Raw genomic sequence first — 144179 nt, forward strand, 5'->3', positions numbered from 1 at the left:
TGGGTCATCCCTGGCTAGTGCGCCATAACCCTTCTATTAATTGGTCTAGTAATACTATCCTATCCTGGAATGTTTCTTGTCATGTAACCTGTTTAATGTCTGCTATCCCTCCTGTTTCCTCTGTCTCTTCTTCACAGGAGGAGCCTGGCGATTTGACAGGGGTGCCGGAGGAGTATCACGATCTGCGCACGGTGTTCAGTCGTTCCAAGGCCACTTCTCTCCCTCCACACCGGTCGTATGACTGTAGTATTGATCTCCTTCCGGGAACTACTCCCCCCCGGGGTAGATTATACTCTCTGTCGGCTCCCGAACGTAAGGCTCTCGAGGATTATTTGTCGGTTTCGCTCGACGCCGGTACCATAGTCTCCTCCTCCTCCCCCGCCGGCGCGGGGTTCTTTTTGTTCAGAAGAAGGACGGGTCCCTGCGCCCATGCGTGGATTATCGAGGCTGAATGACATAACAGTTAAGAATCGTTATCCGCTTCCTCTTATGTCTTCAGCCTTCGAGATCCTGCAGGGAGCCAGGTTTTTCACCAAATTGGACCTTCGTAACGCCTACCATCTCGTGCGCATCAGGGAGGGGGACGAGTGGAAGACGGCGTTTAACACTCCGTTAGGGCACTTTGAATACCGGGTTCTTCCTTTCGGCCTCGTTAACGCTCCAGCTGTCTTTCAGGCACTAGTTAACGACGTCCTGAGAGACATGCTGAACATTTTTGTTTTCGTTTACATGGATGATATCCTGATTTTTTCACCGTCTCTCTCGATTCATGTTCAGCACGTGCGACGCGTCCTCCAGCGCCTTTTGGAGAACTGTCTTTATGTGAAGGCTGAGAAGTGCACTTTTCATGCCGCCTCTGTCCCTTTTCTCGGTTCCGTTATTTCCGCTGAGGGCATTAAGATGGATCCCGCTAAGGTCCAGGCTGTCATTGATTGGCCCGTTCCTAAGTCACGCGTCGAGCTGCAGCGCTTTCTGGGCTTCGCTAATTTCTACCGTCGTTTCATCCGTAATTTCGGTCAGGTGGCAGCTCCTCTCACAGCCCTTACTTCTGTTAAGACGTGCTTTAAGTGGTCCGTTTCCGCCCAGGGAGCTTTTGATCTTCTTAAGAATCGTTTTACATCCGCACCTATTCTTGTTACACCTGACATCTCTAGACAGTTTGTTGTTGAGGTTGACGCGTCAGAGGTGGGCGTGGGAGCCATTCTTTCTCAGCGCTCTCTCTCTGACGGCAAGGTCCATCCTTGTGCGTTTTTCTCTCATCGCTTATCGCCGTCAGAACGTAACTATGATGTTGGTAATCGCGAACTGCTCGCCATCCGCTTAGCCCTAGGCGAATGGCGACAGTGGTTGGAGGGCGACCGTTCCTTTTGTCGTTTGGACTGACCATAGGAACCTTGAGTACATCCGTTCAGCCAAACGACTTAATGCGCGTCAGGCTCGTTGGGCTCTGTTTTTCGCTCGTTTCGAGTTTGTTATTTCTTATCGTCCGGGCTCAAAAAACACCAAACCTGATGCTTTATCTCGTCTCTTCAGTTCTTCTGAGGTCTCCACCGACCCCGATGGGATTCTCCCTGAGGGGCGTGTTGTCGGGTTGACTGTCTGGGGAATTGAGAGGCAGGTAAAGCAAGCACTCGCTCACACTCCGTCGCCGCGAGCTTGTCCTAGGAACCTTCTGTTCGTTCCCGTTCCTACTCGTCCGGCCGTTCTTCAGTGGGCCCACTCTGCCAAGTTAGCCGGCCACCCCGGCGTTCGGGGTACGCTCCTTCCATTCGCCAGCGTTTCTGGTGGCCCACTCGGGAACGTGACGCGCGTCGATTTGTCGCCGCTTGTTCGGTCTGCGCGCAGACTAAATCTGGGAACTCTCCTCCTGCCGGCCGTCTCAGACCGCTTCCCATTCCCTCTCGGCCGTGGTCTCACATCGCTTTAGATTTTATCACCGGACTGCCTTCATCAGCGGGAAGACAGTTATTCTTACGGTTGTCGATAGATTCTCTAAGGCGGCTCATTTCATTCCTCTCGATAAGCTCCCTTCTGCTAAGGAGACGGCTCAGATCATTATCGAGAATGTTTTCCGAATTCATGGCCTTCCGTCTGACGTCGTTTCCGACAGAGGCCCGCAGTTCACGTCTCAATTTTGGAGGGAGTTTTGCCGTTTGATTGGGGCTTCCGTCAGTCTCTCGTCCGGCTTTCATCCCCAGTCTAACGGTCAAGCCCGAGCGGGCCAATCAGACTGTTGGTCGCATTTTACGCAGTCTTTCTTTTCGTAACCCTGCGTCTTGGTCAGAACAGCTCCCTGGGCAGAGTACGCCCACAACTCGCTTCCCTCGTCTGCTACCGGTCTATCCCCTTTTCAGTGTAGCCTCGGGTACCAGCCTCCGCTGTTCTCATCTCAGCTCGCCGAGTCCTGCGTCCCCTCCGCTCAGGCTTTTGTCCAGCGTTGCGACGCACCTGGAAGGGGTCAGGTCGGCACTTTGCCGTAATAGGGCGCAGACTGTGAGGGCCGCTAATAAGCGTAGGACCAAGAGTCCTAGATATTGTTGCGGTCAGAGAGTATGGCTCTCCACTCAGAACCTTCCCCTTAAGACAGCTTCTCGCAAGTTGGCCCCGCGGTTCATTGGTCCGTTCCGTATTTCCCAGGTCATTAATCCTGTCGCAGTGCGACTTCTTCTCCAGCGCTATCTTCGTCGCGTTCACCCGGTCTTCCATGTCTCCTGTGTTAAGCCCGTTCTTGGCGCCCCCGCTCGTCCCTCCCCCCATCCTTGTCGAGGCGCACCCATCTACAGGGTTCGTAAGATTTTGGACATGCGCCCTCGGGGCCGTGGTCATCAGTACCTAGTGGATTGGGAGGGGCACGGTCCTGAGGAGAGGAGTTGGGTTCCCTCTCGGGACGTGCTGGACCGTTCGCTGATCGATGATTTCCTCCGTTGCCGCCAGGTTTCCTCCTCGAGTGCGCCAGGGAGGCGCTCGGTGAGTGGGGGGGTACTGTCATGTCTTGTTATGTCTGTTCCTGTCCTTTCTCTTCATTCTCTCTCTCTGCTGGTCTTTTTAGGTTACCTTCTCTGTCTCTCATCCCTCAGCTGTTCTTCATTTCCCTAACTAGCTCATTCTCTCTTTCCCCACCTGTTCTCTCTTCCCCCTCTGATTAGGTCTCTATTTCTTTCTCTGTTCCTGCTACTTTCAGTGTCTGATTCTTGTTTGTGTTTTTTGATGCCAGAAGCAAGCTGTCGTCTCGTTTGCTTCCACCTTGTCCTGTCCTGTCGGAGTCTGCATGGCAGGTGCAACCTGCATTATACTACGTTCTTTTGTTCCATTGACTACGTTGGAAGAGGATTTATGCCATTCCTGTTTTTTATTAAAGAACTCTGTTTTCTGTTAAAACCGCGTTTGGGTCTTCACTCAAGTTCATAACAATAACATCCTCAGTATGGTAATTCATTGTGTTTCTCTCCAGATGTAATGGTAATTCACTGTGTTTCTCTCCAGATGTAATGGTAATTCACTGTGTTTCTCTCCAGATGTAATGGTAATTCACTGTGTTTCTCTCCAGATGTAATGGTAATTCATTGTGTTTCTCTCCAGGTGTAATGGTAATTCATTGTGTTTCTCTCCAGATGTAATGGTAATTCATTGTGTTTCTCTCCAGGTGTAATGGTAATTCATTGTGTTTCTCTCCAGGTGTAATGGTAATTCATTGTGTTTCTCTCCAGGTGTAATGGTAATTCACTGTGTTTCTCTCCAGATGTAATGGTAATTCATTGTGTTTCTCTCCAGATGTAATGGTAATTCATTGTGTTTCTCTCCAGATGTAATTGTAATTCATTGTGTTTCTCTCCAGGTGTAATGGTAATTCATTGTGTTTCTCTCCAGATGTAATGGTAATTCACTGTGTTTCTCTCCAGATGTAATGGTAATTCACTGTGTTTCTCTCCAGATGTAATGGTATTTCACTGTGTTTCTCTCCAGATGTAATGGTATTTCATTGTGTTTCTCTCCAGATGTAATGGTAATTCATTGTGTTTCTCTCCAGATGTAATGGTAATTCATTGTGTTTCTCTCCAGATGTAATGGTAATTCATTGTGTTTCTCTCCAGATGTAATGGTAATTCATTGTGTTTCTCTCCAGATGTAATGGTAATTCACTGTGTTTCTCTCCAGATGTAATGGTAATTCACTGTGTTTCTCTCCAGATCTAATGGTAATTCACTGTGTTTCTCTCCAGATGTAATGGTAATTCATTGTGTTTCTCTCCAGATGTAATGGTAATTCACTGTGTTTCTCTCCAGATGTAATGGTAATTCATTGTGTTTCTCTCCAGATATAATGGTAATTCACTGTGTTTCTCTCCAGATGTAATGGTAATTCATTGTGTTTCTCTCCAGATGTAATGGTAATTCACTGTGTTTCTCTCCAGATGTAATGGTAATTCACTGTGTTTCTCTCCAGATGTAATGGTAATTCACTGTGTTTCTCTCCAGGTGTAATGGTAATTCACTGTGTTTCTCTCCAGATGTAATGGTAATTCACTGTGTTTCTCTCCAGATGTAATGGTAATTCATTGTGTTTCTCTCCAGATGTAATGGTAATTCACTGTGTTTCTCTCCAGATGTAATGGTAATTCACTGTGTTTCTCTCCAGATCTAATGGTAATTCACTGTGTTTCTCTCCAGGTGTAATGGTAATTCACTGTGTTTCTCTCCAGATGTAATGGTAATTCACTGTGTTTCTCTCCAGATCTAATGGTAATTCACTGTGTTTCTCTCCAGATGTAATGGTAATTCACTGTGTTTCTCTCCAGGTGTAATGGTAATTCACTGTGTTTCTCTCCAGATCTAATGGTAATTCATTGTGTTTCTCTCCAGATGTAATGGTAATTCACTGTTTCTCTCCAGATGTAATGGTAATTCACTGTGTTTCTCTCCAGGTGTAATGGTAATTCACTGTGTTTCTCTCCAGGTGTAATGGTAATTCACTGTGTTTCTCTCCAGATGTAATGGTAATTCATTGTGTTTCTCTCCAGATGTAATGGTAATTCATTGTGTTTCTCTCCAGGTGTAATGGTAATTCATTGTGTTTCTCTCCAGATGTAATGGTAATTCACTGTGTTTCTCTCCAGATGTAATGGTAATTCATTGTGTTTCTCTCCAGATGAAATGGTAATTCACTGTGTTTCTCTCCAGATGTAATGGTAATTCACTGTGTTTCTCTCCAGATCTAATGGTAATTCACTGTGTTTCTCTCCAGATCTAATGGTAATGAATTGTGTTTCTCTCCAGATGTAATGGTAATTCACTGTGTTTCTCTCCAGATGTAATGGTAATTCACTGTGTTTCTCTCCAGATCTAATGGTAATGAATTGTGTTTCTCTCCAGATCTAATGTTAGTGAATTGTGTTTCTCTCCAGATCTAATGGTGATTATTTGTTTCTCTCCATATGTAATGGTAAATCACAATAGAGGACAGTACTGTAGGCTTTCCATCTCCTCCAAGGTGTTCCTGGCTATCATACCGGTAACACAGCCTAGTGTTTAGATGGGCTCCTGCATTGTATGGCATTCAGTAAGTAATCTCTCTCTCCTTGCTGCTGTTATGCTGGGTCCTAGTGCTAGCCTGTTTTGTTCCTTGGTTGTGTTTATTGTCGGTCCTAGTGCTGGCCTTTCTTCTAGTCTGTGGTTGGATTCTGGCTTGCTGCCTATAACTGTAGTGATCCTACAAACTGTGTGATTCAATCTAACTATCACACTGTGTGGATTAATTTACTTTTAGCTGATTCCTCGCCAACATATTTTATTTGTGTGGATTTTAACTGACCTGTTCCAAATTGGTGGCTACCACCTTCAGTGACTATAGTGAATGCTTCATGCCATGTAGGAGCTGCACCTTTTTTGATCAGCTTCCAGAAATTCCTGCTCCTTCATCCTATACCCCGTTTCCTGAGGGTCCAGCTCAGGGGAGTTCTAGCACCCCCCCCCCCCCCCCCCCCGGCTCCCTCTCACATCAGGCCTCAAGGGTTTCTGAAGCTCCCCCCCCACCCACCTCCCCACTCACTTCATCGGTAGCTCCATGGTTTTGCACATGTCGGTTCCTGGAGCAAAAACCCTGTACAATCCGGAGGATACAGGGAAGGATATCACAGGATTTATTCCGTTCATCAGCAGCCGAGAAGCCTGGGATCAAATTTTATAAAAGGGGAAAATCAGAGCTGATAATACAGGAGCTGATCAACACCCTGAACGGCTCTGAAGAGCAGCCAAGCGTCCGGTGCCGTTGCTGGGTCACGGCTGCAAAACGTTCAGCAGCCTCTTAGCGCCTCATATCTTTTAGCTTAATACCACTGCCACCCTGATGGCATAACTTTTATTATATCTTTATTTAACTAGGCAAGTCAGTTAAGAACACATTCTTATTTACAATGACGACCCTGGAACAGTGGTTTAACTGCCTTGTTCAGGGGCAGAAAGACAGATTTTTACCTTGTCACATCTGAGATTCGCAATTGTAAATGAGAACTTGTTCTCAACTTGCCTACCTGGTTAAAGGTGAAATAAAATAAATACATTCGATCTACAAACCTTCAGTTCCTGGCCCAACGCTCGAACCACTAGGCTACCTGCCTGACAATGCCAACAAAAGATGCTCTACAGAGATGATGGTCTAACCCATCTAGGAGCATGGACCCTATCTTCATATTTCAAGGCTGCGTTAAAATATGTGACCAACCACCTTGATTCGGTCTCATGATGCAAAATGTTTGTTTTTTTACATTGAATTAAAGCGTAGACTCAGAGCTACAAAATGCAATATCTAACACTACAGTTGAGGAACAATGGGAAAGTAAATCTGCTTTGAAAGTTGAACAACTTGTAACCCCACTTTTGAAAAATGGACCCTTGAATATTTTTGGTACACCTCCTACTGGAGAGTTCTTCTTTGTCTACACCCGTTCAGCATCATTCACACCCTCTTAAGGCTTAGCCCCACCCATAGCTTTAAGGATTCACATGTGAGGTCATGTGCTAAACAGTGAGTATGGTAGTGTAGTAAATAACAAATGATTTCAAGACTAAAAGTTGTGAAAGAATTAGGAACAACTCCATGTAAAAATGCACTTTATCTAGTCTGTGTAACGGCAGATTACCTCTTCGTCTGAAGAGGAGTAAGGATCGGACCAAGATGCAGCGTGCTTTATCTTGGCCAGGACGCAGTTGTAAATGAGAACTTGTTCTCAACCTGCCTACCTGGTTAAATAAAGGTGAAATAAAATAAATTTAAAAAAGTGTTCATGACGATTTATTAAAAATGAACTGAACACTGAAATGCAAGACAATAAACAATGTAATGAAAACGAAAACCGAAACAGTACCGTGTGGCGACAAAGACTCACACGGAAACAAACACCCACCAACCAACAGTGAAACCCAGGCTACCTAAGTATGATTCTCAATCAGAGACAACTAACGACACCTGCCTCTGATTGAGAATCATACTATGCTGAACACAAAAACCAACATAGAAAAACAAACATAGACTGCCCACCTGTAACGCGGTTCTTCTATCTCCTCCTCTGACGATGAGGTGGAACAAGGATCGGACCAAAATGCAGCGTGGTTTGTTAGATACATCTTTAATGTTGAAGAAAACATGAACAATACAAAACAACAATCGTCGAAAACCGAAACAGCCCTGACTGGTGCAACAAACACAGAGACAGGAACAATCACCCACAAACACACAGTGAAACCCAGGCTACCTAAATATGGTTCCCAATCAGAGACAATGACTAACACCTGCCTCTGATTGAGAACCATATCAGGCCGCACATAGAAATAGACAAACAAGACATCCAACATAGAATGCCCACTCAGATCACACCCTGACCAACCAAAACATAGAAACATACACATAAACTATGGTCAGGGTGTGACAGTACCCCCCCCCAAGGTGCGGACTCCGGCCGCAAAACCTGAACCTATCGGGGAGGGTCTGGGTGGGCATCTGTCCGTGGTGGCGGCTCCGGTGCTGAACGTGGCCCCCACTTCACCGTAGTCCTCCCCCCCTTGTCCGCCTCCGTGACCTCCTAGCCACGGCAACCCTACTAAATAACACGGGACAGAGGGGCAGCTCGGGACATAGGGGCAGCTCGGGACTGAGGGGCAGCTCGGGACAGAGGCAGCGCAGCACTGAGGGGCAGCTCAGCACTGAGGGGAAGCTCAGCACTGAGGGGAAGCTCAGCACTGAGGGGAAGCTCGGGGCTGAGAGGAAGCCCAGCACTGAGAGTAAGCCCAGTACCGAGAGGAAGATCAATCAGCCAGGCAGTTGAATCCAGCAGATCCCGTCTGGATGGCAGTTCTGGCAGATCCTGGCTGACTGACGGATCTGGAAGAGTCTGGTTGACTAGCAGATCTGGAAGAGTCTGGTTGACTAGTAGATCTGGAAGAGTCTGGTTGACTGGCAGATCCGGAAGAGTCTGGCTGACTGGCAGATCTGGAAGAGTCTGGCTGACTGGCAGATCTGGAAGTGTCCAGAAGTCCTGTGATCGCTGCTCCTGTGGCTCCTGCCCGTTGACACGCCGCTATCTCCTCCTCTGACGATGAGGTGGAACAAGGATTGGACCAAAATGCAGCGTGGTTCGTTAGATACATCTTTAATGTTGAAGAAAACACGAACAATACAAAACAACAAACGTCGAAAACCGAAACAGCCCTGACTGGTGCAACAAACACAGAGACAGGAACAATCACCCACAAATACACAGTGAAGCCCAGGCTACCTAAATATGGTTCCCAATCAGAGACAATGACTAACACCTGCCTCTAATTGAGAACCATATCAGGCCAGACATAGAAATAGACAAACAAGACATCCAACATAGAATGCCCACTCAGATCACACCTTGACCAACCAAAACATAGAAACATACACATAAACTATGGTCAGGGTGTGACACCACCCAACTCACGCCCTGACCATACTAAATAAAGACAAAACAAAGGAAATGACGTGCTGTTCTTCACACCTCTCTGGTAAACATGTACTATATCAAATAAATCACAGTGTATTTGTCACATGTAGATGATACAGCAGGTAGCTTAAGCTAACCAACTAGGTTTGACGTTAGCAAGCTAGCTAGCTAACATTAGGCTATAACTAGCAATGCAAATGGCTTTCTGAGATACAAATAATATTCCAACACAGATCATACATGTAATGTTAGCTAGCTAATGTTAGCTAGCTGTTAGCTAGCTAGCTAACTGTACTCTTTAACTTGCAACTTTCTGACTAAATTAGAATTGTATAATGTCTGAAAACGTAGCTAGCGAGACTCTCTTACCTGTATACATGGATGGACGCTTCTCCCTCTCTGTCACGGATGCCATGGTTACCCTTAGTTTGAAGATGTAAACCTGGAAACAAGTGTTTTTACACAACAGCATTTGTGTGTTCTTTTTTTGAGTGCCTCCGCATATATTTGCAATTAAATGCCTGAATCTCCATCTCCTTTGCTATCATACTCTGCTTCCACCGGGCATTCCACTGAGTGGAAATTTAGCGACATTATCACAGTTCTTCTTAATATACATTTTTTAAAAGACGTATTATTATTATTATTATTATATTTTCATACTCTGTGTAGATAATCCTTTCTAAAAAGGGCTTTTAAAAATATATAATATATATAAATATATATATTACGAAGAACTGTGATAATGTCGCTAATGTTCCACTCGGTGGAATGCCCGAATGATTATCTACAAATTCTGAGCACCTCATGTTATAGACAAAAGCACGTTACATGGCAGACCAATCCGAACTGCTCTCTCAGCATGGCCAGCCCATCTATCGTCTAAACCAATTAAGGCTTAGATGGAAGGTTCCTTTTCCTTTTTCATGTCTAAACCAACTGTAATTTAACAATTGTATTGGTATTTACAGATGGCGTACACATGTGTTATTAAGGCACATGAAAGTTCACATGTTCCAGAGTAATAATACATTCAAATGCCTCTCCTGTGAAGTAGTGACTAGTGACATACGCCTAGCTTCCTGAAACGAGTCACAAATATGTGCTGAGGACATTTCCTTTATCTCTGCCTGGAAAACGGTGGTATCGTGGAAGGGAAGAGGTTAACATTTTGCGCTCAGTGATACCTCACTTATACCCTCAAATTGCCTTCTCTGAAATCATCAGAAGGAGCTGTGATAAAGGCACTTGACAGATACAAAGAGAGGAGAAGGGAGAAGGAGAGAGAGGAGAAGAGAGAAGGAGAGAGAGGAGAAGAGAGAACGAGAAAGAGGAGAAGGGAGAAAGAGAGAGAGGGAGAGGGAGAAAGAGAGAGAGGAAAAGGGAGAAAGAGGGAGAAAGAGAGAGAGGGAGAGGGAGAAAGAGAGAGAGGAAGAAGGAGAAAGAGAGAGAGGAAGAGGGAGAGAGAGAGGAAGAAGGGAGAAAGAGAGAGAGGAAGGGGGAGAAAGAGAGAGAGGGGAAGAGGGAGAAAGAGAGGGAGGAAGGGGTAGAAAGAGAGAGAGGAGAGGGATAAAGAGAGAGAGGAAGGGGGGAAGAGAGAGAAGAAGGGGAGAAAGAGAGAGAGGAAGCGGGAGAAGGAGAGAGAGAGGAAGAGGGAGAAAGAGAGAGAGGAAGAAGGGAGAAAGAGAGAGAGGAAGAAGGGAGAGAGAGAGGAAGAAAGGAGAAGGAGAGAGAGGAGGAGGGAGGATGGTGGCTGCTGGAGTTGATGAGTCGCAGGGGTTCTGACTGGAGGGCCATTGTGGAGGAGGGGGTTGGCCTTTTGTGTGATTCAGATTGGGGGAGGTTTGAGAAATCACGTGGTACATTTCTGAGGTGGGGGATACACAACCTGATAAAGACATACAACACACAAACTGCTCATCCTGTGACTTAGTGAATCAACTCTTCGTTACGGGCTGCGTCCTGGGGTAATTATGTTATATATGTGTTACATTATATTTCACATACAATTCAAAGAATCATATGTATAAAAAAACTAAAAGGATGGTCATAGTCACAAATACACCTCAACAGGCCCATGCGCGGATGAAAAATAATGTATGGGGTTAGTTAGGCCACGTATTATGGATTAGAGTTAGGCCACATCGTATGGATTAGAGTTAGGCCACATCGTATGGATTAGAGTCAGGCCACGTAGTATGGATTAGAGTTAGGCCACGTAGAATGGGTTAGAGTCAGGCCACGTCGTATGGGTTAGTTAGGCCACGTAGTATGGGTTAGAGTTAGGCCACGTAGTATGGGTTAGAGTTAGGCCACGTAGTATGGGTTAGTTAGGCCACGTAGTATGGGTTAGAGTTAGGCCACGTAGAATGGGTTAGAGTCAGGCCACGTCGTATGGGTTAGTTAGGCCACGTAGTATGGGTTAGAGTTAGGCCACGTAGTATGGGTTAGAGTCAGGCCACGTAGTATGGGTTAGAGTTAGGCCACGTAGAATGGGTTAGAGTCAGGCCACGTCGTATGGATTAGAGTTAGGCCACATCGTGTGGATTAGAGTTAGGCCACATCGTATGGATTAGAGTCAGGCCACGTCGTATGGATTAGAGTTAGGCCACATCGTGTGGATTAGAGTTAGGCCACATCGTATGGATTAGAGTTAGGCCACATCATGTGGATTAGAGTTAGGCCACGTTGTATGGATTAGATTTAGGCCACGTCGTATGGATTAGAGTTAGGCCACGTCGTATGGATTAGAGTCAGGCCACGTAGTATGGATTAGAGTTAGGCCACATCGTGTGGGTTAGAGTTTGTACAATAGTCAATTCCTGTTTAAGACCAAGGATTGGTGGACTCCCATCAAGTTAAAGACAACCCACTTGGTACAAACTGGTTGAATCAGCTTTGGTTCAATGTGATTGGTCAGCATATTGGAACATGGAGTCTATGTGGAAAATACATTGGATTTGAAAAAATGAATCAAAACTGGAAATTTCAACTGCAAGAATATGTCATCAAGGTAACCAATTTTCAACATAGAGAAAAGCCTTGTATACAATATGCAGATAACAGTAGGCTTGGCTGCAATTCCTGGAGAATTGTTTGATCTACAGCCCTTTGACCTCCTTTCCCAGCCCTGATTACTGTAGCTTTAGTCTGTTACCAATGTCCTGGGAATGAATGTTGAGAGATCCCCACTTAATAACTAAATAGATTCAGGGTTGTGAAATTGAAAGGGTTGGTGAAATGACACCATATCATTCATATAGCATCTTTTTTATTTCTACCTTTATTTAACCAGGCATTATTTTCAATGACAGACTAGGAACAGTGGGTTAACTGCCTGTTCAGGGGCAGAACTACAGATTTGTACCTTGTCAGCTCGGGGGTTTGAACTTGCAACCTTCCGGTTACGAGTCCAACACTCTAACCACTAGGCTACCCTGCCGCATCGATTGGACTATTAGCATTTGCAATGTCATCGACGGCTATCATTTCAATTCAGCCCAGGATTAAACTTGGCCATACAATAGAAAAGTACATTAGAGTATCTTAAGTTATATTATGTTATATTATGCTCAGAAAATCCAATTCGTCTCCATCGTTCATTGAAATTTAAGTTTATAACAAAACCTTTCGATATAGACAATAATTTAAATGACTATTTCACAAGTGAAGTGGACAAACTGACAAGGGAAATGACAACACTGAATTGCGAACCATCATATTTTTGTATAAAATAAATGTAAATGAAAGAGAAGGATTGCTGTTTTTAATTTGGTCAAGTTAGTGTGGGAGAGGTGGCAAAAACTATTGTTATCCATAAACAATGATGAGCCACCAGGTACAGACAAACTTGATGGGAAACTATTGAGAATAGTAGGAGACTGTATTACCCTCTCTCCGCCCCTATCTCCACCCCTCCCTCCGCCCCTCTCTCCGCCCCTGTCTCCGCCCCTATTTACTAAACATTTAACCAAAGCCTAAAGGACTGTATCCACAGGCGTGGAAGGAAGCTAAAGTAATTCCACTATCTAAAATTAATAAGAGCCACCCAATCAGTTTGCTGCCTGTTCTTAGTAAACTGATTGAGATGACAGATGACAGATGATTGGTTAAAAGAAATTGATAAAAAATGATATTTGGATGTCTATTTTCAGATTTCAATGTGGCCTTTGATGTTATTGATGTCACATTGTTATTGACGAAACTCACTTGCTATGGCTTAACATCACCTGCAATCACATGGTTGGAGAGCTACTTATCCAATAGATCCCAGATAATATTATTCAATGGATGGATGCTTCTGTAACATCAGATATGTACAGTGGGGTGTCCCTCAGGGCAGTTGCCTTGGGCCTGTTACTCTTCTCTATTTTTACAAATGATTTGCCACGGGTCTCACGGGTCTCACACAAAGCTAGAAGGATGATTCCACACTCTCATGTCAGCACCCGAAGCCAGTGAGCTCACAAAAAAAATAAACAAGGAGTTTCAGTCAGTATCACAACGGGTAATTAATAATAAACTGGTCTTAAATACATCTACAACTAAAATCATTGTATTTGGTTCAAAACATTCTCTATGACCTAATCTTCAACTGAAGTTGTGTATAAAGGTTGCTACCATGGGTGTGACCGTCGATGTGACCGTCGGTGTGCCCACATTGGATGGTCCATTATCACGGGCAAGTCATATTTTGTTATGAAGATGGGGAGAGGTATGTCTGTATAAAAATATGTCCCTTTTTTAAACACAAAAACCAACTGTACTAATTGTTCAAGTTCTTGTCCCATATTTATTACTGTCTGGTATTATGGTCAGGTGCAGCAAAGGCCAAGCTACAGCTGACTCAGAACAGAGCAGCACGCATTTAAACTGCACAAAACTAACATCAACAACATGCATGCATGCCAGTCTTTCCTGATTGAGGGTTGACCAGAGATGAGCTGCTTCTGTTCTAGTTTTTATGAGAAAAATTACTGTGATGAAAATTACAGATTGTGTGCATAATCAAATAATATTTAGCTCAGACACCCCATAACATACCACACAAGACATGCCACCAGGGGTCTCTTCAGACACCCCGTAACATACCACACAAGACATACCACCAGGGGTCTCTTCAGACACCCCGTAACATACCACACAAGACATACCACCAGGGGTCTCTTCAGACACCCCGTAACATACCACACAAGACATGCCACCAGGGGTCTTTTCAGACACCCCGTAACATACCACACAAGACATACCACCAGGGGTCTCTTCAGACACCCCGTAACATACCACACAAGACATGCCACCAGAGACACCCTGTAACATACACACAAGACATGGGGGTCTCTTCAGACACCCCGTAACATACCACACAAGACATGCCACCAGGGGTCTCTTCAGACACCCCGTAACATACCACACAAGACATACCACCAGGGGTCTCTTCAGACACCCCGTAACATACCACACAAGACATGCCACCAGGGGTCTCTTCAGACACCCTGTAACATACCACACAAGACATGCCACCAGGGGTCTCTTCAGACACCCCGTAACATACCACACAAGACATACCACCAGGGGTCTCTTCAGACACCCCGTAACATACCACACAAGACATGCCACCAGGGGTCTCTTCAGTCCCTTTATTCCAAAATGAATTCAGGGCAACAGACAGTATTATACAGAGCCATGATCAGATGGAACTTCCTTTCCATCGCCAATTACTCAAGCAAAATTACCTTTTTAACATGTTTTAAACAACATCTGATGGAACAGAGGATGAGGTGACACACATACCTACACACTAACACACAGACACACTAGCACACAGACACACGAACACACAATTATTAGATGAAGCACAGTGACAATACATTAAGTTGTTTAGTTATTAGTTGAAGCACTGCGATAACACATTAAGCTGTTGCGTAAAGAAATGCAATATCTGACAGCACTGTGTTGGCTGTTCCTGTAAACTAGAGAAGGGACTTCTATAATCTAGATGACATCACTGGGGTTCACTTTCCTTCAAAATTAGACAAGAGGCATCCAGAATCTAGAAGACAGCACTGGGGTGGCCGTTCCTACATATTAGACAAGAGACATCTAGAATCTAGATGACATCACTGGGGAGGCCACTCCTTCAAAATGGACAAGAGACACCTAGAATCAAATCAAACTCTATGTGCCACATTCGCCGAATACAACAAGTATAGACTTTACCGTAAAATCCTTACTTACAAACCCTTAACCAACAGAGCAGTTTAAGAAGTAGAATATAGATGACACCACTAACTTGGCTTTTCCTTCAAATTAGACAAGAGACATCTAGAATCTACATGAAAGCATTGGGTTGGCCTTTCCTTCACATTGAAAGAATACGAGGCTAGTTAAGGGTCATATTCCCCATGGTGCTGTTCTGTCTGAGGCAGGCGTTTCCTCTGCTGTTTAATGTACACTCATGCCCCATCTACTCTCCTCTCCATTATCCCCCCTCTCCATCCACACCTCCGTCTCATGCACTCTTTCCCCAGCAGGCCCCATGCTGGCCATCTCTATTTATTGAATACATCTTCTGCTCTGAAAACAGTTTTTCCACCTGAGCTGCTAGTTGCAACTTTTATTTCCATGGTTGCACACAGGGCCATGGGGAGACGAGAGGAGAGAGAGAAGAGTGTGGGGGGGGTGGAAAGAAAGAGTGGGGGTGATTAAAGAGAGAGTGAGTGAGTGAGAGAGAGAGAAAGATTGAGGGGGAGAGAATGATTAGAGGGAAAGATTGAGGGGAGAGAATGATTAGAGGAGAGAGAGAGAGAGAGAGAGAGAGAGAGAGAGAGAGAAAGATTGAGGGGGAGAGGATAGAGAAAAGACAAAGAGAAATGGAGAGAGAGAGAGAGAGAGAGGGAGAGAGAGACAGACAGAGAGAGAGAGCGTGAGAGAGAGAGAGAGAGAGACAGAGAGAGACAGAGAGAGAGCAAAGAGAAATGGAGAGAGAGAGAGAGAGAGAGAGAGAGAAAGATTGAGGGGGAGAGAGATAGAGAGGGGAAAAGACAAAGAGAAATGGAGAGAGAGAGAGCGCGAGAGAGAGAGGGAGAGAGAGAGAGAGGGAGAGAGAGAGAGAGAGGGAGAGAGAGACAGAGAGAGAGAGAGAGAGAGAGAGAGAGAGAGAGAGAGAGAGAGAGAGAGAGAGAGAGAGAGAGAGAGACAGAGAGAGAGAGAGAGAGAGAGAGAGAGAGAGAGAGAGAGAGAGATGTAGTGAACAAACAGGATGGATGACAGCGCTGGGGTGTCCGTTCCTTCACATTGAACACAAGGCTAGTTAAGGGTCATATTCCCAATCTAGTGCTGTAGTGAACTAACAGGATAGATGGCAGCGGGTTGGTCATTTCTCTGGTCTATATTACTTAATAAGAGGAGCGATAGCAGAGCCTGCCTGATGTTCTCATTTCACTTATTAAAACACCCACAAGTCAGTAGTATGTCACCCACGGTGCTGAGAGGGGGTGGGGAAGAGATGAGATGGGGGAGAGATGAAAGAAGAGATGGGAGAAACGTGAGGCAGAGGGAGAGAGAAAAGGGGAGGGTTTAAAACTGCAAGTAAACATCAACCTGCACCTGGTCTTAATACATTTTTTCCCGAGATAAATTTTAAAGTGGCTCCAATTCAACATTGGGCAACCCAAGCAGATACAACACCTAGAAATGGAAGGTTGCATTGCCCCTAGATTTTATTAGTTAATTTCTCTCGTCCATCAAATGCCTTCTATTCATAAAGTATGTGTGTTGTGTGCTTGTGTGCTAAGGTTGTCACGTGAGTTGGGGTGGGCATTCTGTTTTGTGTTCTATGTTTTCTATTTCTGTGTATTTGGCCGGGTTAGGTTCTCAATCAGAGGCAGCTGTCTATCGGTGTCTCTGATTGAGAACGATACTTAGGTAGCCTATTCTTACCTGTGTTTTGTGGGGAGTTATTTTCTGTTTTGTGTGTCTGCACCAGACAGAACTGTTTTGTTTGTTCCTCTTTGTTATTTTTTGTTCTAGTGTTCAGTTTTATAAAAAAAAACATGAAATCGTACCACGCTGCACCTTGGTTCTCTTCTTCAAACAGCCGTTATAGAACTACCCACCACTAAAGGACAAAACAGCGTGGAAGAGAGGACTGGACATGGGAGGACATTCTGGACGCGCAAGGGAACAGTTGGAGGCAGCCAGGAGAGCGGAGGCAGCAGGAGAAGGGAACCACCGGTACGAGGAAACACGGCTGGCAAGGAATCCCGAGAGGCATCCCCCCCCCCCAAAATGTTGGGGAGTGTGGTGGAGTCAGGTTGGAGACCTGAGCCCTCTCCCTGTGCTTACCTGGGAGAGCATGTGACTGGTCAGGCCCCGTGCAATGGGGTGATGCGCACTGTGTCTCGGCCGAGCATTCACAGGCCCGTGTGCTCGGTGCCAGCGCCCGCATTTGCCAGGTAGAAGCTGGCATCCAGCCAGAATAGGTGGGGTCCAGTGTGTCCGGGTCCTCGGCCAAGGAGGAGGCCGCCTGTATGTCTCCCCAGCCTGGTGAGTCCTGTGCCTGTCTCCTGCCCGGAGCTGCCAGAGTTGCCCCCTGCCAGGTGCTGCCAGAGACGCCCTCCTGCCCGGAGCTGCCAGAGTCGCCCTCGTGCCCGGAACTGCCAGAGTCGCCCTCATGCCCGGAGCTGCCATAGTCGCCCTCGTGCCCGGAGCTGCCAGAGTCGCCCTCCCGCCGGGAGCTGCCAGAGTCGCCCTCGTGCCCGGAGCTGCCAGAGTCGCCCTCGTGCCCGGAGCTGCCAGAGTCGCCCTCGTGACCGGAGCTGCCAGAGTCGCCCCCGTGCCCGGAGCTGCCAGAGTCGCCCCCGTGCCAGGAGCTGCCAGAGTCGCCCCGTGCCCGGAGCTGCCAGAGTCGCCCTCCGCCCGGAGCTGCCAGAGTCGCCCTCCTGCCCAGAGCTGCCAGAGTTGCCCTCGTGCCCGGAGCTGCAGAGTCGCCCTCGTGCCCGGAGCTGCCAGAGTCGCCCTGGTGCCCGGAGCTGCCAGAGTCGCCCCCGTGCCCGGAGCTGCGCCCTCGTGCCCGGAGCTGCCAGAGTCGCCCCGTGCCCGGAGCTGCCGGAGCCCTCCCGCCCGGAGCTGCCAGAGTCGCCCTCGTGCCCGGAGCTGCCAGAGTCGCCCTCGTGCCCGGAGCTGCCAGAGTCGCCCCCGTGCCCGGAGCTGCCAGAGTCGCCCTCCCGCCCGGAGCTGCCAGAGTCGCCCTCCCGCCCGGAGCTGCCAGGGTCGCCCTCGTGCCCGGAGCTGCCAGAGTCGCCCTCGTGCCCGGAGCTGCCAGAGTCGCCCTCGTGCCCGGAGCTGCCAGAGTCGCCCTTGTGCCCGGAGCTGCCAGAGTCGCCCTCGTGCCCGGAGCTGCCAGAGTCGCCCTCGTGCCAGGCTGGTCTCTCTAGATATATTATACCAGGAGGATGGTCATTCTAGATGTTTTATTCCAGGCTGGTCTCTCTAGCTGTAATATACCAGGCTGGTCTCTGTAGCTGTTTTATTCCAGGCTGGTCTCTACAGCTGTATTATACCAGGCTGTTCTCTATATTTGTATTTTACAAGGCTTTTCTCTCTATTTGTATTATACCAGGCTGTTCTCTCTTGCTGTATTACACCAGACTGGTCTCTCTGGTTGTATTACACCATTCTGGTCTCTCTAGCTGTATTATACCAGGCTGGTCTCTCTAGCTGTATTATACCAGGCTGGTCTGGCTGTATTATACCAGGCTGGTCTCTCTATCTGTATTGTACCAGGCGGGATTAGCTGTATTATAAAGGCTGGTCTATCGAGCTATATTATGCCAGGCTGGTCTCTTGAGCTGTATTATGCCAGGCTGGTCTCTCATGCTGTATTCTACCAGGCTGGTCTCTGTAGATGTATTATACCAGGCTGGTTTTGCTGTATTATACTAGGCTGTTCTCTCTAGCTGTATTATACCAGGCAGGTCTCTCTAGCTGTATTCTACCAAGGTTGGTCTCTCTAGCTGTATTATGCCAGGCTGGTTTGACCATATTATACCAGGCTGTTCTCTCTAGCTGTTTTATACCAGGCTGTTCTCTCTAGCTGTATTATACCAGGCTGGTCTCTCTAGTTGTATTATACCAGGCTGGTCTCTCAAGCTATATTATACTAAGCTGGTCTGGCTGTATTATACCAGGCTGGACTAGCTTTATTATACCAGGCTGGTCTCTCTAGCTGTATAATACCAGGCTGGTCTCTCTAGTTGTATTATACCAGGAGGCTGGTCTCTGTAGCTGTATTATACCAGGCTGGTCTGGTTGTATTATACCAGGCTGGACTAGCTGTATTATACCAGGCTTATATCTCTAGCTGTATTATATCAGGCTGGTCTACCAAGCTATATTATACCAGGCTGGTCTCTCTAGCTGTATTATACCAGGATGGACTAGCTGTATTATACCAGGCTGGTTTCTCTAGCTGTGTTATACCAGGCTTGTCTCCCTAGCTATATTATACAAGGCTGGTCTCTTTGGCTGTAATATAACAGACTGGTCTCTCTAGCTATATTATACCAGGCTGTTCTCTCTAGCTGTATTATACCAGGCTGGGCTCTCTAGCTGTATTATACCAGGCTGTTCTCTCTAGCTGTATTATACCAGGCTGTTCTCTCAAGGTGTATTATACAAGGCGGGTCTATCTAGCTGCATTATGCCAGGCTGTTCTCTCAAGTTGTATTATACCAGGCTGGTCTCTCAAGCTGTATTATACCAGGCTGGTCTCTCTAGTTGTATTATAACAGGCTGTACTCTCTAGATGTATTATACCAGGCTGGTCTCTCTAGTTGTATTATAGCAGGCTGGACTAGCTGTATTATACCAGGCTGGTCTCTCTAGCTGTATTATAACAGGCTGGTCTCTCTGGCTGTATTATACCTGGCAGTTCTCTCTAGCTGTATTCTACCAGGCTGGTCTCTCTAGCTGTATTCTACGAGGCTGGTCTCTCAAGATGTATTATACCAGGTTGGTCTCTCTAGCTGTATTATACCAGGCTGGTCTCTCTACCTGTATTATACCAGGCTGGTCTGGTTGTATTATACAGGCTGGTCTCTCTAGCTATAATATACAAGGCTGGTCTCTCTCGCTATATTATACAAGGCTGGTCTCTCTAGCTGTATTATACCAGGCTGTTCTCTCTAGCTGTATTCTACCATGCTGGTCTCTCTAGCTGTATTCTACCAGGCTGGTCTCTAAAGCTATATTATACCATGCTGGTCCCTCTAGCTATATTCTACCAGGCTAGTTTGTCTATATAGTACAAGGCTGTTCTCCCTTGCTGTTTTATACCAGGCTGGTCTCTATCGCTGTATTATATCAGACTGGTTTCTCTAGTTGTATAATACCAGGCTGGACTCTCTAGCTGTATGATACCAGGCTGGACTCTCTAGCTGTATTATACCAGGCTGGTCTGGCTGTATTGTACCAGACTTGTCTCTCTAGCTATATTAAACAAGGCTGTTTGCTCTATCTATATTAAACAAGTCTGGTCTCTCTAGCTTTATTATAACAGGCTGGTCTCTCTAGCTGTATTATACCAGGCAGTTCTCTCTAGCTGTATTCTACCATGCTGGTCTCTCTAGCTGTATTCTACCAGGCTGGTCTCTCTAGATGTTATATACCAGGCTGGTTTGGCTGTATTATACAAGGCTGTTCTTTCTAGCTGTTTTATACCAGGCTGATCTCTCTAGCTATATTATACCTGACTGGTCTCTCCAGTTGTGTAATACCTGGCTGGATACTCTAGCTGTTTTAAATCAGGCTGGTCTGGCTGTATTATACCAGTCTTGTCTCTCAAGCTGTATAACACCAGGCTGTTCTCTCTTGCTGTATTATACCAGGTTGGTCTCTCTCGATGTATCATACCAGGCTGGTCTCTCTAGTTGTATTATAGCAGGCTGGACTAGCTGTATAATACCACGCTGGTCTCACTCGCTGTATTCTACCAGGCTGGTCCCTCTAGCTGTATAACACAAGGCTGTTCTCTCTAGCTGTATTATACCAGACTGGCCTCTCTAGCTGTATTATACCAGGCTGGTCTCTAGATGTATTATACCAGGCTGGTCACTCTAGCTGTATAACACCAGGCTGTTCTCTCTAGTTGTATAATACCAGGCTGGACTCTAGCTGTATGATACCAGGCTGGTCTCTCGCTGTATTATACCAGGCTGGTCTGGCTGCATTATACCAGTCTTGTCTCTCTAGCTGTATAACACCAGGCTGTTCTCTCTTGCTGTATTTAACCAGGCTGGTCTCTCTAGCTGAATTATACAAGGTTGGTCTCTGTATTATACAAGGTTGGTCTCTCTAGCTGTATTATACCAGGCTGGCCTCTCTAGTTGTATTATACCAGGCTGGTCTCTTTCGTTGTATGATACAAGGCTGGTCTCTCCAGTTGTTTAATACCAGGCTGATCTCTTCAGCTGTATTATTATTAAACCATGCTGGTCTGGCTGTATTATACCAGAGTGGTCTCTTCAGCTGTATTATACCAGGCTGGTCTCTAGATGTATTATACTAGGCTGGTCTCTCTAGATGTATTATACCAGGCTGGTCTCTCTAGCTGTATTATACCAGGCTGGTCAAGCTGTATTATACCAGGCTGGTCTGTCTAGATGTATTATACCAGGCTGGTCTCTCTAGTTGTATTATACCAGGCTGGTTTCTCTAGATGTATTATACCAGGCTGATCTCTCTAGATGTATTATACCAGGCTGGTCTCTCTAGCTGTATTATACCAGGCTGGTCTCTCCAGTTGTATTATACCAGGCTGGTCTCTTTAGATGTATTATACCAGGCTGGTCTCTCTAGATGTATTATACCAGGCTGGTCTCTTTAGATGTATCATACCAGGCTGGATATGTATCATACCAGGCTGGTCTCTGTATGATACCAGGCTGGTGCCGTATTATACCAGGCTGGTCTCTTTAGATGAATTTTACTGGCTTCTCTCTAGATGGCTGGTCATTATATACTGGCTGTTCTCTCAAGCTATATTATACAAGGCTGGTCTCTCTAGCTGTATTATACCAGGCTGGTCTCTCTAGTTGTATTATAACAGGCTGGTTTCTCTAGATGTATTATACCAGGCTGGTCTCTTTAGATGAATCATAACAGGCTGGTCTCTCTAGCTGTATTATACCAGGCTGGTCAAGCTGTACTATAACTGGCTGTTCTCTCAAGCTATATTATACAAGGCTGGTCTCTCTAGCTGTATTATACCAGGCTGGTCTCTCTAGTTGTATTATAACAGGCTGGTCTCTCTAGCTGTATTCTACCAGGCTGGTCTCACTAGCTGTATTACACTAGGCTGTTCTCTCTAGCTGTATTATACCAGGCTGGCCTCTCTAGTTGTATTTTATTAGGCTGGTCTCTCTAGCTGTATTATAACTGGCTGTTCTCTCAAGCTGTATTATACAAGGCTGGTCTCTCTAGCTGTATTATACCAGGCTGGTCTCTCGAGCTGTATTCAACCAGGCTGGTCTCTCTAGCTGTATTATACCAGGCTGGTCTCTTTCGTTGTATGATACAAGGCTGGTCTCTCTAGCTGTATTATACCAGGCTGGTCTCTTTCGTTGTATGATACAAGGCTGGTCTCTCTAGCTGTATTATACCAGGCTGGTCTCTCTAGCTGTATTATACCAGGCTGGTCTCTTTATTTGTATTATACAAGGCTGATCTCTCGCTGTATTATACCAGGCTGGTCTCTTTAGTTGTAATATACAAGGCTGGTCTCCCTAGCTGTATTATATCAGGCTGGTCTCTTTAGTTGTATTGTACAAGGCTGGTCTCTCGCTGTATTATACCAGGCTGGTCTCTCTCTGTATTATACCAGGCTGGTCTCTTTAGTTGTATGATACCAGGCTGGTCTCTCTAGCTATATTATACCAGGCTGGTGTCACTAGCTGTATTCTACCAGGCTGGTCTCTCTAGCTGTATTATACCAGGCTGGTCTCTCTCTCAGCTGTATTATACAAGGCTGGTCTCTCTAGCTGTATTATACCAGGCTGGTCTCTCTAGCTGTAGTATACCAGGCTGGTCTCTCAAGCTGTATTCTACAGGCTGGTCTCTTGTATAATAACAGGCTTCTCTGTAGCTGTATTACAACAGGCTGGTCTCTCTAGCTGTATTATACCTGGCAGGCCTCTCCAGTTGTATTATACCAGGCTGGTCTCTCCAGCTGTAGTATACCAGGCTGGTCTCTCAAGCTGTATTCTACCAGGCTGGTCTCTTTAGTTGTATTATACCAGGCTGGCCTCTCTAGTTGTATTATACCAGGCTGGTCTCTCTAGTTGTATTATACCAGGCTGGCCTCTCTAGCAGTATTATACCAGGCTGGTCTCTTTAGTTGTATTATACCAGGCTGGTCTCTCTAGCTGTATTATACCAGGCTGGTCTCTCTAGTTGTATTATACCAGGCTGGCCTCTCTAGCTGTATTATAGCAGGCTGGTCTCTTTAGTTGTATTATACCAGGCTGGTCTCTCTAGCTGTATTATACCAGGCTGGTCAAGCTGTATTATAAACTGGCTGTTCTCTCAAGCTATATAATACAAGGCTGGTCTCTCTAGCTGTATTATACCAGGCTGGTCTCTCTAGTTGTATTATAACAGGCTGGTCTCTCTAGCTGTATTCTACCAGGCTGGTCTCACTAGCTGTATTACACTATGCTGTTCTCTCTAGCTGTATTATACTAGGCTGGCCTCTCTAGTTGTTTATAATAGGCTGGTCTCTCTAGCTGTATTATAACTGGCTGTTCTCTCAAGCTGTATTATACAAGGCTGGTCTCTCTAGCTGTATTATACCAGGCTGGTCTCTCGAGCTGTATTATACCAGGCTGGTCTCTCTAGTTGTTTATAACAGGCTGGTCTCTTTAGTTGTATTATACCAGGCTGTTCTCCAGCTTTATTATACCAGGCTGGTCTCTCTAGCTGTATTATACCAGGCTGGTCTCTCTAGTTGTTTATAACAGGCTGGTCTCTTTAGCTGTATTATACCAGGTTGGTCTCTCTAGCTGTATTATACCAGGCTGGTCTCTTTAGTTGTATTATACCAGGTTGGCCTCTCTAGTTGTAGTATACCAGGCTGGTCTCTATAGCTGTATTTTACCAGGCTGGTCTAGCTGTATTATAACTGGCCGTTCTCTCAAGCTATATTATACAAGTCTGATCTCTCGAGCCGTATTATACATAGCTGGTCTCTCTAGCTGTATTACACCAGGCTGGTCTCCCCAGCTGTTTTATACCAGGCTGGTCTCTCCAGCTGTTTTTTACCAGGCTGGTCTCTCCAGCTGTAGTATACCAGGCTGGTCTCTCTAGCTGTATTATACCAGGCTGGTCTCTCTAGCTGTATAATAACAGGCTGGTCTCTCCAGCTGTATTACACCAGGCTGGTCTCTCCAGCTCTATTATACCAGGCTGGTCTCTTCAGTTGTATGATAAAAGGCTGGTCTCTCTTGCTGTATTATACCAGGCTGCCCTCTCTCGTTGTATTTTATCAGGCTGGTCTCTCTAGCTGTATTATACCAGGCTGGTCTCTCCAGTTGTATTATACCAGGCTGGTCTCTCCAGCTGTAGTATACCAGGCTGGTCTCTCTAGCTGTATTATACCAGGCTGGTCTCTCTAGCTGTATTATACCAGGCTGGCCTCTCTAGTTGTATTTTATCAGGCTGGTCTCTATAGCTGTATTATACCAGGCTGGTCTCTCGCTGTATTATACCAGAATGGCCTCTCCAGTTGTATTATACCAGGCTGGTCTCTCCAGCTGTAGTATACCAGGCTGGCATCTCTTGTTGTATTATACCAGGCTGGTCTCTCTAGCTGTATTCTACCAGGCTGGTCAAGCTCTCTCAGGCTGGTCTCTTTAGTTGTATTGTACAAGGCTGGTCTCTCGCTGTATTCTACCAGGCTGGTCAAGCTGTAATATAACTGGCTGTTCTCTCAAGCTATATCATACAAAGCTGGTCTCTCTAGCTGTATTGTACAAGGCTGGTCTCTCGAGAGGTATTATGCCAGGCTGGTCTCTCTAGCTCTATTCTACCAGGCTGGCCTCTCTAGCTGTTTTATACCAGGCTGGTCACGAGCTGTATTATAACAGGCTGGTCTCTCAAGCTGTATAATAACAGGCTCGTCTCTGTAGCTGTATTACACCAGGATGGTCTCTCTAGCTGTATTATACCTGGCAGGCCTCTCCAGTTGTATTATACCAGGCTGGTCTCTCCAGCTGTAGTATACCAGGCTGGTCTCTCAAGCTGTATTCTACCAGGCTGGTCTCTTTAGTTGTATTATACCAGGCTGGCCTCTCTAGTTATAGTATACCAGGCTGGCCTCTCTAGCTGTATTATACCAGGCTGGTCTCTCTAGTTGTATTATACCAGGCTGGCCTCTCTAGCTGTATTATACCAGGCTGGTCTCTTTAGTTGTATTATACCAGGCTGGTCTCTCTAGCTGTATTATACCAGGCTGGTCTCTCTAGCTGTATTATACCAGGCTGGTATCTTTAGTTGTATTATACCAGGCTGGTCTCTCTAGCTGTATTATACCAGGCTGGCCTCTCTAGTTGTATAATAGCAGGCTGGCCTCTCTAGCTGTATTTTACCTGGCTGGTCTATTTTGCTGTATTATGCTAGGCTGGTCTCTCTAGCTGTATTATAACAGGCTGGTCAAGCTGTATTATAAACTGGCTGTTCTCTCAAGCTATATAATACAAGGCTGGTCTCTCTAGCTGTATTATACCAGGCTGGTCTCTCTAGTTGTATTATAACAGGCTGGTCTCTCTAGCTGTATTCTACCAGGCTGGTCTCACTAGCTGTATTACACTAGGCTGTTCTCTCTAGCTGTATTATACCAGGCTGGCCTCTCTAGTTGTATTTTAATAGGCTGGTCTCTCTAGCTGTATTATAACTGGCTGTTCTCTCAAGCTGTATTATACAAGGCTGGTCTCTCAAGCTGTATTATACCAGGCTGGTCTCTCGAGCTGTATTATAACAGGCTGGTCTCTCTAGTTGTTTATAACAGGCTGGTCTCTTTAGTTGTATTATACCAGGCTGGTCTCTCTAGCTGTATTATACCAGGCTGGTCTCTCCAGCTTTATTATACCAGGCTGGCCTCTCTAGCTGTATTATACCAGGCTGGCCTCTCTAGCTGTATTATACCAGGCTGGCCTCTCTAGTTGTATTTTACCAGGCTGGTCTCTCTAGCTGTATTATACCAGGTTGATCTCTCTAGCTGTATTATACCAGGCTGGTCTCTTTAGTTGTATTATACCAGGCTGGCCTCTCTAGTTGTAGTATACCAGGCTGGTCTCTATAGCTGTATTTTACCAGGCTGGTCTAGCTGTATTATACCTGGCCATTCCCTCAAGCTATATTATACAAGTCTGATCTCTCGAGCTGTATTATACAAAGCTGGTCTCTCTAGCTGTATTACACCAGGCTGGTCTCTCCAGCTGTGTTATACCAGGCTGGTCTCTCCAGCTGTTTTTTACCAGGCTGGTCTCTCCAGCTGTAGTATACCAGGCTGGTCTCTCTAGCTGTATTATACCAGGCTGGTCTCTCTAGCTGTATAATAACAGGCTGGTCTCTCCAGCTGTATTACACCAGGCTGGTCTCTCCAGCTCTATTATACCAGGCTGGTCTCTTCAGTTGTATGATAAAAGGCTGGTCTCTCTTGCTGTATTATACCAGGCTGCCCTCTCTCGTTGTATTTTATCAGGCTGGTCTCTCTACCTGTATTATACCAGGCTGGTCTCTCCAGTTGTATTATACCAGGCTGGTCTCTCCAGCTGTAGTATACCAGGCTGGTCTCTCCAGCTGTAGTATACCAGGCTGGTCTCTCTAGCTGTATTATACCAGGCTGGTCTCTCTACCTGTATTCTACCAGGCTGGTCTCTCTAACTGTTTTATACCAGGCTGGTCTCACTAGCTGTATTATACCAGGCTGGTCTCTCGCTGTATTATACCGCAATGGCCTCTCCAGTTGTATTATACCAGGCTGGTCTCTCCAGTTGTATTATACCAGGCTGGTCTCTCCAGCTGTAGTATACCAGGCTGGCATCTCTTGTTGTATTATACCAGGCTGGTCTCTCTAGCTGTATGATACAAGACTGGTCTCTCTAGCTGTATTATATCAGGCTGGCCTTTCTAGTTGTATTTACAAGGCTGGCCTCTCTGTTGTATTATACCAGGCTGGTCTCTCTAGCTGTATTATACCAGGCTGGTCTCTCTGGCTGTATAATAACAGGCTGGTCCTCTAGCTGTATTACACCAGGCTGGTCTCTCTAGCTGTATTATACCAGGCTGGTCTCTCTAGTTGTATTATACCAGGCTGGTCTCTCTAGCTGTATTATACCAGGCTGGCCTCTCTAGTTGTATTATACCAGGCTGGACTCTCAAGCTGTATTAGACTAGGCTGGTCTCTCTAGCTGTATAATAACAGGCTGGTCTCTCTAGCTGTAGTATACCAGGCTGGTCTCTCTAGCTGTATTATACCAGGCTGGTCTCTTTAGCTGTATTATACCAGGCTGGTCTCTCTAGCTGTATAACACCAGGCTGGTCTCTCTTGTCTTATTAAACCAGGCTGGTCTCTTTAGTTGTATTATACAAGGCTGGTCTCTCGCTGTATTATACCAGGCTGGTCTATCTAGCTGTATTATACCAGTCTGGCCTCTCCAGTTGTATTTCATCAGGCTTGTCTCTCTGGCTGTATTATATCAGACTGGCCTCTCTAGCTGTATTATACAAGGCTGGTCTCTCTAGCTATATTATACAAGGCTGGTCTCTCTAGCTGTAATATACCAGGCTGGTCTCTCTAGATGTATTATACCAGGCTGGTCTCTATAGATGTATTATACCAGGCTGGTCACTCTAGCTGTATTATACCAGGCTTGTCTCTCTAGAAGTATAATACCAGGCTGGTCTCTCTAGATGTATTATACCAGGCTGGTCTCTCTAGATGTATTATACCAGGCTGGTCTCTCTAGTTGTATTATAGCAGGCTGGTCTCTCTATCTGTATTGTACCAGGCATGCTTAGCTGTCTTATTCAAGGCTGGTCTCTCTAGCTATATTATACAAGGCTGGTCTCTCTAGCTGTATTATACCAGGCTGGTCTCTCTAGATGTATTAAACAAGGCTGGTCTCTCTAGCTGTATTATACCAGGCTGGTCTCTCTCACTGTATTATACCAGGCTGGTCTCTCTATCTGTATTGTACTCAGCATGCTTAGCTGTATTATACAAGGCTGGTCTCTCTAGCTATATTATACAAGGCTGGTCTCTCTAGCTGTAATATACCAGGCTGGTCTCTCTAGATGTATTATACCAGGCTGGTCTCTCTAGCTGTATTATACCAGGCTGTTCTCTCTAGATGTATTATACCAGGCTGGTCTCTCCAGCTGTTTTATACCAGGCTGGTCTCTCCAGCTGTTTTTTACCAGGCTGGTCTCTCCAGCTGTAGTATACCAGGCTGGTCTCTCTAGCTGTATTATACCAGGCTGGTCTCTCTATCTGTATTGTACTCAGCATGCTTAGCTGTCTTATTCAAGGCTGGTCTCTCTAGCTATATTATACAAGGCTGGTCTCTCTAGCTGTATTATACCAGGCTGGTCTCTCTAGATGTATTAAACAAGGCTGGTCTCTCTAGCTGTATTATACCAGGCTGGTCTCTCCAGCTGTTTTTTACCAGGCTGGTCTCTCCAGCTGTATTACACCAGGCTGGTCTCTCCAGCTATATTATACCAGGTTGGTCTCTTCAGTTGTATGATAAAAGGCTGGTCTCTCTTGCTGTATTATACCAGGCTGCCCTCTCTCGTTGTATTATACCAGGCTGGTCTCTCCAGCTGTAGTATACCAGGCTGGTCTCTCTAGCTGTATTATACCAGGCTGGTCTCTCTAGCTGTATTATACCAGGCTGGCCTCTCTACCTGTATTCTACCAGGCTGGTCTCTCTAGCTGTTTTATACAAGGCTGGTCTCACTAGCTGTATTATACCAGGCTGGTCTCTCGCTGTATTATACACCAATGGCCTCTCCAGTTGTATTATACCAGGCTGGCCTCTCCAGCTGTAGTATACCAGGCTGGTCTCTCTAGTTGTATTATACCAGGCTGGTCTCTCGCTGTATTATACACCAATGGCCTCTCCAGTTCTATTATACCAGGCTGGCCTCTCCAGCTGTATTATACCAGGCTGGTCTCTCTAGTTGTATTATACCAGGCTGGTCTCTCTAGCTGTATTATACCAGGCTGGTCTCTTAAGTTGTATTATACCAGGCTGGTCTCTCTAGCTGTATTATACCAGGCTGGTCTCTCTACATGTATTATTCCAGGCTGGCCTCTCTAGCTGTATTATACCAGGCTGGTCTCTCTAGCTGTATTATACCAGGCTGGTCTCTCTAGCTGTATTATACCAGGCTGGTCTCTTTAGTTGTATTATACAAGGCTGATCTCTCGCTGTATTATACCAGGCTGGTCTCTTTAGTTGTAATATACAAGGCTGGTCTCCCTAGCTGTATTATATCAGGCTGGTCTCTTTAGTTGTATTGTACAAGGCTGGTCTCTCGCTGTATTATACCAGGCTGGTCTCTCACTGTATTATACCAGGCTGGTCTCTTTAGTTGTATGATACCAGGCTGGTCTCTCTAGCTGTATTCTACCAGGCTGGTCTCTCTAGCTGTATTATACCAGGCTGGTCAAGCTGTAATATAACTGGCTGTTCTCTCAAGCTATATCATACAAAGCTGGTCTCTCTAGCTGTATTGTACAAGGCTGGTCTCTCGAGCGGTATTATGCCAGGCTGGTCTCTCTAGCTCTATTCTACCAGGCTGGCCTCTCTAGCTGTTTTATACCAGGCTGGTCTCACGAGCTGTATTATAACAGGCTGGTCTCTCAAGCTGTATAATAACAGGCTCGTCTCTGTAGCTGTATTACACCAGGATGGTCTCTCAAGCTGTATTCTACCAGGCTGGTCTCTTTAGTTGTATTATACCAGGCTGGCCTCTCTAGTTATATTATACCAGGCTGGCCTCTCTAGCTGTATTATACCAGGCTGGTCTCTCTAGTTGTATTATACCAGGCTGGCCTCTCTAGCTGTATTATACCAGGCTGGTCTCTTTAGTTGTATTATACCAGGCTGGTCTCTCTAGCTGTATTATACCAGGCTGGTCTCTCTAGCTGTATTATACCAGGCTGGAAATCTTTAGTTGTATTATTATACCAGGCTGGTCTCTTTAGTTGTATTATACCAGGCTGGCCTCTCTAGTTGTATTATAGCAGGCTGGCCTCTCTAGCTGTATTTTACCTGGCTGGTCTATTTTGCTGTATTATGCTAGGCTGGTCTCTCTAGCTGTATTATAACAGGCTGGTCAAGCTGTATTTTAAACTGGCTGTTCTCTCAAGCTATATAATACAAGGCTGGTCTCTCTAGCTGTATTATAACAGGCTGGTCTCTCTAGTTGTATTATAACAGGCTGGTCTCTCTAGCTGTATTCTACCAGGCTGGTCTCACTAGCTGTATTACACTAGGCTGTTCTCTCTAGCTGTATTATACCAGGCTGGCCTCTCTAGTTGTATTTTAATAGGCTGGTCTCTCTAGCTGTATTATAACTGGCTGTTCTCTCAAGCTGTATTATACAAGGCTGGTCTCTCTAGCTGTATTATACCAGGCTGGTCTCTCGAGCTGTATTATACCAGGCTGGTCTCTCTAGTTGTTTATAACAGGCTGGTCTCTTTAGTTATATTATACCAGAATGGTCTCTCTAGCTGTATTATACCAGGCTGGTCTCTCCAGCTTTATTATACCAGGCTGGCCTCTCTAGCTGTATTATACCAGGCTGGCCTCTCTAGCTGTATTATACCAGGCTGGCCTCTCTAGTTGTATTTTACCAGGCTGGTCTCTCTAGCTGTATTATACCAGGTTGATCTCTCTAGCTGTATTATACCAGGCTGGTCTCTTTAGTTGTATTATACCAGGCTGGCCTCTCTAGTTGTAGTATACCAGGCTGGTCTCTATAGCTGTATTTTACCAGGCTGGTCTAGCTGTATTATACCTGGACGTTCCCTCAAGCTATATTATACATAAGTCTGATCTCTCGAGCTGTATTATACAAAGCTGGTCTCTCTAGCTGTATTACACCAGGCTGGTCTCTCCAGCTGTGTTATACCAGGCTGGTCTCTCCAGCTGTTTTTTACCAGGCTGGTCTCTCCAGCTGTAGTATACCAGGCTGGTCTCTCTAGCTGTATTATACCAGGCTGGTCTCTCTAGCTGTATAATAACAGGCTGGTCTCTCCAGCTGTATTACACCAGGCTGGTCTCTCCAGCTATATTATACCAGGTTGGTCTCTTCAGTTGTATGATAAAAGGCTGGTCTCTCTTGCTGTATTATACCAGGCTGCCCTCTCTCGTTGTATTTTATCAGGCTGGTCTCTCTAGCTGTATTACACCAGGCTGGTCTCTCCAGTTGTATTATACCAGGCTGGTCTCTCCAGCTGTAGTATACCAGGCTGGTCTCTCCAGCTGTAGTATACCAGGCTGGTCTCTCTAGCTGTATTATACCAGGCTGGTCTCTCTACCTGTATTCTACCAGGCTGGTCTCTCTAACTGTTTTATACAAGGCTGGTCTCACTAGCTGTATTATACCAGGCTGGTCTCTCGCTGTATTATACCGCAATGGCCTCTCCAGTTGTATTATACCAGGCTGGTCTCTCCAGTTGTATTATACCAGGCTGGTCTCTCCAGCTGTAATATACCAGGCTGGCATCTCTTGTTGTATTATACCAGGCTGGTCTCTCTAGCTGTATGATACAAGACTGGTCTCTCTAGCTGTATTATATCAGGCTGGCCTTTCTAGTTGTACTTTACCAGGCTGGCCTCTACTGTTGTATTATACCAGGCTGGTCTCTCTAGCTGTATTATACCAGGCTGGTCTCTCTGGCTGTATAATAACAGGCTGGTCCTCTAGCTGTATTACACCAGGCTGGTCTCTCTAGCTGTATTATACCAGGCTGGTCTATTTAGTTGTATGATACAAGGCTGTTCTCTCTAGCTGTATTATACCAGGCTGGCCTCTCTAGTTGTATTATACCAGGCTGGACTCTCAAGCTGTATTAGACTAGGCTGGTCTCTCTAGCTGTGTAATAACAGGCTGGTCTCTCTAGCTGTAGTATACCAGGCTGGTCTCTCTAGCTGTATTATACCAGGCTGGTCTCTTTAGCTGTATTATACCAGGCTGGTCTCGCTAGCTGTATAACACCAGGCTGGTCTCTCTTGTCTTATTAAACCAGGCTGGTCTCTTTAGTTGTATTATACAAGGCTGGTCTCTCGCTGTATTATACCAGGCTGGTCTATCTAGCTGTATTATACCAGTCTGGCCTATCCAGTTGTATTTCATCAGGCTTGTCTCTCTGGCTGTATTATATCAGACTGGTCTCTCTAGCTGTATTATACCAGGCTGGCCTCTCCAGCTGTAGTATACCAGGCTGTTCTCTCTAGCTGTATTATACCAGGCTGGTCTCTCTAGCTGTTTAATAACAGGCTGGTCTCTCAAGCTGTATTTCACCAGGCTGGTCCCTTTATTTGTATGATACAAGGCTGGTCTCTCTAGCTGTATTAAACCATGCTGGCCTCTCTAGTTGTATTTTACCCACCTCTTCAAGGAATACCTAGGATAGGATAATGTAATCCTTCTCACCCCCCCCCCCTTAAATGATTTAGATGCACTATTGTAAAGTGGCTGTTCCACTGGATGTCAGAAGGTGAATTCACCAATTTGTAAGTCGCTCTGGATAAGAGTGTCTGCCAAATGACTTAAATGTAAATGTAAATGTTATCAGGCTGAGCTCTATAGCTGTATTATACCAGGCTGGTCTCTCTAGCTGTATTCTACCAGGCTGGTCTCTCTAGTTGTTTTATACCAAGCTGGTCTCACTAGCTGTAATATACCAGGCGGGTCTCTCTAGCTGTATTATACCAGGCTGGCCTCTCCAGTTGTATTATATCAGGCTGGTCTCTCCAGTTGCATTATACCAGGCTGGTCTCTCTAGCTGTATTATACCAGGCTGGTCTCTCTTGCTGTATTCTACCAGGCTGGTCTATCAAGCTGTATTCTACCAGGCTGGTCTCTCGCTGTATTATACCAGGCTGGCCTCTCCAGTTGTATTATACCCGGCTGGTCTCTCCAGTTTTATTATACCAGGCTGGCCTCTCTAGCTGTATTATACCAGGCTGGTCTCACTAGCTGTATAATAACAGGCTGGTCTCTCTCGCTGTATTACACCAGGCTGGTCTCTTTAGTTGTATGATACAAGGCTGGTCTCTCTAGGTGTATTATACCAGGCTGGCCTCTCTAGCTGTATTATACCAGGCTGGTCTCTCGAGTTGTATTTTACCAGGCTGGTCTCTCTAGCTGTATTATACCAGGCTGGTCTCTCTAGCTGTATTATACCAGGCCGGTCTCTCTAGTTGTATCTTATCAGGGTGTCTCTGTAGCTGTATTATACCAGGCTGGTCTATCTAGCTGTAATATACCAGGCGGGTCTCTCCAGTTGTATTATACCAGGCTGGTCTCTCCAGTTGCATTATACCAGGCTGGTCTCTCTAGCTGTATTATACCAGGCTGGTCTCTCTTGCTGTATTCTACCAGGCTGGTCTCTCAAGCTGTATTCTACCAGGCTGGTCTCTCAAGCTGTTGTATACCAGGCTGGTCTCACTCGGTCCTCCCCTCCCGCTCCGTGGCTCGACGACTCATTGCGAGCTCACAGAACAGGGCTCCGGGCAGCCGAGCGGAAATGGAAGCAAACTTGCCTCCCTGCGGACCTGGCATCCTTTCACTCCCTCCTCTCTACATTTTCCTCCTCTGTCTCTGCTGCTAAAGCCACTTTCTACCACTCTAAATTCCAAGCATCTGCCTCTAACCCTAGGAAGCTCTTTGCCACCTTCTCCTCCCTCCTGAATCCTCCCCCCTCCTCCCTCTCTGCAGATGACTTCGTCAACCATTTTGAAAAGAAGGTCTGACGACATCCGATCCTGTTTGCTAAGTCAAACGACACCGGCTGGTTCTGCTCACACTGCCCTACCCTGTGCTCTGACCTCTTTCTCCCTGGTCTCTCTCCAGATGAAATCTCGCTTCTTGTGACGGCCGGCTGGTCCCAATAACCTGCCCGCTTGACCCTATCCCCTCATCTCTTCTCCAGACCATTTCCGGAGACCTTCTCCCTTACCTCACCTCAAGCTGTTGTATACTCCAGCTCATCAACTCATCCCTGACCGCTGGCTGGTCCCTTCCGCTTCAAGAGAGCAAGAGTTGCACCCCTTCTGAAAAACCTACACTCGATCTCTCCGATGTCAACAACTACAGACCAGTATCCCTTCTTTCTTTTCTCTCCAAAACTCTTGAACGTGCCGTCCTTGGCCAGCTCTCCCGCTATCTCTCTCAGAATGACCTTCTTGATCCAAATCAGTCAGGTTTCAAGACTAGTCATTCAACTGAGACTGGTCTCTTCTCTGTATCACGGAGGCTGCTCCGCACTGCTAAAGCTAACTCTCTCTCCTCTGCTCTCATCCTTCTAGACCTATCGGCTGCCTTCAATACTTTGAACCATCAGATCCTCCTCTCCACCCTCTCCGAGTTGGGCATCTCCGGCGCGGCCCACGCTTGGATTGCGTCCTACCTGACAGGTCGCTCCGACCAGGTGGCGTGGCGAGAATCTGTCTCCTCACCACGCGCTCTCACCACTGGTGTCCCCCAGGGCTCTGTTCTAGGCCCTCTCCTATTCTCGCTATGCACCAAGTCACTTGGCTCTGTCATAACCTCACATGGTCTCTCCTATCATTGCTATGCAGACGACACACAATTAATCTTCTCCTTTCCCCTTCTGATGACCAGGTGGCTGGTCTCTGCATGTCTGGCAGACATATCAGTGTGGATGACGGATCACCACCTCAAGCTGAACTCGGCAAGACGGAGCTGCTCTTCCTCCCGGGGAAGGACTGCCCGTATGATCTCGCCATCACGGTTGACAACTCCATTGTGTCCTCCTCCCAGAGCGCTAAGAACCTTGGCGTGATCCTGGACAACACCCTGTCGTTCTCAACTAACATCAAGGCGGCGGCCCGTTCCTGTAGGTTCATGCTCTACAACATCCGCAGAGTACGACCCTGCCTCACACAGGAAGGGGCGCAGGTCCTAATCCAGGCACTTGTCATCTCCCGTCTGGATTACTGCAACTCGCTGTTGGCTGGGCTCCCTGCCTGTGCCATTAAACCCCTACAACTCATCCAGAACGCCGCAGCCCGTCTGGTGTTCAACCTTCCCAAGTTCTCTCACGTCACCCCGCTCCTCCGCTCTCTCCACTGGCTTCCAGTTGAAGCTCGTGTCCGCTACAAGACCATGGTGCTTGCCTCGGAGCTGTGATTAGTATCTCCAGGCTCTGATCAGGCCCTACACCCAAACAAGGGCACTGCGTTCATCCACCTCTGGCCTGCTCGCCTCCCTACCACTGAGGAAGTACAGTTCACGCTCAGCCCAGTCAAAACTGTTCGCTGCTCTGGCACCCCCAATGGTGGAACAAACTCCCTCACGACGCCAGGACAGCGGAGTCAATCACCACCTTCCGGAGACACCTGAAACCCCACCTCTTTAAGGAATACCTAGGATAGGATAAAGTAATCCTTCTCACCCCCCTTAAATGATTTAGATGCACTATTGTAAAGTGGCTGTTCCACTGGATGTCATAAGGTGAATTCACCAATTTGTAAGTCGCTCTGGATAAGAGCGTCTGCCAAATGACTTAAATGTAAATGTAAATGTCTGTATTACACCAGGCTGGTCTCTCTAGCTGTATTTTACCAGGCTGGTCTCTCGAGTTGTATTTTACCAGGCTGGTCTCTCTAGCTGTATTATACCAGGCTGGTCTCTCTAGCTGTATTATACCAGGCCGGTCTCTCTACTTGTATCTTATCAGGGTGTCTCTGTAGCTGTATTATACCAGGCTTGTCTCTCTAGCTGTATTTTACCAGGCTGGTCTATCTAGCTGTATAATAACAGGCTGGTCTGTCTAGCTGTATTCTACCAGGCTGGTCTTTCTAGCTGTATTATACCTGGATGGCATCTCTCAATGTATTATACCAGGCTGGTCTCTCTAGCTGTATTTTACCTGGCTGGTCTCTCTAGCTGTATTATACCAGGCTGGTCTCTCTAGTTGTATTTTATCAGGCTGGTCTCTATAGCTGTATTATACCAGGCTGGCCTCTCTAGTTGTATGATACCAGGCTGGTCTCTCTAGTTGTATTATACCAGGCTGGTCTCTCCAGTTGCATTATACCAGGCTGGTCTCTCTAGCTGTATTATACCAGGCTGGTCTCTCTTGCTGTATTCTACCAGGCTGGTCTCTCAAGCTGTATTCTACCAGGCTGGTCTCTCAAGCTGTTGTATATCAGGCTGGTCTCACTAGCTGTATTATACCAGGCTGGTCTCTCGCTGTATTATACCAGGCTGGTCTCTCGCTGTATTATACCAGGCTGGTCTCTCGCTGTATTATACCAGGCTGGCCTCTCCAGTTGTATTATACCGGGCTGGTCTCTCTAGCTGTATAATAACAGGCTGGTCTCTCTCGCTGTATTACACCAGGCTGGTCTCTTTAGTTGTATGATACAAGGCTGGTCTCTCTAGGTGTATTATATCAGGCTGGCCTCTCTAGTTGTATATTACCAGGCTGGTCTCTCTAGCTGTATTATACCAGGCTGGTCTCTCTATCTGTATAATATCAGGCTGGTCTCTCGAGCTGTATTACACCAGGCTGGTCTCTTTAGCTGTATTATACCAGGCTGGTCTCTCGAGTTGTATTTTACCAGGCTGGTCTCTCTAGCTGTATTATACCAGGCTGGTCTCTCTAGCTGTATTGTACCAGGCCGGTCTCTCTAGTTGTATCTTATCAGGGTGTCTCTGTAGCTGTATTATACCAGGCTGGTCTATCTAGCTGTAATATACCAGGCGGGTCTCTCTAGCTGTATTATACCAGGCTGGTCTCTCCAGTTGCATTATACCAGGCTGGTCTCTCTAGCTGTATTATGCCAGGCTGGTCTCTCTTGCTGTATTCTACCAGGCTGGTCTCTCAAGCTGTATTCTACCAGGCTGGTCTCTCAAGCTGTTGTATACCAGGCTGGTCTCACTAGCTGTATTATAACAGGCTGGTCTCTCGCTGTATTATACCAGGCTGGCCTCTCCAGTTGTATTATACCGGGCTGGTCTCTCCAGTTGTATTATACCAGGCTGGTCTCTCTAGCTGTATTATACCAGGCTGGTCTCTCTATCTGTATAATATCAGAATGGTCTCTCGAGCTGTATTACACCAGGCTGGTCTCTCTAGCTGTATTATACCAGGCTGGTCTCTCGAGTTGTATTTTACCAGGCTGGTCTCTCTAGCTGTATTATACCAGGCTGGTCTCTCTAGCTGTATTATACCAGGCCGGTCTCTCTAGTTGTATCTTATCAGGGTGTCTCTGTAGCTGTATTATACCAGGCTGGTCTATCTAGCTGTATTATACCAGGCTGGTCTCTCTAGCTGTATTATACCAGGCTGGTCTCTCTCGCTGTATAATAACAGGCTGGTCTCTCTAGCTGTATAATAACAGGCTGGTCTCTCTAGCTGTATTCTACCAGGCTGGTCTTTCTAGCTGTATTATACCTGGCTGGCATCTCTCGTTGTATTATACCAGGCTGATCTCTCTAGCTGTATTTTACCTGGCAGGTCTCTCTAGCTGTGTTATACCAGGCTGGTCTCTCTAGCTGTATTATACCAGGCTGGTCTCTCTAGCTGTATTACACCAGGCTGGTCTCTCTAGCTGTATTATACCAGGCTGGCCTCTCTAGCTGTATTATACAAGGCTGGTCTCTCTAGCTGTATTATACCAGGCCGGTCTCTCTAGCTCTATAATAACAGGCTGGTCTCTCAAGCTGTATGTCACCAGGCTGGTCTCTTTAGTTGTATGATACAAGGCTGGTCTCTCTAGCTGTAGTATACCAGGCTGGTCTCTCTAGCTGTATAATAACAGGCTGGTCTCTCTAGCTGTATTCTACCAGGCTGGTCTTTCTAGCTGTATTATACCTGGATGGCATCTCTCATTGTATTATACCAGGCTGGTCTCTCTAGCTGTATTTTACCTGGCTGGTCTCTCTAGCTGTATTATACCAGGCTGGTCACTCTAGTTGTATTTTATCAGGCTGGTCTCTATAGCTGTATTATACCAGGCTGGCCTCTCTAGTTGTATTATACCAGGCTGGTCTCTCTAGTTGTATTTTATCAGGCTGGTCTCTATAGCTGTATTATACCAGGCTGGTCTCTCTAGTTGTATTATACCAGGCTGCTCTCTCAAGCTGTATAATAACAGGCTGGTCTCTCTAGCTGTATTATACCAGGCTGGTCTCTCTAGCTGTATTATACCAGGCTGGTCTCTCTAGTTGTATTTTATCATGCTGGTCTCTATAGCTGTATTATACCAGGCTGGCCTCTCTAGCTGTATTATACCATGCTGGTCTCTCTAGTTGTATCTTATCAGGGTGTCTCTGTAGCTGTATTATACCAGACTGGCCTCTCTAGTTGTATTATACCAGGCTGGTCTCTCTAGTTGTATTTTATCAGGCTGGTCTCTATAGCTGTATTATACCAGGCTGGTCTCTCTAGTTGTATTATACCAGGCTGGTCTCTCAAGCTGTATAATAACAGGCTGGTCTCTCTAGCTGTATTATACCAGGCTGGTCTCTCTAGCTGTATTATACCAGGCTGGTCTCTCTAGTTGTATTTTATCAGGCTGGTCTCTCTAGCTGTATTATACCAGGCTCTCTAGCTGTCTCTCTAGCTGTATTATACCAGGCTGGTCTCTCTAGTTGTATTTTATCAGGCTGGTCTCTATAGCTGTATCATACCAGGCGGGCCTCTCTAGTTGTATTATACCAGGCTGGTCTCTCGAGCTGTATAATAACAAGCTGGTCTCTCTAGCTGTATTACACCAGGCTGGTCTCTCTAGCTGTATTATACCAGGCTGGCCTCTCCAGCTGTAGTATACCAGGCTGGTCTATCTAGCTGTATTATACCAGGCTGGTCTCTCTAGCTCTATAATAACAGGCTGGTCTCTCAAGCTGTATGTCACCAGGCTGGCCTCTTTAGTTGTATGATACAAGGCTGGTCTCTCTAGCTGTAGTATACCAGGCTGGTCTCTCTAGCTGTATTATACCAGGCTGGTCTCTCTAGCTGTATAATAACAGGCTGGTCTCTCTAGCTGTATTCTACCAGGCTGGTCTTTCTAGCTGTATTATACCTGGATGGCATCTCTCATTGTATTATACCAGGCTGGTCTCTCTAGCTGTATTATACCAGGCTGGTCTCTCTAGCTGTATTATACCAGGCTGGTCTCTCTAGTTGTATCTTATCAGGCTGGTCTCTATAGCTGTATTATACCAGGCTGGCCTCTCTAGTTGTATTATACCAGGCTGGTCTCTCTAGTTGTATTTTATCAGGCTGGTCTCTGTAGCTGTATTATACCAGGCTGGTCTCTCTAGTTGTATTATACCAGGCTGCTCTCTCAAGCTGTATAATAACAGGCTGGTCTCTCTAGCTGTATTATACCAGGCTGGTCTCTCTAGCTGTATTATACCAGGCTGGTCTCTCTAGTTGTATTTTACCAGGCTGGTCTCTCTAGCTGTATTATAACAGGCTGGTCTCTATAGTTGTATTATACCAGGCTGGTCTCTCTAGTTGTATTTTATCAGGCTGGTCTCTATAGCTGTATTATACCAGGCTGGCCTCTCTAGTTGTATTATACCAGGCTGGTCTCTCGAGCTGTATAATAACAGGCTGGTCTCTCTAGCTGTATTACACCAGGCTGGTCTCTCTAGCTGTATTATACCAGGCTGGCCTTTCCAGCTGTATTATACCAGGCTGGTCTCTCTAGCTGTATTATACCAGGCTGGTCTCTCTAGCTCTATAATATACAGGCTGGTCTCTCAAGCTGTATGTCACCAGGCTGGTCTCTTTAGTTGTATGATACAAGGCTGGTCTCTCTAGCTGTATTATACCATGCTGGCCTCTCTAGTTGTATTTTATCAGGCTGGGCTCTATAGCTGTATTATACCAGGCTGGTCTCTCTAGCTGTATTATACCAGGCTGGTCTCTCTTCCTGTATTCTACCAGGCTGGTCTCTCTAGCTGTATTATACCAGGCTGGCCTCTCCAGTTGTATTATACCAGGCTCGTCTCTCTAGCTGTATTCTACCAGGCTGGTCTCTCTAGCTGTATTCTACCAGGCTGGTCTCACTGGCTGTATAATAATAGGCTGGTCTCTCTAGCTGTATTACACCAGGCTGGTCTCTCTAGCTGTATTATACCAGGCTGGTCTCTTTAGTTGTATGATACACAGGCTGGTCTCTCTAGGTGTATTATACCAGGCTGGTCTCTCTAGCTGTATTAAACCAGGCTGGTCTCTCTAGCTGTATTGTACCAGGCTGGTCTCTCTAGCTGTATTATACCAGGCTGGTCTCTCTAGCTGTATTATACCAGGCTGGTCTCTCTAGCTGTATTATACCAGGCTTGTCTCTCTAGCTGTATTTTACCAGGCTGGTCTCTCTAGCTGTATTATACCAGGCGGGTCTCTCTAGCTGTATTATACCAGGCTGGTCTCTCTTCCTGTATTCTACCAGGCGGACCTCTCTAGTTGTATTATACCAGGCTGGTCTCTCGAGCTGTATAATAACAGGCTGGTCTCTCTAGCTGTATTACCCCAGGCTGGTCTCTCTAGCTGTATTATACCAGGCTGGTCTCTCCAGCTGTATTATACCAGGCTGGTCTCTCTAGCTGTATTATACCAGGCTGGTCTCTCTAGCTGTATAATAACAGGCTGGTCTCTCTATCTGTATTACACCAGGCTGGTCTCTTTAGTTGTATGATACAAGGCTGGTCTCTCTAGCTGTATTATACCAGGCTGGCCTCTCTAGTTGTATTTTACCAGGCTGGTCTCTCTAGCTGTATTATACCAGGCTGGTCTCTCTAGCTGTATTATACCAGGCTGGTCTCTCTAGTTGTATTATACCAGGCTGGTCTCTCCAGCTGTATTATACCAGGCTGGTCTCTCTAGCTGTATTATACCAGGCTGGTCTCTCTAGCTGTTTTTTACCAGGCTGGTCTCTCTAGCTGTATTGTACCAGGCTGGTCTCACTAGCTGTATTATACCAGGCTGGTCTAGATGTATTATACCAGGCTGGTATCTCTAGCTGTATTATACCAGGCTGGTATCTCTAGCTGTATTATACCAGGCTGGTCTTTCTAGCTGTTTTATATCAGGCTGGTCTAGTTGTATTTTACCAGGCTGGTCTCTCTAGCTGTTTTATTCCAGGCTGGTCTCTGTAGTTGTATTTTACCAGGCTGGTCTCTCTAGCTGTTTTATTCCAGGCTGGTCTCTCTAGCTGTATTGTACCTGGCTGGTCTAGATGTATTTTAACAGGCTGGTCTCTCTAGCTGTATTATACCAGGCTGGTCTCTCTAGCTGTATTATTCCAGGCTGGTCTTTCTAGCTGTATTTTACCAGGCTGGTCTCACTAGCTGTATTATACCAGGCTGGTCTGGATGTATTATACCATGCTGGTCTCTCTAGTTGTATTTTATCAGGCTGGTCTCTATAGCTGTATTATACCAGGCTGGTCTCTCTAGCTGTATTATACCAGGCTGGTCTCTCTAGTTGTATTATACCAGGCTGGTCTCTCCTGTATTATACCAGGCTGGTCTCTCTAGCTGTATTATACCAGGCTGGTCTCTCTAGCTGTATTATACCAGGCTGGTCTCTCTAGCTGTATTATACCAGGCTGGTCTCTCTAGCTGTATTATACCAGGCTGGTCTCTCTAGCTGTATTTTACCAGGCTGGTCTCTCCAGTATTATACCAGGCTGGTCTCTCTAGTTGTATTATACCAGGCTGGTCTCTCTAGCTGTATTATACCAGGCTGGTCTCTCTAGCTGTATTATACCAGGCTGGTCTCTCTAGCTGTATTATACCAGGCTGGTCTCTCTAGCTGTATTATACCAGGCTGGTCTCTCTAGTTGTATTATACCAGGCTGGTCTCTCTAGCTGTATTATACCAGGCTGGCCTCTCTAGTTGTATTATACCAGGCTGGTCTCTCTAGTTGTATTATACCAGGCTGGTCTCTCTAGCTGTATTATACCAGGCTGGTCTCTCTATACCAGGCTGGTCTCTCTAGCTGTATAATACCAGGCTGGTCTCTCTAGCTGTATTATACCAGGCTGGTCTCTCTAGCTGTATTATACCAGGCTGGCCTCTCTAGCTGTATTATACCAGGCTGGTCTCTCTAGCTGTATTATACCAGGCTGGTCTCTCTAGTTGTATCTTATCAGGCTGGTCTCTGTAGCTGTATTATACCAGGCTGGTCTCTCTAGCTGTATTATACCAGGCTGGTCTCTCTAGTGTATTATACCAGGCTGGTCTCTCTAGTGTATTATACCAGGCTGGTCTCTCTAGCTGTATTATAACAGGCTGGTCTCTCTAGCTGTATTCTACCAGGCTGGTCTTTCTAGCTGTATTATACCAGGCTGGTCTCTCTAGCTGTATTATACCAGGCTGGTCTCTCTAGCTGTATTTTACCAGGCTGGTCTCTCTAGCTGTATTATACCAGGCTGGTCTCTCTAGCTGTATTATACCAGGCTGGTCTCTCTAGTTGTATTATACCAGGCGGGTCATTTTATCAGGCTGGTCTCTATAGCTGTATTATACCAGGCTGGGCCTCTCTAGTTGTATTATACCAGGCTGGTCTCTCTAGCTGTATTAACAGGCTGGTCTCTCTAGCTGTATTATACCAGGCTGGTCTCTCTAGCTGTATTATACCAGGCTGGCCTCTCCAGCTGTATTATACAAGGCTGGTCTCTCTAGCTGTATTATACCAGGTTGGTCTCTCGAGCTGTATTCAAACAGGCTGGTCTCTCTAGCTGTATTATACCAGGCTGGTCTCTTTCGTTGTATGATACAAGGCTGGTCTCTCTAGCTGTATTATACCAGGCTGGCCTCTCCAGTTGTATTTCATCAGGCTTGTCTCTCTGGCTGTATTATATCAGGCTGGTCTCTCTTGCTGTATTATACCAGGCTGGTCTCTTTAGCTGTATTATACCAGGCTGGTCTCTCTAGCTGTATTACACCAGGCTGGTCTCTCTTGCGTTATTATACCAGGCTGGTCTCTTTAGATGTATTAATACCAGGCTGGTCTCTCAAGCTGTATTATCACCAGGCTGGTCTCTTTAGTTGTATGATACCAGGCTGGTCTCTCTAGCTGTATTATACCATGCTGGCCTCTCTAGTTGTATTTTATCAGGCTGGTCTCTATAGCTGTATTATACCAGGCTGGTCTCTCTAGCTGTATTACACCAGGCTGGTCTCTCTTGCTTTATTATACCAGGCTGGTCTCTCTATCTGTATTATACCAGGCTGGTCTCTCTAGCTGTATTATACCAGGCTGGTCTCTCTAGCTGTATTATACCAGGCTGGTCTCTCCAGTTGTATTATACCAGGCTGGTCTCTCTAGCTGTATTATACCAGGCTGGTCTCTCCAGTTGTATTATACCAGGCTGGTCTCTCTAGCTGTATTATACCAGGCTGGTCTCTCTAGCTGTATTATACCAGGCTGGTCTCTCTAGCTGTATTATACCAGGCTGGTCTCTCTCTAGCTGTATGTATACCAGGCTGGTCTCTCTAGCTGTATTATACCAGGCTGGTCTCTCTAGTTGTATTATACCAGGCTGGTCTCTCTAGCTGTATTATACCAGGCTGGTCTCTCTAGTTGTATTATACCAGGCTGGTCTCTCTAGCTGTATTATACCAGGCTGGTTTCTCTAGATGTATTATACCAGGCTGATCTCTCTAGATGTATTATACCAGGCTGGTCTCTCTAGCTGTATTATACCAGGCTGGTCTCTCCAGTTGTATTATACCAGGCTGGTCTCTTTAGATGTATTATACCAGGCTGGTCTCTCTAGATGTATTATACCAGGCTGGTCTCTCTAGATGTATCATACCAGGCTGATCTCTCTAGCTGTATCATACCAGGCTGGTCTCTCTAGCTGTATTATACCAGGCTGGTCTCTCGAGTTGTATTTTACCAGGCTGGTCTCTCTAGCTGTATTATACCAGGCTGGTCTCTCTAGCTGTATTATACCAGGCTGGTCTCTCTAGTTGTATTTTATCAGGGTGGTCTCTGTAGCTGTATTATACCAGGCTGGTCTATCTAGCTGTATTATACCAGGCTGGTCTCTCTAGTTGTATTTTACCAGGCTGGTCTCTCTGCTGTATAATAACAGGCTGGTCTCTCTAGCTGTATAATAACAGGCTGGTCTCTCTAGCTGTATTCTACCAGGCTGGTCTTTCTAGCTGTATTATACCTGGCTGGCATCTCTCGTTGTATTATACCAGGCTGGTCTCTCTAGCTGTATTTTACCTGGCAGGTCTCTCTAGCTGTATTATACCAGGCTGGTCTCTCTAGCTGTATTATACCAGGCTGGTCTCTCTAGTTGTATTTTATCAGGCTGGTCTCTATAGCTGTATTATACCAGGCTGGTCTCTCTAGCTGTATTATACCAGGCTGGTCTCTCTGGCTGTATAATAACAGGCTGGTCCTCTAGCTGTATTACACCAGGCTGGTCTCTCTAGCTGTATTATACCAGGCTGGCCTCTCTAGCTGTATTATACCAGGCTGGTCTCTCTAGCTGTATTATACCAGGCTGGTCTCTCTAGCTGTATAATAACAGGCTGGTCTCTCAAGCTGTATGTCACGAGGCTGGTGTCTTTAGTTGTATGATACAAGGCTGGTCTCTCTAGCTGTAGTATACCAGGCTGGTCTCTCTAGCTGTATTATACCAGGCTGGTCTCTCTAGTTGTATTTTATCAGGCTGGTCTCTCTAGCTGTATTATACCAGGCTGGTCTCTCTAGCTGTATTATACCAGGCTGGTCTCTCCAGCTGTATTATACCAGGCTGGTCTCTCTAGCTGTATTATACCAGGCTGGTCTCTCTAGCTGTATTAATAACAGGCTGGTCTCTCAGCTGTATTTCACCAGGCTGGTCTCTTTAGTTGTATTATACCAGGCTGGTCTCTCTAGCTGTATTATACCAGGCTGGCCTCTCTAGTTGTATTTTATCAGGCTGGTCTCTCCAGCTGTATTATACCAGGCTGGTCTCTCTAGCTGTATTATACCAGGCTGGTCTCTCTGTAGTCCTGTATTCTACCAGGCTGGTCTCTCTAGTTGTATTCTACCAGGCTGGTCTCTCTAGCTGTATTATACCAGGCTGGTCTCTCTAGCTGTATTATACCAGGCTGGCCTCTCCAGTTGTATTATACCAGGCTGGTCTCACTAGCTGTATTATACCAGGCTGGTCTCTCGCTGTATTATACCAGGCTGGCCTCTCCAGTTGCATTATACCAGGCTGGTCTCTCTAGCTGTATTATACCAGGCTGGTCTCTCTTGCTGTATTCTACCAGGCTGGTCTCTCAAGCTGTATTATACCAGGCTGGTCTCTCTAGCTGTATTATACCAGGCTGGTCTCTCTAGCTGTATTATACCAGGCTGGTCTCTCTAGCTGTATTATACCAGGCTGGTCTCTCTAGCTGTATTATACCAGGCTGGTCTCTCCAGCTGTATTATACCAGGCTGGTCTCTCTAGCTGTATTATACCAGGCTGGTCTCTCTAGCTGTATAATAACAGGCTGGTCTCTCTCGCTGTATTATATCAGGCTGGTCTCTCTAGCTGTATTATACCAGGCTGGTCTCTCTAGTTGTATTATACCAGGCTGGTCTCTCTAGGTGTATTATACCAGGCTGGTCTCTCTAGTTGTATTATACCAGGCTGGTCTCTCTAGCTGTATTATACCAGGCTGGTCTCTCTAGCTGTATTATACAGGCTGGTCTCTCTAGCTGTATTATACCAGGCTGGTCTCTCTAGCTGTATTATACCAGGCTGGTCTCTCCAGTTGTATTATACCAGGCTGGTCTCTCTAGCTGTATTATACCAGGCTGGTCTCTCTCGCTGTATTATACCAGGCTGGTCTCTCTAGCTGTATTATACCAGGCTGGTCTCTCTAGCTGTATTATACCAGGCTGGTCTCTCTATCTGTATTATACCAGGCTGGTCTCTAGCTGTATTTTACCAGGCTGGTCTCTCTAGCTGTATTTTACCAGGCTGGTCTCTCTAGCTGTATTATACCAGGCTGGTCTCTCTAGTTGTATTTTATCAGGCTGGTCTCTATAGCTGTATTATACCAGGCTGGTCTCTCTAGTTGTATTATACCAGGCTGGTCTCTCGAGCTGTATTTACCAGGCTGGTCTCTCTAGCTGTATTATACCAGGCTGGTCTCTCTAGCTGTATTATACCAGGCTGGTCTCTCTAGTTGTATTTTATCAGGCTGGTCTCTATAGCTGTATTATACCAGGCTGGTCTCTCTAGCTGTATTATACCAGGCTGGTCTCTCTAGCTGTATAATAAAAGGCTGGTCTCTCTAGCTGTATTATACCAGGCTGGTCTCTCTAGCTGTATTATACCAGGCTGGTCTCTCTAGCTGTATTATACCAGGCTGGTCTCTCTAGCTGTATTATACCAGGCTGGCCTCTCTAGCTGTATTATACCAGGCTGGTCTCTCTAGATGTATTTTACCAGGCTGGTCTCTCGAGATGTATAATACCAGGCTGGTCTCTCTAGCTGTATTATAGCATGCTGGTCTCTCTAGCTGTATTATACCAGGCTGGTCTCTCTAGCTGTATTATACCAGGCTGGTCTCTCCAGCTTTATTATACCAGGCTGGCCTCTCTAGCTGTATTATACCAGGCTGGTCTCTCGAGCTGTATTCAACCAGGCTGGTCTCTCTAGTTGTATTATAACTGGCTGTTCTCTCAAGCTGTATTATACAAGGCTGGTCTCTCTAGCTGTATTATACCAGGTTGGTCTCTCGAGCTGTATTCAACCAGGCTGGTCTCTCTAGCTGTATTATACCAGGCTGGTCTCTCTAGCTGTATTTACCAGGCTGGTCTCTCTAGCTGTATTATACCAGGCTGGTCTCTCTAGCTGTATTATACCAGGCTCTTCTCTCTCGCTGTATAATAACAGGCTGGTCTCTCTAGTTGTATTTTATCAGGCTCGTCTCTATAGCTGTATTATACCAGGCTGGTCTCTCTAGTTGTATTATACCAGGCTGGTCTCTCGAGCTGTATAATAACAGGCTGGTCTCTCTAGCTGTATTACACCAGGCTGGTCTCTCTAGCTGTATTATACCAGGCTGGTCTCTCTAGCTGTATTATACCAGGCTGGTCTCTATAGCTGTATTATACCAGGCTGGTCTCTCTAGCTGTATTATACCAGGCTGGTCTCTCAAGCTGTATTATACCAGGCTGGTCTCTCTAGCTGTATTATACCAGGCTGGTCTCTCTAGCTGTATTATACCAGGCTGGTCTCTCTAGCTGTATTTTACCAGGCTGGTCTCTCTAGCTGTATTATACCAGGCTGGTCTCTCTAGCTGTATTATATCAGGCTGGTCTCTCTAGTTGTATTTTATCAGGCTGGTCTCTATAGCTGTATTATACCAGGCTGGTCTCTCTATTTGTATTATACCAGGCTGGTCTCTCTAGTTGTATAATACAGGCTGGTCTCTCTAGCTGTATTATACCAGGCTGGTCTCTCTAGCTGTATTATACCAGGCTGGTCTCTCTAGCTGTATTATACCAGGCTGGTCTCTCTAGCTGTATTATACCAGGCTGGTCTCTCTAGCTGTATTATACCAGGCTGGTCTCTCTAGCTGTATTATACCAGGCTGGTCTCTCTAGCTGTATTATACCAGGCTGGTCTCTAGCTGTATTATACCAGGCTGGTCTCTCTAGCTGTATTATACCAGGCTGGTCTCTCTAGTTGTATTATACCAGGCTGGTCTCTCTAGCTGTATTATACCAGGCTGGCCTCTCTAGTTGTATTTTATCAGGCTGGTCTCTCTAGCTGTATTATACCAGGCTGGTCTCTCTAGCTGTATTATACCAGGCTGGTCTCTCGAGCTGTATTCTACCAGGCTGGTCTCTCTAGCTGTATTATACCAGGCTGGTCTCACTAGCTGTATTATACCAGGCTGGTCTCACTAGCTGTATTATACCAGGCTGGTCTCTCTAGCTGTATTATACCAGGCTGGTCTCTCCAGTTGTATTCTACCAGGCTGGTCTCTCTAGTTGTATTATACCAGGCTGGTCTCTCTAGCTGTATTATACCAGGCTGGTCTCTCTAGCTGTATTTTACCAGGCTGGTCTCTCTAGCTGTATTTACCAGGCTGGTCTCTCTAGCTGTATTATACCAGGCTGGTCTCTCTAGCTGTATTTTACCAGGCTGGTCTCTCTAGCTGTATTATACCAGGCTGGCATCTCTCTGTATTATACCAGGCTGGTCTCTTAGCTGTATTATACCAGGCTGGTCTCTCTAGCTGTATTATACCAGGCTGGTCTCTCTAGCTGTATTATACAGGCTGGTCTCTCTAGCTGTATTATACCAGGCTGGTCTCTCTAGCTGTATTATACCAGGCTGGTCTCTCTAGCTGTATTTTATCAGGCTGGTCTCTCTTGCTGTATTATACCAGGCTGGTCTCTCTAGCTGTATTATACCAGGCTGGTCTCTCTAGCTGTATTATACCAGGCTGGTCTCTCTAGCTGTATTATACCAGGCTGGTCTCTTTCGTTGTATGATACAAGGCTGGTCTCTCTAGCTGTATTATACCAGGCTGGTCTCTCTAGTTGTATTATACCAGGCTGGTCTCTCTAGCTGTATTATACCAGGCTGGTCTCTCTAGCTGTATTATACCAGGCTGGTCTCTCTAGCTGTATTCTACCAGGCTGGTCTCTCAAGCTGTTGTATACCAGGCTGGTCTCACTAGCTGTATTATACCAGGCTGGTCTCTCGCTGTATTATACCAGGCTGGCCTCTCCAGTTGTATTATACCAGGCTGGTCTCACTAGCTGTATTATACCAGGCTGGTCTCTCGCTGTATTATACCAGGCTGGCCTCTCCAGTTGTATTATACCAGGCTGGTCTCTCTAGCTGTATTTTACCAGGCTGGTCTCTCTAGCTGTATTATACCAGGCTGGTCTCTCTAGTTGTATTTTATCAGGCTGGTCTCTATAGCTGTATTATACCAGGCTGGTCTCTCTATTTGTATTATACCAGGCTGGTCTCTCTAGTTGTATAATAACAGGCTGGTCTCTCTAGCTGTATTATACCAGGCTGGTCTCTCTAGCTGTATTATACCAGGCTGGTCTCTCTAGCTGTATTATACCAGGCTGGTCTCTCTAGCTGTATTATACCAGGCTGGTCTCTCTTCCTGTATTATACCAGGCTGGTTCTCTCTTCCTGTATTCTACCAGGCTGGTCTCTCTAGCTGTATTATACCAGGCTGGTCTCTCTAGCTGTATTATACCAGGCTGGTCTCTCTAGCTGTATTTACCAGGCTGGTCATCTCTTTAGTTGTATTATACCAGGCTGGTCTCTCTAGCTGTATTATACCAGGCTGGTCTCTCTAGTTGTATTTTATCAGGCTGGTCTCTAGGCTGTATTATACCAGGCTGGTCTCTCTAGCTGTATTATACCAGGCTGGTCTCTCTAGCTGTATTCTACCAGGCTGGTCTCTCTAGCTGTATTATACCAGGCTGGTCTCTAGCTGTATTATACTACTAGCTGTATTATACCAGGCTGGTCTCTCTAGCTGTATTATACCAGGCTGGCCTCTCCAGTTGTATTATACCAGGCTGGTCTCTCCAGCTGTATTATACCAGGCTGGTCTCTCTAGCTGTATTATACCAGGCTGGTCTCTCTAGCTGTATAATAACAGGCTGGTCTCTCTAGCTGTATTACACCAGGCTGGTCTCTCTAGCTGTATTATACCAGGCTGGTCTCTCTTAGTTGTATTATACCAGGCTGGTCTCTCTAGCTGTATTATACCAGGCTGGTCTCTCTATCTGTATTATATCAGGCTGGTCTCTCTAGCTGTATTACACCAGGCTGGTCTCTATTGCTGTATTATACCAGGCTGGCCTCTCCAGTTGTATAATATCAGGCTGGTCTCTCGAGCTGTATTACACCATGCTGGTCTCTCTAGCTGTATTTTACCAGGCTGGTCTCTCTAGCTGTATTATACCAGGCTGGTCTCTCTAGCTGTATAATAACAGGCTGGTCTCTCTAGCTGTATTCTACCAGGCTGGTCTCTCTAGCTGTATTATACCAGGCTGGTCTTCTAGCTGTATTATACCTGGCTGGTCTCTCAGCTGTATTCTACCAGGCTGGTCTCTCTAGCTGTATTATACCAGGCTGGTCTCTCTAGCTGTATTATACCAGGCTGGTCTCTCTAGTTGTATTATACCAGGCTGGTCTCTCCAGCTGTATTATACCAGGCTGGTCTCTCTAGCTGTATTATACCAGGCTGGTCTCTCTAGCTGTATTATACCAGGCTGGCCTCTCCAGCTGTAGTATACCAGGCTGGTCTATCTAGCTGTATTATACCAGGCTGGTTTCTCTAGCTGTATTATACCAGGCTGGCCTCTCCAGTTGTATTATACCAGGCTGGTCTCTCCAGTTGCATTATACCAGGCTGGTCTCTCTAGCTGTATTATACCAGGCTGGTCTCTCTAGCTGTATTATACCAGGCTGGTCTCTCTAGCTGTATTATACCAGGCTGGTCTCTCTAGCTGTATTATACCAGGCTGGTCTCTTTAGTTGTATGATACAGGCTGGTCTCTCTAGGTGTATTATACCAGGCTGGCCTCTCTAGTTGTATTGTACCAGGCTGGTCTCTCCAGCTGTATTATACCAGGCTGGTCTCTCTATCTGTATAATATCAGGCTGGTCTCTCGAGCTGTATTACACCAGGCTGGTCTCTCTAGCTGTATTATACCAGGCTGGTCTCTCGAGTTGTATTTTACCAGGCTGGTCTCTCTAGCTGTATTATACCAGGCGGGTCTCTCTAGCTGTATTATACCAGGCTGGTCTCTCCAGTTGCATTATACCAGGCTGGTCTCTCTAGCTGTATTATACCAGGCTGGTCTCTCTAGCTGTATTATAACAGGCTGGTCTCTCTAGCTGTATAATAACAGGCTGGTCTCTCTAGCTGTATTCTACCAGGCTGGTCTCTCTAGCTGTATTATACCAGGCTGGTCTTCTCTAGCTGTATTATACCAGGCTGGCATCTCTCGTTGTATTATACCAGGCTGGTCTCTCTTGCTGTATTATACCAGGCTGGTCTCTCTATCTGTATTATACCAGGCTGGTCTCTTAGTGTATTATACCAGGCTGGTCTCTCTAGCTGTATTATACCAGGCTGGTCTCTCTAGCTGTATTATACCAGGCTGGTCTCTCTAGTTGTATTATACCAGGCTGGTCTCTCTAGCTGTATTATACCAGGCTGGTCTCTCTAGCTGTATTATACCAGGCTGGTCTCTCTAGCTGTATTATACCAGGCTGGTCTCTCTAGCTGTATTATACCAGGCTGGTCTCTCTAGCTGTATTATACCAGGCTGGTCTCTCTAGTTGTATTTTATCAGGCTGGTCTCTATAGCTGTATTATACCAGGCTGGTCCTCTCTAGTTGTATTATACCAGGCTGGTCTCTCGAGCTGTATTATAACAGGCTGGTCTCTCTAGCTGTATTACACCAGGCTGGTCTCTCTAGCTGTATTATACCAGGCTGGCCTCTCCAGCTGTAGTATACCAGGCTGGTCTCTCTAGCTGTATTATACCAGGCTGGTCTCTCTAGCTGTATTAATAACAGGCTGGTCTCTCTAGCTGTATTATACCAGGCTGGTCTCTTTCGTTGTATGATACAAGGCTGGTCTCTCTAGCTGTATTATACCAGGCTGGCCTCTCCAGTTGTATTTCATCAGGCTTGTCTCTCTGGCTGTATTATATCAGGCTGGTCTCTCTTGCTGTATTATACCAGGCTGGTCTCTCTTCCTGTATTATACCAGGCTGGTCTCTCTAGCTGTATTCTACCAGGCTGGTCTCTCTAGCTGTATTATACCAGGCTGGGTCTCTCTAGCTGTATTATACCAGGCTGGTCTCTCCAGTTGCATTATACCAGGCTGGTCTCTCCAGTTGTATTATACCAGGCTGGTCTCTCTAGCTGTATTATACCAGGCTGGTCTCTCTAGCTGTATTCTACCAGGCTGGTCTCTCAAGCTGTATTCTACCAGGCTGGTCTCTCTAGCTGTATTATACCAGGCTGGTCTCACTAGCTGTATTATACCAGGCTGGTCTCTCTACTGTATTATACCAGGCTGGCCTCTCCAGTTGTATTATACCAGGCTGGTCTCTCTAGTTGTATTATACCAGGCTGGTCTCTCTAGCTGTATTATACCAGGCTGGTCTCTCTAGTCGTATTATACCAGGCTGGTCTCACTAGCTGTATTATACCAGGCTGGTCTCTCTAGCTGTATTATACCAGGCTGGTCTCTCTAGTTGTATTATACCAGGCTGGTCTCTCTAGGTGTATTATACCAGGCTGGCCTCTCTAGTTGTATTATACCAGGCTGGTCTCTCTAGCTGTATTATACCAGGCTGGTCTCTCTAGCTGTATAATACAGGCTGGTCTCTCTAGCTGTATTATACCAGGCTGGTCTCTCTAGCTGTATTATACCAGGCTGGTCTCTCTAGCTGTATTATACCAGGCTGGCATCTCTCATTGTATTATACCAGGCTGGTCTCTCTAGCTGTATTTACCAGGCTGGTCTCTCTAGCTGTATTATACCAGGCTGGTCTCTCTAGCTGTATTATACCAGGCTGGTCTCTCTAGCTGTATTTTATCAGGCTGGTCTCTATAGCTGTATTATACCAGGCTGGTCTCTCTAGTTGTATTATACCAGGCTGGTCTCTCAGCTGTATTATACCAGGCTGGTCTCTCTAGCTGTATTATACCAGGCTGGTCTCTCTAGCTGTATTATACCAGGCTGCTCTCTCCAGGCTGGTCTCTCTAGCTGTATTAATACCAGGCTGGTCTCTCTGGCTGTATTATACCAGGCTGGTCTCTCTAGCTGTATTTACCAGGCTGGTCTCTCTAGCTGTATTATACCAGGCTGGTCTCTCTAGTTGTATTTTACCAGGCTGGTCTCTCTAGCTGTATTATACCAGGCTGGCCTCTCTAGCTGTATTATACCAGGCTGGTCTCTCTTGCTGTATTCTACAAGGCTGGTCTCTCAAGCTGTATTCTACCAGGCTGGTCTCTCTAGCTGTATTATACCAGGCTGGTCTCTCTAGCTGTATTATACCAGGCTGGTCTCTCTAGCTGTATTTTACCAGGCTGGTCTCTCTAGCTGTATTATACCAGGCTGGTCTCTCTAGCTGTATTATACCAGGCTGGTCTCTCTAGTTGTATTTTATCAGGCTGGTCTCTATAGCTGTATTATACCAGGCTGGTCTCTCTAGCTGTATTATACCAGGCTGGTCTCTCGAGTTGTATTCTAACAGGCTGGTCTCTCTAGCTGTATTATACCAGGCTGGTCTCTCTAGCTGTATTATACCAGGCTGGCCTCTCTAGCTGTATATACCAGGCTGGTCTCTCTAGCTGTATTATACCAGGCTGGTCTCTCTAGCTGTATTATACCAGGCTGGTCTCTCAGCTGTATAATAATTATACCAGGCTGGTCTCTCTAGCTGTATTATACCAGGCTGGTCTCTCTAGTTGTATTATACCAGGCTGGTCTCTCTAGCTGTATTTTACCAGGCTGGTCTCTCTAGCTGTATTATACCAGGCTGGTCTCTCCAGCTGTATTATACCAGGCTGGTCTCTCTAGCTGTATTATACCAGGCTGGTCTCTCTAGTTGTATTATACCAGGCTGGTCTCTCCAGCTGTATTATACCAGGCTGGTCTCTCTAGCTGTATTATACCAGGCTGGTCTCTCAAGCTGTATAATAACAGGCTGGTCTCTCTAGCTGTATTTCACCAGGCTGGTCCTTTAGTTGTATTATACCAGGCTGGTCTCTCTAGCTGTATTATACCATGCTGGCCTCTCTAGTTGTATTTTATCAGGCTGGGATCTATAGCTGTATTATACCAGGCTGGTCTCTCTAGCTGTATTATACCAGGCTGGTCTCTCTTCCTGTATTCTACCAGGCTGTTCTCTCTAGCTTTATTCTACCAGGCTGGTCTCTCTAGCTGTAATATACCAGGCGGGTCTCTCTAGCTGTAATATACCAGGCTGGCCTCTCCAGTTGTATTATACCAGGCTGGTCTCTCCAGTTGCATTATACCAGGCTGGTCTCTCTAGCTGTATTATACCAGGCTGGTCTCTCTTGCTGTATTCTACCAGGCTGGTCTCTCAAGCTGTATTCTACCAGGCTGGTCTCTCAAGCTGTATTATACCAGGCTGGTCTCACTAGCTGTATTATACCAGGCTGGTCTCTCACTGTATTATACCAGGCTGGCCTCTCCAGTTGTATTATACCAGGCTGGTCTCTCCAGTTGTATTATACCAGGCTGGTCTCTCTAGCTGTATTATACCAGGCTGGTCTCTCTAGCTGTATTATACCAGGCTGGTCTCACTAGCTGAATAATAACAGGCTGGTCTCTCTCGCTGTATTACACCAGGCTGGTCTCTCTAGCTGTATTATACCAGGCTGGTCTCTTTAGTTGTATGATACAAGGCTGGTCTCTCTAGGTGTATTATACCAGGCTGGCCTCTCTAGTTGTATTGTACCAGGCTGGTCTCTCTAGCTGTATTATACCAGGCTGGTCTCTCTATCTCTATAATATCAGGCTGGTCTCTCTAGTTGTATTACACCAGGCTGGTCTCTCTAGCTGTATTATACCAGGCTGGTCTCTAGCTGTATTATACCAGGCTGGTCTCTCAGCTGTATTATACCAGGCTGGTCTCTCTAGCTGTATTTTACCAGGCTGGTCTCTCTAGCTGTATTATACCAGGCTGGTCTCTCTAGCTGTATTATACCAGGCTGGTCTCTCTAGTTGTATTTATCAGGCTGGTCTCTCTAGCTGTATTATACCAGGCTGGTCTCTCTAGTTGTATTATACCAGGCTGGTCTCTCAAGCTTTATTTTACCAGGCTGGTCTCTCTAGCTGTATTATACCTGGCTGGTCTCTCTAGCTGTATTATACCAGGCTGGTCTCTCTAGCTGTATTATACCAGGCTGGTCTCTCATGTATAATAACAGGCTGTATTACACCAGGCTGGTCTCTCTAGTTGTATTATACCAGGCTGGTCTCTCTAGCTGTATTTACCAGGCTGGTCTCTCTAGCTGTATTATACCAGGCTGGTCTCTCTAGCTGTATTATACCAGGCTGGTCTCTCTAGTTGTATTTTATCATGCTGGTCTCTATAGCTGTATTATACCGGGCTGGCCTCTCTAGCTGTATTATACCAGGCTGGTCTCTCTTGCTGTATTTTACAAGGCTGGTCTCTCAAGCTGTATTCTTCCAGGCTGGTCTCTCAAGCTGTTTTATTCCTGGCTGGTCTCTCTAGCTGCATTATACCAGGCTGGTCTCTCTAGCTGTATTTTACCTGGCTGGTCTCTCTAGCTGTATTTTACCAGGCTGGTCTCTCTAGCTGTATTATACCAGGCTGGTCTCTCTAGTTGTATTTTATCAGGCTGGTCTCTATAGCTGTATTATACCAGGCTGGCCTCTCTAGTTGTATTATACCAGGCTGGTCTCTCTAGCTGTTTAATAACAGGCTGGTCTCTCTAGCTGTATTACACCAGGCTGGTCTCTCTAGCTGTATTATACCAGGCTGGTCTCTCCAGCTGTATATACCAGGCTGGTCTCTCTAGCTGTATTATACCAGGCTGGTCTCTCTAGCTGTATTAATAACAGGCTGGTCTCTCTAGCTGTATTATACCAGGCTGGTCTCTCTAGCTGTATTATACCAGGCTGGTCTCTCTAGTTGTATTATACCAGGCTGGTCTCTCTAGCTGTATTATACCAGGCTGGTCTCTCTAGCTTGTATTATACCAGGCTGGTCTCTCTCAAGCTGTATTATACCAGGCTGGTCTCTCTAGCTGTATTACACCAGGCTGGTCTCTCTAGTTGTATTATACCAGGCTGGTCTCTCTAGCTTTATTTTATCATGCTGGTCTCTATAGCTGTATTATACCAGGCTGGTCTCTCTAGCTGTATTATACCAGGCTGGTCTCTCTTGCTGTATTCCACCAGGCTGGTCTCTCAAGCTGTATTTACCAGGCTGGTCTCTCTAGCTGTATTATTCCAGGCTGGTCTCTCTAGCTGTATTATACCAGGCTGGTCTCTCTAGCTGTATTTTACCAGGCTGGTCTCTCTAGCTGTATTTTACCAGGCTGGTCTCTCTAGCTGTATTTTATCAGGCTGGTCTCTATAGCTGTATTATACCAGGCTGGTCTCTATAGCTGTATTATACCAGGCTGGCCTCTCTAGTTGTATTATACCAGGCTGGTCTCTCTGAGTATATAACAACAGACTGGTCTCTCTAGCTGTATTATACCAGGCTGGTCTCTCTAGCTGTATTATACCAGGCTGGTCTCTCTTCCTGTATTCTACCAGGCTGTTCTCTCTAGCTGTATTCTACCAGGCTGGTCTCTCTAGCTGTTTTATACCAAGCTGGTCTCACTAGCTGTATTATACCAGGCGGGTCTCTCTAGCTGTATTTCACCAGGCTGGTCCCTTTAGTTGTATGATACAAGGCTGGTCTCTCTAGCTGTATTATACCATGCTGGCCTCTCTAGTTGTATTTTATCAGGCTGGGCTCTATAGCTGTATTATACCAAGTTGGTCTCTCTAGCTGTATTATACCAGGCTGGTCTCTCTTCCTGTATTCTACCAGGCTGGTCTCTCTAGCTGTTTTATACCAAGCTGGTCTCACTAGCTGTATTATACCAGGCTGGTCTCTCGCTGTATTATACCAGGCTGGCCTCTCCAGTTGTATTATACCAGGCTGGTCTCTCCAGTAGTATTATACCAGGCTGTTCTCTCTAGCTGTATTATACCAGGCTGGTCTCACTAGCTGTATAATAACAGGCTGGTCTCTCTCGCTGTATTACACCAGGCTGGTCTCTCTAGCTGTATTATACCAGGCTGGTCTCTTTAGTTGTATGATACAAGGCTGGTCTCTCTAGGTGTATTATACCAGGCTGGCCTCTCTAGATGTATTGTACCAGGCTGGTCTCTCTAGCTGTATTATACCAGGCTGGTCTCTCTATCTGTATAATATCAGGCTGGTCTCTCGAGCTGTATTACACCAGGCTGGTCTCTCTAGCTGTATTATACCAGGCTGGTCTCTCGAGTTGTATTTTACCAGGCTGGTCTCTCTAGCTGTATTATACCAGGCTGGTCTCTCTAGCTGTATTATACCAGGCCGGTCTCTCTAGTTGTATCTTATCAGGGTGTCTCTGTAGCTGTATTATACCAGGCTGGTCTATCTGGCTGTATTATACCAGGCTGGTCTCTCTAGCTGTATTATTCCAGGCTGGTCTCTCTCGCTGTATAATAACAGGCTGGTCTCTCTAGCTGTATAATAACAGGCTGGTCTCTCTAGCTGTATTCTACCAGGCTGGTCGTTCTAGCTGTATTATACCTGGCTGGCGTCTCTCGTTGTATTCTACCAGGCTGGTCTCTCTAGCTGTATTATACCAGGCGGGTCTCTATTGCTGTATTATACCAGGCTGGCCTCTCCAGTTGTATTATACCAGGCTGGTCTCTCCAGTTGCATTATACCAGGCTGGTCTCTCTAGCTGTATTATACCAGGCTGGTCTCTCTTGCTGTATTCTACCAGACTGGTCTCTCAAGCTGTATTCTACCAGGCTGGTCTCTCAAGCTGTTTTATACCAGGCTGGTCTCACTAGCTGTATTATACCAGGCTGGCCTCTCCAGTTGTATTATACCAGGCTGGTCTCTCTAGTTGTATTATACCAGGCTGGTCTCTCCAGCTGTAGTATACCAGGCTGGTCTCTCTAGCTGTATTATACCAGGCTGGTCTCTCTCGCTGTATTACACCAGGCTGGTCTCTCTAGCTGTATTATACCAGTCTGGTCTCTTTAGTTGTATGATACAAGGCTGGTCTCTCTAGGTGTATTATACCAGGCTGGCCTCTCTAGTTGTATTGTACCAGGCTGGTCTCTCTAGCTGTATTATACCAGGATGGTCTCGCTATCTGTATAATATCAGTCTGGTCTCTCGAGCTGTATTACACCAGGCTGGTCTCTCTAGCTGTATTATACCAGGCTGGTCTCTCCTGTTGTATTTTACCAGGCTGGTCTCTCTAGCTGTATTATACCAGGCTGGTCTCTCTAGCTGTATTATACCAGGCCGGTCTCTCTAGTTGTATTTTATCAGGGTGTCTCTGTAGCTGTAATATACCAGGCTGGTCTCTCTAGCTGTATTATACCAGGCTGGTCTCTCTAGCTGTATTATACCAGGCTGGTCTCTCTTGCTGTATAATAACAGGCTCGTCTCTCTAGCTGTATTCTACCAGGCTGGTCTTTCTAGCTGTATTATACCTGGTTGATTTCTCTGGCTGTATTATACCAGGCTGGCATCTCTCGTTGTATTATGCCAGTCTGGTCTCTCTTGCTGTATTATACCTGGCAGGTCTCAATATCTGTATTATACCAGGCTGGTCTAGTGTATTATAACTGGCCGTTCTCTCAAGCTATATTATACAAGGCTAGTCTCTCGCTGTATTATACCAGGTTGGTCTCTCTATTTCTATTATAACAGGCTGGTCTCTCTAGCTGTATTCTACCAGGCTGGTCTCTCTAGCTGTTTTATACCAGGCTGGTCTCTCTAGTTCTATTATTAAAGGCTGGTCTCTCTATCTGTATTCTACCAGGCTGGTCTCTCTAGCTGTATTCTACCAGGCTGGTCTCTCTAGCTGTTTTATACCAGGCTGGTCTCTCAGGTTGTATTATACCAGGCTGGTTTCTCTAGCTGTATTATACCAGGCTGGTCTCTCTCGCTGTATTATACCAGGCTGGTCTCCCTAGCTGTATAATACCAGGCTGGTCTCTAGCTGTATTATACCAGGCTGGTCTTTCTAGCTGTATTATACCTGGTTGATTTCTCTGGCTGTATTATACCAGGCTGGCATCTCTCGTTGTATTATGCCAGTCTGGTCTCTCTGTATTATACCTGGCAGGTCTCAATATCTGTATTATACCAGGCTGGCCTCTAGTGTATTATAACTGGCCGTTCTCTCAGCTATATTATACAAGGCTAGTCTCTATTATACCAGGTTGGTCTCTCTATTTCTATTATAACAGGCTGGTCTCTCTAGCTGTATTCTACCAGGCTGGTCTCTCTAGCTGTTTTATACCAGGCTGGTCTCTCTAGTTCTATTATTAAAGGCTGGTCTCTCTATCTGTATTCTACCAGGCTGGTCTCTCTAGCTGTATTCTACCAGGCTGGTCTCTCTAGCTGTTTTATACCAGGCTGGTCTCTCAGGTTGTATTATACCAGGCTGGTTTCTCTAGCTGTATTATACCAGGCTGGTCTCTCTCGCTGTATTATACCAGGCTGGTCTCCCTAGCTGTATAATACCAGGCTGGTCTCTAGCTGTATTATACCAGGCTGGTCTCTCTAGCTGGGCTGGTGTCTTTATCTAATGGGTGAATAGCAGGGCCTTATGAGCCTGCCTAGAGTTGAGGCTCTTGGCGGTGTGGAGATATTACAGGTTTCATATGGTCCATACACGCGGAGCAGAGGGGAGCAGAGCGGAGCAGAGGGGAGCAGAGGAGATAAGAGTGGAGCAGAGCGGACGAGAGCAGAGTGGAGCAGAGAGGAGGAGAGCAGAGTGGAGCAGAGCAGAGGAGAGCAGAGTGGAGCAGAGCTGAGCAGAGTGGAGCAGAAGAGAGCAGAGAGGAGCAGAGGAGAGCAGAGCAGAGCGGAGCAGAGGAGAGCAGAGCGGAGCAGAGGAGAGCAGAGCGGAGCAGAGGAGAGCAGAGCGGAGCAGAGCGGAACAGAGGAGAGAGGAGAGCGGAGCAGAGTAGAGAGGAGAGAGGAGAGGGGAGCAGAGTGGAGCAGAGGAGAGAGGAGAGGAGAGGGGCAGGAAGATAAGCTGATCTGAGGGGTTCCTGCATTGCTACAGGCCTCCTTCCCTCATTAATTCCACTGATTCCTCCAGATGGGAAACAAAATATTAATTTGATTGAGCCCTAGGCAGCAGGGCTGCTCTCTTAACGTGCTCTGTAAATCCCAATGTTTACTGTAAACAGACAGAGGGAGAAGATCTGATATCTGAAACCCGGATGTCGAGACTGACTGCAAGGCCGGTGGTTTGGATGGAGGGATGGAGGAGGGGTGAGCTTGTCATAAATGTTATTAATTATTAATTACTAATCTATCAGAAGAATGGGAGAGTATGTGGCTTGTGTAAACATGGCAAGCACTCGTTTAAATTACGCAAATTAATCTGAACTGTCAATGTGGCATAAAATGCTAGTTCTACAACATTCCATGGGAAATTCAGCTGCTCATTCAAAACAACTGCCTCCTCTACCTGGGAAAGGAAACGGAAAGAAGAACAAGGCTGATTTTAATTGAATTAATGGTGGAGAGGAGAGGAGAGGAGAGGAGAGGAGAGGTTGAGTCGAGGGAATTAGGGAACAAGGTTGGCTTTAATTGCCAGTGAAATCCAATTCAAGTGACTGGTACTTCAAGCATAATTTAAAATACTTGATATTGGAGCTTCTCAAAAGTGATGACAGCTTTGTTATAAATTACAGAGGAGGCAGATGGGGAGGAACGGTCCTAAGTGAAGATAGGAGACTGATGGGAGGAACGGTCCTTAGTGAAGATAGGAGACTGATGGGAGGAACGGTCCTTAGTGAAGATAGGAGACTGATGGGAGGAACGGTCCTTAGTGAAGATAGGAGACTGATGGGAGGAACGGTCCTTAGTGAAGATAGGAGACTGATGGGAGGAACGGTCCTTAGTGAAGATAGGAGACTGATGGGAGGAACGGTCCTTAGTGAAGATAGGAGACTGATGGGAGGAACGGTCCCACATGAAGATAGGAGACTGATGGGAGGAACGGTCCTTAGTGAAGATAGGAGACTGATGGGAGGAACGGTCCTTAGTGAAGATAGGAGACTGATGGGAGGAACGGTCCTTAGTGAAGATAGGAGACTGATGGGAGGAACGGTCCTTAGTGAAGATAGGAGACTGATGGGAGGAACGGTCCTTAGTGAAGATAGGAGACTGATGGGAGGAACGGTCCCACATGAAGATAGGAGACTGATGGGAGGAACGGTCCTTAGTGAAGATAGGAGACTGATGGGAGGAACGGTCCTTAGTGAAGATAGGAGACTGATGGGAGGAACGGTCCTAAGTGAAGATAGGAGACTGATGGGAGGAACGGTCCTTAGTGAAGATAGGAGACTGATGGGGAGGAACGGTCCTTAGTGAAGATAGGAGACTGATGGGAGGAACGGTCCCACATGAAGATAGGAGACTGATGGGAGGAACGGTCCTTAGTGAAGATAGGAGACTGATGGGAGGAACGGTCCCACATGAAGATAGGAGACTGATGGGAGGAACGGTCCTTAGTGAAGATAGGAGACTGATGGGAGGAACGGTCCCACATGAAGATAGGAGACTGATGGGAGGAACGGTCCTTAGTGAAGATAGGAGACTGATGGGAGGAACGGTCCTTAGTGAAGATAGGAGACTGATGGGAGGAACGGTCCTTAGTGAAGACAGGAGACTGATGAGAGGAACGGTCCTTAGTGAAGACAGGAGACTGATGGGAGGAACGGTCCCACATGAAGATAGGAGACTGATGGGAGGAACGGTCCCACATGAAGATAGGAGACTGATGGGAGGAACGGTCCCACATGAAGATAGGAGACAGATGGGGAGGAACGGTCCTTAGTGAAGATAGGAGACTGATGGGGAGGAACGGTCCTTAGTGAAGATAGGAGCCTGATGGGAGGAACGGTCCTTAGTGAAGATAGGAGACTGATGGGAGGAACGGTCCTTAGTGAAGATAGGAGACTGATGGGAGGAACGGTCCTTAGTGAAGATAGGAGACTGATGGGAGGAACGGTCCTAAGTGAAGATAGGAGACTGATGGGGAGGAACGGTCCTTAGTGAAGATAGGAGACTGATGGGAGGAACGGTCCTTAGTGAAGATAGGAGTCTGATGGGAGGAACGGTCCTTAGTGAAGACAGGAGACTGATGGGAGGAACGGTCCTAAGTGAAGATAGGAGACTGATGGGAGGAACGGTCCTTAGTGAAGACAGGAGACTGATGGGAGGAACGGTCCTTAGTGAAGATAGGAGACTGATGGGAGGAACGGTCCTTAGTGAAGATAGGAGACTGATGGGAGGAACGGTCCTTAGTGAAGATAGGAGACTGATGGGAGGAACGGTCCTAAGTGAAGATAGAAGACTGATGGGAGGAACGGGCCCACATGAAGATAGGAGACTGATGGGAGGAACGGTCCTTAGTGAAGATAGGAGACTGATGGGAGGAACGGTCCTTAGTGAAGATAGGAGACTGATGGGAGGAACGGTCCTTAGTGAAAATAGGAGACTGATGGGAGGAACGGTCCTTAGTGAAGACAGGAGACTGATGGGAGGAACGGTCCCACATGAAGATAGGAGACTGATGGGAGGAACGGTCCTTAGTGAAGATAGGAGACTGATGGGAGGAACGGTCCCACATGAAGATAGGAGACTGATGGGGAGGAACGGTCCCACATGAAGACAGGAGACTGATGGGGAGGAACGGTCCCACATGAAGATAGGAGACTGATGGGGAGGAACGGTCCTTAGTGAAGATAGGAGACTGATGGGAGGAACGGTCCTTAGTGAAGATAGGAGACTGATGGGGAGGAACGGTCCTTAGTGAAAATAGGAGACTGATGGGAGGAACGGTCCTTAGTGAAGATAGGAGACTGATGGGAGGAACGGTCCCACATGAAGATAGGAGACTGATGGGAGGAACGGTCCTTAGTGAAGATAGGAGACTGATGGGAGGAACGGTCCTTAGTGAAGATAGGAGACTGATGGGAGGAACGGTCCTTAGTGAAGATAGGAGACTGATGGGAGGAACGGTCCTTAGTAAAGATAGGAGACTGATGGGAGGAACGGTCCTTAGTGAAGATAGGAGACTGATGGGAGGAACGGTCCTTAGTGAAGATAGGAGACTGATGGGAGGAACGGTCCTTAGTGAAGATAGGAGACTGATGGGAGGAACGGTCCCACATGAAGATAGGAGACTGATGGGAGGAACGGTCCTTAGTGAAGATAGGAGACTGATGGGAGGAACGGTCCCACATGAAGATAGGAGACTGATGGGAGGAACGGTCCTTAGTGAAGATAGGAGACTGATGGGAGGAAAGGTCCTTAGTGAAGATAGGAGACTGATGGGAGGAACGGTCCTTAGTGAAGATAGGAGACTGATGGGAGGAACGGTCCCACATGAAGATAGGAGACTGATGGGAGGAACAGTCCTTAGTGAAGATAGGAGACTGATGGGAGGAACGGTCCCACATGAAGATAGGAGACTGATGGGAGGAACGGTCCTAAGTGAAGATAGGAGACTGATGGGAGGAACGGTCCTAAGTGAAGATAGGAGACTGATGGGAGGAACGGTCCTAAGTGAAGATAGGAGACTGATGGGAGGAACGGTCCTTAGTGAAGATAGGAGACTGATGGGAGGAACGGTCCTTAGTGAAGATAGGAGACTGATGGGAGGAACGGTCCTTAGTGAAGATAGGAGACTGATGGGAGGAACGGTCCCACATGAAGATAGGAGACTGATGGGAGGAACGGGCCCACATGAAGATAGGAGACTGATGGGAGGAACGGTCCTTAGTGAAGATAGGAGACTGATGGGAGGAACGGTCCTAAGTGAAGATAGGAGACTGATGGGAGGAACGGTCCCACATGAAGATAGGAGACTGATGGGAGGAACGGTCCTTAGTGAAGATAGGAGACTGATGGGAGGAACGGTCCCACATGAAGATAGGAGACTGATGGGAGGAACGGTCCTTAGTGAAGATAGGAGACTGATGGGAGGAACGGGCCCACATGAAGATAGGAGACTGATGGGAGGAACGGTCCTTAGTGAAGATAGGAGACTGATGGGAGGAACGGTCCCACATGAAGATAGGAGACTGATGGGAGGAACGGTCCTTAGTGATGATAGGAGACTGATGGGAGGAACGGTCCTAAGTGAAGATAGGAGACTGATGGGAGGAACAGTCCTAAGTGAAGATAGGAGACTGATGGGAGGAACGGTCCTAAGTGAAGATAGGAGACTGATGGGAGGAAAGGTCCCACATGAAGATAGGAGACTGATGGGAGGAACGGTCCTTAGTGAAGATAGGAGACTGATGGGAGGAACGGTCCCACATGAAGATAGGAGACTGATGGGAGGAACGGTCCTTAGTGAAGATAGGAGACTGATGGGAGGAACGGTCCCACATGAAGATAGGAGACTGATGGGAGGAACGGTCCTTAGTGAAGATAGGAGACTGATGGGAGGAACGGTCCTTAGTGAAGATAGGAGACTGATGGGAGGAACGGTCCTTAGTGAAGATAGGAGACTGATGGGAGGAACGGTCCTTAGTGATGATAGGAGACTGATGGGAGGAACGGTCCTTAGTGAAGATAGGAGACTGATGGGAGGAACGGTCCCTCATGAAGATAGGAGACTGATGGGAGGAACGGTCCTTAGTGAAGATAGGAGACTGATGGGAGGAACGGTCCTTAGTGAAGATAGGAGACTGATGGGAGGAACGGTCCTTAGTGAAGATAGAAGACTGATGGGAGGAACGGGCCCACATGAAGATAGGAGACTGATGGGAGGAACGGTCCTTAGTGAAGATAGGAGACTGATGGGAGGAACGGTCCTTAGTGAAGATAGGAGACTGATGGGAGGAACGGTCCTTAGTGAAAATAGGAGACTGATGGGAGGAACGGTCCTTAGTGAAGACAGGAGACTGATGGGAGGAACGGTCCCACATGAAGATAGGAGACTGATGGGAGGAACGGTCCTTAGTGAAGATAGGAGACTGATGGGAGGAACGGTCCCACATGAAGATAGGAGACTGATGGGGAGGAACGGTCCCACATGAAGACAGGAGACTGATGGGGAGGAACGGTCCCACATGAAGATAGGAGACTGATGGGGAGGAACGGTCCTTAGTGAAGATAGGAGACTGATGGGAGGAACGGTCCTTAGTGAAGATAGGAGACTGATGGGGAGGAACGGTCCTTAGTGAAAATAGGAGACTGATGGGAGGAACGGTCCTTAGTGAAGATAGGAGACTGATGGGAGGAACGGTCCCACATGAAGATAGGAGACTGATGGGAGGAACGGTCCTTAGTGAAGATAGGAGACTGATGGGAGGAACGGTCCTTAGTGAAGATAGGAGACTGATGGGAGGAACGGTCCTTAGTGAAGATAGGAGACTGATGGGAGGAACGGTCCTTAGTGAAGATAGGAGACTGATGGGAGGAACGGTCCTTAGTGAAGATAGGAGACTGATGGGAGGAACGGTCCTTAGTGAAGATAGGAGACTGATGGGAGGAACGGTCCTTAGTGAAGATAGGAGACTGATGGGAGGAACGGTCCCACATGAAGATAGGAGACTGATGGGAGGAACGGTCCTTAGTGAAGATAGGAGACTGATGGGAGGAACGGTCCCACATGAAGATAGGAGACTGATGGGAGGAACGGTCCTTAGTGAAGATAGGAGACTGATGGGAGGAAAGGTCCTTAGTGAAGATAGGAGACTGATGGGAGGAACGGTCCTTAGTGAAGATAGGAGACTGATGGGAGGAACGGTCCCACATGAAGATAGGAGACTGATGGGAGGAACAGTCCTTAGTGAAGATAGGAGACTGATGGGAGGAACGGTCCCACATGAAGATAGGAGACTGATGGGAGGAACGGTCCTAAGTGAAGATAGGAGACTGATGGGAGGAACGGTCCTAAGTGAAGATAGGAGACTGATGGGAGGAACGGTCCTAAGTGAAGATAGGAGACTGATGGGAGGAACGGTCCTTAGTGAAGATAGGAGACTGATGGGAGGAACGGTCCTTAGTGAAGATAGGAGACTGATGGGAGGAACGGTCCTTAGTGAAGATAGGAGACTGATGGGAGGAACGGTCCCACATGAAGATAGGAGACTGATGGGAGGAACGGGCCCACATGAAGATAGGAGACTGATGGGAGGAACGGTCCTTAGTGAAGATAGGAGACTGATGGGAGGAACGGTCCTAAGTGAAGATAGGAGACTGATGGGAGGAACGGTCCCACATGAAGATAGGAGACTGATGGGAGGAACGGTCCTTAGTGAAGATAGGAGACTGATGGGAGGAACGGTCCCACATGAAGATAGGAGACTGATGGGAGGAACGGTCCTTAGTGAAGATAGGAGACTGATGGGAGGAACGGGCCCACATGAAGATAGGAGACTGATGGGAGGAACGGTCCTTAGTGAAGATAGGAGACTGATGGGAGGAACGGTCCCACATGAAGATAGGAGACTGATGGGAGGAACGGTCCTTAGTGATGATAGGAGACTGATGGGAGGAACGGTCCTAAGTGAAGATAGGAGACTGATGGGAGGAACGGTCCTAAGTGAAGATAGGAGACTGATGGGAGGAACGGTCCTAAGTGAAGATAGGAGACTGATGGGAGGAAAGGTCCCACATGAAGATAGGAGACTGATGGGAGGAACGGTCCTTAGTGAAGATAGGAGACTGATGGGAGGAACGGTCCCACATGAAGATAGGAGACTGATGGGAGGAACGGTCCTTAGTGAAGATAGGAGACTGATGGGAGGAACGGTCCCACATGAAGATAGGAGACTGATGGGAGGAACGGTCCTTAGTGAAGATAGGAGACTGATGGGAGGAACGGTCCTTAGTGAAGATAGGAGACTGATGGGAGGAACGGTCCTTAGTGAAGATAGGAGACTGATGGGAGGAACGGTCCTTAGTGATGATAGGAGACTGATGGGAGGAACGGTCCTTAGTGAAGATAGGAGACTGATGGGAGGAACGGTCCCACATGAAGATAGGAGACTGATGGGAGGAACGGTCCTTAGTGAAGATAGGAGACTGATGGGGAGGAACGGTCCTTAGTGATGATAGGAGACTGATGGGAGGAACGGGCCCACATGAAGATAGGAGACTGATGGGGAGGAACGGTCCTAAGTGAAGATAGGAGACTGATGGGAGGAACGGTCCTTAGTGAAGATAGGAGACTGATGGGGAGGAACGGTCCTTAGTGAAGATAGGAGACTGATGGGAGGAACGGTCCTTAGTGAAGATAGGAGACTGATGGGAGGAACGGTCCTTAGTGAAGATAGGAGACTGATGGGAGGAACGGTCCTTAGTGAAGATAGGAGACTGATGGGAGGAACGGTCCTTAGTGAAGATAGGAGACTGATGGGGAGGAACGGTCCCACATGAAGATAGGAGACTGATGGGAGGAACGGTTCCACATGAAGATAGGAGACTGATGGGAGGAACGGTCCCACATGAAGATAGGAGACTGATGGGAGGAACGGTCCTTAGTGAAGATAGGAGACTGATGGGAGGAACGGTCCCACATGAAGATAGGAGACTGATGGGGAGGAACGGTCCCACATGAAGACAGGAGACTGATGGGGAGGAACGGTCCCACATGAAGATAGGAGACTGATGGGGAGGAACGGTCCTTAGTGAAGATAGGAGACTGATGGGAGGAACGGTCCTTAGTGAAGATAGGAGACTGATGGGGAGGAACGGTCCTTAGTGAAAATAGGAGACTGATGGGAGGAACGGTCCTTAGTGAAGATAGGAGACTGATGGGAGGAACGGTCCCACATGAAGATAGGAGACTGATGGGAGGAACGGTCCTTAGTGAAGATAGGAGACTGATGGGAGGAACGGTCCTTAGTGAAGATAGGAGACTGATGGGAGGAACGGTCCTTAGTGAAGATAGGAGACTGATGGGAGGAACGGTCCTTAGTGAAGATAGGAGACTGATGGGAGGAACGGTCCTTAGTGAAGATAGGAGACTGATGGGAGGAACGGTCCTTAGTGAAGATAGGAGACTGATGGGAGGAACGGTCCTTAGTGAAGATAGGAGACTGATGGGAGGAACGGTCCCACATGAAGATAGGAGACTGATGGGAGGAACGGTCCTTAGTGAAGATAGGAGACTGATGGGAGGAACGGTCCCACATGAAGATAGGAGACTGATGGGAGGAACGGTCCTTAGTGAAGATAGGAGACTGATGGGAGGAAAGGTCCTTAGTGAAGATAGGAGACTGATGGGAGGAACGGTCCTTAGTGAAGATAGGAGACTGATGGGAGGAACGGTCCCACATGAAGATAGGAGACTGATGGGAGGAACAGTCCTTAGTGAAGATAGGAGACTGATGGGAGGAACGGTCCCACATGAAGATAGGAGACTGATGGGAGGAACGGTCCTAAGTGAAGATAGGAGACTGATGGGAGGAACGGTCCTAAGTGAAGATAGGAGACTGATGGGAGGAACGGTCCTAAGTGAAGATAGGAGACTGATGGGAGGAACGGTCCTTAGTGAAGATAGGAGACTGATGGGAGGAACGGTCCTTAGTGAAGATAGGAGACTGATGGGAGGAACGGTCCTTAGTGAAGATAGGAGACTGATGGGAGGAACGGTCCCACATGAAGATAGGAGACTGATGGGAGGAACGGGCCCACATGAAGATAGGAGACTGATGGGAGGAACGGTCCTTAGTGAAGATAGGAGACTGATGGGAGGAACGGTCCTAAGTGAAGATAGGAGACTGATGGGAGGAACGGTCCCACATGAAGATAGGAGACTGATGGGAGGAACGGTCCTTAGTGAAGATAGGAGACTGATGGGAGGAACGGTCCCACATGAAGATAGGAGACTGATGGGAGGAATGGTCCTTAGTGAAGATAGGAGACTGATGGGAGGAACGGGCCCACATGAAGATAGGAGACTGATGGGAGGAACGGTCCTTAGTGAAGATAGGAGACTGATGGGAGGAACGGTCCCACATGAAGATAGGAGACTGATGGGAGGAACGGTCCTTAGTGATGATAGGAGACTGATGGGAGGAACGGTCCTAAGTGAAGATAGGAGACTGATGGGAGGAACGGTCCTAAGTGAAGATAGGAGACTGATGGGAGGAACGGTCCTAAGTGAAGATAGGAGACTGATGGGAGGAAAGGTCCCACATGAAGATAGGAGACTGATGGGAGGAACGGTCCTTAGTGAAGATAGGAGACTGATGGGAGGAACGGTCCCACATGAAGATAGGAGACTGATGGGAGGAACGGTCCTTAGTGAAGATAGGAGACTGATGGGAGGAACGGTCCCACATGAAGATAGGAGACTGATGGGAGGAACGGTCCTTAGTGAAGATAGGAGACTGATGGGAGGAACGGTCCTTAGTGAAGATAGGAGACTGATGGGAGGAACGGTCCTTAGTGAAGATAGGAGACTGATGGGAGGAACGGTCCTTAGTGATGATAGGAGACTGATGGGAGGAACGGTCCTTAGTGAAGATAGGAGACTGATGGGAGGAACGGTCCCACATGAAGATAGGAGACTGATGGGAGGAACGGTCCTTAGTGAAGATAGGAGACTGATGGGGAGGAACGGTCCTTAGTGATGATAGGAGACTGATGGGAGGAACGGGCCCACATGAAGATAGGAGACTGATGGGGAGGAACGGTCCTAAGTGAAGATAGGAGACTGATGGGAGGAACGGTCCTTAGTGAAGATAGGAGACTGATGGGGAGGAACGGTCCTTAGTGAAGATAGGAGACTGATGGGAGGAACGGTCCTTAGTGAAGATAGGAGACTGATGGGAGGAACGGTCCTTAGTGAAGATAGGAGACTGATGGGGAGGAACGGTCCTTAGTGAAGATAGGAGACTGATGGGGAGGAACGGTCCCACATGAAGATAGGAGACTGATGGGAGGAACGGTCCCACATGAAGATAGGAGACTGATGGGGAGGAACGGTCCCACATGAAGATAGGAGACTGATGGGGAGGAACGGTCCTAAGTGAAGATAGGAGACTGATGGGAGGAACGGTCCTTAGTGAAGATAGGAGACTGATGGGGAGGAACGGTCCTTAGTGAAGATAGGAGACTGATGGGGAGGAACGGTCCTTAGTGAAGACAGGAGACTGATGGGAGGAACGGTCCTTAGTGAAGATAGGAGACTGATGGGAGGAACGGTCCTTAGTGAAGATAGGAGACTGATGGGAGGAACGGTCCCACATGAAGATAGGAGACTGATGGGGAGGAACGGTCCCACATGAAGATAGGAGACTGATGGGAGGAACGGTCCTTAGTGAAGATAGGAGACTGATGGGAGGAACGGTCCTTAGTGAAGATAGGAGACTGATGGGAGGAACGGTCCTTAGTGAAGATAGGAGACTGATGGGAGGAACGGTCCCACATGAAGATAGGAGACTGATGGGAGGAACGGTCCTTAGTGAAGATAGGAGACTGATGGGAGGAACGGTCCCACATGAAGATAGGAGACTGATGGGAGGAACGGTCCTTAGTGAAGATAGGAGACTGATGGGAGGAACGGTCCTTAGTGAAGATAGGAGACTGATGGGGAGGAACGGTCCTTAGTGAAGATAGGAGACTGATGGGAGGAACGGTCCTTAGTGAAGATAGGAGACTGATGGGAGGAACGGTCCCACATGAAGATAGGAGACTGATGGGAGGAACGGTCCTTAGTGAAGATAGGAGACTGATGGGAGGAACGGTCCCACATGAAGATAGGAGACTGATGGGAGGAACGGTCCTTAGTGAAGATAGGAGACTGATGGGAGGAACGGTCCTTAGTGAAGATAGGAGACTGATGGGGAGGAACGGTCCTTAGTGAAGATAGGAGACTGATGGGAGGAACGGTCCTTAGTGAAGATAGGAGACTGATGGGAGGAACGGTCCTTAGTGAAGATAGGAGACTGATGGGGAGGAACGGTCCCACATGAAGATAGGAGACTGATGGGAGGAACGGTCCCACATGAAGATAGGAGACTGATGGGAGGAACGGTCCCACATGAAGATAGGAGACTGATGGGGAGGAACGGTCCCACATGAAGATAGGAGACTGATGGGGAGGAACGGTCCCACATGAAGACAGGAGACTGATGGGGAGGAACGGTCCCACATGAAGATAGGAGACTGATGGGAGGAACGGTCCTTAGTGAAGATAGGAGACTGATGGGAGGAACGGTCCTTAGTGAAGAAAAGAGACTGATGGGAGTAACGGTCCTTAGTGAAGATAGGAGACTGATGGGAGGAACGGTCCTTAGTGAAGATAGGAGACTGATGGGGAGGAACGGTCCTTAGTGAAGATAGGAGACTGATGGGAGGAACGGTCCTTAGTGAAGATAGGAGACTGATGGGGAGGAACGGTCCTTAGTGAAGATAGGAGACTGATGGGAGGAACGGTCCTTAGTGATGATAGGAGACTGATGGGAGGAACGGTCCTTAGTGAAGATAGGAGACTGATGGGAGGAACGGTCCCACATGAAGATAGGAGACTGATGGGAGGAACGGTCCTTAGTGAAGATAGGAGACTGATGGGAGGAACGGTCCTTAGTGAAGATAGGAGACTGATGGGAGGAACGGTCCTTAGTGAAGACAGGAGACTGATGGGAGGAACGGTCCTTAGTGAAGATAGGAGACTGATGGGAGGAACGGTCCTTAGTGAAGATAGGAGACTGATGGGAGGAACGGTCCTTAGTGAAGATAGGAGACTGATGGGAGGAACGGTCCTTAGTGAAGATAGGAGACTGATGGGGAGGAACGGTCCTTAGTGAAGATAGGAGACTGATGGGAGGAACGGTCCTTAGTGAAGATAGGAGACTGATGGGAGGAACGGTCCTTAGTGAAGATAGGAGACTGATGGGAGGAACGGTCCTTAGTGAAGATAGGAGACTGATGGGAGGAACGATCCCACATGAAGATAGGAGACTGATGGGAGGAACGGTCCTTAGTGAAGATAGGAGACTGATGGGAGGAACGGTCCTTAGTGAAGATAGGAGACTGATGGGAGGAACGGTCCTTAGTGAAGATAGGAGACTGATGGGAGGAACGGTCCTTAGTGAAGATAGGAGACTGATGGGAGGAAAAGTCCTTAGTGAAGATAGGAGACTGATGGGAGGAACGGTCCTTAGTGAAGATAGGAGACTGATGGGGAGGAACGGTCCTTAGTGAAGATAGGAGACTGATGGGAGGAACGGTCCTTAGTGAAGATAGGAGACTGATGGGAGGAATGGTCCTTAGTGAAGATAGGAGACTGATGGGAGGAACGGGCCTTAGTGAAGATAGGAGACTGATGGGAGGAACAGTCCTTAGTGAAGATAGGAGACTGATGGGAGGAACGATCCTTAGTGAAGATAGGAGACTGATGGGAGGAACGGTCCTTAGTGAAGATAGGAGACTGATGGGAGGAACGGTCCCACATGAAGATAGGAGACTGATTGAGGAACGGTCCTTAGTGAAGATAGGAGACTGATGGGGAGGAACGGTCCTTAGTGAAGATAGGAGACTGATGGGAGGAACGGTCCTTAGTGAAGATAGGAGACTGATGGGAGGAACGGTCCTTAGTGAAGATAGGAGACTGATGGGAGGAACGGGCCTTAGTGAAGATAGGAGACTGATGGGGAGGAACAGTCCTTAGTGAAGATAGGAGACTGATGGGAGGAACGGTCCTTAGTGAAGATAGGAGACTGATGGGAGGAACGGTCCTTAGTGAAGATAGGAGACTGATGGGAGGAACGGTCCTTAGTGAAGATAGGAGACTGATGGGAGGAACGGTCCTTAGTGAAGATAGGAGACTGATGGGAGGAACGGTCCTTAGTGAAGATAGGAGACTGATGGGGAGGAACGGTCCTTAGTGAAGATAGGAGACTGATGGGAGGAACGGTCCCACATGAAGATAGGAGACTGATGGGAGGAACGGTCCTTAGTGAAGACAGGAGACTGATGGGAGGAACGGTCCTTAGTGATGATAGGAGACTGATGGGAGGAACGGTCCTTAGTGAAGATAGGAGACTGATGGGAGGAACGGTCCTTAGTGAAGATAGGAGACTGATGGGAGGAACGGTCCTTAGTGAAGATAGGAGACTGATGGGGAGGAACGGTCCTTAGTGAAGATAGGAGACTGATGGGAGGAACGGTCCCACATGAAGATAGGAGACTGATGGGAGGAACGGTCCTTAGTGAAGACAGGAGACTGATGGGAGGAACGGTCCTTAGTGAAGATAGGAGACTGATGGGAGGAACGGTCCTTAGTGAAGATAGGAGACTGATGGGAGGAACGGTCCCACATGAAGATAGGAGACTGATGGGAGGAACGGTCCTAAGTGAAGATAGGAGACTGATGGGAGGAACGGTCCTTAGTGAAGATAGGAGACTGATGGGAGGAACGGTCCTTAGTGAAGATAGGAGACTGATGGGAGGAACGGTCCTTAGTGAAGATAGGAGACTGATGGGAGGAACGGTCCTTAGTGAAGATAGGAGACTGATGGGAGGAACGGTCCTTAGTGAAGATAGGAGACTGATGGGAGGAACGGTCCTTAGTGAAGATAGGAGACTGATGGGAGGAACGGTCCCACATGAAGATAGGAGACTGATGGGAGGAACGGTCCTTAGTGAAGATAGGAGACTGATGGGAGGAACGGGCCCACATGAAGATAGGAGACTGATGGGGAGGAACGGTCCCACATGAAGATAGGAGACTGATGGGGAGGAACGGTCCTAAGTGAAGATAGGAGACTGATGGGAGGAACGGTCCTTAGTGAAGATAGGAGACTGATGGGGAGGAACGGTCCTTAGTGAAGATAGGAGACTGATGGGGAGGAACGGTCCTTAGTGAAGACAGGGGACTGATGGGAGGAACGGTCCTTAGTGAAGATAGGAGACTGATGGGAGGAACGGTCCTTAGTGAAGATAGGAGACTGATGGGAGGAACGGTCCCACATGAAGATAGGAGACTGATGGGGAGGAACGGTCCCACATGAAGATAGGAGACTGATGGGAGGAACGGTCCTTAGTGAAGATAGGAGACTGATGGGAGGAACGGTCCTTAGTGAAGATAGGAGACTGATGGGAGGAACGGTCCTTAGTGAAGATAGGAGACTGATGGGAGGAACGGTCCCACATGAAGATAGGAGACTGATGGGAGGAACGGTCCTTAGTGAAGATAGGAGACTGATGGGGAGGAACGGTCCTAAGTGAAGATAGGAGACTGATGGGAGGAACGGTCCTTAGTGAAGATAGGAGACTGATGGGAGGAACGGTCCTTAGTGAAGATAGGAGACTGATGGGGAGGAACGGTCCTTAGTGAAGATAGGAGACTGATGGGAGGAACGGTCCTTAGTGAAGATAGGAGACTGATGGGAGGAACGGTCCCACATGAAGATAGGAGACTGATGGGAGGAACGGTCCTTAGTGAAGATAGGAGACTGATGGGAGGAACGGTCCCACATGAAGATAGGAGACTGATGGGAGGAACGGTCCTTAGTGAAGATAGGAGACTGATGGGAGGAACGGTCCTTAGTGAAGATAGGAGACTGATGGGAGGAACGGTCCTTAGTGAAGATAGGAGACTGATGGGAGGAACGGTCCTTAGTGAAGATAGGAGACTGATGGGAGGAACGGTCCTTAGTGAAGATAGGAGACTGATGGGGAGGAACGGTCCCACATGAAGATAGGAGACTGATGGGAGGAACGGTCCCACATGAAGATAGGAGACTGATGGGAGGAACGGTCCCACATGAAGATAGGAGACTGATGGGGAGGAACGGTCCCACATGAAGATAGGAGACTGATGGGGAGGAACGGTCCCACATGAAGACAGGAGACTGATGGGGAGGAACGGTCCCACATGAAGATAGGAGACTGATGGGAGGAACGGTCCTTAGTGAAGATAGGAGACTGATGGGAGGAACGGTCCTTAGTGAAGATAGGAGACTGATGGGAGTAACGGTCCTTAGTGAAGATAGGAGACTGATGGGAGGAACGGTCCTTAGTGAAGATAGGAGACTGATGGGGAGGAACGGTCCTTACTGAAGATAGGAGACTGATGGGAGGAACGGTCCTTAGTGAAGATAGGAGACTGATGGGGAGGAACGGTCCTTAGTGAAGATAGGAGACTGATGGGAGGAACGGTCCTTAGTGAAGATAGGAGACTGATGGGAGGAACGGTCCTTAGTGAAGATAGGAGACTGATGGGAGGAACGGTCCCACATGAAGATAGGAGACTGATGGGAGGAACGGTCCTTAGTGAAGATAGGAGACTGATGGGAGGAACGGTCCTTAGTGAAGATAGGAGACTGATGGGAGGAACGGTCCTTAGTGAAGACAGGAGACTGATGGGAGGAACGGTCCTTAGTGAAGATAGGAGACTGATGGGAGGAACGGTCCTTAGTGAAGATAGGAGACTGATGGGAGGAACGGTCCTTAGTGAAGATAGGAGACTGATGGGAGGAACGGTCCTTAGTGAAGATAGGAGACTGATGGGGAGGAACGGTCCTTAGTGAAGATAGGAGACTGATGGGAGGAACGGTCCCACATGAAGATAGGAGACTGATGGGAGGAACGGTCCTTAGTGAAGATAGGAGACTGATGGGAGGAACGGTCCTTAGTGAAGATAGGAGACTGATGGGAGGAACGATCCCACATGAAGATAGGAGACTGATGGGAGGAACGGTCCTTAGTGAAGATAGGAGACTGATGGGAGGAACGGTCCTTAGTGAAGATAGGAGACTGATGGGAGGAACGGTCCTTAGTGAAGATAGGAGACTGATGGGAGGAACGGTCCTTAGTGAAGATAGGAGACTGATGGGAGGAACAGTCCTTAGTGAAGATAGGAGACTGATGGGAGGAACGGTCCTTAGTGAAGATAGGAGACTGATGGGGAGGAACGGTCCTTAGTGAAGATAGGAGACTGATGGGAGGAACGGTCCTTAGTGAAGATAGGAGACTGATGGGAGGAATGGTCCTTAGTGAAGATAGGAGACTGATGGGAGGAACGGGCCTTAGTGAAGATAGGAGACTGATGGGAGGAACAGTCCTTAGTGAAGATAGGAGACTGATGGGAGGAACGGTCCTTAGTGAAGATAGGAGACTGATGGGAGGAACGGTCCTTAGTGAAGATAGGAGACTGATGGGAGGAACGGTCCCACATGAAGATAGGAGACTGATGGGAGGAACGGTCCTTAGTGAAGATAGGAGACTGATGGGGAGGAACGGTCCTTAGTGAAGATAGGAGACTGATGGGAGGAACGGTCCTTAGTGAAGATAGGAGACTGATGGGAGGAACGGTCCTTAGTGAAGATAGGAGACTGATGGGAGGAACGGGACTTAGTGAAGATAGGAGACTGATGGGAGGAACAGTCCTTAGTGAAGATAGGAGACTGATGGGAGGAACGGTCCTTAGTGAAGATAGGAGACTGATGGGAGGAACGGTCCTTAGTGAAGATAGGAGACTGATGGGAGGAACGGTCCTTAGTGAAGATAGGAGACTGATGGGAGGAACGGTCCTTAGTGAAGATAGGAGACTGATGGGAGGAACGGTCCTTAGTGAAGATAGGAGACTGATGGGGAGGAACGGTCCTTAGTGAAGATAGGAGACTGATGGGAGGAACGGTCCCACATGAAGATAGGAGACTGATGGGAGGAACGGTCCTTAGTGAAGACAGGAGACTGATGGGAGGAACGGTCCTTAGTGATGATAGGAGACTGATGGGAGGAACGGTCCTTAGTGAAGATAGGAGACTGATGGGAGGAACGGTCCTTAGTGAAGATAGGAGACTGATGGGAGGAACGGTCCTTAGTGAAGATAGGAGACTGATGGGGAGGAACGGTCCTTAGTGAAGATAGGAGACTGATGGGAGGAACGGTCCCACATGAAGATAGGAGACTGATGGGAGGAACGGTCCTTAGTGAAGACAGGAGACTGATGGGAGGAACGGTCCTTAGTGAAGATAGGAGACTGATGGGAGGAACGGTCCTTAGTGAAGATAGGAGACTGATGGGAGGAACGGTCCCACATGAAGATAGGAGACTGATGGGAGGAACGGTCCTAAGTGAAGATAGGAGACTGATGGGAGGAACGGTCCTTAGTGAAGATAGGAGACTGATGGGAGGAACGGTCCTTAGTGAAGATAGGAGACTGATGGGAGGAACGGTCCTTAGTGAAGATAGGAGACTGATGGGAGGAACGGTCCTTAGTGAAGATAGGAGACTGATGGGAGGAACGGTCCTTAGTGAAGATAGGAGACTGATGGGAGGAACGGTCCTTAGTGAAGATAGGAGACTGATGGGAGGAACGGTCCCACATGAAGATAGGAGACTGATGGGAGGAATGGTCCTTAGTGAAGATAGGAGACTGATGGGAGGAACGGGCCCACATGAAGATAGGAGACTGATGGGAGGAACGGTCCTTAGTGAAGATAGGAGACTGATGGGAGGAACGGTCCTTAGTGAAGATAGGAGACTGATGGGAGGAACGGTCCTTAGTGAAGATAGGAGACTGATGGGAGGAACGGTCCTTAGTGAAGATAGGAGACTGATGGGAGGAACGGTCCTTAGTGAAGACAGGAGACTGATGGGAGGAACGGTCCTAAGTGAAGACAGGCGACAAGAGACGTGAGGATCGATCTGTAGCCTGGAACCAAATTTCATCCCATGTCTCTCTCACTCAATGGTGACAAATTGAATAGCTCCTGATGAAAATACAGTATTATGTGGTTGCTCCTGTTTGGCATATACTTTATGTCACCATAATGACAAAGCAGAAACAGGTTAAACATTATTTTTGCAAAAATAAATCAACTGAAATATCCCATTTACATAAATATCCAGACCCTTTACTCAGTACTTTGCTGAAGCACCTTTGGCAGCGATTACAGTCTTGATTCCTCTTGGGTATGATGCTATGATCTTGGCACACCTATATTTGGGGACTCTCCCATTCTTCTCTGCAGATACTCATCTGTCAGGTTGAATGGGGAGCGTCGCTACACAGCTATTTTCAAGTCTCTTCAGGTTCAAGTCCGGGCTCTGGCGGGGCCACTCAAGGACATTCAGACATTTGTCACAAGTGTCGTGGAGAATCGTAACAAAATGTAACACTTACAAGAACTTGTGAATTCAATATAGGCTTTTAATACAAACATATCAGAAGCCTAGATGGTCCGCGGAACACGCCCTTTTCCAGAGCACTGGCTCTGATTTATACACATACAACATATGAGTCCATCCCACATGCAAATGAAGTTACTTCCCTCAGTCCATCTGCCACCATTATATCCCAATCTGTGCATCCTGCTTGTTCACGCCTAATAACCCCCATATCTGCTTTCAGTCAAGTTATAATGGTGACAGGACCTCTTCATGTTCCAAAAATAATACATGCCCATCTTATCCTATGGGCCCCTTATGTTTAGCTTGGTGTGTTCTTTGGTATGTCTGTCCTAACAGGGGTAGACTATGTGTCTCTTCTGATACTGCCTCCACCATACCTCACCATAGGGAGGGTGCCAGGTTTCCTCCAGACGTGACACTTGGCATTCATGCCAAAGATTTCAATCTTGGTTTCATCAGACCAGAGAATCTTGTTTCTCGTTGTCTGAGAGACCTTTAGGTGCCTTTTTGCAAACTTCAAGCGGGCTAGCATGTCCCTTTTACTGAGGAGTGGCTTCCGTCTGGCCACTCCACCATAACGGCCTGATTGGTGGAGCGCTGCAGAGATTGTTGTCCTTCCGGAAGGTTCTCCCATCTCATGGCTTGGCTTGGGTTTTGATCTGACATGAACTGTCAACTGCTGGACCTTATATAGATAGGTGTGTGCCTTTCCAAATCATGTCCAATCAATTGAATTGACAACAGGTGGACTCCAATCAAGTTGTAGAAACATCTCATGGATGATCAGAAGGTGATGTCAGTATAGGTGTATCAAAGCTGGGACCCAGAGACTGAAAAAAACAGTTTCTATCTCAAGGCGCTCTGACTGTTAACTTTGCACCTTAGAGGATGCTGCCCTGTATACATGGAATCATTGGCACTTTAAAACCTCTTGGGGATAGGGGGCAGCATTTTCACTTTTGGATAAATAGCGTGCCCAATTTCAACTTCCTGCTACTCATGCCAAGAATATAAGATATGCATATTATTAGTAGATTTGGATAGAAAACACTCTGAAGTTTCTAAAACTGTTGGAATCATGTCTGTGAGTATAACCAAACTTATGTAGCAGGCAAAACTCAGAGGACTAACGATTCAGAATTTATTTTTTTGAGGTCACTGTCTATTTAATGAGGTTTCATTGGGAAACGAGATTTCTAAAGCACTTGTTTGCAGTTCTTACCGATTCCACTGGATGTCACCAGTCTTTGGAAATTGGTTGAGGTTATTCCTTTGTGTAATGAAGAAGTACGGCCATCTTGAATTTGTGTCATTTGAAGTGTACTTTTTGAGAAGGCACATGACTGGAAGAGTAGGGTGAGATTGTTGTCTTCCTGTATTGAACACAGATTGTCCCGTCTACAATTTGATCGATTATTAACGTTTAAAAATACCTAAATGTGTATTACAAAAGTAGTTTGAAATGTTTTGGCAAAGTTTACAGGTAACTTTTGAGATATTTTGTTGTGACGTTGCGCAAATTGGAAGCTGTTTTTTTCTGGATCAAACGTGGCAAATAAATTGACATTTTCAATATATATCGACGGAATTAATTGAACAAAAGGACCATTTGTGATGTTAATGGGACATATTGGAGTGCCAACAAAAGAAGCTTGTCAAAGGTAAGGAATGATTTATATTTTTTTTCTGCATTTTGTGTGGTGCCTGCAGGGATTAAATATGCTACTCTCTCTTTGTTTAATGTTTTGCTATAATTAGAAAATAGCTTCTTATGCTTTCACTGAAACTTGGCCAGGTATTTTCATTTTACCTTTATTTAACTAGGCAAGTCAGTTAAGAACAAATTCCTATTTTCAACGACGGCCTAGGAACAGTGGGTTACCTGCCTGTTCAGGGGCAGAACGACAGATTTGAACCTTGTCAGCTCGGGGATTTGAACTTACAACCTTCTGGTTACGAGCCCAGTGCTCTAACCACTAGGCTACCCTGCCGCCCTGGCATGCATCTTTGGTCACAGAAAAAGCCTCCCAGACAGTGGGTGAGTGTGTCGATCCAGAGCATCCCAAACATGCTCAGTGGGTGACATGTCTGGTGAGTGTGTCGATCCAAAGCATCCCGAACATGCTCAGTGGGTGACATGTCTGGTGAGTATGTCGTACGCGTCGATCCAGAGCATCCCAAACATGCTCATTGGGTGACATGTCTGGTGAGTGTGTCGATCCAGAGCATCCCAAACATGCTCAATGGGTGACATGTCTGGTGAGTGTCGTTCCAAAGCATCCCAAACGTGCTCAGTGGGTGACATGTCTGGTGAGTATGTTGTACGCGTCGATCCAGAGCATCCCAAACATGCTCATTGGGTGACATGTCTGGTGAGTGTGTCGATCCAGAGCATCCCAAACATGCTCAGCGGGTGACATGTCTGGTGAGTATGTCGTACGCGTCGATCCAGAGCATCCCAAACATGCTCATTGGGTGACATGTCTGGTGAGTGTGTCGATCCAGAGCATCCCAAACATGCTCAATGGGTGACATGTCTGGTGACTGTGTCGATCCAGAGCATCCCAAACATGCTCAATGGGTGACATGTCTGGTGAGTGTCGTTCCAAAGCATCCCAAACGTGCTCAGTGGGTGACATGTCTGGTGAGTATGTTGTACGCGTCGATCCAGAGCATCCCAAACATGCTCATTGGGTGACATGTCTGGTGAGTGTGTCGATCCAGAGCATCCCAAACATGCTCAGCGGGTGACATGTCTGGTGAGTATGTCGTACGCGTCGATCCAGAGCATCCCAAACATGCTCATTGGGTGACATGTCTGGTGAGTGTGTCGATCCAGAGCATCCCAAACATGCTCAATGGGTGACATGTCTGGTGACTGTGTCGATCCAGAGCATCCCAAACATGCTCAGTGGGTGACATGTCTGTTGAGTGTGTCGAATCAGAGCATCCCAAACATGCTCAATGGGTGACATATCTGGTGAGTGTGTCTATCCAGAGCATCCCCAACATGTTCAGTGGGTGGCATGTCTGGTGAGTGTGTCGATCCAGAGCATCCCAAACAAGCTCAGTGGGTGATATGTCTGGTGAGTGTGTTGATCCAGAGCATCCCAAACATGCTCAGTGGGTGACATGTATGGTGAGTGTGTCGTATCAGTGCATCCCAAACATGATCAATGGGTGACAGGTCTGGTGACTGTGTCGTATCAGAGCATCCCAAAAATGCTCAGTGGGTGACATGTCTGGTGAGTGTGTCGATCCATAGCATCCCAAACATGCTCAGTGGGTGACATGTCTGGTGAGTGTGTCAATCCAGAGCATCCCAAACATGCTCAGTGGGTGACATGTCTGGTGAGTGTGTCGTACGCGTCGATCCAGAGCATCCCAAACAAGCTCAGTGGGTGATATGTCTGGTGAGTGTGTCGAATCAGAGCATTCCAAACATGCTCAATGGGTGACATGTCTGGTGAGTGTGTCGATCCAGAGCATCCCAAACATGTTCAGTGGGTGGCATGTCTGGTGAGTGTGTCGATCCAGAGCATCCCAAACATGGTCAGTGGGTGACATGTCTGGTGAGTGTGTCGTGCCCGTCGATCCAGAGCATCCCAAACATGCTCAGTGGGTGACATGTCTGGCGAGTGTGTCGATCCAGAGCATCCCAAACATGCTCAGTGGGTGTTATGTCTGGTGAGTGTGTCGTACGCGTTGATCCAGAGCATCCCAAACATGCTCAGTGGGTGACATGTCTGGTGAGTGTGTCGAATCAGAGCATCCCAAACATAATCTGTGGGTGAGATGTCTGGTGAGTGTGTCGATCCAGAGCTTCCCAAACATGTTCAGGGGTGGCATGTCTGGTGAGTGTGTCGATCCAGAGCATCCCAAACATGCTCAGTGGGTGACATGTCTGGTGAGTGTGTCGTACACATCGATCCAGAGCATCCCAAACGTTTTCAGTGGTGACATGTCTGGTTCGTGTGTCGATCCAGAGCATCCCAAACTTGCTCAGTGGGTGACATGTCTGGTGAGTGTGTCGAATCAGAGCATCCCAAACATAATCTGTGGGTGAGATGTCTGGTGAGTGTGTCGATCCAGAGCTTCCCAAACATGTTCAGGGGTGGCATGTCTGGTGAGTGTGTCGATCCAGAGCATCCCAAACATGCTCAGTGGGTGACATGTCTGGTGAGTGTGTCGTACACATCGATCCAGAGCATCCCAAACGTTTTCAGTGGTGACATGTCTGGTTCGTGTGTCGATCCAGAGCATCCCAAACTTGCTCAGTGGGTGACATGTCTGGTGAGTGTGTCAATCCAGAGCATCCCAAACAAGCTCAGTGGGTGACATGTCTGGTGAGTGTGTCGTACGCGTCCAGATCCTTGTGACATGGGGTTGTGTGTTGCTGAAACATGAGGTGTTGGAAGTGGATGAATGGCACGACAATGGACCTCAGGATCTCATCACGGTATGTCTGTCTCTCTACAAGCTATTACACCACAACCTCACCAAGCTATAACACTACAACCTTACCAAGCTATTACACTACAACCTCACCAAGCTATAACACCACAACCTCACCAAGCTATTACACTACAACCTCACCAAGCTATTACACTACAACCTCACCAAGCTATTACACTACAACCTTACCAAGCTGTAACACTACAACCTTACCAAGCTATTACACTACAACCTCACCAAGCTATTACACTACAACCTCACCAAGCTATTACACTACAACCTCACCAAGCTATAACACTACAACCTTACCAAGCTATTACACTACAACCTCACCAAGCTATAACACTACAACCTTACCAAGCTATTACACTAGAACCTCACCAAGCTATTACACTACAACCTCACCAAGATATAACACCACAACCTCACCAAGCTATAACACTACAACCTTACCAAGCTATAACACCACAACCTCACCAAGCTATTACACTACAACCATACCAAGCTATTACACTACAACCTTACCAAGCTGTAATACTACAACCTCACCAAGCTATAACACTACAACCTAACCAAGCTATAACACTACAACCTCACCAAGCTTTTACACTACAACCTCACCAAGCAATTACACCACAACCTCACCAAGCTATTACACCACAACCTCACCAAGCTATAACACCACAACCTCACCAAGCTATTACACTACAACCTCACCAATCTATTACACTACAACCTCACCAAGCTATTACACTACAACCTCACCAAGCTATTACACTACAACCTCACCAAGCTATTACACTACAACCTCACCAAGTTATTACACTACAACCTTACCAAGCTATTACACTACAACCTTACCAAGCTATTACACTACAACCTCACCAAGCTATAACACTACAACCTCACCAAGCTATTACACCACAACCTCACCAAGCTATAACACTACAACCTCACCAAGTTATTACACTACAACCTCACCAAGCTATAACACTACAACCTCACCAAGTTATTACACTACAACCTCACCAAGCTATTACACTACAACCTCACCAAGCTATTACACTACAACCTCACCAAGTTATTACACTGCAACCTCACCAAGCTATTACACTACAACCTCACCAAGCTATTACACTACAACCTCACCAAGCTATAACACTACAACCTTACTAAGCGATAACACCACAACCTCAACAAGCTATTACACTACAACCTCACCAAGCTATTACCTTACCAAGCTATTACACTACAACCTCACCAAGCTATTACACTCCAACCTCACCAAGTTATAACACCACAACCTCACCAAGCTATTGCACTACAACCTCACCAATCTATAACACTACAACCTTACCAAGCTATAACACTACAACCTTACCAAGCTATAACACTACAACCTTACCAAGCTATTACACTACAAACTTACCAAGCTATTACACTACAACCTTACCAAGCTATTACACTACAACCTTACCAAGTTATTACACTACAACCTCACCAAGCTGTTACACTACAATCTTACCAAGCTATTACACTACAACCTCACCAAGCTATTACACTACAACCTCACCAAGCTATTACACTACAATCTTACCAAGCTATTACACTACAACCTCACCAAGCTATTACACTACAACCTCACCAAGCTATTACACTACAACCTCACCAAGCTATTACACTAGAACCTCACCAAGCTATTACACTACAACCTTACCAAGCTATAACACTACAACCTCACCAAGCTATTACACTACAACCTTACCAAGCTATAACACTACAACCTTACCAAGCTATTACACTCCAACCTCACCAAGTTATTACACTACAACCTCACCAAGCTATTACACTACAACCTTACCAAGCTATTACCTTACCAAGCAATTACACTACAACCTAACCAAACCATGCATGTCATCTGTAGTTGTGAGCCCGGTTTAACGTTTTGCCAAATTCTCAAAAATTATGTTGTACGCGTCTAATTGTAGAGAAATTAACATTAAATTACTTGGCAACAGCTTTGGTGGACAATCCTGCAGTCAGCAGGCCAATTGCACTCTCACTCAAAACTGAAGACATCTGTTGCATTGTGTTGTGTGACAAAACTGCACACTTTAGAGTGGCCTTTTATTGTCCGATCAAGTAACGATCATGCTGTTTAATCAGCTTCTTGATATGCTTGTCAGGTGGATGGATTATCTTGGAAAATTAGAAATGCTCACGAACACGGATGTAAACAAATTTGAGCACAACATTTGAGATAAATAAGCTTTTTTTGAACATGAAAAATGTCTGTGATCTTATATTTCAGCTCATTAAACATGGGACCAACATTTGTATACAGTACCAGTCCAAATTTTAAACACAAGTATTCATTCAAGGGTTTTTGTTTATTTTTACTATATTCTACATGCAGAATAATGGTGAAGACATCAGAATTATTAACTAACACATATGGAATCATGTATCAACCAAAAAAGTGTTAAATTAATATGTATTTTAGATTGTAGATTCTTCAAAGTAGCTTTGAATACTCTTTGCATTCTCTCAACCAGCTTCACCTGGAATCATTTTCCAACAGCCTTGAATAAGTTCCCACGTATGCTGAGCACTTGATGGTTGCTTTTCCTTACCTCTGCCTTCCAACTCATCCCAAACCATCTCAATTGGGTTGAGGTTGGTTGGAGGCCAGGTCATCTGATGCATTACCTCCATCACTCTCCTTCTTGGTCACATAGCCCTTACACAGCCTGGAGGTGTGTTGGGTCGTTGTCCTGATTGTCCTGATGAAAAACAAATGATAGTCACACTAGGCGCAAACCAGATGGGATGGCATATCGCTGCAGAATTCTTTTTTTTATTTTATTTTTACCCCTTTTTCTCCACGATTTCGTGGTATCCAATTGTTGTAGTAGCTACTATCTTGTCTCATCGCTACAACTCCCATACGGACTCGGGAGAGACGAAGGTTGAAAGTCATGCATCCTCCGATACACAACCCAACCAGCCGTACTGCTTCTTAACACAGCGCGCATCCAACCCGGAAGCCAGCCGCACCAATGTGTTGGAGGACACACCGTGCACCTGGCAACCTTGGTTAGTGCGCACTGGGCCCGGCCCACCACAGGAGTCGCTGGTGCTTGATGAGACAAGGACATCCCTACCGACCAAGCCCTCCCTAACCCGGACGACGCTAGGCCAATTGTGCGTCGCCCCACGGACCTCCCGGTCGCGGCCGGTTACGACAGAGCCTGGGACTCTGTTGGCACAGCTGGCACTGCAGTACAGCGCCCTTAACCACTGCACCACCCGGGAAACCTCGCTGCAGAATTCTAAAGAAATCACAGACAGTGTCACCAGAAAAGCACCCCCACGGTATCACACCACCTCCTCCATGCTTCACGGTGGGAACCACACATGTGAAGATCATCCATTCACCTACTCTGTGTCTCAAATAGACACGGCAGTTGGATCTAAAAATCTCAAAATTGAACTTAACAGACCAAAGGACAGATTTCCAATTGTCTAAAGTCCATTGCTCGTACTTCTTGGCCCAAACAATTCTCTTATTCTCATTGTTGTCCTCTAATAGTAGTGGTTAATTTGCAGTAATTTGACCACAATTGAAGGTTAAATCAAAATAAATAAATGAAGGCCTGATTTACACGGTCTCCTCTGAACAATTCATGTTGAGATGTGTCTGTTACTTGAACTCTGAAGCATTTATTTGGCCTGCAATTTCTGAGGCTGGTAACTCTAGTCAAATGATCCTCTGCAGCAGAGGTAACTCTGGGTCTTCCTTTCCTGTGGCGGTCCTCATGAGAGCGAGTTTCATCATAGCCCGCTTGATGGTTTCTGCGACTACACTTGAAGAATTTCTGCACCAAAATTCTTGAAATGTTCCTGATTGACAGACCTTCATGTCTTAAAGTAATGATGGAGTGTCATTTATCTTTGTTTATTTGAGCTGTTCTTACCATGATATGGACTTAGTCTTTTACTAAATAGGTCTATCCTCTGTATACCAACCCTACCTTGTCAAAACACAGCTGACTTGCAAAAAAGCGTTAAGAAGGAAATACAATTCCACAAATTAACTTTTAACAAGGCACACCTGTTAATTGAAATGCATTCCAGGTGATTACTTCATGGAGCTGGTTGAGAGAATGTCAAGAGTGTGCAACATTGTCATCAAGGCAAATGGTGGCTACTATGAAGAATCTGAAATCTAAAATATATTTTAAATTGTTTAACACTTTTTTGGTTACCACATGATTCCATATGTGTTATTTCATAGTTGTTATGTCTTCACTATTATTCTACAATGTAGAAAATAGTAAAAAATAAAGAAAACCCCTGTAATGAGTAGGTGTGTCCAAACTGACTGGTTGCTGTATGTGCCTTTGGAAAGTATTCAGACCCTCTGTCTTTTTCCACAATTTGTCATATTATAATTAATATGTCATCAATACCAATGATGTCAAAGTAAAAACACGTTTCTGTTCCTCGATGAAGTCAAGGATGGAGGGAATGTTTTATGAGGGAATGTTTGGCACCATGAGTTTTTTTACAAATAAATAAATTCCTTTATTTAACTGGACAAGTCAGTTAAGAACAAATTCTTGTTTTCAATGATGGCCTAGGAACATTTGAGTAATTGCCTTGTTCAGTTTCAGAAGAACAGATGTTTACCTTGTTAGCTCTTGGAATAAATCTTGCAACCTTTCGGTTACTAGTCCAATGTTCTAACCACTAGGCTAACTGCCGAGGGAAGGATGCTTCGTTACAAAATAGGAAGCCGGTTCTAGATTTAATTTTGGATTGAAGATGTTTAATGTGAGTCTGGAAGGAGAGTATACAGTCTAGCCAGACACCTAGGTATTTGTCGTTGTCCACATATTCTAAGTCAGAACCGTCCAGAGTAGTGATGCTAGTCGGGCGGGCGAGTGCGGGCAGCAAAAGAGCATGCATTTAGTTTTGCATTTAAGACCAGTAGGAGGCCACTGAAGGAGTGTGTTGGATGGCATTGAAGCTTGTCTGGAGGTTTGCTAACACAGTGTCCAAAGAAGGGCCAGAATTATACAGAATGGTGTCGTCTGCGTGGAGGTGGATCAGAGAATCACTATCAGCAAGAGCGACAATATTGATGTGTACAGAGAAAGGAGTCGGCCCAAGAATTGAACCCTGTGACACCACCATAGAGACTGCCAGAGGTCCGGACAACAGGCCCTCCAATTTGACACACTGAACTCTGTCTGAGAAGTAGTTGGTGAACCAGGCGAGGCAGTCATTAGAGAAACCAAGGCTGTTGAGTCTGCAGATAAGAATGTGATGATTGACAGAGTCGAAAGCCCTGGCCAGGTCAATGAATATGGCTGCACAGTACTGTCTTTTATCGATGGCGGTTATGATAATGTTTAGGACCTTGAGCGTGGCTGAGGTGCACCCATGACCAGCTCAGAAACCAGATTGCAAAGCAGAGAAGGTACGGTGGTATTCAAAATGGTTGTGATCTGTTTGCTCACTTGGCTTTTGAAGACTTTAGATTGGATAGATAACAAACTGTAACAGGATAGATACAGAAGGATAGATACAGGAGGTCTGTAACAGTTTGGGTCTGGATGCGGCAGCTTTACAATCTTTAATCTCGAGAAAGACGAAAGACAATTTGAACCAACAAGTAATAGAGGTTGCAGCAATTGCAGCAGATCATTTTATAAAGAGACGGTCCAGATTGTCCAGCCCAGCTGATTTATAGGGGTCCAGATTTTGCAGATCTTTCAGAACATCAGCTATCTGGATTTGGGTGAAGGAGAAATGGAGGAGGCTTGGGCAAGGTGCTGTGGGGGGTGCAGAGCTGTTAACCGGGGTAGGGGTAGCCAGGGGGAAAGTATGGCCAGCCGTAGAACAATGCTTATTGAAATGCTTGATTATCATGGTTCCTAACTTCCCTGAAAAGTTGCATATCGCGGGGGCTATTCAATGCTAACGCAGTATGCCACAAGATGTTTTTGTGCTGGTCAAGGGAAGTCAGGTCTGGAGTGAACCAAGGCCTATATCTGTTCTTCTACTGATGGGATGAGGTCAATATCCTTTCAGGATACCCGGGCAAGGTTGATTAGAAAGGCTCGCTGAAGTGTTTTAGGGAGCGTTTGATAGTGATGAGGGGTGGTCGTTTGACCACGAACCCATTACGGACGAATGAGGCAGTGATCGCTAAGATCCTGGTTGATGACAGCAGAGGTGTATTTAGAGGGCAGGTTGGTCAAGATGGTATCTATGAGGTTGGGCGTGTTTACGTATTTAGGGTTGTACCTGGTAGGTTTCATGATGATTTGTTTGCGATTGAGGGCATCTAGCTTAGATTGTAGGACGGCTGGGGTGTTACGCATATCCCAGTTTAGGTCACCTAACAGTACAAACTCTGAAGATAAATGGGGGGAAATTAATTCACATACGGCATGGTGTCTAGGGCACAGCTGGGGGCTGATAGGGGTCTATATCAAGCGGCATCAGAGAGAGAGAGTTATTTCTGGAAAGGTGGATTTTTTAAAGTAGAAACTCAAACTGTTTGGGCACAGACCTGGATGGTATGACAGAACTCTGCAGGCTATCTCTTCAGTAGATTGCAACTCCAACCCCTTTTGACAGTTCTATCTTGTGGAAAATGTTGTAGTTGAGGATGGAAATGTCAGCATTTTTGGTAGCCTTCCTAAGCCAGGATTCAGACACGGCAAGGACACCAGGGTTGGCAGAGTGTGCTAAAGCAGTGATTAAAACAAACTTAGGGAGGAGGCTTCTGATGTTAACATGCATGAAACCAAGGCTTTTTCAGTTACAGAAGTCAACAAATGAGAATGCCTGGGGAATGGGAGTGGTGCTGGGGCCTGCAGGGCCTGGATTATCGTCTACATCACCAGAGGAACAGAGGAGGAGTAGGATAAGGGTACGGCTATAAGCAATAAGAACTGGACGTCTAGTGAGTTTGGAACAGAGAATAAAAGGAGCATATTTCTGGGCGTGTTGGAATTCAAGGCATATTGTACTGACAAGGGTATGGTAGGATGTGAAGGTGGAGGTAAATCTAGGCTTTGAGTGACGATGAGAGAGGTTTCGTCTCTGGAGGCACCAGTTAAGCCAGGTGAGGTCTCCGCATGTGTTTGGGGTGGGACAAAAGAGCTATCTTAGGCATGTTGAGCGGGACTGAGGGCTCTACAGTGAAATAAAACAATAAGAACTAGCCAAGACAGCATTAGACAAGGCATATTGACATTAGAGAGAGAGGCATAAAGCAATCACATGTGTTGATCAGGAGAGCTAAGACAACAACATGTAAATAGCGATGAATGGCCAGAGTGGGTCAGTTAGGTAGATACAGGACCTGAGTTCAAGGCTGTGGCTGACAAAATGAGGTACCGTGTTATTGAAACAGTCCAGGGGGAATCAGCTGTGTCATAGATCAATAAACAAATGTAAAAATAACCAAATCAATCAAAATGCAACACAATAAATTTACATAACAATAATGAGGCTATGTACAGGGTATTATGGCACAGTCAATGTGGAGACTATATACAGGGGGTACCAGTACAGAGTCAATGTGGAGACTATATACAGGGGGTACCAGTACAGAGTCAATGTGGAGGCTATATACAGGGTGTTACAGTACAGAGTCAATGTGGAGACTATATACAGGGGGTACCAGTACAGAGTCAATGTGGTGGCTATATACAGGGTGTTACGGTACAGTATATAGCCTCCACATTGACTCTGTACCGGTACACCCTGTATATAGCCTCCACATTGACTCTGTACTGGTACCCCCTGTATATAGCCTCCACATTGACTCTGTACCGTAACACCCTGTATATAGCCTCCACATTGACTCTGTACCATAAAACCCTGTATATAGCCTCCACATTGACTCTGTACCGTAATACCCTGTATATAGCCTCCACATTGACTCTGTACCAGTACCCCCTGTATATAGCCTCCACATTGACTCTGTACCGTAACACCCTGTATATAGCCTCCACATTGACTCTGTACTGGTACCCCCTGTATATAGCCTCCACATTGACTCAGTACTGGTACCCCCTGTATATAGCCTCCACATTGACTCTGTACCGGCACACCCTGTATATAGTCTCCACATTGACTCTGTACCAGTACCCCCCTGTATATAGCCTCCACATTGTCTCTGTACCGTAACACCCTGTATATAGCCTCCACATTGACTCTGTACCGTAATACCCTGTATATAGCCTCCACATTGACTCTGTACCGTAACACCCTGTATATAGCCTCCACATTGACTCTGTACCGTAATACCCTGTATATAGCCTCCACATTGACTCTGTACCGTAATACCCTGTATATAGCCTCCACATTGACTCTATACCGGTACCCCCTGTATATAGCCTCCACATTGACCCTGTACCGTAACACCCTGTATATAGCCTCCACATTGACCCTGTACCGTAACACCCTGTATATAGCCTCCACATTGACTCTGTACTGTAACACCCTGTATATAGCCTCCACATTGACTCTATACCGGTACCCCCTGTATATAGCCTCCACATTGACTCTGTACTGTAACACCCTGTATATAGTCTCCACATTGACTCTGGACCGTAATACCCTGTATATAGCCTCCACATTGACTCTGTACCGTAATACCCTGTATATAGTCTCCACATTGACTCTGTACCGTAATACCCTGTATATAGCCTCCACATTGACTCTGTACCGTAACACCCTGTATATAGCCTCCACATTGACTCTGTACCGTAACACCCTGTATATAGCCTCCACATTGACTCTGTACCGTAACACCCTGTATATAGCCTCCACATTGACTCTGTACCGTAACACCCTGTATATAGCCTCCACATTGACTCTGTACCGTAACACCCTGTATATAGCCTCCACATTGACTCTGTACCGTAACACCCTGTATATAGCCTCCACAGTGACTCTGTACCGTAATACCCTGTATATAGCCTCCACATTGACTCTGTACCGTAACACCCTGTATATAGCCTACACATTGACTCTGTACCGTAATACCCTGTATATAGCCTCCACATTGACTCTGTACCGTAATACCCTGTATATAGCCTCCACATTGACTCTGTACCGTAATACCCTGTATATAGTCTCCACATTGACTCTGTACCGTAATACCCTGTATATAGTCTCCACATTGACTCTGTACCGTAATACCCTGTATATAGCCTCCACATTGACTCTGTACCGTAATACCCTGTATATAGCCTCCACATTGACTCTGTACCGTAACACCCTTTATATAGCCTACACATTGACTCTGTACCGTAATACCCTGTATATAGCCTCCACATTGACTCTGTACCGTAATACCCTGTATATAGCCTCCACATTGACTCTGTACCGTAATACCCTGTATATAGTCTCCACATTGACTCTGTACCGTAATACCCTGTATATAGTCTCCACATTGACTCTGTACCGTAATACCCTGTATATAGCCTCCACATTGACTCTGTACCGTAATACCCTGTATATAGCCTCCACATTGACTCTGTACCGTAACACCCTGTATATAGCCTCCACATTGACTCTGTACCTTAATACCCTGTATATAGCCTCCACATTGACTCTGTACCGTAACACCCTGTATATAGCCTCCACATTGACTCTGTACCGTAATACCCTGTATATAGCCTCCACATTGACTCTGTACCGTAATACCCTGTATATAGCCTCCACATTGACTCTGTACCGTAATACCCTGTATATAGCCTCCACATTGACTCTGTACCGGTACCCCCTGTATATAGCCTCCACATTGACTCTGTACTGGTACCCCCTGTATATAGCCTCCACATTGACTCTGTACTGGTACCCCTGTATATAGCCTCCACATTGACTCTGTACCGTAATACCCTGTATATAGTCTCCACATTGACTCTGTACCGTAATACCCTGTATATAGTCTCCACATTGACTCTGTACCGTAATACCCTGTATATAGCCTCCACATTGACTCTGTACCATAATACCCTGTATATAGCCTCCATATTGACTCTGTACCGTAATACCCTGTATATAGTCTCCACATTGACTCTGTACCGTAATACCCTGTATATAGCCTCCACATTGAGTCTGTACCGTAATACCCTGTATGTAGTCTCCACATTGACTCTGTACCGTAATACCCTGTATATAGCCTCCACATTGACTCTGTACCGTAATACCCTGTATATAGCCTCCACATTGACTCTGTACCGTAACACCCTGTATATAGCCTCCACATTGACTCTGTACCTTAATACCCTGTATATAGCCTCCACATTGACTCTGTACCGTAACACCCTGTATATAGCCTCCACATTGACTCTGTACCATAATACCCTGTATATAGCCTCCACATTGACTCTGTACCGTAATACCCTGTATATAGCCTCCACATTGACTCTGTACCGTAATACCCTGTATATAGCCTCCACATTGACTCTGTACCGGTACCCCCTGTATATAGCCTCCACATTGACTCTGTACCGTAATACCCTGTATATAGTCTCCACATTGACTCTGTACCGGTACCCCCTGTATATAGCCTCCACATTGACTCTGTACCGTAATACCCTGTATATAGTCTCCACATTGACTCTGTACTGGTACCCCCTGTATATAGCCTCCACATTGACTCTGTACCGTAATACCCTGTATATAGTCTCCACATTGACTCTGTACCGTAATACCCTGTATATAGTCTCCACATTGACTCTGTACCGTAATACCCTGTATATAGCCTCCACATTGACTCTGTACCGTAATACCCTGTATATAGCCTCCACATTGACTCTGTACCGTAATACCCTGTATATAGTCTCCACATTGACTCTGTACTGGTACCCCCTGTATATAGCCTCCACATTGACTCTGTACCGTAATACCCTGTATATAGTCTCCACATTGACTCTGTACCGTAATACCCTGTATATAGTCTCCACATTGACTCTGTACCGTAATACCCTGTATATAGCCTCCACATTGACTCTGTACCGTAATACCCTGTATATAGCCTCCACATTGACTCTGTACCGTAATACCCTGTATATAGTCTCCACATTGACTCTGTACCGTAATACCCTGTATATAGCCTCCACATTGACTCTGTACCTTAATACCCTGTATATAGCCTCCACATTGACTCTGTACCGTAATACCCTGTATATAGCCTCCACATTGACTCTGTACCGGTACCCCCTGTATATAGCCTCCACATTGACTCTGTACCGTAATACCCTGTATATAGTCTCCACATTGACTCTGTACCGGTACCCCCTGTATATAGCCTCCACATTGACTCTGTACCGTAATACCCTGTATATAGTCTCCACATTGACTCTGTACTGGTACCCCTGTATATAGCCTCCACATTGACTCTGTACCGTAATACCCTGTATATAGTCTCCACATTGACTCTGTACCGTAATACCCTGTATATAGTCTCCACATTGACTCTGTACCGTAATACCCTGTATATAGCCTCCACATTGACTCTGTACCGTAATACCCTGTATATAGCCTCCACATTGACTCTGTACCGTAATACCCTGTATATAGTCTCCACATTGACTCTGTACTGGTACCCCTGTATATAGCCTCCACATTGACTCTGTACCGTAATACCCTGTATATAGTCTCCACATTGACTCTGTACCGTAATACCCTGTATATAGTCTCCACATTGACTCTGTACCGTAATACCCTGTATATAGCCTCCACATTGACTCTGTACCGTAATACCCTGTATATAGCCTCCACATTGACTCTGTACCGTAATACCCTGTATATAGTCTCCACATTGACTCTGTACCGTAATACCCTGTATATAGCCTCCACATTGACTCTGTACCTTAATACCCTGTATATAGCCTCCACATTGACTCTGTACCGTAATACCCTGTATATAGCCTCCACATTGACTCTGTACCGTAACACCCTTTATATAGCCTACACATTGACTCTGTACCGTAATACCCTGTATATAGCCTCCACATTGACTCTGTACCGTAATACCCTGTATATAGCCTCCACATTGACTCTGTACCGTAATACCCTGTATATAGTCTCCACATTGACTCTGTACCGTAATACCCTGTATATAGTCTCCACATTGACTCTGTACCGTAATACCCTGTATATAGCCTCCACATTGACTCTGTACCGTAATACCCTGTATATAGCCTCCACATTGACTCTGTACCGTAACACCCTGTATATAGCCTCCACATTGACTCTGTACCTTAATACCCTGTATATAGCCTCCACATTGACTCTGTACCGTAACACCCTGTATATAGCCTCCACATTGACTCTGTACCGTAATACCCTGTATATAGCCTCCACATTGACTCTGTACCGTAATACCCTGTATATAGCCTCCACATTGACTCTGTACCGTAATACCCTGTATATAGCCTCCACATTGACTCTGTACCGGTACCCCCTGTATATAGCCTCCACATTGACTCTGTACTGGTACCCCCTGTATATAGCCTCCACATTGACTCTGTACTGGTACCCCCTGTATATAGCCTCCACATTGACTCTGTACCGTAATACCCTGTATATAGTCTCCACATTGACTCTGTACCGTAATACCCTGTATATAGTCTCCACATTGACTCTGTACCGTAATACCCTGTATATAGCCTCCACATTGACTCTGTACCGTAATACCCTGTATATAGCCTCCACATTGACTCTGTACCGTAATACCCTGTATATAGTCTCCACATTGACTCTGTACCGTAATACCCTGTATATAGCCTCCACATTGACTCTGTACCGTAATACCCTGTATGTAGTCTCCACATTGACTCTGTACCGTAATACCCTGTATATAGCCTCCACATTGACTCTGTACCGTAATACCCTGTATATAGCCTCCACATTGACTCTGTACCGTAACACCCTGTATATAGCCTCCACATTGACTCTGTACCTTAATACCCTGTATATAGCCTCCACATTGACTCTGTACCGTAACACCCTGTATATAGCCTCCACATTGACTCTGTACCATAATACCCTGTATATAGCCTCCACATTGACTCTGTACCGTAATACCCTGTATATAGCCTCCACATTGACTCTGTACCGTAATACTCTGTATATAGCCTCCACATTGACTCCGTACCGGTACCCCCTGTATATAGCCTCCACATTGACTCTGTACCGTAATACCCTGTATATAGTCTCCACATTGACTCTGTACCGTACCCCCTGTATATAGCCTCCACATTGACTCTGTACCGTAATACCCTGTATATAGTCTCCACATTGACTCTGTACTGGTACCCTGTATATAGCCTCCACATTGACTCTGTACCGTAATACCCTGTATATAGTCTCCACATTGACTCTGTACCGTAATACCCTGTATATAGTCTCCACATTGACTCTGTACCGTAATACCCTGTATATAGCCTCCACATTGACTCTGTACCGTAATACCCTGTATATAGCCTCCACATTGACTCTGTACCGTAATACCCTGTATATAGTCTCCACATTGACTCTGTACCGTAATACCCTGTATATAGCCTCCACATTGACTCTGTACCTTAATACCCTGTATATAGCCTCCACATTGACTCTGTACCGTAACACCCTGTATATAGCCTCCACATTGACTCTGTACCATAATACCCTGTATATAGCCTCCACATTGACTCTGTACCGTAATACCCTGTATATAGCCTCCACATTGACTCTGTACCGTAATACCCTGTATATAGCCTCCACATTGACTCTGTACCGGTACCCCCTGTATATAGCCTCCACATTGACTCTGTACTGGTACCCCCTGTATATAGCCTCCACATTGACTCTGTACCGTAATACCCTGTATATAACCTCCACATTGACTCTGTACCGTAATACCCTGTATATAGCCTCCACATTGACTCTGTACCGTAATACCCTGTATATAGCCTCCACATTAACTCTGTACCGTAATACCCTGTATATAGCCTCCACATTGACTCTGTACCTTAATACCCTGTATATAGCCTCCACATTGACTCTGTACCGTAACACCCTGTATATAGCCTCCACATTGACTCTGTACCATAATACCCTGTATATAGCCTCCACATTGACTCTGTACCGTAATACCCTGTATATAGCCTCCACATTGACTCTGTACCGTAATACCCTGTATATAGCCTCCACATTGACTCTGTACCGGTACCCCTGTATATAGCCTCCACATTGACTCTGTACTGGTACCCCTGTATATAGCCTCCACATTGACTCTGTACCGTAATACCCTGTATATAACCTCCACATTGACTCTGTACCGTAATACCCTGTATATAGCCTCCACATTGACTCTGTACCGGTACCACCTGTATATAGCCTCCACATTGACTCTGTACTGGTACCCCCTGTATAAAGCCTCCACATTGACTCTGTACCGTAATACCCTGTATATAACCTCCACATTGACTCTGTACCGTAATACCCTGTTTATAGCCTCCACATTGACTCTGTACCGGCTCTCTTCTTCTCGTTAAACCCTCTGCTTCCTGACTCGTGTATAAAGTACGTAACAGAATATTACCTCATTATATGGCAGAAGAACGACATTTCCCAGGGACACCCAGCAGTCTGCCCAGGTCAGTGAACCAGCCCCCAGCCTACCCAGCAGTCTGCCCAGGTCAGTGAACCAGCCCCCCAAACTACCCAGCAGTCTGCCCAGGTCAGTGAACCAGCCCCCAAACTACCCAGCAGTCTGCCCAGGTCAGTGAACCAGCCCCCCAGCCTACCCAGCAGTCTGCCCAGGTCAGTGAACCAGCCCCCCAGCCTACCCAGCAGTCTGCCCAGGTCAGTGAGCCAGCCCCCAAACTACCCAGCAGTCTGCCCAGGTCAGTGAGCCAGCCCCCCAGCCTACCAAGCAGTCTGCCCAGGTCAGTAATGCCCGACTGTCCCTCCCAGACAAGTATGAAGGCTTGCAGTAAGACCGTGGCTTCTTACTCCAGTTCTCGTTCTAATTCGACCATCAGACAGAAGCCCCCACCACAGAGACGTCCAAGGTCTCCATGGTCATTTCCTTGCTGAACGGTCGGGTGTGTAAGTGGGCTACGGCCATCTGGGAGAGAGGTGAGGAAGAGCTAGGTTCCTAGGAGATTTTCTTGGCTCTGTTCAGGGCTGTAGTTGACCATCCACCTGTGGGGCAGAGAGGGATATGAGCGACCACTTCAACTCCAGCATGGTGCCCCCCACCCCTCTCATACTCCTCCTCTGGCTGTCCTGAGGCAGAGCCTGAACCCATGGAGTTGGGGGCCACACAACTCTCCGTGGCAGAGCGTTGCTGGAGACAGATGGTGCTCGGTTCCTATTGTGACAAGGAGGGGCACTAGCTTCAGCAGGGGGGTCTACGGGGGGGAGGCAGCCCAGTAATCGTCCATCTCCAGGGGTAGGGTTGAGTATTCCATCATCATCGCTTACCGGCAAACCGTTCCTGGCTTCCATTTCACTGGCTGGCTGTCCCTCATGTGTTGTCTCTTCAGCCCTAGTGGACTCCAGGGATTTTCCCTCCCACGTCCACGCCTCCTCCCTGAACATTACCTCATCACTCATCTCCTCTTCCGGTCTAAACCCTGGATAATCCAGCACAATCACACACATTTACAGCACCACTGACACTCACCATGGGACACGTGCACCAAGAAAGCCTTCTCTTCCTCATCATCATCACAGTCCTCCTCCTCCCTTGGCTCCAACATCATGACCCCCACCAATTCCTGGTCGAGGATGAAAATGACCGGATGCAGGAAGACATGTGGTTCCACGTCAGTTGAGAGACAGGGATGTTTTCTAGATGACCCACACCACCTGTCTTCCTCCTCATCACCCGTGTCGCTGAGCTCTGTTGGCTGAACACCGAGGCCATGGAGGAGTACATCCTCTCCAACAGGGTTTCATCCACCTCCCCTGCGTCGGCAGGCTTCTTCTTCGTGGCCAAGAAGGACGGAGGTGCATCGATTACAGATTACATCGATTACAGATTCCATATGTGTTATTTCATACTTTTGATGTCTTCACTATTATTCTACAATGTAGAAAAGAGTCAAAATAATGAAAAACCGTTGAATGAGTCGGTGTGTCCAAACTGCTGACTGGTACGGTACCACATATTTAATCCTGTTTTGTGTGATGTTTTATCGGTACCGGTTACCTTCAGATGAGTCCCGTGACTCTGGTGTGGTCGGTAAGCAAAATGGAGAACACGATTGTGTTTGTGAGAATCTCGCATTTCTACGTTGATGTCCCGTTAGTTAGTAGCTCAAACGGGTCGGACTCTGGCGAATGAGATGCATCCAATGCAAAACAAAATGTTTTTAAATGATCTCTATCCTAAACTCGTGGATTATCATGGGGATTTTTCTGTATTGTAACTTAGATTGACGCACAGGTGTGTCAAACAACTCTAGGAGATAAATATACACCATCAACTGATCTTTGGAAGACATGGAGGTAAGGGAATCTAGCTAAAATATACAATATTGATATCAATTCTGAGAAATAACCAATAATACCAGTAGAATATTGATCAACGTGATAATAACAGTGTTATAATGATACACCATATAGTACAAACAATTTGCAATGCATCACATTATAGAGGGTTATACAGTAACATGACTGCATCACATTATAGAGGGTTATACAGTAACATGACTGAATCACAATATAGAGGGTTATACAGTAACATGACTGAATCACATTATAGAGGGTTGTACAGTAACATGACTGAATCACATTATAGAGGGTTATACAGTAACATGACTGAATCACATTATAGAGGGTTGTACAGTAACATGACTGAATCACATTATAGAGGGTTATACAGTAACATGACTGAATCACATTATAGAGGGTTGTACAGTAACATGACTGAATCACATTATAGAGGGTTGTACAGTAACATGACTGAATCACATTATAGAGGGTTATACAGTAACATGACTGCCCTTATAGAGGGTTATACAGTAACATGACTGAATCACAATATAGAGGGTTATACAGTAACATGACTGAATCACATTATAGAGGGTTATACAGTAACATGACTGAATCACATTATAGATAGATATAACATAACATGACTGCATCACATTATAGAGGGTTATACAGTAACATGACTGCCCTTATAGAGGGTTATACAGTAACATGACTGAATCACATTATAGAGGGTTATACAGTAACATGACTGAATCACATTATAGACAGATATAACGTAACGTGACTGACTGCCAGAGAAAGTGTCCAGGAAATATTTTATCGAGGGCCCTAACATTGAGGACACGTTGCGATTTTCGAGGGCAGTTAACTGTTTCTATGGCAACACCGTCCTCACGTCGTCCTCACCAACCTCCTCACCAACCTCCTACCCTGAAATTAGTGTGGGGGGGGGTGTGGCGCCACCCAAAACTGTTCCACGGTATGGGGTGCCCTCTCTACCTGCTCTCTGATTGGCTGTCTAGATCTAGAAACAACCACTCAAAAAGAGAAACCCCCCTCACACACCCCTGGTGCTGGTTCTCCTCCAGACAAATGGCTATTCCTTATGTAGTATTTGATCAGAGCCCACAGTGCGTTATATTTGTTGCCTGATCCGCAGACTGATACAGTCAAGACAACAGCAGCTGAAAACCAGACAAAGACAAGATGCTCCACAGTCGGACCACTGACCGTCTGTCTGCCTTTTATAGGCCTCAGCGTTTTCCTCTCTGTCTTCTGGAAACAGGAGACAAAAGGGCTGCGGGACAGAGGTTTATTACAAATCCAAGGCAACGTTACAGCCTGACTCTGGATGTGGGTTGGGGGCCAATCCATCACCGCTTTCACCTTGTCCGGATCCATCCGGCAGCGATGACGTATCCCAGATAGAGATAGTAGAGTGATGAATTTCCCTCTTCTCCGTCTTGACAAACAACTAGTTCTCCAGGAGGTGCTGGAGGACTTGTCGGACGTGGAGAACATGCTCCTACACCGAACGGGAAAAGACAAGGATGTCATCATGGTAGACAAACACAAACCGGTTCAACATGTCAAATCAATGAGCCTGGAACACTGCTGGGTCAGTGTTGGTCAGTCCAAACGATATAACCAGATTCTCATATTGCCTGCTAGCTGTGTTAAAGCCCGCAGGACGATGTTCAGGGCCGAGCTGCGCCGCCTTGAGGCAATGCACGTGGATGAACAGGCTCCAACCCAGGATAGAACCCGTAGCCCAGTCGAACAGGGGATTGTGCCCCTGTTGCCATGACAACCCCAAAACCACACTGGTGCATGAGGAGATTTGATGAGCAGGAACCGCATGGACTGTCTGTGATTTCCCTGACACTCGCAGGTTGATGGGAATCATACTGTGAGGGACCCTACCAATATAGCATCCGTCCAATGCTCTGGCATCCATGGGAACAGAGAGGAGCTGTGTGAAGATTCCCAGCTGTGACACTAGGGTAGTGTCCATAAAGCTCTCTTTGGCCCCAGAGTCCACGAGCATCCGGAGAGATTTCGACTGGTCACCCCACAACGGGATAGCAAGAGTACGAGTAATGGGAGACTTCCTATATGGCCCAACTGTGTTCTCGTTCCTACAGATAAGCCTGAGCTTTTTATTGGCCAGGTGGATATGTAATGTCCTGAAGTCAATACAGACAGTTTTTAGAGCTCAGTCCGCGTAAACGTTCCTCTGGGGACAATCTACCCCTGTCCAGAGTGCCGGAGGAGGAGAAACCGTGGGCAGGTGCCCGAGATCAGGCAGGCAGAAAGGTCAGATCAGGGAAGACTAGAAAAACACAAGAAGGAGAAATGGGAAACATGATGTTAAGATCTGAGAAGACGAGACGATCTGGCAATAGACAAACAGAAAACACAGGTATAAATACACAAGGGATAATGAGGAAAAATAGGAGACACCTGGCGGGTGGCAGTGACAAGCACAAGATAGGTGAAACAGATCAGGGTGTCAAATTAACCAATCAGCAGGGAGGCTGGGATATTTATCATGTAGGTGACAGTATAGCGAGTTGTTTATTATTTTTCACAAGCGCTAAAAATAATTTACTATTTCTGAAATTTTTGATGCCGCCGTCAGACAAAATAACCAACCTATCATGACATGTTTGGGTTCCTATTGAGCTAGTACAATGTCCATCATTTAACTGTGCTTTAGTAACATGTCTTGGTCACTTTGTGCTTTTGCTCGAGGCAGTGAGATGTGTACACATCAACAACATCAACAACAACATCGACAAGAACGTGGATGCTGAATGCAAAATGTACTCGGTGGGTTTACACTCTGTGTTTTTATTTACCTTTGACTGTCAACGGTAACCCTGTCGTTCTCGTGCTTCTATCTACTGACCATGGGTCGTCCTCTCTTAAATGTATTCTACAACTGTGTCTTCATTCTACTGACCATGGGTCGTCCTCTCTTAAATGTATTATACTACTGTGTCTTCATTCTACTGACCATGGGTCGTCCTCTCTTAAATGTATTCAACAACTGTGTCTTCATTCTACTGACCATGGGTCGTCCTCTCTTAAATGTATTCTACTACTGTGTCTTCATTCTACTGACCATGGGTCGTCCTCTCTCAAATGTATTCTACTACTGTGTCTTCATTCTACTGACCATGGGTCGTCCTCTCTTAAATGTATTCTACTACTGTGTCTTCATTCTACTGACCATGGGTCGTCCTCTCTCAAATGTATTCTACTACTGTGTCTTCATTCTACTGACCATGGGTCGTCCTCTCTTAAATGTATTCTACTACTGTGTCTTCATTCTACTGACCATGGGTCATCCTCTCTTAAATGTATTCTACTACTGTGTCTTCATTCTACTGACCATGGGTCGTCCTCTCTCAAATGTATTCTACTACTGTGTCTTCATTCTACTGACCATGGGTCGTCCTCTCTTAAATGTATTCTACTACTGTGTCTTCATTCTACTGACCATGGGTCGTCCTCTCTTAAATGTATTCTACTACTGTGTCTTCATTCTACTGACCATGGGTCGTCCTCTCTTAACTGTGTTCTACTACTGTGTCTTCATTCTACTGACCATGGGTCGTCCTCTCTTAAATGTATTCCACTACTGTGTCTTCATTCTACTGACCATGGGTCGTCCTCTCTTAAATGTATTCTACTACTGTGTCTTCATTCTACTGACCATGGGTCGTCCTCTTCTCTCCTACATGTATTCCACTGCTGTGTCTTCATTCTACTGACCATGGGTCGTCCTCTTCTCTCCTACATGTATTCCACTGCTGTGTCTTCTCTCCATGGGTTGGCCACCAGAGACTGAGAGACTAACTCACCACACACACACACACACACACACACACTACTGTGTCACACACACACCACACACACACACAAATGTATTCTACACACACACATTCACACACACACACACACACACACACACACACCAGACATGGGTTAACTATAGTTTTAACTATGCTTTCTGGAAATTATATTTTTTTTAGGTTAAAAAATACTTACTTAAGAAGGACGTGACTAAAACTATTTACTACTAAAACAAATACAGATCCCAAGAAATGACCTCTTTTACCAAGCTAGTTGAATACCGATCTCAGAACGTGACTACCATTATAGAGTGTACCTGGAACTGCATGTTGAAGACACCAACTCATATAATGTTCCCATGTTGCTCAGTTGGTAGAACATGGCTCTTGTAGCTCCAGGGTTGTGGATTTGATTTCCACTGGGGACCAACATGAAAAATATATGCACTCACTACTGTAAATCTGCTATAATCTCCACCCGGCACAGCCAGAAGAGGACTGGCCACCCCTCATAGCCTGGTTCCTCTCTACCCAGTACAGCCAGAAGAGGACTGGCCCAACCCGCATAGCCTGGTTCCTCTCTACCCAGTACAGCCAGAAGAGGACTGGCCACCCCATCATAGCCTGGTTCCTCTCTACCCAGTACAGCCAGAAGAGGACTGGCCACCCCTCATAGCCTGGTTCCTCTCTACCCAGTACAGCCAGAAGAGGACTGGCCCAACCCGCATAGCCTGGTTCCTCTCTACCCAGTACAGCCAGAAGAGGACTGGCCACCCCTCATAGCCTGGTTCCTCTCTACCCAGTACAGCCAGAAGAGGACTGGCCACCCCTCATAGCCTGGTTCCTCTCTACCCAGTACAGCCAGAAGAGGACTGGCCACCCCTCATAGCCTGGTTCCTCTCTACCCAGTACAGCCAGAAGAGGACTGGCCACCCCTCATAGCCTGGTTCCTCTCTAACCAGTACAGCCAGAAGAGGACTGGCCACCCCTCATATAATGCCTGGTTCCTCTCTACCCAGTACAGCCAGAAGAGGACTGGCCACCCCTCATAGCCTGGTTCCTCTCTACCCAGTACAGCCAGAAGAGGACTGGCCACCCCTCATAGCCTGGTTCCTCTCTACCCGGTACAGCCAGAAGAGGACTGGCCACCCCTCATAGCCTGGTTCCTCTCTACCCAGTACAGCCAGAAGAGGTCTGGCCACCCCTCATAGCCTGGTTCCTCTCTACCCAGTACAGCCAGAAGAGGTCTGGCCACCCCTCATAGCCTGGTTCCCCTCTACCCGGTACAGCCAGAAGAGGACTGGCCACCCCTCATAGCCTGGTTCCCCTCATAGAAGAGGACTGGCCACCCCTCATAGCCTGGTTCCCCTCTACCCAGTACAGCCAGAAGAGGTCTGGCCACCCCTCATAGCCTGGTTCCCCTCTACCCGGTACAGCCAGAAGAGGACTGGCCACCCCTCATAGCCTGGTTCCCCTCATAGAAGAGGACTGTACAGATAAGTATGAATATGTTTTGATGCACAACTATTTGCATTCCTGAAAATAGTGCAGAGTAATTCAAAGCCATTTGCAAACATTCCTCTTTGTCCATCTGCGGTGTTATTTTGTCTTCAAACACACCGTCTTTAAAGGGATTCATTCCCCTGGATACAAACTAACATGATGTTCATCCTACTGTGGCTGTACTTGATTCAAGAAGGAAGTTTTGTGATGTTTTGTTTCCTTTCGACTTCATAGCCATTTTATTTTACTGTTAGCATTCTCAGTAGCACTTGACAATAAACTGTTCTGTGTCATAAAACTGTAATTACCTTTGGGCAACGTTTTAACAAGATGTGTTACATAATATTTTGGTAATTGCATTTTAATTGCATGGCAATGAGCTCAGAGTTTTTGTAACTACTGTATAGATAAATAGTGACTGTTCCGTATTCCATTTATGTAATACCTCCACTACTGTGATCATCAACGAGGGGCTATGCACATTCTATGGAAAATAATTAACCATTTGGAAGGTGGGTTTGACAATTTATTTATTTAGCTAGGCAAGTCAGTTAAGAACAAATTCTTATGTTCAATGACGGCCTAGGAACAGTGGGTTAACTGCCTGTTCAGGGGCAGAACGACAGATTTGTACCTTGTCAGCTTGGGGGTTTGAACTTGCAACCTTCTGGTAACTAGTCCAACGCTCTAACCACTTGGCTACCCTGCCGCCCCAATGTTCTAGCGTCATGAATAATGTCAAGTATTAATGTATTGCCTTATCTGTCACTCATTATAAAAAAAATATATTTGTTAGTCATTTTTAACCTGCAAAAAGTGGTCTAATCTAATGTTGAGGTGATTCCATGTCACTCATGTATTTAATTCTACGCTATTGGTTTTATATAAGGCCCTCCAAACTTTATGCTTATGATCCTACAGTATATTTAGATTAATTCAACTGTTGAAGATGATGGTTGGTAGCCATCTAATACAAATTATTTGATTTGCTGAGAGGAACTGAAAATACTATTTGGTTTTCCTGTAAATGAATTTCAAAGAAAATTGCTTTGCAGCGACACTCCCCATCCAACCTGACAGAGCTTGAGAGGATCTGCAGAGAAGAATGGGAGAAACTCCCCAAATACAGGTGTACCAAGCTTGTAGCGTTATACCCAAGAAGACTTGAGACTGTAATCACTGCCAAAGTTGCTTCAACAAAGTACTGAGTAAATGTAAATGTAAATGTGATATTTAATTTTTTTGAAATATACCTTTGAAAAAAAAGGTCTAAAACCTGTTTTATTTTTGTCATTATGGTGTACTGTGTGTATATTGATGAGGTAAAAAAAATGATTTAATACATTTTAGGAAAAGGCTGTAAAGTAAAGTAACAAAAGCAAGGGTTCTGTATACGTTCTGAATACACTGTATTTTTGACTACATTGAGCATTTGAAAAGTTTGTATTTTCAAATAAACTACAAAATACAAATATATTTTGCCTAGGTCTGACACACATACAAACACACAGAGAAGAGTAGTGCAAACACAAACACACACATGCACACAGCCTCTGAGTTCTGGAAACTAAAAGGAAAGGCACGTGATTTGATTCAATTTTTTAGGATCGCCATTAGCATCAGATGATCAGTCTTACAATCTTACGAAAAATATATTACAGACAAAATACTTTACAATTTACATTTATAAACTGCTAATTTTCATTTACCTTAAAGAATTGTTATGTTCTAAAAAAATATATAAATCATGTGAAAGAATGTCACTCTTTTCTTTGAAGAAAATATTACTTTGTATGAAGTCACTGAAATTGTTCAAACTGTAAAGATGAAAAGTTTGTATTTTCTGTATTGGTGTTTGATGCTAGTGTTTTTACTCTCAGTGTGTTCTGAGAGACAGTGTGTGTTATCTCAGTGAGGGTTGTGCATAGTGTTTGGCTGCACTGAGCGTGTTTTGAGCCATGTGTTAAGAGTTGTGTTGCTTGGAATGAGTTTTGCAGGTGATGTGAACTGTTTAGCTCAGGTGACTGTTGGTAGTGCAGACTGTAGTCAGAGTTTTGCACATGTGACTCCAGTTGTGTCCACTGTCGTTTAGCAATCAAAAAAAACTGTAACATGTAGTGTGTCTATCAGTATCAGTTCACATGTCAGTACATACACAAAACAAGTAGATCAGATCAAATCAAAAGTTTAGTTGTCACGTGCGCCGAATACAAAAGGTGTAAACCTTACAGTGAAATGCTGAATACTAAATGTGTGTGTGTGTGTGTGTGTGTGTGTGTGTGTAGGTAGGTAAGTAAAGAAATAAAACAACAGTAAAAAGACATTTGAAATAAGAGTAGCAAGGCTACATACAGACACCTGGTAGTCAGGCTGATTGAGGTAGTATGTAGATGTAGATATCGTTAAGCTGACTATGCATATATGATGAACAGAGAGTAGCAGAAGCGTAAAAAGAGAGGTCATCACATGGTGGAGAGGTGTTGCTTCGTCTGTTTTTTGAAACTAGGTTTGCTGTTCTCTTGCACTATACAAGACAGAAGGAAGTTCCATGCACTGTGCACACACATGGTTCTACGGTACATTTCCTTGAATTTGTTCTGGACTTGGGGACTGTGAAAAGACCCCTAGTGGCGTGTCTTTTGGAGTAAGTGTGTAGCCAAGAGAGACTGGCAGCATAGTATTCATATCAGCCCTCTGAATACAATGAAGAGCAGTATGTCCCTCTCTGTTCTGGGCCAGCTGCAGCTTTACTAAGTCTTTCTGTGCAGCAAATGACCAGATAAATGGACAATAAACAAGATAAGACAAATCTAGAGCTGGACTATGTACAGGCATCTCCCCATCTTCACAACAAACATTGGCTGCAGAATGGCCTTACTGGCGAGCTCAGTGACGTTCAACTGGCACCGTCACCTTTCCAACAAGTCAGTTTGTCAAAGTTCTGCCTCGGCCCGGTCAACTGGAATCCTGTTATTGTGAGGAGGAAACGTCTAGGAGCAACGATGGCTCAGCCGCGTAGTGATAGGCCATACAAGCTCACAGAATGACACCGCCGAGTGCTGAAAGAACATCATGAGTAAAAATCCTCTGTCCTCGGTGTGGAAGAACTTGCCTGGCCTGCACAGAGCCCTGACCTCAACTCCACCGAACATCTTTGGGATGAATTGGAACGTCGAATAGCCAGCCAGTCGCCCAACATCAATGCATGACCTCACTAATGCTCTTGTGGCTGAATGGAAGGAAGTCCCCACAACAATTTTCCAACATCTGGAAAGCTTTCCCAGAAGAGAGGAGGCTGTTATAGCAGCAAAGAAGGGACCAACTCCATATTAATGCCCATGTTTTTGGAATGAGATGTTCGACGAGCAGGTGTCCACAAACTGTTGGTCATGTAGTGTCTGTGTTTTCGCTGTTTAAAATCTACGTAACAATGAAGAGCAAGACGTGCTGCTCCATTCTGGGCCAACTGCAGCTTAACTAGGTCTTTCGTTGCAGCACTTGATACGGCTGGAAAATTCATCTTATTTAATTTAATTTAATCCTTTGTGGAGTGTGGTGTCAAGCAAAGTGGAGCATCACCTCAACCCATCTTTACAACCATTGAATCTATATGTTTTGACCATGACAGTTTACAATCTAAGGTAACACAAAGTAATTTAGCCTCCTCAACTTGTTCAACGTCCACACCATTCATTACCAGATTCAGTTAGAGAATGATTTGTACCAAATTCAATGCTCTTAGTTTTAGCGGTGTTCTGGACCAGTTTATTACTGGCCACCCATTCCAAAACAGACTGCAACTCTTTAAGGGTTTTAGTGACTTCATTAGCTGTGGTTGCTGATGCGCATATGGTTGAATCATTAGCATACATGGACACAGATGCTTTGTTTAATGCCTGTGGTGGCAGGTCATTGGTAAAAATATAAAATAGTAGAGGGCCTAGAGAGCTGCACTGTGGTACACCATACTTTTTATGTTAGACATTAGAGAAGCTCCCATTAAAGAAAGCCCTCTGTGTTCTATTAGATAGATAGCTCTGAATCCATGATATGGTTTAAAAGCCATAACACATATGTTTTCTCAACAACAGCTTATGGTCAGTAATATCAAATGCTGCACTGAAATCTAACAGTACAGCTCCCACAATCTTCTTATTATCAATGTATTTCAACCAATCATCAGTCATTTGTGTCAGTGCAGTACATATTTAGTGCCCTTCTCTATAAGCACGCTGAACATCTGTTGAACCTCTTGAGACTAGGGAGCAGTATTTTGATGTTCCCAAAACGATGAAAAACATACCCAAAGTAAACTGCCTATTTCTCAGGCCCAGAAGCTTGAATATGCATATAATTGGCAGATTCGGATAGAAAACACTGTCAAACACTATCAAAATATTGTCTGTGAGTATAACATAACTGATATTGCAGGCGACAACCTGAGGACTCCTGACTCCTGGCATTGACAAATTAGATGGAAAGCTACTGAGGATTGGAGCTGACTCTAATGCCACTCCTATCTGTCATATCTTTAATCTGAGCCTAGAGGAAAGTCTTTGTCCTCAGGCCTGGAGGGAAGCCAAAGTAATTCCTCTACCAATGAGTGGTAAAGCAGCCTTTACTGGTTCTAACAGCCGACCAATCAGCTTGCTGCCAGGTCTTAGCAAACTGTTGGAAAAAATGTGTTTTACCAAATACAATGTTATTTCTCTGTAAACAAATTAACAAGGCACACATCTTAATTGAATTGCATTCCAGGTGACTACCTCATTCAATTGGTTGAGAGAATGCCAAGAGGGTGCAAAGCTGTCATCAAGGCAAAGGGTGGCTCCTTTGAAGTATCTCAAATACAAAATATATTTTGTTTAACACTTTTTTGGTTACTATGTGATTCCATATGTGTTATTTTATAGTTTTGATGTCTTCACTATTATTATACAATGTAGAAAATGGTAAAAAAAAATGTAAGAAAAACCTTGAATGAGTAGGTGTGTAAAAACTTTGGACTCATACTGTACCTTGTTCTTGAACTTCAGGAACTTGATCACTATTGGCCTGGGCCTGTCCCCTGGGCCTGTCCCCTGGGCCTGTCCCCTGGGCCTGTCCCCTGGGCCTGTCACCTGGGCCTGTCCCCTGGGCCTGTCACTTGGGCCTGTCCCCTAGGCCTGTCCCCTGGGCCTGTCACTTGGGCCTGTCCCCTGGGCCTGTCACCTGGGCCTGTCCCCTGGGCCTGTCACTTGGGCCTGTCCCCTAGGCCTGTCCCCTGGGCCTGTCACTTGGGCCTGTCCCCTGGGCCTGTCCCCTGGGCCTGTCCCCTGGGCCTGTCCCCTGGGCCTGTCCCCTGGGCCTGTCCCCTGGGCCTGTCACCTGGGCCGGTTGTGGGTTTTCCAGTCCTGTGGGCTTAATCCACCTCAATCTTCCTGTGTTCCATCTTCAGTTTCTCCGAGATGATTTCCCTCACTTTGTCCTCAGACTATGTCCAGGTCTTCTGGAGATTGTTGTGGACGGAATTGCACAATGTGGTTCCGCCTTGATTGTCTATTGAGATAATCTGATGTCTCCGTCGTTGTTATCTTGGATTCACACACAAAACTGATGACCTCTCACAATGACTTACAGATTGCTGTCATCTTAACTATCTTTTTTTTTTACTAACAAGCTGACCATGGGAGAACTGCAAACTGTTCTTCAGGGTCCATTATTTTATTAGTTGAATCCACCAGTATTTCAACAAAACATTTCTTGTTGTTGGAACAATTGAAGCTATTTTCTTGTTGTTGTAACAACTGAAGCTATTTTCTTGTTGTTGTAACAACTCATTGTAGACCTCTTCACCTGGGATAGCGGTAATCCATGGTCTTTGTCACTATAGCAATGTAGGTTATGCTGTTACTTCTCTCAGTTCCAGACAGGGCAGTGAAGATCGGAAACAATAGCAACAAACAGCAGAGACCTAGACAGCCTCAAACCTGGGACAATCCATGGTCCCAGCCGCAATGGCTAGCCGTGTTGCTGGCTGAGTTCAAGTCCTCAAGAAAAGGAGGGACCATGGATGCTATCTTGATAGGCAACATTGTGAGATCCAAACTCAAAAGGTAGCTAGGAAAGTGGAAGAAAAAGAAAGGAAAGGAAAGGAAAGGAAAGGAAAGGAAAGGAAAGGAAATGAAAGGAAAGGAAAGGAAAGGAAAAGAAAGTGGAAGGAAAGGAAAGGAAAGGAAAGAAAAGGAAAGGAAAGAAAGTGGAAGGAAAGGAAAGGAAAGGAAAGGAAAGTGGAAGGAAAGGAAAGGAAAAGAAAGGAAAGGAAAGGAAAAGGAAGGAAAGGAAAGGAAAGTGGAAGGAAAGGAAAGGAAAGGAAAAGAAAGGAAAGGATAGAAAAGGAAAGGAAAGGAAAGTAAAGGAAAGGAAAGGAAAGGAAAGGGAGAAAGGAAAGGAAAGTGGAAGGAAAGGAAAGGAAAGGAAATGAAAGGAAAGGAAAGGAAAAGAAAGTGGAAGGAAAGGAAAGGAAAGGAAAGAAAGGGAAAGGAAAGGAAAGTGGAAGGAAAGGAAAGGAAAGGAAAGTGGAAGGAAAGGAAAGGAAAGTGGAAGGAAAGGAAAGGAAAGGAAAGGAAAGTGGAAGGAAAGGAAAGGAAAAGAAAGGAAAGGAAAAGGAAGGAAAGGAAAGGAAAGGAAAGTGGAAGGAAAGGAAAGGAAAGCAAAAGAAAAGAAAGGAAAGGATATAAAAGGAAAGGAAAGGAAAGGAAAGGAAAGTGGAAGGAAAGGAAAGGAAAGGAAGGAAAAGGAAAGGAAAGGAAAGGAAAGGAAGAAAGGAAAGGAAAGGAAAGGAAAGGAAAGGAAATGAAAGGAAAGGAAAGGAAAGGAAAAGAAAGTGGAAGGAAAGGAAAGGAAAGGAAAGTGGAAGGAAAGAAAAGGAAAGGAAAGAAAAGGAAAGGAAAGGAAAGTGGAAGGAAAGGAAAGGAAAGGAAAGTGGAAGGAAAGGAAAGGAAAAGAAAGGAAAGGAAAAGAAAGGAAAGGAAAGGAAAGTGGAAGGAAAGGAAAGGAAAGGAAAAGAAAGGAAAGGATAGAAAAGGAAAGGAAAGGAAAGTGGAAGGAAAGGAAAGGAAAGGAAAGGAAAAGAAAGTGGAAGGAAAGGAAAGGAAAGGAAAGTGGAAGGAAAGAAAAGGAAAGGAAAGAAAAGGAAAGGAAAGGAAAGGAAAGGAAAGGAAAAGAAAGTAGAAGGAAAGGAAAGGAAAAGAAAGTGGAAGGAAAGGAAAGGAAAGGAAAGTGGAAGGAAAGAAAAGGAAAGGAAAGAAAAGGAAAGGAAAGTGGAAGGAAAGGAAAGGAAAGGAAAGTGGAAGGAAAGGAAATGAAAGGAAAGGAAAAGAAAGGAAAGGAAAGGAAAGTGGAAGGAAAGGAAAGGAAAGGAAAAGAAAGGAAAGGATAGAAAAGGAAAGGAAAGGAAAGTGGAAGGAAAGGAAAGGAAAGGAAAGGAAAGGAAAGGAAAAGAAAAGAAAGTGGAAGGAAAGGAAAGGAAAGAAAAGGAAAGGAAAGTGGAAGGAAAGAAAAGGAAAGGAAAGAAGAGGAAAGGAAAGGAAAGGAAAGGAAAGGAAAGTGGAAGGAAAGGAAAGGAAAGCAAATGAAAGAAAAGGAAAGGAAAGGAAAGGAAGGGAAAGGAAAGTGGAAGGAATGGAAATGAAATGAAAGGAAAGGAAAGGAAAGAAAAGGAAAGGAAAGGAAAGTGGAAGGAAAGGAAAGGAAAGGAGAGGAGAGGAAAGGAAAGGAAAGGAAGAAAGGAAAGGAAAGGAAAGGAAAGGAAAGGAAAGGAAAAGAAAGGAAAGGAAAGGAAGAAAGGAAAGGAAAGTGGAAGGAAAGGAAAGGAAAAGAAAGGAAAGGATAGAAAAGGAAAGGAAAGGAAAGGAAAGTGGAAGGAAAGGAAAGGAAAGGAAAGGAAAAGAAAGTGGAAGGAAAGGAAAGGAAAGGAAAGGAAAGTGGAAGGAAAGAAAAGGAAAGGAAAGAAAAGGAAAGGAAAGTGGAAGGAAAGGAAAGGAAAGGAAAGGAAAGGAAAGGAAAGTGGAAGGAAAGGAAAGGAAAGGAAAGCAAATGAAAGAAAAGCAAAGCAAAGGAAAGGAAAGGAAAGGAAAGGAAAGGAAAGGAAAGGAAAGGAAAGGAAAGGAAAGTGGAAGGAATGGAAATGAAATGAAAGGAAAGGAAAGGAAAGAAAAGGAAAGGAAAGGAAAGGAAATGAAAGGAAAGAAAAGGAAAGGAAAGGAAAGTGGAAGGAAAGGAAAGGAAAGGAAATGAAAGAAAAGGAAAGGAGAATAAAAGGAAAGGAAAGGAAAGGAAATGAAAGGAAAGGAAAGGAAAGTGGAAGGAATGGAAATGAAATGAAAGGAAAGGAAAGGAAAGGAAAGAAAAGGAAAGGAAAGGAAATGAAAGAAAAGGAAAGGAAATGAAAGGAAAGGAAAGCAAATGAAAGAAAAGGAAAGGAAAGGAAAGGAAAGGAGGAAAGGAAAGGAAAGGAAAGTGGAAGGAAATGAAAGGAAAGGAAAGGAAAGTGGAAGGAAAGGAAAGGAAAGGAAAGGAAATGAAAGAAAAGGAAAGGAAAGGAAAGGAAATGAAAGGAAAGGAAAGGAAATGAAAGGAAAGGAAAGAAAAGGAAAGGAAATGAAAGGAAAGGAAAGAAAAGGAAAGGAAAGTGGAAGGAAAGGAAAGGAAATGAAAGAAAAGAAAAGGAAAGGAAAGGAGAGAAAAGGAAAGTGAAAGGAGAAGGAAAGGAGAATAAAAGGAAAGGAAAGGAAAGAAAAGGAAAGGAAAGGAAAGGAAAGGAAAGGAGAGGAAAGGAAAGGAGAGGAGAGAAAAGGAAAGTGAAAGGAAAGTAAAAGGAAACAAATGGAAAGGAGATTAAAAAGAAAGGAAAGGAGAGGAAGGAAAGGAGAGGAAGGAAGGAAAGGACAGGAAGGAAAGGAAAGTGAAAGTGAAAGGAAAGGAAATGAAAGTGAAAGGAAAGGAATGTGGAAGGAAAGGAAAGGAAAGGAAAGTGGAAGGAAAGGAAAGGAAAGGAAAGGAGAGGAAAGGAAAGGAAGAAAGGAAAGGAAAGGAAAGGAAAGGAGAGGAAGGAAAGGAAAGGAAGAAAGGAAAGGAAAGGAAAGGAAAGGAGAGGAAGGAAAGGAAAGGAAAGGAAAGGAAAGGAAAGGAAAGGAAAGGAAAGGAGAGGAAAGTGGAAGGAAAGGAAAGGAAAGGAAAGTGAAAGGAAAGGAGAGAAAAGGAAAGGAATGTAGAATAAAAGGAAAGGAAAGGAAAGGAAAGAAAAGGAAAGGAAAGGAAAGGAAAGTGGAAGGAAAGGAAAGGAGGTAAATCAATATTTGTGTCGTGCTGTGGTGTGGGTCTGGGGCCAGGTCAGCCCCCACAGTTCCTTTACTCTCCTCCCAGGACCAGTCACACACTGGAATTATAATGAGTGAGATTAGCACCCCCTACCACTGCCACACACACACACACACACACACACACACACACACACACACACACACACACACACACACACACACCACACACACACACACACACACACACACACACACCCTGTCCTCCTAGTAGGGGCTCAGAGCAGAGTCAGGACACCATGGTGAAGAGCTGAGAGGGTGTGTGTGTGTGTGTGTGTGTGTGTGTGTGTGTGTGTGTGTGTGTGTGTGTGTGTGTGTGTGTGTGTGTGTGTGTGTGTGTGTGTGTGTGTGTGTGTGTGTGTGTGTGTGTGTGTGTGTGTGTGTGTGTGTGTGTGTGTGTGTGTGTGTGTGTGTGTGTGTGTGTGTGTGTGTGTGCGTGCGTGCGTGCCAGCGAGGAGTAGAGAGTAACACACTGAGGATAATTAACAACATCTGACACAGATGCCTGCTTGTCCTCGCTCCAGAGGTGGTCTGCCACATTATTCCATATCCCCTTCTTTCTTTTAAGATTTCCACCCCTTTTTCTCTCCTGCTTGCTTCACTGGGTTTTTAATCTCCCTGACACGCTGCAGGGACTATCTGTCCACTTGTCTTCCTGATTTCGTTAGATTCTGAATAACCCTTTCCCCTCAAAATAACAAGCTTAGAAAGTGATACATGTACGGTGAAAGACATCGATAGACGTTTTGATTTGCACCTTGATTTGATCTCATCTCTCTCTCTCTCCACCTCACTCCCTACCTCCTCTCTCTCTCCATCTCTCTCTCTCTCCCTACCTCCTCTCTCTCTCCACCTCACTCCCTACCTCCTCTCTCTCTCCATCTCTCTCTCTCTCCCTACCTCCTCTCTCTCTCCACCTCACTCCCTACCTCATCTCTCTCTCTCTCCACCTCACTCCCTACCTCCTCTCTCTCTCCACCTCACTCCCTACCTCCTCTCTCTCTCCACCTCACTGCCTACCTCCTCTCTCTCTATCTCTCTCTCTCTGTACTCTCTCCACCTCACTCCCTACCTCCTCTCTCTCTCTCTCTCTCTCTCTCTGTACTCTCTCCACCTCACTCCCTACCTCCTCTCTCTCTCTCTATCTCTCTCTCTCTCTGTACTCTCTCCACCTCACTCCCTACCTCCTCTCTCTCTGTACACTCTCCACCTCACTCACTCCCTACCTTCTCTCTCTCTCTCTGTCTGTCTCTCTCTCTCTTCTCTCTCTCTCTCTGTCTCTCTCTCTCTCTCTCTCTCTCTCTGTCTCTCTCCAACTCACTCCCTACCGTCTCTCTCTCTCATTCTCTCTCTGTCTCTCTCTCTCTCTATCTCTCTCTCTGTCTCTCTCCAACTCACTCCCTACCTTCTCTCTCTCTCTCTCTCTCTCTCTGTCTCTCTCCACCTCACTCCATACCCCCTCTCTCTCTCCCTGATGACCTTAAATATTGTGACATAGAACCGCAGACAGAGGCTGTATGTATCACAGACATTCAAAACAAAAAGACAGAACTTAACCCCATCAATCAGAAGGTGTGGAAACAAAACGCCTTCAGATCAGAGGTGTGTGTGTGTGTGTGTGTGTGTGTGTGTGTGTGTGTGTGTGTGTGTGTGTGTGTGTGTGTGTGTGTGTGTGTGTGTGTGTGTGTGTGTGTGTGTGTGTGTGTGTGTGTGTGTGTGTGTGTGTGTGTGTGTGTGTGTGTGTGTGTGTGTGTGTGTGTGTGTGCGTGTGTGTGTGTTTGTGTTTGCGTGTGTGTGAGCGTGTCTGCCGGCTTCAAACACCCAAAACTCAGTAATTAATTCAAGCATCATCATGTAAATTGTCGGGGTTGCACCATGCCATCACCAGGAGAAGAGAAGAGAGGAGAGGAGAGGAGAGGAGAGGAGGGTAGGGGAGAGGAGAGGAGAGGAGCATTCCGATGATCATGAGACATGTGTTCATCCCCTATTTTAGGCTCTAATCATTTCTGAGACAGGTCCTGAACAGATTTACCACTTTGTCTGTAGACGTGTTGATAAGTGGCAAATGCGTCAAATCATTATTTGTGATACAACAGAAGACGAGATCTAACAACTAGCAACTAGATGGTATAGCTTCCCTTCGAAATTCAACATATTACGGATTAACTTATTTTTTTGATGCATTAATTCTGCATGGTTACAGGGTTAATTCTGCTTGGTTACAGGGTTAATTCTGCATGGTTACAGGGTTAACTCTGCATGGTTACAGGGTTAACTCTGCATGGTTACAGGGTTAACTCTGCATGGTTACAAGGTTAATTCTGCATGGTTACAGGGTTAATTCTGCATGGTTACAGGGTTAATTCTTCTTGGTTACAGGGTTAATTCTGCATGGTTACAGGGTTAACTCTGCATGGTTACAAGGTTAATTCTGCATGGTTACAGGGTTAATTCAGCATGGTTACAGGGTTAATTCTGCATGGTTACAGGGTTAACTCTGCATGGTTACAGGGTTAATTCTGCATGGTTACAGGGTTAATTCTGCATGGTTACAGGGTTAATTCTGCATGGTTACAGGGTTAATTCTGCATGGTTACAGGGTTAATTCTGCATGGTTACAGGGTTAATTCTGCATGGTTACAGGGTTAATTCTGCATGGTTACAGGGTTAATTCTGCATGGTTACAGGGTTAATTCTGCATGGTTACAGGGTTAATTCTGCATGGTTACAGGGTTAACTCTGCATGGTTACAGGGTTAATTCTGCATGGTTACAGGGTTAACTCTGCATGGTTACAGGGTTAATTCTGCATGGTTACAGGGTTAATTCTGCATGGTTACAGGGTTAACTCTGCATGGTTACAGGGTTAATTCTGCATGGTTACAGGGTTAACTCTGCATGGTTACAGGGTTAATTCTGCATGGTTACAGGGTTAATTCTGCATGGTTACAGGGTTAATTCTGCATGGTTACAGGGTTAACTCTGCATGGTTACAGGGTTAATTCTGCATGGTTACAGGGTTAATTCTGCATGGTTACAGGGTTAACTCTGCATGGTTACAGGGTTAATTCTGCATGGTTACAGGGTTAATTTAACCTTTATTTAACTGGGCAAGTCAGTTAAGAACAAATTCTTCTTTACAATGACGTGACTCCCAATCACGGCCGGATGTCATACAACCATCCGGTATTATCAGAATTCAAGTATTCTCACGGCCTTCTAGAGCGTGTTGAACTGCTGCAGTACAGCGGTCTGAGCAGCGCTCTTCAGTGCCAGGCATCATGAGTTTGTGCCCAGTGCTGGGCAATCAACGTTGTCAGGACTGAAAATAAATTTAAAAAGAAAGAAAGAAAGAAAGAGAGAGAGAGAGACAGAGAGAGAGAGAGAGAGAGAGGGAGAGAGAGAGGGAGACAGAGAGGGAGGGAGAGAGAGAGAGAGAGAAACAGACAGAAAGAGAGAGAGACAGAGAGAGAGAGAGAGAGAGAGAGGGAGAGAGAGAGAGAGAGAGAGAGGGAAGAGAGACAGAGAGAGAGAGGGGGAGAGGGAGAGAGAGACAGAGAGAGAGAGAAACAGACAGACAGACAGAGAGAGAGAGAGAGAGAGAGAGAGAGACAGAGAGAGAGAGGAGAGAGAGAGGGAGGGAGAGAGAGACAGAGAGAGAGAGAAACAGACAGAAAGAGAGAGAGACAGAGAGAGGGAGAGAGAGAGAGAGAGAGAGAGAGAGAGAGAGAGAGAGAGAGAGAGAGAGAGAGAGAGACCGTGTCTCCCTCCTGACCTGACCACTCTAATGACCATTGTACATCAAATCTTAAGTGTTGCACCCCTTCTCACCCTCCCTATTCTCCGATCTCTCTGCTCTGTATAGACTGGACCGCGGTGACATGGATGGTGGGATTTATCTTGAGGGACAGAGTGACTGAGGGAGCAGGGCTAGAGAAGGACTGTAGCCTCTCTCCACCTGGGAGAAGGACATCCCTGTCTCTACAAAGGACCGGGACTAAGACAAAGAGAAGGGTGGAAATTAGAAATATCCCCATTCACTTTCATATGTCATGGGTTCATTAAACATGTGCATTGGCAGTAAAATTGCACTTCATTCTATCATGGAACTCTTGAAAAATCAATATAACGTAATTTGTAAAATCAAGTTTATCCCGAACATAGTCTAGATATCAGCAACACACAAGCTAACTAATAAATAATCACTAATTCAACACTTAATGTGGATCACATTCATGTTCCTCAACTGAATGTGGTTGACAGCTTCTACTGCTGCTACTTCTACCGTAGATTCAGTCAGAGCCGGCGTTAACAGTCAGAGCCGGCGTAAAACTAATCAAACCCCAGTTTATTGGTCCACTGTTTTGCAGATGTTATCGCAGGTGCAGTGAAAGGTTTGTGATTCTAACTCCAACGGTGAAGTAATGCCAAGCAATACAATTAAAATAATAATACCAATAAACAATACACACAAAATCCCCAAACATTCTGAGCAGATAATGTTAGATGTAACACACCCAAAATATGATATGTTGTCAAGGAGCTTGAAGCAGACTGTTGGAATGTACACTACCCCTGTGTGTGTGTGTGTGTGTGTGTGTGTGTGTGTGTGTGTGTGTGTGTGTGTGTGTGTGTGTGTGTGTGTGTGTGTGTGTGTGTGTGTGTGTGTGTGTGTGTGTGTGTGCGTGTGCGTGCGTGTGTGTGTGTGCGTGCGTGCGTGTGTGTGTGTGTAGGCTGAAGGGGTGGGGCAGCTCTAACGTCATGTTGCCGCCACCTGCTGGTAAACGGCTTTTGAAGCTTTTTTTCTCTCCCTTCCTCTCCTTTTCTCTCCCTTTCTCTCCCTTTCTCTCCTTTCTCTCCTTTCTCTCCCTTCCTCTCCCTTTCTCTCCCTTTCTCTCCTTTCTCTCCTTTCTCTCCCTTTCTCTCCTTTCCTCTCCCTTTCTCTCCCTTTCTCTCCTTTCTCTCCTTTCTCTCCCTTTCTCTCCTTTCTCTCCTTTTCTCTCCCTTTCTCTCCCTTTCTCTCCTTTCTCTCCTTCCTCTCCCTTTCTCTCCTTTTCTCTCCTTTTCTCTCCCTTTCTCTCCCTTTCTCTCCCTTTCTCTCCTTTCTCTCCTTTCTCTCCCTTTCTCTCCTTTCTCTCCCTTCCTCTCCTTTCCTCTCCTTTTCTCTCCCTTTCTCTCCCTTTCTCTCCCTTTCTCTCCCTTTCTCTCCTTTCTCTCCCTTTCTCTCCTTTCTCTCCCTTTCTCTCCCTTTCTCTCCCTTTCTCTCCCTTTCTCTCCTTTCTCTCCCTTTCTCTCCTTTCTCTCCCTTTCTCTCTCTCCCTTTCTCTCCCTTCCTCTCCCTTTCTCTCCCTTTCTCTCCTTTCTCTCCCTTCCTCTCCCTTCCTCTCCCTTTCTCTCCCTTCCTCTCCCTTCCTCTCCCTTCCTCTCCCTTTCTCTCCTTTCCTCTCCTTCCTCTCCCTTCCTCTCCCTTTCTCTCCCTTCCTCTCCTTCCTCTCCCTTCCTCTCCCTTTCTCTCCCTTCCTCTCCTTCCTCTCCCTTCCTTTCCTTTCTCTCCCTTCCTCTCCCTTCCTCTCCCTTTCTCTCCTTTCTCTCCTTTCCTCTCCTTTCTCTCCCTTTCTCTCCTTTCTCTCCCTTTCTCTCCTTTCTCTCCCTTTCTCTCCCTTCCTCTCCCTTTCTCTCCCTTCCTCTCCCTTCCTCTCCCTTTCTCTCCCTTTCTCTCCTTTCCTCTCCCTTTCTCTCCTTTTCTCTCCCTTCCTCTCCCTTCCTCTCCCTTTCTCTCCTTTCCTCTCCTTCCTCTCCCTTCCTCTCCCTTTCTCTCCTTCCTCTCCTTTCTCTCCCTTCCTCTCCCTTTCTCTCCCTTCCTCTCCTTTCCTCTCCCTTTCTCTCCCTTTCTCTCCCTTTCTCTCCCTTTCTCTCCCTTCCTCTCCTTTCCTCTCCCTTTTTCTCCCTTTCTCCCCCTTTCTCTCCTTTCTCTCCTCTCCTCTCCCTTCCTCTCCCTTTCTCTCCTTTCTCTCCTCTCCTCTCCCTTCCTCTCCCAACCCCCCATACATCTAGTGTCTCCTCTGCCATTGAAACCCACTACAACCATACTACCAACCCCCATATAGCCAGTGTCTCCTCTGCCATTGAAACTCACTACAACCATACTACTAACCCCCTATAGCCAGTGTCTCCTCTGCCATTGAAACCCACTACAACCATACTACCAACCCCCATATAGCCAGTGTCTCCTCTGCCATTGAAACCCACTACAACCATACTACCAACCCCCATATAGCCAGTGTCTCCTCTGCCATTGAAACCCACTACAACCATACTACCAACCCCCATATAGCCAGTGTCTCCTCTGCCATTGAAACCCACTACAACCATACTACCAACCCCCATATAGCCAGTGTCTCCTCTGCCATTGAAACTCACTACAACCATACTACCAACCCCCATATAGCCAGTGTCTCCTCTGCCATTGAAACTCACTACAACCATACTACCAACCCCCATATAGCCAGTGTCTCCTCTGCCATTGAAACTCACTACAACCATACTACCAACCCCCATACATCTAGTGTCTCCTCTGCCATTGAAACCCACTACAACCATACTACCAACCCCCATATAGCCAGTGTCTCCTCTGCCATTGAAACTCACTACAACCATACTACCAACCCCCATATAGCCAGTGTCTCCTCTGCCATTGAAACCCACTACAACCATACTACCAACCCCCATATAGCCAGTGTCTCCTCTGCCATTGAAACTCACTACAACCATACTACCAACCCCCATACATCTAGTGTCTCCTCTGCCATTGAAACCCACTACAACCATACTACCAACCCCCATATAGCCAGTGTCTCCTCTGCCATTGAAACTCACTACAACCATACTACCAACCCCCATATAGCCAGTGTCTCCTCTGCCATTGAAACCCACTACAACCATACTACCAACCCCCATATAGCCAGTGTCTCCTCTGCCATTGAAACTCACTACAACCATACTACCAACCCCCATATAGCCAGTGTCTCCTCTGCCATTGAAACTCACTACAACCATACTACCAACCCCCATATAGCCAGTGTCTCCTCTGCCATTGAAACCCACTACAACCATACTACCAACCCCCATATAGCCAGTGTCTCCTCTGCCATTGAAACCCACTACAACCATACTACCAACCCCCATATAGCCAGTGTCTCCTCTGCCATTGAAACCCACTACAACCATACTACCAACCCCCATATAGCCAGTGTCTCCTCTGCCATTGAAACCCACTACAACCATACTACCAACCCCCATATAGCCAGTGTCTCCTCTGCCATTGAAACTCACTACAACCATACTACCAACCCCCATATAGCCAGTGTCTCCTCTGCCATTGAAACCCACTACAACCATACTACCAACCCCCATATAGCCAGTGTCTCCTCTGCCATTGAAACCCACTACAACCATACTACCAACCCCCATATAGCCAGTGTCTCCTCTGCCATTGAAACCCACTACAACCATACTACCAACCCCCATATAGCCAGTGTCTCCTCTGCCATTGAAACCCACTACAACCATACTACCAACCCCCATATAGCCAGTGTCTCCTCTGCCATTGAAACCCACTACAACCATACTACCAACCCCCATATAGCCAGTGTCTCCTCTGCCATTGAAACCCACTACAACCATACTACCAACCCCCATATAGCCAGTGTCTCCTCTGCCATTGAAACCCACTACAACCATACTACCAACCCCCATATAGCCAGTGTCTCCTCTGCCATTGAAACCCACTACAACCATACTACCAACCCCCATATAGCCAGTGTCTCCTCTGCCATTGAAACCCACTACAACCATACTACCAACCCCCATATAGCCAGTGTCTCCTCTGCCATTGAAACCCACTACAACCATACTACCAACCCCCATATAGCCAGTGTCTCCTCTGCCATTGAAACCCACTACAACCATACTACCAACCCCCATATAGCCAGTGTCTCCTCTGCCATTGAAACCCACTACAACCATACTACCAACCCCCATATAGCCAGTGTCTCCTCTGCCATTGAAACCCACTACAACCATACTACCAACCCCCATATAGCCAGTGTCTCCTCTGCCATTGAAACCCACTACAACCATACTACCAACCCCCATATAGCCAGTGTCTCCTCTGCCATTGAAACCCACTACAACCATACTACCAACCCCCATATAGCCAGTGTCTCCTCTGCCATTGAAACCCACTACAACCATACTACCAACCCCCATATAGCCAGTGTCTCCTCTGCCATTGAAACCCACTACAACCATACTACCAACCCCCATATAGCCAGTGTCTCCTCTGCCATTGAAACCCACTACAACCATACTACCAACCCCCATATAGCCAGTGTCTCCTCTGCCATTGAAACCCACTACAACCCATACTACCAACCCCCATATAGCCAGTGTCTCCTCTGCCATTGAAACCCACTACAACCATACTACCAACCCCCATATAGCCAGTGTCTCCTCTGCCATTGAAACCCACTACAACCATACTACCAACCCCCATATAGCCAGTGTCTCCTCTGCCATTGAAACCCACTACAACCATACTACCAACCCCCATATAGCCAGTGTCTCCTCTGCCATTGAAACCCACTACAACCATACTACCAACCCCCATATAGCCAGTGTCTCCTCTGCCATTGAAACCCACTACAACCATACTACCAACCCCCATATAGCCAGTGTCTCCTCTGCCATTGAAACCCACTACAACCATACTACCAACCCCCATATAGCCAGTGTCTCCTCTGCCATTGAAACTCACTACAACCATACTACCAACCCCCATATAGCCAGTGTCTCCTCTGCCATTGAAACCCACTACAACCATACTACCAACCCCCATATAGCCAGTGTCTCCTCTGCCATTGAAACCCACTCAACCATACTACCAACCCCCATATAGCCAGTGTCTCCTCTGCCATTGAAACTCACTCCAACCATACTACCAACCCCCATATAGCCAGTGTCTCCTCTGCCATTGAAACCCACTCAACCATACTACCAACCCCCATATAGCCAGTGTCTCCTCTGCCATTGAAACTCACTACAACCATACTACCAACCCCCATATAGCCAGTGTCTCCTCTGCCATTGAAACCCACTACAACCATACTACCAACCCCCATACATCTAGTGTCTCCTCTGCCATTGAAACTCACTACAACCATACTACCAACCCCCATATAGCCAGTGTCTCCTCTGCCATTGAAACTCACTACAACCATACTACCAACCCCCATATAGCCAGTGTCTCCTCTGCCATTGAAACCCACTACAACCATACTACCAACCCCCATATAGCCAGTGTCTCCTCTGCCATTGAAACCCACTACAACCATACTACCAACCCCCATATAGCCAGTGTCTCCTCTGCCATTGAAACCCACTACAACCATACTACCAACCCCCATATAGCCAGTGTCTCCTCTGCCATTGAAACCCACTACAACCATACTACCAACCCCCATATAGCCAGTGTCTCCTCTGCCATTGAAACCCACTACAACCATACTACCAACCCCCATATAGCCAGTGTCTCCTCTGCCATTGAAACTCACTACAACCATACCCCCCATATAGCCAGTGTCTCCTCTGCCATTGAAACCCACTACAACCATACTACCAACCCCCATATAGCCAGTGTCTCCTCTGCCATTGAAACCCACTACAACCATACTACCAACCCCCATATAGCCAGTGTCTCCTCTGCCATTGAAACTCACTACAACCATACTACCAACCCCCATATAGCCAGTGTCTCCTCTGCCATTGAAACCCACTACAACCATACTACCAACCCCCTATAGCCAGTGTCTCCTCTGCCATTGAAACTCACTACAACCATACTACCAACCCCCATATAGCCAGTGTCTCCTCTGCCATTGAAACCCACTACAACCATACTACCAACCCCCATATATCCAGTGTCTCCTCTGCCATTGAAACCCACTACAACCATACCAACCCCCATATAGCATCAGTGTCTCCTCTGCCATTGAAACTCACCAACCCTACCAACCCCCATATAGCCAGTGTCTCCTCTGCCATTGAAACTCACTACAACCATACTACCAACCCCCATATAGCCAGTGTCTCCTCTGCCATTGAAACCCACTACAACCATACTACCAACCCCCATATAGCCAGTGTCTCCTCTGCCATTGAAACCCACTACAACCATACTACCAACCCCCATATAGCCAGTGTCTCCCATCTGCCATTGAAACCCACTACAACCATACTACCAACCCCCATATAGCCAGTGTCTCCTCTGCCATTGAAACTCACTACAACCATACTACCAACCCCCATATAGCCAGTGTCTCCTCTGCCATTGAAACCCACTACAACCATACTACCAACCCCCATATAGCCAGTGTCTCCTCTGCCATTGAAACTCACTACAACCATACTACCAACCCCCATATAGCCAGTGTCTCCTCTGCCATTGAAACCCACTACAACCATACTACCAACCCCCATACATCTAGTGTCTCCTCTGCCATTGAAACTCACTACAACCATACTACCAACCCCCATATAGCCAGTGTCTCCTCTGCCATTGAAACTCACTACAACCATACTACCAACCCCCATATAGCCAGTGTCTCCTCTGCCATTGAAACCCACTACAACCATACTACCAACCCCCATATAGCCAGTGTCTCCTCTGCCATTGAAACCCACTACAACCATACTACCAACCCCCATAGAGCCTGTGTCTCCTCTGCCATTGAAACCCACTACAACCATACTACCAACCCCCATATAGCCAGTGTCTCCTCTGCCATTGAAACTCACTACAACCATACTACCAACCCCCATATAGCCAGTGTCTCCTCTGCCATTGAAACTCACTACAACCATACTACCAACCCCCATATAGCCAGTGTCTCCTCTGCCATTGAAACTCACTACAACCATACTACCAACCCCCATATAGCCAGTGTCTCCTCTGCCATTGAAACTCACTACAACCATACTACCAACCCCCATATAGCCAGTGTCTCCTCTGCCATTGAAACTCACTACAACCATACTACCAACCCCCATATAGCCAGTGTCTCCTCTGCCATTGAAACTCACTACAACCATACTACCAACCCCCATATAGCCAGTGTCTCCTCTGCCATTGAAACCCACTACAACCATACTACCAACCCCCATATAGCCAGTGTCTCCTCTGCCATTGAAACCCACTACAACCATACTACCAACCCCCATATAGCCAGTGTCTCCTCTGCCATTGAAACTCACTACAACCATACTACCAACCCCCATATAGCCAGTGTCTCCTCTGCCATTGAAACTCACTACAACCATACTACCAACCCCCATATAGCCAGTGTCTCCTCTGCCATTGAAACCCACTACAACCATACTACCAACCCCCATATAGCCAGTGTCTCCTCTGCCATTGAAACTCACTACAACCATACTACCAACCCCCATATAGCCAGTGTCTCCTCTGCCATTGAAACTCACTACAACCATACTACCAACCCCCATATAGCCAGTGTCTCCTCTGCCATTGAAACTCACTACAACCATACTACCAACCCCCATATAGCCAGTGTCTCCTCTGCCATTGAAACTCACTACAACCATACTACCAACCCCCATATAGCCAGTGTCTCCTCTGCCATTGAAACTCACTACAACCATACTACCAACCCCCATATAGCCAGTGTCTCCTCTGCCATTGAAACCCACTACAACCATACTACCAACCCCCATATAGCCAGTGTCTCCTCTGCCATTGAAACCCACTACAACCATACTACCAACCCCCATATAGCCAGTGTCTCCTCTGCCATTGAAACTCACTACAACCATACTACCAACCCCCATATAGCCAGTGTCTCCTCTGCCATTGAAACTCACTACAACCATACTACCAACCCCCATATAGCCAGTGTCTCCTCTGCCATTGAAACCCACTACAACCATACTACCAACCCCCATATAGCCAGTGTCTCCTCTGCCATTGAAACCCACTACAACCATACTACCAACCCCCATATAGCCAGTGTCTCCTCTGCCATTGAAACTCACTACAACCATACTACCAACCCCCATATAGCCAGTGTCTCCTCTGCCATTGAAACCCACTACAACCATACTACCAACCCCCATATAGCCAGTGTCTCCTCTGCCATTGAAACCCACTACAACCATACTACCAACCCCCATATAGCCAGTGTCTCCTCTGCCATTGAAACTCACTACAACCATACTACCAACCCCCATATAGCCAGTGTCTCCTCTGCCATTGAAACCCACTACAACCATACTACCAACCCCCATATAGCCAGTGTGATATTAAAAGACAGGGATGTTTTCCTTTATAACAGGTGTGATATTCAAACAAGGGGAACGACAACCTTTTTTTTTCACTTGATGAGCAGCACTGAGAGACCTCCATGAGCAAACATCTGGCAGTGACGGTCTCCCATGTAACAAAGGGGTTGTTAGGGACCAGGAGGGACCGTGAGAGGTAGCAGCAGTGCCCTAACTGTTAAAGCCACGCTCGGGTTCTCAAACTAGATAAAAACCCATGTGCATTCTCTTTAAATTGTATCTAAATACCCCTGGAACAAAATCCACAATGAGGTTTGTTTATTTATCTCTGTCTCAATTGTCTATCAAGCACGAGGCAACTGGTTTGGCTACAGGCCAAACCAGGTGTCATGTCTCCTATAGGCTACAGGCCAAACCAGGTGTCATGTCTCCTATAGGCTACAGGCCAAACCAGGTGTCATGTCTCCTATAGGCTACAGGCCAAACCAGGTGAAATGTCTCCTATAGGCCAAACCAGGTGTCATGTCTCCTATAGGCTACAGGCCAAACCAGGTGTCATGTCTCCTATAGGCTACAAGCCAAACCAGGTGAAATATTGCTCCTTGCATAGCTTGACTAATTCCCCCCCAAAATTGACATATATATATATATATGCCAAAGAGTTTACAGTAATGACACACTGTGTCCTGTTTTGGAACTCACTGTCCCTGGTAAGGGGCCAACCGTGCCAAAAAGGTGTCAACCGTGCCATGAAGGTGCCAACCGTGCCACGAAGGTGTCAACCGTGCCATGAAGGTGTCAACTGTGCCATGAAGGTGCCAACCGTGCCACGAAGGATTCAACCGTGCCATCAAGGTGCCAACCGTGCCACGAAGGATTCAACCGTGCCATGAAGGTGCCAACCGTGCCATCAAGGTGCCAACCGTGCCACGAAGGATTCAACTGTGCCATCAAGGTGCCAACCGTGCCACGAAGGATTCAACCGTGCCACGAAGGATTCAACCGTGCCATGAATGTGCCAACTGTGCCATGAAGGTGCCAACCATGCCATGAAGGTGTCAACCATGCCATGAAGGTGCCAACCGTGCCATGAAGGTGCCAACCGTGCCATGAAGGTGCCAACCGTGCCATGAAGGTGCCAACCGTGCCATGAAGGATTCAACCGTGCCATCAAGGTGCCAACCGTGCCACGAAGGATTCAACCGTGCCACGAAGGATTCAACCGTGCCATGAAGGTGTCAACCATGCCATGAAGGTGCCAACTGTGCCATGAAGGTGCCAACCGTGCCATGAAGGTGCCAACCGTGCCATGAAGGTGTCAACCGTGCCATGAAGGTGCCAACCATGCCATGAAGGTGCCAACCGTGCCATGAAGGTGCCAACCGTGCCATGAAGGTGCCAACCGTGCCATGAAGGTGCCAACCGTGCCATGGTGTCAACCATGCCATGAATGTGCCAACCGTGCCATGAAGGTGCCAACCGTGCCATGAAGGTGTCAACCGTGCCATGAAGGTGTCAACCGTGCCATGAAGGTGCCATCCGTGCCATGAAGGTGTCAACCGTGCCATGATAAGCTACCACTTTCGTATTTTCAAGTGAATATCCCTAAATACATTGATTCTTTTCTAGCGGTCATATGGAACACTGGTCCGCGGGCGGTAACTCTAACCGTATTAGTATGCAAAGGAGCTGAGCCTCGCGAGGCCTACAATTTCCTTGCAAATGATTTCAGTTTTTAAGATGAAAGAAAACAAGACAATGCTATTTTCAGCGCGGGTGTGGTAGGCGTCAGGCTGCTCAACAGAAGCTCTGTTTGAATAAGTTAACCCGCGTCAGCAGGTGGCAAAAATGGAGAAAAAAATAGCAAATGCAGGGTGGGAAAGATTCTGCACTGCATCTTTCAGAGGTAGTTGATTGGGTTTGGCACAATGCCTTGGACGGCGGTCTGGAGCCTACTACAACTGAGGAGCATGGGTCACATTGGCAAAGAGTCCCCTTCTCCTCTCCTCTCTTCTCCTCTCCATCAGAAAGACTTGCCTTTGCTCTTTAACCTGCATTATGTTGTGCTGACTGGCTGACTGGCTGACTGACTGGCTGACTGGCTGGCTGACTGGCTGGCTGACTGACTGGCTGACTGGCTGACTGGCTGGCTGGCTGGCTGACCGGCTGACTGGCTGGCTGACTGGCTGGCTGGCTGGCTGGCTGACTGGCTGACTGGCTGGCTGGCTGGCTGGCTGACTGGCTGACTGACTGGCTGACTGGCTGGCTGACTGGCTGGCTGGCTGGCTGGCTGACTGGCTGACTGGCTGGCTGGCTGGCTGGCTGACTGGCTGACTGGCTGGCTGGCTGACTGGCTGGCTGACTGGCTGACCGGCTGACCGGCTGGCCGGCTGGCTGACTGACTGGCTGACTGGCTGACTGGCTGTGACATGATGTATTATCTGGTGCAGACTGGCTGGCTGGCTGGCTGGCTGGCTGGCTGACAGGCTGGCTGACTGGCTGGCTGGCTGGCTGACTGGCTGTGACATGATGTATTATCTGGTGCAGACTGGCTGGCTGGCTGGCTGACTGACTGGCTGACTGGCTGTGACATGCTGGGCCCATCTTTTTACAGAGTTAACTTAATGAAATGTATAGGCCTGCTGAAACCTGTTTCCATAGATACACTTCGGAACAACGGACACTGAGAAATTGACTTTCAGATCATGTTTAAAACAATGTCAGCCTATAGAAACAATAGACAAAACCCAAACTTAATTATGTGGTAGCCTATAGAAACAATCAATCAAATGTATTTATAGAGCCCTTCTTACATCAGAAGATGTCACAAAGTGCTGTACAGAAACCCAGACTAAAACAGCAAGCAATGCAGGGGTAGAAGCACGGTGGCTAGGAAAAACTCCCTAGAAAGGCCAGAACCTAGGAAGAAACCTAGAGAGGAATCAGGCTCTCAGGAGGGGTGGCCAGTCCTCTTCTGGCTGTGCCGGGTGAAGATTATAGTCCTCTTCTGGCTGTTGAAGATTATAATTAAGGCCAGATTGCTCTTCAAGATGTTCTAATGTTCATAGATGACCAGCAGGGTCAACCAATAATCACAGTGGTTACAGATAGTGCAACAGGTCAGCAACTCAGGAGTACATGTTAGTTAGCTTTTCATAGCCGACAACAGGTGTGGTAGAGAGGTAGGGAGGGAGGGAGGGAGGGAGAGAGAGAGAGAGAGAGAGAGAGAGAGAGAGAGAGAGAGAGAGAGAGAGAGATGTATTCTAATATTAGGTCGTACCATATAGAACCCATATTCTAATATGTCAGGGATAATCAACGAGGGGCTATGCAGTCTATGGAGAATAATAAACAATGCAGAAGCTGTGTTCCACTAGGAGGTTGAAACTGACCTTCACGGAGTGGCATTATTTTCCAGAGAACACGAAGAGCCACTCGTTGATTATCCCTTTTATACCATGGCTATAATTTAACACATTTGCACGGTAGAAAGGTGTCCAAAATCCACCGAAGTAGCTCGAGAGTTTCCTCGATAGCTCCAGTGGTTGCCGGGGTAACCAAACAAACAGACTTGCTGGTTTAGCGAACTGAACCATCAGGCCTTGCATTCCGTTATGAAAATCCAATTCAACCAATAACATGTTTAATTCGACTTTTGCTTTCAAAAGCAGGTAAAACATACAACATGTCAGAATGAACTGTTGCCACTGAATTCTACCGTGCGTTATAGGGAAATAATACAAGTTCCAGAATGCCCATCAAGCCAATCAGAAACAACTATTCAAAAATAACATGGTATAATTGAGCAAAAAGCCACAAGGGGGTGTGGTATATGGCCAATGTACAATGGCTAAGGGCTGTACTTCAGGATTCAGACCCAGCCGGTCAATATACAGTGGCTAAGGGTTGTTATAAGCACGACACAACGCGGAGTGCCTGGACACAGCCCTTAGCCGTGGTATATTGGCAGTATACAACAAAACCCTGAGATGCCTCATTGCTCTTATAAACTGATGACAAAAGTCATTAGAACAGTAAAAACAAAATGTTTGTCATACTCCCCACGGCTTTCAGCCAATCAGCATGCAGGACTCAAACCACGCAGTTTATAATAGGTGGTATAACACGGATATGACAAAACATGTATTTTTACTGCTCTGATTAAGTTGGTAACCACTTCATAATAGCAATAAGGCACCTCGGGGGGTTTGTGGTAGATGGCCAATATACCACGGCTAAGGGCTGTGTCCAGGCACTCCGCGTTGTGTCGTGCTTATATCACACCCCCTCTGGCCTTATTGGTTAATTATACCATGGCGTTGTTGAATACTCTTTTCTGATTGGCTTGAAGGGCATTCTAGAGCATGTACAGTATATCAGCACGGCAGATTTCAGTGGCTATAGTTCTTTCTTACATGGTCGACTGAGCTGCATTTTGAAAGCAAAAGTTTAATTTAAAAACAATGATTGACAATGTTGAATGTTTTGTTCATAATAGCAAACAAGGATTGACGGGTTGGTTAGCTAAACTAGCACTCTGTGTGGTTACTGAGGCAACTACTGTAGCTATCTATCTAAGGAAACTTTCTAGTTACTTCGGGGGATGTTGAAACACATTTCTATGGGAAAATGTATTAAATTACAGCCATGGTATAAAGGGATAATCAACTTGGGGCTGTATGGATTCTCTGGAATATAACCCAATAATGCTGAAACCCGCCAGCAAGTCGTTGAACACACCTTCCTCATCTTTCATTATCTCCCGAAGAACGCAAAGCCCATCATCCCTTACCTAGACTATAGGATCAATAATCTAATATTAGTTGAGAGTCTACAGAAACCATATTCTAATATTAGTTGGTAGTCTACCGAAACTATATTCTAATATTATGTGGTAGTCTACAGAAACCACATTACAATTTTAGGTGGTGGCCTTATAAACAATATTATAAAATCATGTGGTAGACTTGAAACGATATTATAATATTGTGTGGTAGCCTTAGAAACGATATTATAAAATCATGTGGTAGAATTGAAACAATATTATAATATTGTGTGGTAGCCTTAGAAACGATATTATAAAATCATGTGGTAGACTTGAAACGATATTATAATATCATGTGGTAGCCTTGAAACGATATTATAAAATCATGTGGTAGCCTTAGAAACAATATTATAATATCATGTGGTAGCCTTAGAAAGATATTATAAAATCATGTGGTAGACTTGAAACAATATTATAATATTGTGTGGTAGCCTTAGAAACGATATTATAAAATCATGTGGTAGACTTGAAACAATATTATAATATCATGTGGTAGCCTTGAAACGATATTATAAAATCATGTGGTAGCCTTAGAAACAATATTATAAAATCATGTGGTAGCCTTAGAAAGATATTATAAAATCATGTGGTAGACTTGAAACAATATTATAATATTGTGTGGTAGCCTTAGAAACATTATTATAATATTGTGTGGGAGCCTTAGAAACAATATTATAAAATCATGTTGAAGCCTTACAAACTTAATTATAATATTAGGTATATGATTTGGCCCGAAAAACTTCTGTGATAACTTTTCTTTTAGTTCCTCATGCCTTAGAAACGATATTATAAAATCATGTTGAAGCCTTAGAAACAATATTATAAAACAATCTTGAAGCTTGAGAATCTTATATATAATAGTAGGTGTATGATTTGGCCGAAAAACGTCTGCGATAACTTTTCTTTTACTTCCGCATGCAGCACTGTTTTAAGTCGTTTTGATTTAGCTCTTTATCATTATTAATGAATATATAATATACATAATTAATATTAATTTTTGTTTGTTATCATATTGTTGATTATTGAAATTTAAATTGACATGGCTTCTGTTGCACTTTTTTCGTTTTAAATGATCTAAAGCTTTACATCGTCACTATTTCCATTATTAGACAAAGACAGCTTCGAATTGACAAGAGAGCATCTCTGAGAAGTTGCGCTCTCTGCTAATATCTGAGGCAACGTATTCATTAATATAGTGTGCCTACGTGCGAGAGCGCATTTATTCAGACCAAGACTCCATGTTTTGTGGCACTATTTTCGAATGATAAAAACTAGCATAAATCACGGCTCTGTATAACAATATTATGCCTGTACTTTTAAGTCCCTAACGTGGGCTGTTGCAGTTTACCGAGTCTATAAATCATGTCTCTACTTCTTCCCCTGGAGCCTCTATGAAGCACTGAGTTGCACGGTGGAAAGGACATGAGCCGGGACTCGGGAATTATCCAAAGCCAACCATTAATACTTTAAAGAGTTTCATATTATTACTTTTAATGCACCTTTTTTTTATACTAGAAAGAACAACTCACCGGTCCTATGTCTGTTTAGATATTAATTAGTATATACCATCTAATGTTTAACCTTTAGGCAAAAAGGTTTCGTTTTTTGTATTTCGTTCAAAGCTTGCATTTTAGTTTTATTATCGGTATGTTTTCCTTCCACTTCACAAATTAAATGTAGCGTAAATTATCGTAATAATAAACGGTTATATTTAGTTTATTGTTATAACTATTGCAATAAACGATTAAATAATTCAATCGTTGTTTTATTGTGAATATTATTATTGTTGTCATAAACAAAACAAATTGGAAAACATTGCGAAGTACCGTAGACGTCAACAAATAGTTTCTAAATAGTGTAGTTTAATTATTATCTCATTTTCAGGGCTTGACGGCGCAGTCAAAATATTGAAGTAGCGGAAAAACGTGTGGACATTGATCAGTGTTAGTGACAGAGGTGTCAACTATCTACTGAGGATCATAGCCTCCACATAACTGATTCAACTCAATGTCGACAAAGGAAGAGTTCCCTGAATTCTGAGTCAGTAACTAAAACGGGACAACTTCATCAGAATAGCCTCAGAAAAGTGTTCTAGTCTACCGCAAATGATGACCAAAACAATGTGCGTAAACAGTTTCAGACTCCGGCGGAATATTCTCCTTCACCAAAGCTGTCAACAGTGTAATGAGCGTGGACTTGGTAGCCTACTTAAAATAGGACGTGCATTTGTAAACATATTTATCAGAAAATATAATGATTGAGCCCGTTCAAAACGTGATGTACGGTTCTCGTGTCTGACTCTCTGTCGCTGTAGCTCATTATTGGGGCTGTTTTGGAAAGTTTCTCCCGGTAGAGGGGGTTTGGGCGGACCCAGGGCGGATACCCTCCTGCGCCTCTCCAGACTAACCAAACACACACACACTGATTTACAACGATCTGAGGTGCTGTCTGTCGGACTGTCTGGCTGTCTGTCTTACTGGGGTTTTGAACAAACTCATAAGGCAGTGTTTTTGTGGATTTACACCAAGTATAAATGTGACAGTCTATTGATGAAGACACAGTGATGCGGAAACGCTGGAGGTTTTTACCCAACACATTACTGAGAGGTTGAAGATAGCGAATAGTTCAACACATTACTGAGAGGTTGTAGATAGCGAATAGTTCAACACATTACTGTGAGGTTGTAGATAGCGAATAGTTCAACACATTACCTTGAGGTTGTAGATCGCGAATAGTTCAACACATTACTGTGAGGTTGTAGATAGCGAATAGTTCAACACATTACTGTGAGGTTGTACAGAGCGAATAGTTCAACACATTACTGTGAGGTTGTACAGAGCGAATAGTTCAACACATTACTGTGAGCTTGTAGATAGCGAATAGTTCAACGCATTACTGAGAGGTTGTAGATAGCGAATAGTTCAACACATTACTGAGAGGTTGTAGATCGCAAATAGTTCAACACATTACTGTGAGGTTGTAGATAGCGAATAGTTCAACACATTACTGTGAGGTTGTAGATAGTTCAACACATTACTGTGAGCTTGTTCAACACATTACTGTGAGATAGTAGTTCAACACATTACTGAGAGGTTGTAGATCGCAAATAGTTCAACACATTACTGTGAGGTTGTAGATAGCGAATAGTTCAACACATTACTGTGAGGTTGTAGATAGCGAATAGTTCAACACATTACTGTGAGGTTGTACAGAGCGAATAGTTCAACACATTACTGTGAGGTTGTACAGAGCGAATAGTTCAACACATTACTGTGAGGTTGTACAGAGCGAATAGTTCAACACATTACTGTGAGGTTGTACAGAGCGAATAGTTCAACACATTACTGTGAGGTTGTACAGAGCGAATAGTTCAACACATTACTGTGAGGTTGTACAGAGCGAATAGTTCAACACATTTGTATGATCATTTCAAAGCAACAATGTTGTAGTTATATTTAAAAGAAAATATATGTTCAATAGACAAGGTTGTCTATTATATTTAAACACATCTATAGGTATATGTCCATGTTTATATATATTTGAAAAATACACACTTATATTTTTGCACAAAACATAATTCAAAACATATGAAAATGATAACAATCCTTTACAGTTTAGAGTCAGTCACAAATAAAATAAGAACTTTAATGTGTCCTGAGTCAATTATGACTTTGTGTCGCCAAAGAAACACTTTCTCCCTTCAAAATATATTGTGGAATGTCATACCAAAGTTATGTTGTCTTGAGTTGAATAACGGGGCACAATCATGTTCTGAGAAAATGTTGCAGACTTTTTTCAAAACATTCTGGGATCATTTATTAGGCCCAGTACAATTCACTGACAAGTTTTAGAGAAGAGTAATTAACTGACTCTCTATTTTGGTCATACATGGATCAAAGTATGGTCCTACCCTGACTGAAGCTTCGTTGTTTAGAGTTAGGTTACGTTCACTTAGTTTAGGTTATGTTCACCTAGTTTAGGTTAGGTTATGTTCACCCAGGTTAGGTTAGGTTATGTTCACCTAGGTTAGGTTAGGTTATGTTCACCTAGGTTAGGTTAGGTTATGTTCACCTAGTTTAGGTTAGGTTATGTTCACCTAGGTTAGGTTAGGTTATGTTCACCTAGGTTAGGTAAGGTTATGTTCACCTAGGTTAGGTTAGGTTATGTTCACCTAGGTTAGGTTAGGTTAGGTTAGGTTATGTTCAGTTAGGTTAGGTTATGTTCACCTAGGTTAGGTAGGTTATGTTCACCTAGGTTAGGTTAGGTTATGTTCACCTAGGTTAGGTTAGGTTATGTTCACCTAGGTTAGGTAGGTTATGTTCACCTAGGTTAGGTTAGGTTCACCTAGGTTAGGTTAGGTTATGTTCACCTAGGTTAGGTAGGTTATGTTCACCTAGGTTAGGTTAGGTTATGTTCACCTAGGTTAGGTAGGTTATGTTTGGTAGTGGTTTTAGGGTCGAGAATGTAACTATTATTTTGGGGATGGTCCTATATCCACCATACTGCTCAGATTCAGTCTACAGTGTAGGGCTTGATTTGATAGGAAAGTAACTTGTTTTCTACTTGTGAGCAACAACTACCTATAGAAATCATTTACTTAAATAACTTTAGAGCTAGGGATGAAATATGAGTCTTTATAATATTGTCACAGCTGGTGAAATGCTTTAACTTATTTTCCCAATTCAAGACAACAAGATTTGATTTTGAAATTCGATTTGACTGGTATTTTCCAGTTAATTCTAGACGTTCCTTAAGTTCCGTAATAAAGAATGACTTCAGCACATGGCTGTAAGGAGAGAATCCTTTATTCGTCAAAAACAGTTCAAACGTCCAATTTCCCCAGGCGTGGGATGGTATCAAGAGCCAGTGGAATGGTATCAAGAGCCAGTGGGATGGTACCAGGAGCCAGTGGGATGGTATCAGGAGCCAGTGGGATGGTATCAGTAGCCAGTGGGATGGTATCAGTGGGATGGTACCAGGAGCCAGTGGAATGGTATCAAGAGCCAGTGGGATGGTATCAAGAGCCAGTGGAATGGTATCAAGAGCCAGTGGGATGGTACCAGGAGCCAGTGGGATGGTATCAGGAGCCAGTGGGATGGTATCAGGAGCCAGTGGGATGGTATCAGTGGGATGGTACCAGGAGCCAGTGGGATGGTACCAGGAGCCAGTGGGATGGTATCAGTGGGATGGTATCAGGAGCCAGTGGGATGGTATCAGTGGGATGGTACCAGGAGCCAGTGGGATGGTATCAGGAGCCAGTGGGATGGTATCAGGAGCCAGTGGGATGGTACCAGGAGCCAGTGGGATGGTATCAGTGGGATGGTACCAGGAGCCAGTGGGATGGTATCAGGAGCCAGTGGGATGGTATCAGGAGCCAGTGGGATGGTATCAGTGGGATGGTACCAGGAGCCAGTGGGATGGTACCAGGAGCCAGTGGGATGGTATCAAGAGCCAGTGGGATGGTACCAGGAGCCAGTGGGATGGTACCAGGAGCCAGTGGGATGGTATCAGGAGCCAGTGGGATGGTACCAGGAGCCAGTGGGATGGTATCAGGAGCCAGTGGGATGGTATCAGGAGCCAGTGGGATGGTACCAGGAGCCAGTGGGATGGTATCAGTGTGATGGTATCAGTGGGATGGTATCAGTGGGATGGTACCAGTGGGATGGTACCAGGAGCCAGTGGGATGGTATCAGGAGCCAGTGGGATGGTATCAAGAGCCAGTGGGATGGTACCAGGAGCCAGTGGGATGGTATCAGGAGCCAGTGGGATGGTATCAGTGGGATGGTACCAGGAGCCAGTGGAATGGTATCAAGAGCCAGTGGGATGGTATCAGTGGGATGGTATCAGGAGCCAGTGGGATGGTATCAGTGGGATGGTACCAGGAGCCAGTGGGATGGTATCAGGAGCCAGTGGGATGGTATCAGGAGCCAGTGGGATGGTACCAGGAGCCAGTGGGATGGTATCAGTGGGATGGTACCAGGAGCCAGTGGGATGGTATCAGGAGCCAGTGGGATGGTATCAGGAGCCAGTGGGATGGTATCAGTGGGATGGTACCAGGAGCCAGTGGGATGGTACCAGGAGCCAGTGGGATGGTATCAAGAGCCAGTGGGATGGTACCAGGAGCCAGTGGGATGGTACCAGGAGCCAGTGGGATGGTATCAGGAGCCAGTGGGATGGTACCAGGAGCCAGTGGGATGGTATCAGGAGCCAGTGGGATGGTATCAGGAGCCAGTGGGATGGTATCAGGAGCCAGTGGGATGATACCAGGAGCCAGTGGGATGGTATCAGTGTGATGGTATCAGTGGGATGGTATCAGTGGGATGGTACCAGTGGGATGGTACCAGGAGCCAGTGGGATGGTATCAGGAGCCAGTGGGATGGTATCAGGAGCCAGTGGGATGGTACCAGGAGCCAGTGGGATGGTATCAGGAGCCAGTGGGATGGTATCAGGAGCCAGTGGGATGGTACCAGGAGCCAGTGGGATGGTATCAGTGGGATGGTATCAGTGGGATGGTATCAGTGGGATGGTACCAGTGGGATGGTACCAGGAGCCAGTGGGATGGTATCAGGAGCCAGTGGGATGGTACCAGGAGCCAGTGGGATGGTACCAGGAGCCAGTGGGATGGTACCAGGAGCCAGTGGGATGGTATCAGGAGCCAGTGGGATGGTATCAGGAGCCAGTGGGATGGTACCAGGAGCCAGTGGGATGGTACCAGGAGCCAGTGGGATGGTATCAAGAGCCAGGGGGATGGAGCTGCGATCGTACCCATGCACAATACGTCTACACTGGCAACCACTCCATGTTGTGTTTCTTGTCTCCAGATTGATTATCACGGGGGCCTTTGCACCCATTACTATGGTGTGTGTGTGTGTGTGTGTGTGTGTGTGTGTGTGTGTGTGCACACGTCAGCCGTGTGTATGAGAGCTTGTGTGTGTTTCATAACCTCCTCCGGGGTGTCAGATTCTCCTCTTCTCTCATCTCAACACCAAGGTGTCAGATTCTCCTCTTCCGTCATCTCAACACCAAGGTGTCAGATTCTCCTCTTCCGTCATCTCAACACCAAGGTGTCAGATTCTCCTCTTCCGTCATCTCTCCTAGCAAATATGCCTTAATATGTACATCTCTGTACCACCACATCTCTACCACCACATCTCTGTACCACCACAACTCTATACCACCACATCTCTGTACCACCACATCACTGTACCACCACGTCTCTGTACCACCACATCTCTGTACCACCACATCTCTATACCACCACATCTCTGTACCACCACATCTCTGTACCACCACAACTCTGTACCACCACATCTCTGTACCACCACGTCTCTGTACCACCACATCTCTGTACCACCACATCTCTGTACCACCACATCTCTGTACCACCACATCTCTGTACCACCACATCTCTATACCACCACATCTCTGTACCACCACATCTCTGTACCACCACATCTCTGTACAGTCACTCATGTATGCTATAAATAAATGGCCACATTTCCACATCTCTTTTCCTTTTATCTCTGCTCTCAACCCCCTCACTCAGTCTATAACGGTTGATCCCCCCCCCCCCAGACACGCACGCAAATAATACTTTGGGAAATCATTCCTACAAAGTGTTACATCATTTATTGCGAGGACTTTGGTGAACTTCACGTGAAAAATGAATGCCTTTAATTTTGGTTGATGGTAACATCAGCGCAGCTTTGTAAATCGATCTTTAATGAGATTTTGCTACAGGGGATAATCTGCCACTGACAGAAAAACATCTTGGAAACATCTGTAGACCAACGATTACACCCCCCCCCCCCTCACAACACGTCGCTGAGTGAACAGAAACACAGAGACAAATGGTCACTCTCTAAAAGTATAACTTTCCAATCAAAAGACAAGCACATAACTTTCTTTTGTCAGTTTATTTGGATAATTAGAATGGGTTTGTTTTATTTATTTCATTTGTAGAGGTGTGTATAAAGTAAATTAACAGCAGTAACACAGTGAAACATAGTTTAAATATGTTTGTTTTCATTAATTTATATCTACTTGCATTGTTGAGTACAGCTGTACTATGGCAGAAATGAGGCATCAGCCCGTGCAGTGACAGCATGAAGACAGCAGTGAGTCAGCAGAGAGACAGCATGGGGACAGCAGAGAGACAGCATGGAGACAGCATGGAGACAGCAGAGAGACAGCAGAGAGACAGTATGGGGACAGCAGAGAGACAGCATGGAGACAGCATTGGGCCTTCAGAGAGACAGCAGAGAGACAGCATGGGGACAGCATGAAGACAGCAGAGAGACAGCATGGGAACAGGATGAAGACAGCAGAGAGACAGCATGGGGACAGCATGAAGACAGCATGAAGACAGCAGAGAGACAGCATGGGGACAGCAGAAGAGACAGCATGGAGACAACATGGAGACAGCAGAGAGACAGCAGAGAGACAGCATGGGGACAGCAGACAAACAGCATGGAGACAGCATTGGGCCTTCAGAGAGACAGCAGAGAGACAGCATGGGGACAGCATGAAGACAGCAGAGAGACAGCATGGGGACAGCATGGAGACAGCAGAGAGACTGCAGAGAGACAGCATGGAGACAGCAGAGAGACAGCATGAAGACAGCAGAGAGACAGCATGGAGACAGCAGAGAGACTGCAGAGAGACAGCATGGAGACAGCAGAGAGACAGCAGAGAGACAGCATGAAGACAGCAGAGAGACAGCAGAGAGACAGCAGAGAAACAGCATGGGGACAGCATGAAGACAGCAGAGAGACAGCAGAGAGACATCATGGGGACAGCATGGAGACAGCAGAGAGACAGCATGGGGACAGCATGGAGACAGCCGAGAGACTGCAGAGAGACAGCATGAAGACAGCAGAGAGACAGCATGGAGACAGCAGAGAGACAGCAGAGAGACAGCATGGGGACAGCATGGAGACAGCATGGGGACAGCATGGGGACAGCAGAGAGACAGCATTGGGACAGCATGGGGACTGCATGAAGACAGCAAGGGGACAGTATGGGGACCGCATGGAGACAGCATGGGGACAGCATGGATACAGCATGGAGACGGCAGGGAGACAGCATGGGGACAGCATGGGGACCGCATGGAGACAGCATGGGGACAGCAGAGAGACAGCATGGGGACAGCATGTGGATAGAAGGGAGACAGCCTGGGGACAGCATGTGGATAGAAGGGAGACAGTCTGGGGACAGCATGTGGATAGAAGGGAGATAAAACATTAGTTTCATTGTAAACAACATGGTAAACATTAGTATCATTGTAAACATGAATACAGCATGGTAAACATGGTAAACATTAATAACATGGTAAGCAACATGGTAAACAACATGGTAAACAACATGGTAAACATCATGGTAAACAACATGGTAAACATTAATACCATGGTAAACAACATGGTAAACATTAATACCATGGTAAACAACATGGTAAACAGTAATAACATGGTAAACAACATGGTAAACAACATGGTAAACATCATGGTAAACAACATGGTAAACATTAATACCATGGTAAACAACTTGGTAAACATTATGGTAAACATCATGGTAAACAACATGGTTAACAACATGGTAAACAACATGGTAAACATCATGGTAAACAACATGGTAAACAACATGGTAAACTTTAGTATCATTGTAAACATTAGTATCATTGTAAACATTATTATCATTGTAAACATTAGTATCATGGTAAACATCATGGTAAACAACATGGTAAACATTAATAACATGGTAAACAACATGGTAAACATCATGGTAAACAACATGGTAAACATCATGGTAAACATCATGGTAAACATCATGGTAAACATCATGGTACACAACATGGTACACAACATGGTAAACATTAGTATCATTGTAAACATTAGTATCATTGTAAACATTAGTATCATGGTAAACAACATGGTAAACAACATGGCAAACAACATGGTAAACATCATGGTAAACAACATGGTAAACAACATGGTAAACATTAATACCATGGTAAACATTAGTATCATTGTAAACATTACTATCATTGTAAACATTAGTATCATGGTAAACAACATGGTAAACATCATGGTAAACATCATGGTAAACATCATGGTACACAACATGGTACACAACATGGTAAACATTAGTATCATTGTAAACATTAGTATCATTGTAAACATTAGTATCATGGTAAACAACATGGTAAACAACATGGCAAACAACATGGTAAACAACATGGTAAACAACATGGTAAACATTAATACCATGGTAAACATTAGTGTCATTGTAAACATTACTATCATTGTAAACATTAGTATCATGGTAAACAACATGGTAAACATCATGTTACACAACAAGGTACACAACATGGTAAACATCATGGTAAACAACATGGTAAACAACATGGTAAACATCATGGTACACAACATGGTACACAACATGGTAAACATTAGTATCATTGTAAACATTAGTATCATTGTAAACATTAGTATCATGGTAAACAACATGGTAAACAACATGGCAAACAACATGGTAAACATCATGGTAAACAACATGGTAAACAACATGGTAAACAACATGGTAAACATTAATACCATGGTAAACATTAGTATCATTGTAAACATTACTATCATTGTAAACATTAGTATCATGGTAAACAACATGGTAAAGAACATGGTAAACATCATGGTAAACAACATGGTAAACATCATGGTAAACAACATGGTAAACATCATGGTAAACAACATGGTAAACATCATGGTAAACAAAATGGTAAACAACATGGTAAACATCATGGTAAACAACATGGTAAACAACATGGTAAACATCATGGTAAACATCATGGTAAACAACATGGTAAACAACATGGTAAACATTAATATCATTGTAAACAACTTGGTAAACAACATGGTAAATAACATGGTAAACAACATGGTAAACAACATGGTAAACAACATGGTAAACAACATGGTAAACATCATGGTAAACAACATGGTAAACAACATGGTAAACATTAATATCATTGTAAACAACTTGGTAAACAACACGGTAAATAACATGGTAAACAACATGGTAAACATTAATACCATGGTAAACAACTTGGTAAACATCATGGTAAATAACATGGTAAACAACATGGTAAACATCATGGTAAACAACATGGTAAACATCATGGTAAACATCATGGTAAACATCATGGTACACAACATGGTACACAACATGGTAAACATTAGTATCATTGTAAACATTAGTATCATTGTAAACATTAGTATCATGGTAAACAACATGGTAAACAACATGGCAAACAACATGGTAAACATCATGGTAAACAACATGGTGAACAACATGGTAAACATTAATACCATGGTAAACATTAGTATCATTGTAAACATTACTATCATTGTAAACATTAGTATCATGGTAAACAACATGGTAAACATCATGGTACACAACATGGTACACAACATGGTAAACATCATGGTAAACAACATGGTAAACAACATGGTAAACATCATGATAAACAACATGGTAAACAACATGGTTAACATCATGGTTAACATTATGGTAAACATTAGTATCATGGTAAACATCATGGTAAACAACATGGTAAACATCATGGTAAACATCATGGTAAACAACATGGTAAACAACATGGTAAACTTTAATATCATGGTAAACATTAACATGGTAAACAACATGGTAAACAACATGGTAAATAACATGGTAAACAACATGGTAAACATTAATACCATGGTAAACAACTTGGTAAACAACATGGTAAACATCATGGTAAACAAAACATGGTAAACATCATGGTAAACATCATGGTAAACAACATGGTAAACAATATGGTAAACATCATGGTAAACAACATGGTAAACAACATGGTAAACATCATGGTAAACAACATGGTAAACAACATGGTAAACATCATGGTAAACAACATGGTAAACAACATGGTAAACATCATGGTAAACAACATGGTAAACAACATGGTAAACATTAATATCATTGTAAACAACTTGGTAAACAACATGGTAAACAACATGGTAAACAACTGGTGGTAAAAATTAATACCATGGTAAACAACATGGTAAACATCATGGTAAACAACATGGTAAACATCATGGTAAACAACATGGTAAACATCATGGTAAACAACATGGTAAACATCATGGTAAACAAAATGGTAAACAACATGGTAAACATCATGGTAAACAACATGGTAAACAACATGGTAAACATCATGGTAAACAACATGGTAAACAACATGGTAAACAACATGGTAAACATTAATATCATTGTAAACAACATGGTAAACAACATGGTAAATAACATGGTAAACAACATGGTAAACAACATGGTAAACAACATGGTAAACAACATGGTAAACATCATGGTAAACAACATGGTAAACAACATGGTAAACATTAATATCATTGTAAACAACTTGGTAAACAACATCATGGTAAATAACATGGTAAACAACATGGTAAACATTAATACATGGTAAACAACATGGTAAACATCATGGTAAATAACATGGTAAACAACATGGTAAACATCATGGTAAACAACATGGTAAACATCATGGTAAACATCATGGTAAACATCATGGTACACAACATGGTACACAACATGGTAAACATTAGTATCATTGTAAACATTAGTATCATTGTAAACATTAGTATCATGGTAAACAACATGGTAAACAACATGGCAAACAACATGGTAAACATCATGGTAAACAACATGGTGAACAACATGGTAAACATTAATACCATGGTAAACATTAGTATCATTGTAAACATTACTATCATTGTAAACATTAGTATCATGGTAAACAACATGGTAAACATCATGGTACACAACATGGTACACAACATGGTAAACATCATGGTAAACAACATGGTAAACAACATGGTAAACATCATGATAAACAACATGGTAAACAACATGGTTAACATCATGGTTAACATTATGGTAAACATTAGTATCATGGTAAACATCATGGTAAACAACATGGTAAACATCATGGTAAACATCATGGTAAACAACATGGTAAACAACATGGTAAACTTTAATACCATGGTAAACAACATGGTAAACAACATGGTAAACAACATGGTAA

Source organism: Oncorhynchus masou, chromosome 28, assembly GCF_036934945.1.
Source record: "Oncorhynchus masou masou isolate Uvic2021 chromosome 28, UVic_Omas_1.1, whole genome shotgun sequence".
NCBI lineage: Eukaryota > Metazoa > Chordata > Actinopteri > Salmoniformes > Salmonidae > Oncorhynchus > Oncorhynchus masou.